At 36.1% G+C, this 144,179-nt stretch overlaps 2 protein-coding genes across 4 annotated transcripts; both read right to left on the reverse strand.

The window, feature by feature from the left end:
• Positions 1 to 39,341: 39,341 nt before the first annotated feature.
• Ptger3 (prostaglandin E receptor 3) lies at positions 39,342 to 74,286 on the reverse strand. Its single transcript, XM_026409126.2, has 2 exons — positions 73,209 to 74,286; positions 39,342 to 40,110 (listed from the first exon to the last, which is right to left on the reverse strand). Exons 1-2 carry the CDS (start codon positions 74,103 to 74,105, stop codon positions 39,841 to 39,843), a joined length of 1,167 nt encoding a protein of 388 aa, XP_026264911.2. The 5' UTR covers positions 74,106 to 74,286; the 3' UTR covers positions 39,342 to 39,840.
• Positions 74,287 to 81,789: 7,503 nt separating this feature from the next.
• On the reverse strand, positions 81,790 to 98,538 carry Zranb2 (zinc finger RANBP2-type containing 2). Of its 3 annotated transcripts, XM_026409146.2 has the most exons (11): positions 98,190 to 98,537; positions 96,396 to 96,448; positions 96,194 to 96,302; positions 94,958 to 95,040; positions 90,587 to 90,663; positions 89,580 to 89,714; positions 88,359 to 88,528; positions 87,227 to 87,313; positions 85,254 to 85,412; positions 84,142 to 84,216; positions 83,502 to 83,588 (listed from the first exon to the last, which is right to left on the reverse strand). In XM_026409146.2, the coding sequence occupies exons 1-10, from the start codon at positions 98,243 to 98,245 to the stop codon at positions 84,183 to 84,185; spliced, it is 963 nt and encodes a 320-aa protein (XP_026264931.1). In that variant the 5' UTR covers positions 98,246 to 98,537; the 3' UTR covers positions 83,502 to 83,588; positions 84,142 to 84,182. The 3 variants fall into 3 exon arrangements, with proteins under 3 accessions (XP_026264923.1, XP_026264931.1, XP_077647208.1); XM_026409138.2 differs by lacking the exon at positions 84,142 to 84,216 and having other exon boundaries at positions 81,790 to 83,588; positions 98,190 to 98,538; XM_077791082.1 differs by lacking the exon at positions 83,502 to 83,588 and having other exon boundaries at positions 84,142 to 84,212; positions 98,190 to 98,538.
• Between the last annotated feature and the right edge of the window lie 45,641 nt (positions 98,539 to 144,179).

Genomic DNA, 144,179 nt, shown 5'->3' on the forward strand with positions numbered 1-144,179 from the left:
CCACATCTCCACAGAGACCCTCCTGCCCTCAGTAGGCTTGTTTTCTGTCTCATTAAGTTCATGTCCTCTTAATAGAATTCTTGCTCTCCATGCGTTAACTTTTCACTGTCAAAATATACACTGATTTTTCAAATTCATATTGCAAAATCAAAATCATTATAAAATGAACAGCTGTCCACCTTAGTTAAGATTCGGATAAATGTTTCAAGTTGGAGGAAACTCTTGAAATGTGAGTCATTCTTTTGTTTGTCTTTTCCATAAATCGTCCTCAATGGAATCCTACTCAGCTTCTTCAAGCTTGCTCAGAATCTCCCAAGAAATGAATTTAACATTCGGAGGCATGGGTTATAACAATAAAACTACTCTCCGAGTGTATTACTGACAAGAAAAAAAACACTAAAATAGAAAAATGAGACAAAAATAAAGATACAGTCCAAAAAACATAATGTTCTTCTTGGGTGGAAAGAAACGCATAGACTCGGGGAAGCAGGAACTGCGCTGTAAGTCCAGCTCTGTTCTTTCATTATCTGTTAGAATATAGAGAGAAAGATGCAATAAACTCTAATAGGGATAATTTTTTTAAATTTTGTATTGGTATAAGGAGCAATATATGAGTAAGAAATACATATGCTTTATGCAGATAAAACATTTGAAATAATTATGTGCATTTTATAAACAAAAGCAATTATAGGTATATCAAATGACAAATAAACTTGTCATAAAACAAGTCCCAACTATCATCTAAAAAGAAATAAGGAAGAGGGCAAAGTGAAATAGCTATAAAAATACAATGTTTCTCTTATTAATCCCACAAAGTGTGATATTTATTTATTTATTTATTTATTTATTTATTTTACTGGGGATTGAACACAGGGGCGCTCAACTACCGAGCCACATCCCCAGCCCCATTTTGTATTTCATTTAGAGACAGGGTCTCACTGAGTTGCTTAGTGGCTCGCCCTTGTTGAGGCAGGCTTTCAACTCGCCATCCTCCTGTGTCAACTTCCCGAGCCGCTGGGATTACAGGCATGTGCCACTGCACCCGGCTTGATATTTATTTTTTAAGATAATATACAGAACTGGTTAGAGTGAAGCAAAGCAGAAACTCTGATACAGCTTATGAAATTTTAAACCTCTGATAATTCTTTTGGAAAGCAGTCTGATAACATGTATCTGAGTAGTGGAAATAGCACTTAGTAAAGCTTCCTTTCTTTCTAATTACATTTTATTTTTTAAAGTCTTCTTATGGCAAAAACAAAAATCAGAAATACTAACTACACCTCTGCTTTTGACCTCTGCCAATGCAGTATTATTTTGACGCTGCCAAATGTGACCACAGATTATGGTTAAGGAAACTATAGTACACTCTTGATAGACTCAAATAAATATTAAAGTAGCTTTACAAAGAATTCGCAAGTAGTCTAAGAAATGTTTATATTAAATGAAATAAGAACAAGATTCAAAAGTGCATATATAATGTCATAATCATATAGAACAAAATCAAGAAAAGTACAGGGGAAAAAAGAGCACAAAAAATATACTAATATAGATAGATTTTGCTTGAGTAGTGGAAATAGCATTTAGTAAGCATCCTTTCTTTCTAATTATTTTTCATTTTCCAAAGTTTCCATAACAGAACCTGGCTTATTTTTCATAATGCAGGGAAAGTACAATAAGGTTGACTTTGGAAAATTAAAGGCAGCATTAAAGTGAACCTACCAAAAAAAAAAAAAAAAAGAACGAGATGGGAACCAGGCTTCCTTCTTTTCCCTTCACTCCCCACCCACCCCAGGGGAATCTGCATTGATAGCAAAAACAATGCCAGGTACATGTGTTCATATCTCACAGATATTTTTTTTTAAAAAAAGGGGGGTGCAGGATTCTAAAGGTCAGTTGAGTGAAAATTTGTATTGGCCTCGTGATTTTCAACCTGTTTCCCAGAATCAGCCAGCTTATTCTCACCATGTAGGCCTAGCTACCTATCTCCATGGAAAAACACATTCAATTCTTCCCCTGAAAAACAGAAGCGACTATCTGTCTCTTGCTCTGATCATGGGAGGACAAACAGGCAAGGCAATTAAGCTGCTAAAGTGTCCACACTCATAATAACCACTGTATGAGTAAAGGAGTTAGCATACCTGCCAATAACCAAAAAATGAAATAATGTGAGAATATTTTCTTTCCATTAAAACGAAAAGGTCAAATTATTTGATAAGTCAAGTGTGCGGTCTTTGAAAAAAATAATTTAACATTTTCATTTACATTCTTTCTTAAAAAAAAAAATAGATCACATAATGCTGTAATAGCCAAAGGGCTTTTTCAGTTAATCCTATGGCTCCTGTAGTCCCTAACAAAAATATAGAAAAAAAGGTGTTCAAGGGAGAAAATTAATAGTCAAATTTTAATATAGCCAACCATGCATCCCAGTTGGCATTGTGTTCTGCTTTCTGGAGTGTACATCCACTGACACGCACATTTCATACAAAATAAATCTAATCAGAAGGGCGACCGAGAGCGTGCTAGCCATATGGTGAACACGCTGGATTCTGATGTCTAATTAAAACAGTAGCTTAACCTTAAAATACTCCCGGAGAGTGTCCTTATTATGGAAAATTAGTGACATGCAGGCTTTTTCATGACAGAATTGGTTTGTCACAAGACCAGACTGGAGCCCATCACATAAAGGTCTTGGAGGAAATTTAAGTAGAGGTAAAAGCAACAATTGCTCTTCTAAGGAATCTGGTACCCTTTAATCACATGTGTATGCTTTCATTTGCACTTTGATTCTTAGAGATACTCTGCCTTCAAAGCATGAACTCAAAGCAGAGCAGAAAGATGACAGACGGCTACAGTGTAAACCTAGGCAGCTTCTAACTCTCACCTTTCCAAGTGGTCACTCCACATCAAGGTTGAGGAGCACTGGTGGGGTAAGGAGGTGGAGCTGGATGCGTAGTTGTTTGTGTGATACCTGATCTGTGAACAGACAGAAGGTTTCAGGGACAGAATTATTGATCATGACTCCTTTTGTCAGATGATACTTCCTTGAACATTCTAAAGAAAACCAAAACCCACATATCAACTCACATTGGTTATCATCTAGTAAATAAAGATGTCTTCACTGTTATCTCCCCAAGACCATCTCATTCTCAACTCTGTGCTTTGATTGACGCTTTTCATTCCTCCTATGCTATGACATAAACCTCTAAATCTAAACCTCAAGAGCAGCTATCTCAGTGTTCATTAAATGCCGACTAAAAAGTCTTTGACTTGAAATGATTTGATGTAGGCAAATCTAATTCCAGCACTCTCCAGCTTATTATTTTTTATGACTTTCTACTGCTCTTAGGGTAAAGACCAGAACCTTAACTCACACGCCCTGTTTGATCTGGACTCTGGCTGAAACTGTATCCTTGTTTCAAAACTTTTTGCCCTTTTGTTCTTGGGCACTCAAGCCACACTAGCCATCTTTGAACATTATGCACAGGTCTATACTCCTTTGCACTGGCAATTTCTCCTGCCTGGAGTGATCTTCTATTCCTTCATCTTCTGACTGACTCCTACTCATCTCACAGGTCTCAACTTGAAAAATCACCTCCTCGGAGGACATCCTGTTGATTAGGTCTGCCCCCACCCCATGTAACCATCACTATGTTCCTTTTTAGGAACTCTGTGTAGTTTGAAACTAATAGCTATTTTGTGATTGATTGTTTGTCAGTATATCTAGGCTATAAGCTTCATGAAGGCAGGGAGTCTGTCTGATTTTGCACACCATTGTATCTCCAACAGCTACTACTCACCTAGCACATAGGTCAGAGTCAGTAAATATTTGTGGCATGAATGAATAATGCTGCAAAACGGGTCCTGAAGCCCATCCCTCAGTGGCATTCTCCTAGTTATAGTCTAAATTCCTTGAATGTAATGGAAAAATTCTAAGAAAATATTTTGTCATAGTTGAAAACTATTTTTAAACATTTTCTAGTAATACTCTTACAAGAAAAAGCAGAATGAAATGAAATTCTTATAAGAAACTGTTACGAGCAAAACCAGAAAGAAATGAAACCCAATGTTTTCTAGGTCAGTCTCTTTTTTTGCCAGAGGATTTTTTTCTTTCAAACACGTGATAAAGCTCGCCTTTGCATACTTACTCTAGCTGGCATAACATTGCATAAGTTCTCCACTTGGACATGTAGTTTTCCAATTCTTGACTGTGTTCAACAAATGGATGATTTCTACTTTAGGAAGGTCGTGCTTAAAACATCCTGAAATGACATGTCTTTTATGCAGCCCCCCCAAAATTTACATTTTGTCCAATAGAAAAAGTTCAGCAATTTTCACTGAACTATTATGACTCTGGAAGAATAGTCAGACTTGGGGGAAGAAAAATATCAGGTTTTCCTAGTTATTCCGTAAGACCATCAAAGCCCCTTTTGCACTCTGATGGGGAAAAAAAATGCTAAGAAACAACCTGTTAGGACAGGTTCCTGCCTTCAAGGATCACCAGTTTTCTCCAGCTGTCTTGCTCCTGGGTTCTTGTTTAGAGTCCTGTGTTAACTAAGTAAACTCTTGAACTCACATTACTTGTTAGCCAGACTTCAGTACTAGCTACAGCCTTAGGAATTTGGACATCATGGCCTGTCTCGTGTCAAATAGCAGAGAAAGCATAAAGGATGAGGGCTGCCAGGTAATTGGTGAAGTACCTCGGGTTCTGAAGCAGGCATGGTCCCTATTGTGCTGTGGGAGGTGCTCCTCCTGTGGGTTCTCACTTCCCCTCAGGGCTTCTCCGCTATTCACTCAGTCATTCCCAGTAGAGACCTTTGTTTTGCTGTCACCTGTGCCTTCCTCAGCTTTCTCTGCCTCTGCCACCCATGGATCACTCATTTCAGGTTCATTTCTTTCTTATAGAGCTTCTTTATTTCACTCCTCTTTTCTGGTGTTGATGCTGCTCTTTAGATTCTCACCCTCATTCCTGGCTAGACTATCAGTTTGAGCTATATGAAATTATCATTTTTGATAGGTCAAATAACTGCCCCTAAAAGACCTATGCTCTACATGGTGAAACAATTATGTGGAATACTCTAAGGGTGAATATGTGTCATTAGACATTTGTCCAAGCCCATAGCATTACACAGCACCAAAAGTGTACCTAGAGTGAACTAGGAGCTGTGTGTGATGCTGTGTCAATGCAGGTTTATTGATTTTAAAGAATGCACCACTCTGGGGGGTGATGTCCTTAATGGGGGAGGCTATGTGTGTGTGAGGGCAGGGTGTATATGGGAAATGTCTGTACCTTCTGTTCATTCTGCTGTGAACTGCTCTAAAAAATAAAGTCTTCTTTTTAAAAAAATGTTTCAATATTGAGAATTTTATATCTGATTTAACCTAATGATACAACTTCTAGTTGCTCTTTCCAACCCCAGTTTTTCTTCTCTATAACATGTCTTCCTATGTCTCTAAGACAAACATCAGTCAACTTCAAATACTTTTGAAGGTTTCCCATTGCTGCAGGATAAAGTCCTGAATTACGTCAAATCCACCACCTAGTGGCTCCAGCCTCCACCTCCAGATTATCCAGATTGATTTTTTGCCTCTAATTTGCATGCAAACTGAGCTTCAATCCCTAAACCATTGTTCTCTCTTCCAAAAGACCAGCCAGTGTTCTTTCATCCCTAACTGCTATGGAATGTACTATTCCCTCTTTCTAAAATGCTTCTCTCCACCTCTCTCCAGAATTAATTATACTTATCTTATAAGGCACGTCCTTCAATTTTCTTAAAAAGGTACTATTCCTTCTTTCATATTTCACAGCATTTTTGTACATTATTCAAGGTGTACGTATCATATTGTACTTATTAGCCTATACATTTGTTTCTCATACTCTGGTTCATGAAGTCCAGTAAGTATCAAATAAAATTGTAGGCATACAATTGACTGTTCCTCAAGGGCTAACAGCATAAGGTCCAGGACTGACCAAATATTTTAGCACTCATGAGGATCTACTAGGTATAAGCCACTTTGACAGGGGAGATGGCATGTGCTCATAACTTTGTTTTCCTTTACTCTAAAATATGTAGTCACTTATGTCCCACATAATACCTTGAGGACATTTATGGTTATATTTCATCTACCTATGTGTTACTCTTCTTCACTGCACTGAGGAAAACCTAGACAGGGAACATTTCTGAATGAATGAATGAGTCATTAGGAAGGGCCGTTTTGTGTTGAGTGCTCCTAGAAGCAGACCCTGTGTCAGGGACTTCTATGTAAGTTAATTATTAAGGATTTGCCCTCAGGAGAAACCAATAAGGGAGCAAAAAAGTAGGAAGAGGAAGAAAGGAAAAAAGGAAAGAAGAAGCCAAGAAGCTTTGTAATTTCAGGTGAATCTAGTCTCAAATTGATCCTAAGGGGAACTCCAGAGCATGAGAGATACTGCAAAGTTTGTCCCATCTCTTGATTAAGGGGTCAGTGATTTTCTGCTCCCACATCTATCAGTCACTGCTGATTTAGAGGGAGAAATAAAAGCTGCTGTGCCCAGTGGTCAGCCTCTGAAGGTCACTGAGTAAGCAGCTAGCAGTGAAACAAGCAGAGACTAGGTTGGGCATACAGCTGCATATGGAGCCTAAGGGGTACAGGGGGAAATCCAGTTGTGTGGGATGCAGTGTTTGGCAGTTATGCTAAACTGGTACTGGAGGGAGCTGACAATGTGCATAGATTGGGGAACTCTGAAAAATATGTCCTGCTGAAAATAATCTTCTCTCTCACACTAGGGATTGCTGTAAGTTCCTTCACTAGAGACAAAGCTTTTAATCTAGGTGGAGAAGCAATATTTAAAAAGTGTATCTTTGTGTGGAAGGAAGAAAAGTAGAAACATTTATTTGAAAACTTCCATATGTTAGGAGATGCTGAACTCTTTTGCTTTTAATTCCAATTAATGCTCAACTCCATTTAACACACTGACTTTCATCCCCAGCAAAGTATGGGCCTTTTCTGGAAATGTAGACGCATCTACTGATGGGTCTTTCTCAGACACCTTAGCTCTTGTCAACACGAGGATGGGTCCTTATGCTGCTCGAGGTCTTCCTGCCTGAAATAAGTCCTTTTGCTCATGTTTCACGTAAGCTTGTAGTTTTGCTGAATTCTTGCAAATTGCCAAATGTATATGGTATTCAAGTTGCTAGCAAAGCTGGTCCTCTCTCTGGATATTAAAGCCTAAGGATTTCAGTTAAAACAGTGTTATTTTTTAAGGTACATTACAGAACATTTTTAAAGAATTCAGTAGGACACTGAAAGTGTGTGTGTGTGTGTGTGTGTGTGTGTGTGTGTGTATGTGTGTGTAGAAAGTTTCTTAGACCAAATTATTTTACTGTGGCATTTATGGTAAAAGGATTGATGTGAGTGGTTATTCACAGACACCTGAACACAGTCCAGTTTTTGGTCTTCTTCTGTGGATGGATTGTGTACTCTGTGGCCGTTGGTGGTTTGGCTGAGGAGGCCTGGTGCCTGGGTTTACAGAGACGCTGTCTCTGTGTGCTCAGCACTGTGCTAGTCTGTTTGCAAGATTCTTTCCAGAATGATCTATCTGTACCACAGGCTGCAGCTCCTTTACAGCATGTCACTAGAGAGTTCCCTCTGCCCACTCGCTTCAGCTCACTAATTTATTCCTATTCACTGCCTGATTGTAGGCGACTGGGGCTATGGCAGTCTGTGCTGGTGAATTTCCATGCATGACATGTTGTGAAGACGAGCTTGATGTTTTGAAGAACACAGAGAAAACTACTCTAGAATTCCCTCTTATCGCTTCTAATTACCTATGTTCTTATTACAGATCATCTTGCTCCGGTAGCTATCCCCTTCCTCTTCTGACTTCCTGTCCCCTGGCTCCTTTCCATCCACTTTCAAACATGGAAAGGCTTCTCTTATCTTGGGAAATAAAATACACACAGACACCTGTGCTTGACTGCTTGCCTCTCCCCCTTCCTGTCAGTGCATCCCACTTTCTCACTTCCCTTTACCACCAGTTTCTCTAAGCAATGTATCCGATGCTCCTGTTTTCTCCTCTCAACTCCATCCTAAACGATCAACCAGAATTATAAAGTGCTTTCCCTTTGTCAGGAAGCTCTAAACACTTCACCAATATTTGTATTTGACATACAAGGCAACAGAGGCACAAAAAGTCACTTGGTATTTGCCATCATCCCTGGTATTGTACTCAGGCAGGATAGATTTGTACAATAAATTAAGCCCTCTTATTTGCAGACTTGTCCCCCCTTTTTTTAACATTACTATAATGAGACCCCATTAATCTTGAATGAATAAATCATTCTAGTGAGGGATGAACTAATTTTTATATTTGATAAGATAAAAACGAATATTAACTGGTCAGTTCATAAGTAAGACATGTAAAGTAATAGGGACAAAATTCGATCTATTCAAGGAGGAACAATTCTGACAATTGGAGAATGCTGAAATGCAAATCCAGGTTTCTAATAACAAATGAGTTTTCCCAATCTCAGTAACAATATCTATAATGTAATTCAGGATTTGTGCTTTGAAAAATGTCTACTCTAGTAGGGAAACAATTGAAATAATAAGAAATGATAGAAAATGGCATATAATCACACTCTAAAGAACAGTGTGGTGAAGATTGTCTTCATCTAATTTGTTGGAATTTGCAGGGCATATCCTGAGAGCTGCTAAGCCCTTCTTAGGCACTGGGCCAGCTACCACCAAGAGGGTGGGAATCCCTGTGGGAGTAAACAAAACTGCACACTTTAAAGCTAAAAGGAGCCTTGGAGATGATGCCATCCAGCTTTCTCATTTACAGATGAGGCTATAAGGCCAAGTCTGTTTTATAGTTACAGAGCTAGTTTGCAGCAAAGTTGTGTCTGATAGCAAGTCTCCTCATTTCTGTTCCAATAAAATGTTTGCAGATTTGATCCATTTGAAAACACCCTAGAGTTTAAGTTTTCATCAAATGCTTTTTGGTAGGGGGCCGGGGCAGGGGGAGAAATGGAGAGAGAGAGAAAGGGATAATTCCTCAGAGTGAAACTGTAATGTGTGACTTGGTCACTAATGCTCATCACTAAGCCCTACAATGGCAGAGATTTTCATCTGCTTTGTCTATTGATGCCCTGAGGGACTACAAGAGGGCTGTCACAGGGCAACGTAATTACTATGGGGTGTTTGAGTGAACAATATTTAAATGTTTTTACATAACTGACCTACAAGCGGGTAGACATTATTTCCATTTCATCAATGAAAAAATTAAAACTCAATGCAGTTTAGCAACTTGCTCAAATCTAGATCTAGGTTTGAGTAAAAATATTGCTTTCTTTACAAAATATGAGTTAACTAATTATCCAGTAGAGGGTACAAAGAGAGATGTGTAACCACATCAACATTCTAAGGAAATGGGTACAGCTGTTATGTTATCTACTGCCAGTATTGACTTCTGGTCTCTCTGGAGTGAGGTTTCATTTCTACTCGGGGTCCTACTATATCACACTAACAAGAAGAAACGGTTTCCCCTCGTTATTCTCCAAAGTTTCCTTCCTTTCTTATCACTCTTCTCAGAATTCACACCGCCTAGGGAGACAGAGTGGAGGCCAGAGCCTCTCCTTCTCATGATCCTCCTCATGGCTCTGAGCAGACTCAGAGAAGCTCTAACTACAAAAATTTCTCTCATTTGACAGCCTTCTCCTCAACTGACTCCATTTACTGTGGGGCTCAGAGCTTCACCTCACCTCCAAAAGGACTTTATCGTTAGTAAGCTCTGTGACATCCAGGACTTCTGTTTGAATCTTAATCCCTTAAAGGGGATTCTGTCTCTTTTCCCTTCCGAAACACTAAGATATAATTATTCTAAACAGAATAGACCTTAAGTACAGTTATATTAGTTTCCTCATAATAATACAGATTGAAGATGTTTTAAAAATTCAGAGAAAAGGCAAAGAAATTTAGCAGATTGGAGGTTTCATAAGAGGGTATAGGATATAAAAAATAATAATTGGGAGAAGGGGATGGAAGGCTGAAGAAAGAGAGAGTTTTGAATGAGGAAGAGTCAAGACGAGTGGGCAAACACAGAGGGTAACAACAGACGTTTCACTTTTGGACTAAGATTGGGTAGGGTGGTATAGCAACTGGAGAAACAGAACTACTACCCAAACCAAGACTTTGAGGATGACAATTTTTGAGGATTACAAATGGTGGTTGGTTGTCAAAATCCTAATTCATGGAGAAGTGTCAAAGATTAAACAACCCCCTTGTATGAGTGGCCTCCTGGACTTCCAAAGCTCAAGCCTCAGTATCGTGAGGAACACTGACTACACCTCTCTCTGTGACATTGCCTGGTACATCTGCTCTCATTCTGGGCTCCTCACAAGACTCCAATAAACCTAAATGTCAACACTGAAGATGGATCTCATCCCAGATATAATCTGATTTCATGCTGCAAAAGAAGAGGTATGAAATTTTCCCTTTTAAATTCTGACCCATACTTTGTAAATGAAAGGTAAGAGTTTTTAAATACCCTTATAGTCTAACCAGTCCCTTTTGTGGGAAATTTGGACTGTATGTTGCTTCTCTGTAAAGAAGAATATATCAGTTTCTCCACAGCATCCGACAAAATCTTTAGATACTATACTTCCAGATAGTTCACCATGTTTCTACTGCTAAAAATGTTCTCATTTCTTCTTCAACTAGTTAATCTTCATCAGAAGGGTACACGTAATGTTTCATTTGGATATTAGTTTTAATATCCATTTTCCAATTTATCACCAATTTCCAATTTATCTCCTTTATTTTTTACCTTCTGACTGGACACAACTTCTATTAGAAAGTGACTTTTCACATCTAGCCTCTGGTGTTACCCATCCTTCATAAAATCCTGTGTTTGGCCACATGGTATGGAAAACAATAGACTTTAGAACATACGTCTACATAGAATACTGGCTCCTCTAGTGATTAGCTGTGAGACATTCAGCAAGCTACTTGAATTTGCTGGGCTTTAGTTTCCTCCTCAGTAAAATAGGGATAACGGTAGCAAACTCCCCTTGAGATTGTTGGTAGAATCTAAGAGGGTTAATGTGTGTGAAGTGGTGAGAACAGAATCTGACACCATGTCACAAAGTGAGTGCTCAGAAAGTATTTGCTATAAATACTGTCTTAAGAACTGAACAGAGCTCCTAACATTGCATATTGTAACTGTAAAATGTAACTGCAGCATAAGGAACTTTACTGATATTCTAAACAACAAAGTAGTTATGGTACTTATGACTTAATGTAACCCATTGGTATAAATAAACATGGCCACTTGGACAAAGAAAATAAAATAATGCTCATCACTAAGCCCTACAAAGGCAGAGATTTTCATCTGCTTTGTCTCTTGATGCACTGAGAGACTACACTAGCATGCTAAATATCATATCCACTACATTAGATATGATATTTAGTATGCTAGCCTCCTACAGGTATTGCAAAGGAAAATTCCCCAGTCTGCAACCTTTGCTGAAGGGAGAGTCACAGGTTTCCAGATTTTCTACAAAGATTCTGTATAGCGAATTCTTACCTGACTGAACAAAGTATGGAAACACAAGATAGAGGTTAGCCACTGACTTATGACCTTGCCAGTCAAGGAATAATGAGCTGACCAGGCAGAGATTTCTTCTCTTGAGATCTGAATTTGGAAATGTCAGAAAAATGAGGAAGATAGCATCAGGACCAGAGCCATGATGGAACCAATTATGAAGTTAGGAAATTATATTGACAGTAGAGAGAAAGAATAGGCAATTGGTAATGGAAACACAATTGAACAGGGAGAAAATAAGTATAATAATTGTGGAGGGTGGACATGAAAATCAGTTTATTTCAGTTATTGATTCATGGGTTTCTGTTTGGCCCTCTAACTCCAGCTTATATACCCAAAGCTATAATGTTCCATTACATTAAAATCTTACTTCAGCTAACTTAAGTGCTAGTCTTTTTCTTATATCCCAAAGAAACTGAATAACTAAACAATGCAAGCATCTTAGATAATCCTTACTTCAGTAATCCTGGTGCTCACCAGTCACTCAACCCACCTCCCTGCAATGCACCCACACACTATCCCCACAGTTATCCTCATTCACAACCAGATCCTATCCCTTTTGGCATATGCACAGACTAAATTTTTCTTGCAAGGGTTAATTCAAATCCCACTTTTATCCATGCAAGATAGAGATGGCTCCAAATTTTGTGAGACCTGAAGAATATGCAACTCTCTTTAATAAAATGAATATAAAACTTAGTCCAGGACCTAGAAAAGTTTTGTGCAAGTGAAGGACTTTGAAGCTTGAGCTTCATTAGCTTTCTGTGTACTGCCTGGAACTTTTCTCCCATGAAAATATTCTACCAGGTATATTTATTTACAACAGTGAGTATAATCACACATGCCTGTTGGAAGAATTACCTTAATCTTGCCTCTACCACCTCCCACTTTGGGAGCATTATTTGTAGTTGGACAGTAGTATTCCTTTATCTTGGGGCCTTAGGAAGGAATTTCTGATATTTGACATATCTACTTTTGGTTGGGAAAACATCAGTACATACCACTGTTCCAGCTCATTCAGAACCTAGCATATGCTCCTGGTGTTGTCAACTAAGCCATTCTCAACATAGTTATTTTTAAAGAAGATCTGATTATTACACATGTATATACACAAACATCCCCTCACAAATCTTCCACAAAATGGCTTGTTGTTTTCCTATAATATCCTTCAAACAAAGACCAAAATCCCATGGCACAAAAACCTCCTCTTCACTTCTCCAAGTTAATTTCCCCTCCCTCCCTCTCCATATTAGCAGAGGTAAGATACTTTCCATTTGTGGACATCCATGAAAGGGAAAAGTCAATAAACATGAGGAACAGTTATCTCTGGTTTTAAAGTCCACTCAGTGTTTTATTTTTCCCACTTCCTCCCTCCCCATTCACACTTGCCTGAGTGGAATTTTCAGTAAAGAATCTGACAAGAGGTGGTGGATTTGTTACTCAGCTTGATTTAACCATTCCACCAATTAAGCAAGAACGGAAATATCATGTTGTACCTCATAAATACATGATGTAGACAATTGTTATTTGTCAACTGAAAGTAAAACATTTTTTAAAGTTGACAATAAATAAATAATATATATAAATAAATAAATAGCTGGTGCACTTCAGTGAGTCTCCAGAGACTTGCAGAAAGAAGAGACAGGCAGGCTGGGGGTGACGCCCTGGAGAGAGGACAATACCTGGAAAAATAGACCAGAGAGAGGCCGCAGGACCTGTGACAGTGCAGAGTGGTGGGCCAGAGAGAAACCCACCGAGTGACAGCTGGACATCAAGAACTCCCAGGAATTATGAGGATTCGGCGGGGACTGCATCTCCTGGAGTCAGCCAGAATGTGCTTTGATTTGGTCTTACAGGAATAGAACTTCATATGGCTAGAATTGGGGGATATGTGGATCCAACCAGAGTCCTTACTGAATATCAGTATCACTTAATTGTAGGTTCCTTGGAGGCAGCCTTCATTTCTATCCTGTTTCTGCTCTGTGTCCACACATCACAGTGCCTGGCACAAAGTATGAACTTGGTAAGTATTTGGTGAATAAAAGAATGTCTGATCTTTTCTTCTAGCTCTTCCAAATCAGAATAAACTGAAAAGGAATAAGTCCAAAAGAAATAAATCCATAAATCCAAGAAACCCATCATGATGCCTGATGCAGAGTGGCACGAGTTACTATTTACTGGCTGGATTTAGAAGGTACTTTATAAGCAGAAGGGAAATTTTTTCTTTAAGCTCAGGTGATAACTATGCACACCTGGTGACATTCACATCCTGCCTTATCTTTTATGTGCTCTCCAGCTCTGTAAAGGTGAACCAGGCAAAAGGAAGAAAAATTGTTGATACTAGCAGTACAATACTCTAGAGACCAGCTCCATATTTGCTACTCCTCCATTCATTGAATTTGGTTGATTTGTTTCTCTGTTGGACCTTATGGGGTCCAAACCAGGAAGATGCAACCATAACCCAGGAGGGAAACTGTCACCTGTGGCTGGTTCCTGAAAGATCCTAGATCCCTGGATTTATTATTGTCTTGTGAAAAACTAAGCTGGGCAGAGGCTTATTAGTGCATGTAATCATTGTGTCAAGTACTGGAAATTGTTCTTACTAGACATGCAGTACTGTGTGGCTTAGCTATGATACTTGTCTGCTATGATGTTAATTGATTTAAATTAGAAACTATAACAAAGCTATTGATTTAAATAACAAAATTACTTTAACTGTTCGAAATACTGGACCAATAAAACAATAACCATAGCCTGGGAACTCAACAACATAGTTATCAGCTTAAAGGAAGAAAAAAATTTTTAAAAAATATGGGTTTTTGTTTGTTTGTTTGTCTGTCTGTCTGTCTTGCAAGGCTGGGGATTAAACTCAGGGCCTCATGCATGCTTGGCAAGCACTCCACCACTGAGCTATATCCCAAGTCCTCCATTTTTTTTGTGTGTGTATTTTTTAAAAGATGGCTAAGAAGGAAGTTGTACAGTTCAGAAAAATCATAATGATATTTTGGTGAAACAATAACAATATTCTCCAAATCTCTGAATTCCTCCTAATATCTTTTCTGGTACTGGTAACAATACTGTCTCTCACCTTTCCTCTCCCTCCTAGAAGCCCTCCTATGTTGCAGCACCCAGAAAATGGGAACGTGAACTCCCACTGGTACAGAAAGAGAAGACCATTGCTGGAAAGTGATTTGCAGACAAAAGTCCTTCTAATGCTAGGAGGAGGCCACAATATCAGAAGGGAAGTGGGAGATGATGTCCTTAGTTCTCCACCACAACTGCCTCAGCATCAAATCCCAGGAGTCAGGGGAAGAAGAGGAAGCCCGCTTAGCTCTCAAAAGAAGGAATGGCCATGGGCCACTGAGGACACTGCCTCACCGGGAGCCCTGGTACCCCTGATGGACATCAGTGGGAAGGCCAGTGATGATCCCTGAATCTCCCCCAGTGTCGCTGGACTCTCCCTGGGGCTCAAGGAAGGGACTGGAAAGCCGAACACCAGAGGGACTGCTGCAAAGCTACTGTGGTCAGGGCCAGTGTGCCATCCTGGCAGAGAGAGCAGTGCTTGTGGGAGGAAGAGCCCAGAGTATCTAGAAGGAAGTGGCTGAGCCTGGGCGTCTTCTACAACCAAGAGAAGATAGTGGGACCAAGGCTGTAAGGCAAGGCCGCAGGGCTCAAACCATGTAAGGAAGCATGTAAGGAAGCAGTCCACTGCTTTAACCAGCAGCTGTCAGCAACCAGGCAAGACAAAGCCAACCATGGGAAGCCACAGAGGAGCCAAAGTGTGGAACCCGGACCTACACATGGTCAAGTTGCCTCCCTCCACTGCCATCGTCAGGAGAGTATGAAAGCTTCTCCCTCACACAGATGCATCTTGGTAGGGATTAGAGAGCTGGAGAAACCACCAAGAATAAGGTCACTTACCTCAAAGACTCTGAGTTAACCCAAACTGAAAAAAATCTGAGAACCCACCCTGCTATTCTCCTACCTCCTAGGCCCTGGCAGCTGACAACAAGGATTTATGAAGATGTTTTGTTCTCTATAGAAAAATTTTGAATACATAAAATTGTATTCATTTCCAATTAGTATTTATTGCACTTCTACTACAGCCTGGGTTTTATACTATGCAATTTCACCCTAGCTATTAACAAAAGTATAGACTCTCAGAGCTAAATAGCAGTCAGTGAAGCTAAATATTATAATACATGATCTACTTTTGTAAACCAGTGAATAAAGGCCTTTTCTTGTCCTATTTGATGCATTATAAAGATCATCAGGAAATAAACCAAAATACTGCCCAAGAGAACTAATAAAAAGACCATCCTAGTTCCAAACTGGGGCTATATGTCAAAACACAAATTTAAGTCTGACAAAAGGTAGAAGATATGTTCTGTTATAAAAATTAAAATCGAAGAAGGCCAATCGAAAGTCTCATTGCAATTTTATCCATAGTTTTCAGAGGCAAATCACAAGAAATACAGCTCAGATAAAAAGAGAATAATCAAATGCGCTCTTATAGTATATTACCACATCAATAGTTGAGAAGGATTAAATACGATTAAAAACCATCATCAATATGGTAATTGCACTGAGTAATGGATTCCATGATACATGCATCCTTATTCTCCAGGTCAGAGCTCATTTGATTAATCTCTGTGCATCTGAGTACTCTGGAGAATGTCCTGGTCCCTGAAGCTGCAGGTGTGATCAGTGTCTGTGGCAAAACACTTACTTTGCTAAGAGGTGATTCCCTGTGGTCCCTGCCATGCATAGCAACAACACACAAGCATCCAATAGAATCAAATTAAATCAGAGCCAGTATAACCCTGTCATGAGAATATTAATTGGATACTAGCAAAAGCTACCAAAGTTCTTCCAAATATCAGGCAATTAAATTCAACTTAACTTAGTAGTAGAGGTCAATTCAATTTAGTAGTCATTGATTACTTATCTTTTTTAAAAAAATATATTTTTATAGTTGTAGTTGGACACAATACCTTTATTTTATTTATTTTTATGTGGTGCTGAGGATGGAACCCAGCATCTCACACATGCTAGGCGAGTGCTCTAGCCTAGCACTGAGCCACAACCACAACCCATGATTACTTACTTATCTTTTATGTATAAGACAACGTCCTACTAGGAATTAAACTAGAGACTTTGCTCCTAATGAAGAAAAAGTAGGCCCAAATCTCCATCATATCGAATTAGGTCCCAACTTCCTTAATAAGACTCGTATAGCACAAGAATTAAAATCAAGAATCAATAAATGGGATGGACTCAAACTAAAAAGCTTCTTAGAAAAAGAAACAATCAGTGAGTTGAATAGAGTGCTTACAGAATGGGAGCAAATCTTTACAACAAGCACACCTAATCTCTAGGATATATAAAGCACTTAAAACCTTAACACCAAACAAACAAATAACCCAACCAATAAATGGGCTAAGGAACTGAACAGACACTTCTCAGAAGAAGATATAATCAACAAACATATGAAAAAATGTTCAACATCTCTAGCAATTAGAGAAATTATTACTCTAAGATTTCATCTCACTCCAGTCAGAATGGCAGCTATCAGGAATACAAACAACAATAGAAGTGTTGGTGAGGATGTGGAGAAAAAGGCACACTATACATTGCTGGTGGGACTGCAAATTGATGCAGCCAATATGGAAAGCAATATGGAGATTTCTTGGAAAATTGGGAATGGAACACCATTTGATCCAGATATCCCTCTCCTCACCCTATACCCAAAGAACTTAAAAATAGCACACTACAGGGACACAGGCACATCAATATTTATGGCATCACAATTCACAATAGCTAAACTGTAGAACCAACCTAGATGCCCTTCAATAGATAAATAGATAAAAAAATGTGGCATATATACACAATGGAATATTACTCAGCAATAAAAGAGAATAAAATTATGGCATTTGCAGGTAAATGAATGGAGTTGGAGAATATAATGCTAAGTGAAGTAAGCCAATCCCAAAAAACCAAAGGCCAAGTGTTTTCTTTGATACGAGGATGCTGACTCATAATGGCTATGGGTGGGGGAGCATGGGAGGAATGGAGGAACTTTAGATAGGTCAAAGGGGAGGGAGGAGAAGGGAGGTGGCAAGCGGGTAGGAATGATGGTGTAATGAGTTAGACATCATTACCCTAAGTACATGTATGAAGACACGAATGGTGTGAAAATACTTTGTGTACAATCAGTGACTTGAAAAATTGTACTCTATGTGTGTAATATGAAATGAATTGCATTCTGCCATGATGTATAACAAATTAGAATAAATAAATAACTTTTTTAGAAGACAGCATCCTAGAAATTAAAAAATCTCAATTCAAACCAATAAAAATGTTGTAAACTATATCTGATTACAAAGTACTCACTATATAGTATAAGTTATATGTATTTACTGGTTATGATGAGTCTAAATTCTCAATGCATTCCCATTTCTCTAGTGGCGAGAACATCAAAATAAAAATGACTAAAGTCCCATTAGTTAATGTATGGCCATTTGGAAACTGGATCTTGCCTAAAAGAAGTTAAAAAGCCCGTTGCTTAATTTTAAATACACAACAATACAGCAAACTCTCTAGTATTTAGCGTTTCTTATTCATAATAATGTAATAACTAGGAACCTCAGGCAGTACCTTGATAGGTTCTCTGCCATAAAATAACTCATAAAGAGGAAACACATTTTAAAAAATAATTCACTATATGTACAGTAAGTCAGAAATTAACAGAGCCCTGATTATTAGCTAGGTACCAACTAAAACTGCTTTTCCAAATTTCTCCCAGTTAAATGTGGACATAATGACAAAATTATGGTCACAGTATAAACAGAAGTGATGAGATTTCTGGAGAGTCTTTTTTAAGAGAAGAGGTACACCCTTCTTTTTGTCTTTCTTCCTCCTTCCTTCTGACCAGAGGTCAGACTAATGACTGGACCTCAAGTAGCCATCTTGGACCATGAGACGGTACACTAAGATGAACAACTTGAAGTAACTTTAATCTCTGATAATTAGAAAGTAGTTAGATCAGTCCTGAACTACCTAAATCTAGAATTTATAAAAATAGCAAGGAAATACCCTTCTTTATTCTTTTAGTCATTGTTATTTTGGTTTTCTCTGAAGCTGACTAAAATCTAATATATTGATAAAATCATTTCATTAGCCAAAATACAAGCAGCTGTCAGAAAAAAAGCTTAATGTAATGCAAAGGAAAGTCACATTAATTAAAGGAAACTGGTAGTTTTCATTATATCTAGCCTAAAATTAAGTTAATTACTTAAAATTTTCTGTCCCCAGGTTTAGCAGCTGACATGAAGAGACTAGTTTTATTGGACCCTAACATGTGTCATACCTAGAAGTTCAATGACTTCAAACTGTTTGCATGTTGTTTTTCCAAAATTTGTACAGTATTTTGGCCTTTTCGAAAAGAAGAGCTGGCATAGCTTCCTAACACCAAGCAATACAAATCTGCCCCCCCCCCCGCCCCACATTCTGGGTTCACAGCATAGATGTGGCAGTGGCAAGAGCTCAAAACTGAAATCAGAAAAACTGAACTTGAATCTGAACTCGCTGTAAACCTGGAAATGTGTCCTACCTTTCAACACTTGGTTTCCTTATCTATGACCTTGGGTAAAGATAACATCAGCCCCATTTCCTGAAGGAAACTGGGATTATCAAACAAAATAAATGTATGCAAAAGTGTTATCATTGCTATTAAAATCATGTTGGTGTTCACTTCACTGGGAAAGGTGCTTTATTTGTATGGGGGTGGTGGTAGTATAACTACCTTTTTTTAAAAAATTACTCTTTTGCCCCTCTGCATTAACTTCTCAATTTTATGATTTTTATAGAATAATTTTGTTTTTATAACGTGTGAGTTTTGGGGAGCTACCTATATACAAGTGTTTTGGTTAAAAGAATATTACTGAGAATAGGTATTTGTGTAACTTACAGCTGCTTATTTGGACAGATGCTGAAAACAAAAATAAATATATTTGCTCGTGAAAGAAGACTGTTCAGTTAGAATATGTCATTTACTGATTGAAATCTAAATGCTATGTGCAACAAATTGATTTTAACCCAGAATCCAGCATCCAGACACTTCACATAGAAGCATTGATTTTCATAGTATCAAGTAATTATCAATAGTCATAAAAATGATTCAGGACCCACAAGCTTTTGAAGTCCATTCTGAATTATCAAAGAAATATTACCTAATGCAACCAAAATATTTAATTGTTTTGTGCCACGCCACAGTCAGACTTAAAACAGGGAAGCACTGGATTATCTCTGAAGTGTTCACCGGGAGCAGAAAGAAAATGTTCCAGTTCCAGACAGCAAAGGTAAGATTGAATTGTTACTCAAAAGAAAGCAGGTTGTTTGGATTTCCTTGTTGAGAGAGCTGCCTTCTAAATTCTCGTTCAACTGGCACTGCCATTTGATTAATAATGAACGTGCTCTGACCCTAAATTCTACTCAGGTCCTCTTTCTGTCCTTCCTCCCTCCTCCCAACACATACCATTAGAAGTCCCCCTCTCCAGTATGACTTGGAAAAATGAGTCATTCTACAAGGACCTGAATTCACTGCAATTCCCGAATGCATGGAGCTTCACTACTTCTTTCAACGCTAGAATTCTACAAAATCAATTGTTCAGACACACCAGCTGGTAAGAATCCCACAGCTTGTCCTCCTCCCTGCCAGGCACTCAGGTGGAAAGAGCCCAGTGCTAGTAGGAAAACAGGCAGCTCCTGAGTGAGCAAGGAAACGTGTCTTATCATCTCATTTCATTTCCTTTAGGACTCACACAAGCAAGGAAAGAATAATTTAAAGGCTCATCGTATGGTATGCTAAGACCCTCTCACACAGCAGCATGACTACATCACCTGGGACGCATCTGATGAATGACCATCAACGCTGGCTTCATTACTATAGAAAAAAACATGTTTGAAACTCGCAGTGGAAGTGACTATGACACGAACCTGGCCAGAACTCTTTGAATTTAATTCCATCAGATACTTGAAAGTAAAGTCCATTAACCTTATTTTTCCTCTTACCTTTAAAAAAGTACACCTTAGATCACTCAATGTTAAATTTCTCCCTCCTCTAATCCAGAACACGGATATTAGATCTTGAAGATACTTTTCTCCAAGATAAATACTCCCTTAAGAATCTGTCCTGTGTAGTGAGACATTCTCATCTTTAATTCATTTGTTCTTTAACATCATTGTTCCACCTTTGTTATTCACCAGCCCCCTCCAAAAGAAAATATCAAAATGCATCACAGATGATATCCCTGGTAAAGGGAAAGCCCCCAGAGAGAATAAGAAAGACTCCCGGGCCTCCTGTTAGGATATAAAATGTGTCTGTGCGCACAGGGCTCTGAATATGTCTTTGCAATGGAGACAGAGGATATTAAAGAGCTAGGAGACTTCCATACTATACTCCTTTTCTGAGAAATCCATGAAGTATTTGAAAGTGAACTGGCCTTGGGCAGAAGTCCACATTTTGGTCAGTTAGGTTAAAACATCTGGCCATGCTAGACTCCTTTTGCCGTAGCCCATTCATAAACTTGAGGAGTAGCTAAGGAGCAATAGTAGAAGAAAGCTCAGTAGCTTTTGAAGGGCTCCAGGAGAGGCTTTTATGCTGCTTAGGTGTGTTTTGGGGATTTCCAGTCTTTGAATGTGGTACTTGCATGCTTTGTACCTCGAGGGCAATGTGTAACTGTGCTGAGGCCCAGCATAGTAATAGGCAGGTGGTAGAAGCTGAGTACAAACTGGCTGGGTGAATGAATGAAAGACTGAGAGAATGGTAGCTGGAGTTGTTGGGGAAACTGCAGTCTAGTGATACTGCTCAAGACAAGAAGCAGAGTTGTTTTCAAGTAGTAAATGATGAAAACTTTGGAGCCATACTGCTGTTTTCAGCCTTTCATGTCAAAAGGAGGTGGTCAGAGTTAGTTTCTATTAAAAGGGCTCTGGGTTCTTGGAAGGGAAGTGGGTTTCATCCTTGTCAGCGTCTGTCTTCACTGCTCTGTTTCTGAGTGGTCAGGGTGCATGGATGTGGGATCAGGCTTAGTGAATTCAGATTGTGCAGCCAAAGGCCACTCTGCCCCTATTGCTCTGCTTCTGCTAACCACTGTTGCGAGCCGTCCATGGGCTGTGTGTATGAGCTCTGCGCATTTGAGCATATGGGGGACTGGTCTGGCATTGAGCGCTGATTGGGCTGTGCAATGCAAATGTGCCTTTCCTCTTGCTCTGCCTATGATCTCACACAGCACCTGAGATGCATGTGACTTGTCAAGATGTCAATCAATCTGCTGACCACAAGACATCATAAAACAAGAGTCCACCTTCAAAACCCTATCCCCTGCCTTATTTGGTGAAGAACATTCCATTAAACCTCCCTTGTGTGTGTCCCCCCTATAAAATAAAAATAATCCAGGTGCATGCTCTCTTTCCAGTGCTGCCCAGCATGGAGCTGACCCTTGGGAGTCACTGAGCAGTCTCACCCTTGATCTTAGAAACTCATGTTCGTGTACTGAGTGGGTTCTTTCCAATTTCCTTAGTTATTGATACAACCAGCTCCTTTGAACCCAGCTCATCTCGCCAGCCTGGCAAGATGGTGACAAACCACTGTCCTCTATTCTAAACCAGACAATCACCTCCCAGCCTGGCATTCCCCAGCTAAGGCCCTGCATGGACACATGCATTAAAGCAAACTCTCTTTCCCTTCCTCTTACCTCAAAAACTTAACGTAAGAAATGAAGAGTGGTTGCACCCATGAGACTAATAAGTCTTTTCAATTTAATATTCTATCAATGATGGCACCAAGAAAACTTCACTGGGAAGGGAAAGGAGGCATCCTAAGTGATATGTGTGCCAAAAGTTTGTCACCTTTCTAGAATCAATTCCTAATGATCATTAACAGCTACTTGTGGAAACACCAACTGTTTCTCTCTAGCACTGTAAAAAGTTATGTAAACCTCAATTGTTTCCACTAACATCTCTCTTGGACATCCTTGAACTTTTTATTATATATATTATTTTGTGTGTTCATTAAATTCAATTCGATAAATATTTCTACATCTACTTTGAAACCTTCACTGACTTTGAAGCTGGAGGTCTGGGGAGAAGAGGAAATGGGAGAAGCCAGAACAATAAGATTAGAAAGGTGTGGTTTCTCACTCAAGAAGCTAATGGTCCTGTGGAGGAGTCTAAAAGCATGTGCACGGGACTACAGAACGTGTTGAGCAGTACCAAGTGGTCACAGAAGCAGAGAGGAGGCACTACGGATGTACTAGCCAGGGAGTCATTAATTCTGAATCAGGCATAAGGAAAAAAATCTTGAAGTGTCAATATTAAATTGACCTGGGCCTTGATGAATGAGTAGAATGTTCTCAATTAAGAACAAACATTTAAGCAAAGAAAACAGTAGGGGCAGAATTGTGACTGTGCATAATGTGCTTTAGGAAAAGACCCACAACAAGCTGGGCTCAATGTCACTGAACACGCCTGGAATGGTATGTGTACACCAGTCTCCTAAGGGTTTTGAGTAAGTTAAAGCATTCCAGTTTTGTATAGAGGGCACTGGGAAATAGCAATGATTTTTAAGGATACTGCTACTATTCCCACTCTCCAAATTAAAAAAAAAATCAAAACTCAGGAGGGATAAGAAACTTACTCTATAGCATGTGTGGATGTAGTGTTGAACTGAAGTCTTTAACTACAGCACCCAAACACACCTAATCTTAGTTGTTTTTTTTTAATTGATTTATTTTTATGGACAAGTAATGATTTTATATAATTATACTGTATAACATAATCTTTTGATGTAATTGTCTTGATTTAAATTTATTCATCTATAAAATCAAAATAATAATAATACTCTCCATCCACCCAAAAGTTTTGATCAAATAAAATTATAGTTATAGATGTTAAAATGCCTTAAAAAGTACAAAAGACTGCTATGAGTGTCCATTATTAGAATAGCATGATTTTTATTAATATCACAATTACAACTGATATTACTCCTGAAGTTACATAAATGTATTTCTGCAAAGACGATTAGTGTTACTTAGTGTTACCTCAGGCTTTGAATGTCTAACTACTCTGCTTTGCCTATATTTTGTCCCATTTCCTTTCACCAACTTGTGAAGTATTGTTTGCAACTCATAGAAAAGTAAACACAGGCTGAAACAGTTTAAAATCTGTCCAGCCACGTAGCCTGTAAATTAAGAACCAGGCTTCAAATTTGTCTTTAAATCCAAACCCTCCCCATGTGGCTCCCCATTGCCTTGTTACGGATGATGTTCTGAGCTCTTAGGCTGCAGTGACACTTTAAGATGATGTGTTCAGGGAGCAATAGCGATGCCAGAAACCTCAACAAGGATGTCAGCACCTGGCTTTGTGCAAGAACACAACTGTTTCTGAGCCTGCTGAGGGTTGTGTTGAAAAGACAAGTGGTATATTTCCTTGAGGTTTGACTTAGCCTGACCCATTTTCTCCCATCCTCTGGGATGGAATGGTTTTACAAATCACACGAATATTGATTTTTTGAAAAAGTCCAAAATCCCTCTATGTATATGTAAAAGTATTGATTCCTTGTGGTTATTTCAAACTTTAAAGCTTCCCTGAAGATCTACTGAATCATTTGTTTCTATATTTGGAAGTTTATTTCTTTTTTCTCTTATTTATGAAACTTAAAAGAAAAAAAAACACTAAATAGACTTGGTAGTATTGTACAAAAATTTAGTGAATGGTAATGACATGGGCTTATTATTTTAAAATGTGTGTTTTACATTGTTTTTTTTTTTAAATAAAAAAAAAACAGATCAGAGTAGATAATAAGCTGAGTTTAGCCAAATTCATTCTTGGCAACCTTTCACATTCAGTGAAGATGATCAAATCATCCAGTTGTAACAAATATTAGTGATTGTTAGGTGTTCTGATTAACTACTGGAAAATTATTGTTATGAATGTTTTTCTAAATAATGTCTTTGTTGTTTTTATGAGTAAAGTTTTCAAACAAATTTCAAGCCAGTAAGATAAACATGGAAACATTAGAAGACTAGCTTTGAGGCTATCCCCATCCAGAATTCATTTACATCACGTACAACATAATAAAAAGAGGTTTGAAGCACGGCACTAAGATCAACAGCTAAATTCTAACAAAATATTTTTCTCTGACACCACTTCAGACTTTGTGACCATATAATGACAAGTTTGATGCATGGAACTATAGAATTCCCAAGTTGGAAAAAACCTTAAAGTAGCTATGTATTCCCACTTTCTACTGTAAACTCTGTAGCAGTTTCCCAGCAGTTGCCTGAACATGACAGGAAACCCATTATTCCCTAAGACAGCTCCTTCCATCTTGGGCCACATTGCTTCAGCTCTTCTTAAAATAAAGTCAAACTCTTTCTCTCTGTAACTTCTTCCCATAAGTTTTACTCTAGCCTTCAGGAAAATAGAATAAGTCCCTATTCTATGTGACTCTCCTTCAAACATGTTAAAGAATTCACCAAGCTTTTAGGTGTAGTAAGGTTTGAGAAGAAACTTGCAGAGACAAATATTTGAAAGGATATTAATCAAATCAATAACAATGGCTAACTTTGAGTTATGTCATACAGGGAAGTTTTCTCTGGTCTTTTTGCTTTTTTCCATTTTTTGACTTTTACACACAAATAAGTATTTTAACTACAATGAAGAGACAATGTAAACCCATTCATTTTGTGAAAAACATTTAAATCATACAAGTCTTTAATGAAAACTGAGATTTTACTTTGAAGAATCAGAGAATCTGAAATCTGAAATCTGTAAATGATAAACCTTGGTCTTCCTAGAATCTATACCCACATGTTAGGGGCTCATAAATTCAAAAATTCTCTACTATTCTGTTTACTAATGAATTCACAGCTAGGAATAAATAAGTGACTTTATGTACCCTGAAATAAATTATTGTTCTGCCTGGATCTTGGTAATTCTATGACATTTTGAACATGAAATGATGATGATGACCATCATGATCTTGATGGCTAAGTACTGCATGAAGAACCTGGCATGTATATCAAATGGTTTATATAAATTAACTATTCAAATGTTTACAGTAACCTAATCAACTAGAAATTATTGATCCAATAGTCTTTTACAGATTAGGAACTTGAATTAAGGCTGTAGACATGTTGTACTAGTTTATATTTGATAAAGAACACATAGGTCAATTTGACCAGTTCATATTTGTTTCTTTGCAGAAGAGAACTATCATCCTGAGATTCACCTCTTTCTCCATGATTTTTTTTTTTTTTTGGTCTAAGTTTTACTGAAGGAAATTCTTACAGGGATTTTTCAAATACCCTTTGTGCTACTGGAAACATTTCCTTATCTCACAAAGTGTTTCTTTCAGCTATTTCAGTGATGTGACCAAAAGACCTGACAAGAACAACTTTAGAGGAGGAAAAGTTTATTCAGGGTTCTCAGATTCAAAGGTATCAGTCCACAGACAGCCAACTCTGTTGCTCTGGGCCCAAGGTGAGGCAGAACATCATGGTTCTACCTCAGGGAAGGGAATGGAGGAGAAAAGAGGCTGAAGAGATGGCACTAAGAAGCAAAGAGACAGCTCCACTTACCAGAAACAAAATATTAATCCCAAAGACATGCCTTCAGTCACTTAACTCTTCCAGCCACACCCTATCTGGTTACAGTTACTACTCAATCCATTCAGTGGATTAAGGCACTGATTAAGTTAGGCTCTCATAACCCAATCATTTCACCTCTAAATAATCTTGCATTTCTCACATATGAGCTTTTGGGAGATACCTCATATCTATACCATAACAAAAAGGTTAAAAAACTTCAATAAATTTATTTATGTTGATATTTCCTATTATTTCTTTTGCTTTCTATGAATTGATCTATATCCTTATCTTCTTATCCTAAGTCTTGAGAAGGTTGAATAAAATTTGTAAGCTTATGCATATATTCAACCTTAGTTGGAAACTGAGCCAACTTAAGAATGCTGAGCTTGAAATCAATATTAATAATTTGTGGTAACATAATAATTACCATTTATTGAATGTTTAATATGTGCCAGGCACTGGGTAAGTATTTGCATGCATTATTTCATCTAATGCTTACAATAAATGTGTTCTTTGGTGAAATAATTATCATCTTCATTTGTAGCTAAACAAATCAAAGTTTGGAAAAGATTAAGTTAACTTGATTGAGGTCAGCTGATTAATAAATTAACTAGGATGTACCACCAAAATTAGTCTGATTTTAGTTTCCATACTCTCAAACACAATACCATATGTTTAGGCCTCCCAAAATAACACTGAGGAATGGGCAAGGGTTTCAGGATGTCTTTTTCTACATTACCAATATGGTTTATGGATTCTTTGAGTAATTACTATTGCTTTTATAGCTACTAATTACCACTGCTAAAGCAACAACAATGTCCCCTCCATATTTATTATACCCACAACTCTTCTGAAAGATTTACATATATTACATTATTTAAACCTCAGAGATACCCTGTAAGGTAAATGCAAAATATACAATCCTTTATATAAAGACACAAAAAATCTTAATGAATTTCAGTAGTTTAAAGTTCTACAACTATTAACCCAAAGTCCCAGATATGACTCCATAACACATAACTCTCATACCCCTAAGGTAATCTGACCATGAGACTTCTCATCCAAAACCAAATTCTACTAATCTCATTGGCATTCTCTTTGACTCTTACGACTCTACAAGAACATTCCTCCCCTGCTTCCAAATGGCTGTGTTTGGCAAATGAGAATAATTCCTAAGATTGAGTGGACCACTCTTCATTCAGTGAAATGGACAGTATTTCCCATTAAAAAACCTCAAGCAATGTAATCATAGATTGTTATTTTAATTTTTTTTTCCTGAACCCCTTGTCATATTAAAACCTGCTCTTATAAAATGGTATTCAAAAATTACTGTTATTTTTAAAAAATATGTTATTATTAATTACGAACCATTATGAAAAAATTTCCAGGCTCCACATTTAATGCAAATTATATGGAAGTTGGCAGCCAGAAGGGAATATCACTCAATTATTTGCCCTAAGCAATGGCTCATTTAATGTATTTTAATTAATTCTTGGCTAATAAAAACTTTTAAAATAAAGATTTGTAGGTAATTGGTTGAATCCATTCTGAATAAATGTCAACTGAGTCCTGAGCTGTCTGAGACTGTTGAATATTTATATTAAAATTGTCAAAAGGTACTGTTCAAAAGAAAAACAAAACAAAGATAAACGCCCATATGCACTGATTTTTCAAGTGAACAAAGCTTGCATGGGTTGCCCTTGGAATTCATTTAGCAATGACAATAGAATTTGAGTTTTAAAGATCTAAAGATTGCATTGCTTTGAGCAAAATGTTCTACACTGTTCTAATCAGTCTGACTGGTGGAAATCAGAGAGCAGTCCATTGAAGAGAAAAAACACTAAATGCATCAAATCTATTTTACCTGTTAGCAATAAGAGAAGGAAGACTCAAAAACAAGGGGCAGGAGTCCTTTCTCAATGACAAAATATGCTCCACTCTGAAATTGCATTTTGCAGGAAGAAGCTAGAGCAAATTTCAAAATTAAGCCAAGGGAGACCATAAACAAGATGATTCTGCTGCTGACAAAGGGCCTGCTGTCCTTTCTTCTGTCCTAAGTTTTACAAATTCTCCTCAGAGTCCCTCTGTCATTAGAAAGCAGAAGTAAAACCTTCTGCTTTTCAGCCTCTCAGCAAGCCTGCTCCCAAGTTGCCTTCAGGAGAGGCAAGGTGAACAAAAAAATTAAAACAAACGAACAAACAAAAAAGGGCTGGAAGAGATGCCATCTTTAATAAACTAAATCATAATAAGCTCTTAGCTTCCACAAAACCCGCAGGCCAGGCAGGAAGTAGAAATGCAGCTTCTCTGTTCAGACATCTGCTGCCAGGAAGCCATTATTTATTTGCCCCATTGCAAAAGTGGTCCTGTATCTAACACGGAAGGGTCTGAATGTTTGCAGGAGTGCACATGTGCCCAGATTGAGCATATGGACATTCAAATTTTTGCTGAGAATCTTGTTTGCTGAATCTAATCAGTACTGCTGGAAAAGCTGACTCTTCATGACTGCCCAAGGCATCAATAATAGAGTGAATGACTTTTGAAACTGACCAGATAGCAATAATGGAGTGAAAGCCTTTCCTTTAGTGGGTTTTAGAGTAGCTGTCAGAGATAAACTTGAAGCTTTAAAAAAATAATCACAGAATAATTATTTGCTCAGTGATTACATGCTGATATTTAACTGAAAATAAGGCATGAGCCCCCGCTTCACTTCTCACTAACTCTGTGGACTTGGTGAGGAATCAGTCTGTTCACCTGGAAAGTACTAATGACAGGATCTACCTTGTGGCATTGGCATGAGAATTTGGTAGCATACATGAATAAAGATGCCCCATAAAATGATGTCTAACACTGTTTTTAAAACTGGTCTTATTACTGTTCATGCTTGCTTGAAATCATTCTCCTTCCATTCCCAAAGTTTGGCTCCTTACATATTCCTAATAAGAAGCCCATTTTCAAAACAAATGTTGCCAAAATGAGTGAATAATTTACCAAATATAAAGAGATGGAATCTAGGCAACAGGGTAACCAACTAAAGAGAGGTAAAAGAATGAAGAAAAATTGTATTCTTAATGTAAGGAGAAGATGGACACAGAGCTAAACCTAGCAAAACAGAAAATCAACATATGAAGACTAAATTTGATGAAGCAAGAAATCATAATGCAAGTATCGAGATAGGGTAACCTATGCTAGAAGAAAGATTAAAAAAAACAACAACTGAATATAGGGTCTCTGGAGGTCAGAGTGGTGGGATAGGGGTTAGGGTTAGAATGGGACTGTAGGTTTCATAAGTCTTTTAGCACAATTTATTTTTCTAAAGAGTTGGACATATTTTTACTAACAAATTATTCAAGAAAAGAACTTATTTTAGAAAAAAATACACAGTTGAAGTGTAATAAGTATCACACACACACACACACACACACACACACACACACACACACATGCATATGCACACATACACACAAACATTACTAAGCCCAAATGTACAAAAATCTCCCTGACCTAGCTCCTGCAACAATAGTTCCTGAGCTGTAAATAAATAAATAGGACTCCTTGTCTACTGAAAGCACAGGATTAGGTAGTTTCCATTTGGAGTAGAGGGAAAGGTGGGAGAAAAGATTAACAAATGCTAGGCTCAGGGGAATCTTAGAATCATTGAGAAAGAGCCCACTCACATGAGGGAGGGAGGGTGGGAAAATAAAAATTCTTTTTGGTGAAAAAAATAAACAGACACTTTTCATGAGTATCGTTCTCTTTGTTTCTATGAGAGGATGAGCTTTGTTTCCAGAGGCCAGACACTACCAGAGAGAAGGGAGGATCACCATACCTAGATACATCAGTCCTTTATTCTACAGATGAGGCTGAAGCTAAGCATCTTTCCTAGATTGACACGTGTGGTTTGGGACCAGAATCAATCTTCTGATATAACTTGGGCATTCTGGCAAGTGTGCAATTGCCCAATTTGAAACAGGGAAGGTTGTACTAGACCTGTTTGAGATAAGAACAGTCACAATTAACTTCCCTCCACTAGTGAAATGAGGATAATAAAATAATATCAAGCACTCATATAGCACTTTCAATAGTGTCTTTATGATCTCATTTAATCCTAATAATTCTTGTGCTGATGAGAAAATTCCAGTTTGAAGAAGCTTACTGAATTGTCAAGGGAAAATAAACTGTGAGTAAAAAATCAGAGTTGTACCTAGGCACTTTGTTCAGTGGGGAAGCTTTTGTTTTTAATTATGACACAAAAATAGCATTTTTGTGAAATGACTTTATATGAAAAATACTTTGAGTACACAGTTTTTTTAGTAGTGATAAAATAAGTAAATCATTTTAGCTTTGAATTATTAATTTTCTGAATGGATTGTAACAGGTATATTCAAAATGTCCATGGTCTGAGAAAATTTAGGATAATAAGGGTTGTTCATATTTAATTAGATCTGTACAACATTTAAGGCTCTGGTTTCTCTTGGCATATATATATCAAGATTATTTCTCCAAATATTTTTAAGTAAAAGTTAATTTTACTTAATTTGCTTAGTAAAGATGCTTAGTAAAGATGTTAAAGCAAAAAAAATTAAATGAACAAGGATTACTGAAAACAGGACAACCAAGAGCCATTACTTTTCTCTAATAATGGCCTTTCATGGATCTTCTAAGAAAACTCTAAACCACTGACCCATAAAAATCAATTTGCTATGTTATGCAGATACTTCCACAGCTGACCAGTTCACGGACACACATCCAGAATGCAAGATATTTTGGTATTAGAGAGCTCTTTCTAATTGACAAATACTTTGATGCTCTAAAATCTCATTTCCAATCTTCCTCAATAAAGCAATAGAAATACAAAGATAAATGCCATTAATTGCTCCATACTTTTCCCTCCAGAGATGTACAAACTGTAAACAACAGTTCAGTATTCTACTAATAGCTTTAAGGATTTCCTTAAAGCATTATTAATTTTACATTTGTAAGAAGATCTAGTGAGTGCATGCCTTGCATTTTTACACAAATGTTCAGTCAATAAGGTAATTCTTGCTGTTTTCATTCTAAATAGCAAAGCACAGTTTGAATGTATAAATAAATAAGTCTACATAAAGACCATATAAAAATGAAGTTATATTCTAACCAAATAGCTTGTTTGTGTATAGATTGTATTTTTTGGTGGGGGGGTGATATTTTACTTGAATTTTGAAAAATGACATTTTAAATCATTCCTGCTGAACCAGCATGAGAAAATACTAAAACAACCTCATTGCTGAAGGCAAATGTCATTGGATTATTTGTAATTTATTTTTTAAAAAATTGTTCTTTCACTTTTTAACTTATTTTATGATGAGAGTCACATATTTCTCCTCTTTTGAATTGGATTTTGTTGTTTCTTATCCTCATATGATAATTTAAAAAATAATTGCAGTGTCTAATAATAACTCTATCCCAATTATACTGTTTTACATTATGGTTGTATAGTGAGATATCAGGGAATTTGGGTATTCACAGGGAACTAATTATATTGGTTTGAGTTATAGTTTTAGGTTTTCTAAACAAACCTGGAAACTCACTTGGGTCCTTAAATTATAAAGTCTCTGTCACAGCAAGATTTCTTAATATGTGTCCATAAATTCCTAAGAGGTCTATTAACAGACTTTGGGGGAGGGAGTTGCATGACTTCTGACATTTTACAGAATCATCTGTGCTTTTGATGGGGAGGGGAGTCAGATCTTTCCTCTGGGTCTTAGAGGGGCCTCTGATCCCCAAGTGATAAGGAAACCATGAGCTATAGCACACTTGAGTACTTTCTAATTAAATTTAACTTTAAAAGGCCTCAGCAGGCTATGATTTCAGAATGATTTTTTTCCAATGTCCTTTTCAAAGTCAGATTCAAATGATCTTGTATATCATATTCAGTCTTCTTTTAAAAATTACATCAGTGTATTAACACAGATTCTTCACAGTCTTTGTCAGCCTCAAAAAATTATAGTTAATTAATGAGTTATCTTATTCTAATTTAATTATTTTTGGTCAGATTTGGTAAGCAAGTCCATCTTCCCATTTTATATAAATAAGAGGTTTAAGTAGTGTCAGTTATAGAGATCATGACTTGAACTCTGTTATCAAAATGCATGCTAATAACGCTATATCTGAGGAATCGCAGACGAAGGCAAGAGAGGCCCAACCTTACCAAGAGACATTTGCCCAATATTTCACAACCCTTTTATAGAAATCATCTTTCAGAGGAAGTGAGGCTTCTACAGCTCTGTCACACAGACAGATGTGCAGAGCCCATTCTCTCCTACGAAGCCACCTGTTTGGAAATGTGTCCTGAGTCACAGAGAATTATAACAAGAGTGTTTGAAAGTTCCGGGAGAAAAGGACTGCCTTCAGATATCCCTCTGAGAGATGTATAACCCTAGGGCCTCTTATCGAAAACAGAAAAGGGATTGGAGGCATCAATAGAAAGATGATACTTTCTGAGAAATTGTACCTCCTCATCTGTGAATGGGTTTATGTGATTATGGAAGCTGATCAGGGCCTGTGGTGATCCAGGCATTGTTGTAGTGGTCGCACCACATTTTTGTGCAGTCAGACATAAATGGGTATTCTAAAGCGTCTCCTCCAGGAAGTACAACACCGCCTGTCAGGACCAAGGCCTTGTCCTGCAACTAGAACATAGTGTCACTTTAGTGGCCATGGCCGTTGCCAAGGCAGAGGTTCTATCTGGGGGTCTCATGCCTCCTATGGCAACTTTGGCAATGTCTGGGGCTATTTTTAATGGAACAACGAGGGACACATTACTAGAACCTAGAGGGTAGAGACCAGGACTGTCATTAAACAACCTAGGATGTGTAGGATCTACCCACATTCTCCAATGGCACTAGAAATCAGTCCACTTGAAGCCTGTGTCAATTGTAAAGCTTTGAACAGAGTAAAGTGAAAATATCCTGAAAAGTTCTTTTCTCCCGGGTTAACAGCTTCTTCTTTCTCTGAAACGTCAATTACATGTCATCTTCTCCAGGAGACTCTTTCTCATTTCAGCATCATATCCCCCAGGGGCTCTCATGGTGCCATATGCTTATCTCCTATTCCCCAAGTAGATTATAAAGGTGTTGAAAGTTGGGGGTTTTCATTAATCCTTCTGTCTTAGCACCTTCCAGAACCTGACACAGAATTATAAGTCCACAACAGCATATGTTGAAGGGAAGAACAAGCCTGGGAAATGGCTTGGATTCTCTGTATCCAACATCCAGACAGGATTTACTCAAGACTATAATCAAAGCCCAAGGACATCAAGGATCTTTGACCCCATGTCCTTTGAGGACATGAAAGTGGGGAAAGTCTCACCCCGTGGCAGTGTTGGCAGTCTATCACAGAAGCGCACATTTCTGGGCAGCCATACCAACAGCAGCTGTAATGATTTCTACCTGAAATGCTATACGATGAAGATGGTAGAGATCCAGTTCCAGGTCTTAGAAGCCTCCTGAGAGAGGAATGAGGGACCAACATTCCCAGATGACTTTTCTTAATGGGAAGGACAGCAAGCTCAATGTGCTGCTTTTTTTTTTTTTTTTTTTTTTTTGAGAGAGAGAGAGAGAGAGAGAGAGAGAATTTCTTAATATTTTTTAGTTCTCGGCGGACACAACATCTTTGTTGGTATGTGGTGTTGAGGATGGAACCCAGGCCGCAGGCATGCCAGGGGAGAGCGCTACCGCTTGAGCCACATCCCCAGCCAATGTGCTGCTTTTAATGAACTTGACTGTGCAGTCTACATTCAACAGAGATTTTTTTGAAGGAAGAGTGGCCTGAATAACATGCGGAGCCTGGTAACAGGACAGCCCAGCACTCCTCTCTACAAGGACTCAGCTCTCACCAGTACCTAGGTATTGTCGGTTGAAGGATCTGATTATGAATAGGCACAATTCTTATCTTGGCTGCCTGTAGACTACATCAGAATCCAGAAGAAAGAGGAAAAACTAAGTTCAGAATAATTTGTAATGTGCTTTTGTGTCAAAGACAATAATCTTGGAATTATAACCTGAAGAAGTATCATGTTGAAAATGGGAAAAGAATCTCTCTCTGATTCTAAAAAAATTAAGGATACTTTTTTTCTGTGCATGATTATGGAAAATAAAACAAAATGATCTAATTGTGCCATACCGCATTGGGCTGCTGCATTATATTGTGTTTTTATTTGACAAAGCATGCCAAACAGGATTTTTGACAAAATACTTAATACAATTGTAAGTTAAATATTCCTGACATGGGTTGGCATCAGGAAAAAAAGACAGGGACATTTTAGAACATTCAACTTTATTTTCCATTGACAAACACAACATAAATAACATACATTTATTAAATACACAGACTATCTATGACTTAAATGCCATAAAATTCTAATGTACTTTTCATAGTCTCTTTTATTCTTCATCTACACAATATTAAAGATCAGCCATTAAAACACACTGGAATATATTTTTAAATGCACTGAAGATAACTGCACAAAGTCTTTACATAGAGGTGACAAAAAATTTTAACAGGCTGAAAGTGAACAGGTTTTCTCCCTTATCCTTAAGTTCTCTATCCCATCTCCTATGCCTACCTATATATGTGTCCGTCCAAAAGTAGAATATTGAAGAGTATCAGAAAGTTATATGCATTTTTCTTTGTTTACTAATACAGCTTTGTTTTCTCCAGAAACTAAAAATTAAATAAGGAAACTATTTCCAAATTACTATTAATGGATGATTGGCTAGACTTCAGCTGGGTACCTGATTTATACTAATTGATACTAATTAATTAGTATTAGTTATACTGTTTGATACTAATATCAAATAACTAATACTGATTTATACTAATATCAAAATATTCCAATTCTAGAGATGGTGACAACAAAATTTAGAGTTGCACATTTGAAAATAACTTTATATAGGAGGTCAGCTCCAAAGTGCCCTCAAAAAAAGGGAAAGAATAATTTGTTCCTGGTCATCTTTCTTCTCTTCCTCTCTTTGTTCCCATAATAAAGTTTCCCCATCACATCAGACTCAGATCTTTTCACATTCTAGGGCACTGGCATATTAGAAATGTGAAGCCACTCTCCCTCCTCTGAATACAATCCTGGCTTCTCTCCAGTTGTAAATCTATCTGTTACTTTCTCTCTACAAGAAAATAGGTAGACAGGTTAGAGGATAGAGGAGTAGGGAGAAACAGACCAGCTCCTAAAGAAGAAATATGTAATCCAATAGGTATTTGGATTGCTTATTATGTGAAACTCACTGATGCAAAGCTTCTGGAAATAATTTTCATCCCCAATAAAAGAACTGTGTGACTTATAAATGAATATGTTGCATATCTGATGGAATTGTATTCCTAGAGGCTCATAAGTGACTCTGCTTGTGTTATCATAATGTCATGGTGTGTAATGGACTCTTCATCATAGGAATTATAAGACAGAATACATCAAATAAAATATTTCCCTAATTCTCTGATTCATGTTTCATCTGTAGTCTCCATCTGTTAGTTTCCTTGTAATGTTAAACTGATCTCAACTACTTAACAAATGTGTTATATGAATATAGACTGACTTAACTTTCATAAATCACTCTTCCATGTCTACCACAATCATGAAACATCACAGACATATTTTACCTCTTCTCAGCATATTATTGCAAGAAGAGAAAACAGTCGTATGGACTTGGCCACAACTGCAAGATTTTGTATATTTATTTACATCTCAATTTTGATAGATTTTGAAACATATAAAAGCACAAAACAAGCAATAAATAAGAATCTGTGAAAACATAGGTCATGGCCTATGGCATAAAGTTTTTATTTAATTAAAACAGAATTTTTGAAGTTATTCTAATTAAGCTTTTAATGTCTTTGTATTAATAAATCGTCTGCAGTCTCATTATGTCACTCATCTCAGCATCTTGTGTATTTCAAGAAGCTTTTGGGACTGACTTGTGAAAATAAGTAGGTAACATACAAGCCAAAAGTTTCAAAGAACAAATTTTTTTTCTGTCTCTAATTTGATCTTAATCCAAAAGAAGTATAAAATGATTGTCACATGCTGAAGATCAAAAGTGGATCACTAATTTGGAGTTAAGCACCAACAAAATGTATGAAAAACATTAAATAAATAAAAGACCTAATCTACTTGAAATTCTAATATTCGAATAGCGACAATAAGTGACCACATTCTCAGAATACTGCCTGTCATACTTTTTGTTTGCCCATTATTCAATGTCAGCATGGCCAGAGGATCTTTCATAGTTAACTTACATGAGGTTGTACAATTCGTTTCTGTCAAGTAATCTTTTATAGAAAAAAAAAAGATGCATTAAGGAGACAATATATGTGTACCATTTATTTCAGTGTAGTTTAAATCCAGTCTGACTAAACACTTGCATTTACTTAGAATATCTTGGTATACAGCATTAGGTAAATTCGGTATATATTGAAATAAAATACATTTTGTTTCTTCAACTGAACACTATTTTTAAGACTTTTGCCTTTGGTTTTTTTGTTTAAAAATTAACTGTTCTTATTCGAAAACATGCCTTCATTCTTTTCTACGACAGAGCACAGTGTATCTATTTACTATTTGAAAAATCATACACACTGTGGACATTGCATATATTTTTACATTCCATTCACTTGCTTCCTTCCTTTTGGTTTTCTGTGTCTCCAATTGTTTTTTAATCAACACTTTTAAGTTTAGGAATTGTCATAATTTATGCATTTTTTTTCCTGTTCAGATATTTTAGCAGATTGGGTACCCCCACCCCCCAAAAACCCAAAAGACCCTTGCCACAATTAAGCTTTTCCTCCTGTCAGATCAGCAGGATGTCTGTAGAGGTTACTGTGGTCGTGGTCGGTAGTTTCCTCTTTCTTGTAAATGCCAGGTTTACACACAAAAGGTGTGACAGAGTTAGTCTGCAAGCTTGTCCTACAAAAAGATATTATCTCTGTTTTCTTGGTAAAATCTTGTGAAACCTGTGCCCCCTCCCACCATGGGTATAAAGTTCAAAGAAATTTTCTGAAATCTTTGTTCAAAGGAAAAATTCTAGAGCCACAAATCTGAATCCTGCAGTCAAGAAACCTGCTTCCTAAAAATTCTTCAGGTGTCCAGCCTCTTCTGTCCTACTTCAATATATGCACAGATAAACAAAGTATCTGAGAATAAACTTAAAGGCTAATCAACTTGCGCTTAGAAACAGATATGACTCTCTGCAGTAACCATAGATGTCCACTTTCTAACGACCCTAGAACCTTTGTACAACATTCTGAAATCTAATCTCAATTATCCTCAAAGACTGAAATCATTTGGGATTCTTATTTCTGTTTAGGTTTCCCTGGACTAACAAATGGCTGTCTACATAACAAAAGTCACATGCTATTCATACAATTTATTCCTTTTCAAGCTTGTTTATAAATGGCCATTTATCCATTTCCACCATGTATTTCCTGGGCAGACATTTATTTAGTGTTGAAAATAAGTTTCAGGCTCTTTTTTCTTTCTGTGTTTTATGGTTTAATGAAAAATGATATTTTTTGACAGTAATCTCCATTATCATTTGGAAATATGACTCCTAAATTATTAATACAAATAAAGCACTTTGTTGTAAAACAACAGGGTACTACACTTTGGAAGATAAATTTGTATCCCTGTAATTAAATTAGCAGGAATCTTCCAATTTATCAGCTTTCTGGACTGCAATGGTATGAAATATGTCAACATTATGGCATGTGCCTCACCAAGGAGCATGCAGCTTGGGGAGACTTTCATTCATTCACTGAACAAGCATTTATTTGACAATTTTGATTTTCCAGATGCTATAATCAAAACAGGCTCATGCCACTCAAATCCACTATCTGATTATCACTGAGGGTCAGAGGACCACCCACCAGGAAAAGTTTTTTTTATTGTACAGTCCATTAAGTTCCTTGGATTTTTTTTCCCACCAGAGAAAAAAGTAGATAGTTTTGTCCTATACCCTGTGTAGTAACCTATGGGATAATGTAATTCTGTGATATATAGAAATTTTTATAATGGGGTATAGAATAGGTTTTCCCCATCTTTTTTAAGAAAATCTAGATTACTGAAACCATCCTGAATTATGTGAGTACTTTCAGCAGATTTTTGTCTTTTGACTCAATTTGACATGGTGACTTAAAGTGATTGTTCCTCATTGACCCAAGCTGGTGTATATACATACCTAAATCAAATAGATATATCATACATGTTAAAATTAATTATTTCCCAAATGCCTACTAAACACAAAGAAAAATGCTATTTCTATAAGAAGTATAAATAAATCTCAAACATTGAAGAACTAGAAAGCAATGAACTATAAATTAAAATCTTCACAAGAAAATGTTAATGAGTTTATAAAATGAAAATATCAAAGAATGTGAAAAGTATCTTGTGAAGTCTTAAATTACAGGATTGTTGCTATCGGGGAAATTTTTTTTTAAAGTGCAATTCCCCAAACTTAATGTAGTGATTTATTTATGCCACAAAGATGTTAATCCTAGCTTTCATAGTTTGTATGTGAGAGGACTGTAGAAAAAAGTAACAAATATTAATGCATATTTAAATAGAACTACTTTGAAGACAGGGGACAGAGAGTTAGTTGTGAGAGGTCAATATCAATTTTCTCATTTAAATGAGCCAAACTACGGAAAGTCTTTATTGAGCTTTCTAAATATTGGCTTGTTTTATAATCCAACTTGGTATTTAAAGATCCAAAAGACTTGAGAATTCTTCTGGTGGAAAAGTCAAGGGAAATGTACTAATATGTAGTGTTCAAATCAGTCCTTAAATAGCATTTTGAAAAATCACTTCACTGACTTTCCTAGATCACTTTCATGAATCATCTCCAGAGTTGTAGTAATGTAAAATATTTTCAAAAGAAAGAACATTTAGCAATTCGGGGTAGCTGCAAACTCTACGATACTTGAAATAAGAAGGTTTGGCTCTTATTCAGATAAGAAGTAAAACTATATATCAACCTACCAACACTTAAACTTTGTAAGGTTAGGACCTAATTTAATATATTGAACAATATTTAAATAACATCAATATTAATGAATATTAGATACATCATACATTTTTTTCAACTTAATTAAACTTTTTAACATAAGCAGGAAAAAGTGACAGAGGAAAAGTGACAGAGACAATGAAAGAGAACACAGAAGACCAAATGTACTTGAAAAAAGAACAAGCTGCTACCCCTTGTTTTCAGTGATATATGGGTTTCTGTCCTCCATGTGCTCAGTATACTGGGATATTAACCATTCTTAGCCCCTCCAATAGACCAAGATCATTTATAATAAGTGTTTTCATCACATAAATAATCACATATTCAGCTACAAATGGCAGAAATCCAAAAAACACACTAGACTGTTATTAATATATTTTCCTTTGTTTATGCTTCAGTGCTTTTGGCACATAGGATTTATCTATGCTTCTCAGACCATTTAGCTTTATATAAAAATTCCACTTCAATGCATAAACAGTGGCATGCCAGAGATGCCTAATTCACAAAGTTTAGGGCTATTTCTTGTCAAAAGCTGTGAACATGCAAGTTGGTTAAGTGTTCTCTTTCATGCTCCTGTCTGTATTATTTCATTAGATAATGAGATGGGCTGCCCTTTCTGTCCATCACTAGAGCAGCTGGAGACAGCATTTGCTACCTGGCAAAACTTTCGAAGAAGGATCTTTCTTAGCAGCAGATAAACCCAGGGATCCAAGATCTGGTTCAGTGAAGCCAGGCGAACAGCTATTAAGAAGAAGTTGCATTCTTTCTGCTTTTCTGTCTGCGTTTTGCAGTGCTCAACAGATGTCTCACTGAAGATCATATTCAACATCGTTATCTAAGAAAAAAGGACAGATAATTGTTCCAAAGATTAGTAAGATCATATCCATCTCCTCTACACAGTACGCAGCACATATTGGGCTTTCTATTTTTTCTAGGCACATAATATTTATTATCTGTTCCTTTACAGAAAAAGCTTATGAAACTCTACAGGAAACAATACCCAACATTTCACAACTAGAACACCTAGAAATCTCTCTTACTTATTTACATATCTAGAACAATTTTCCTGACAATAAATTTCTTTATTTTTTTTTTTTTTGGCTTGAGACATTCAGTTTTCGGCTTGTTGTTATTTGAAGTAAAACAATACATATTAAGCAAAATAAATGTGGATTAAAATATTTAAGTGCTAGAAATGAGTAAGAGATAATTTTGAGATAGAAAATTGTACAAAATCTTAGTTGGTTCATCCCTAGCACTGCCAAAAAACTACAACAACAACAACAACAAAATCATTCAAAATACTTTCTTGGTATGAAAATTAGCCCTAAGATGTTTGCTTTTACAAGTTGATGCCACTAGATAAGCAGTAAAACAATGTGGGATTCTTCTGCCCTTGAAACATCTGCATAACAATGAAATTATCTTCAGAGACAAGACTTTCCTAACAGACCAAGATATTTAGCATCTCTGATGCTTAAAAGTGGCTGGATATCACCCTCCAGGTCATCTTGATTTGGGATTGGGATGAGAGGGAGGCTTGTAAACTTTAACCTAACTATTAATCAGGTTTTCTTATGTAAACTACTAATACTCTCTCCAAGTTTGCACCTCCCTTGTAACTCAAAGTGCTATTGTTTTCACATATTGGGTTTTCAATAAGTTGGTTGGTAAATAGAAATGATTAAATCAGGGAACATTTCCAATCTCAGGACACAGCCCTGAGTTATATAAGAGGCTCCCAAGGATTTTCCCACATTTTTGGATATTTGACACAATGCAGCTTTTTAAAATGGAGAATACATTTTAATATCTTTAGATATGTTCTTATGCTCGGTCCTTAGAATTAAGAAGCTTGGAAATAACACACCTTGGAATTAATCAAATTCATCTGTCTTGCTGCAGGAAATACCTACTGGTTGTTTTTTTTTGTTTTTTGTTTTTTGGCTGACACCCAAATGGGAGCCAACACTCCAATAATAATCAAAATGCATTTTAACTTAAATGTCAGTAGTTTTAACTAAAAACAAATCACTGACAAAAAGCAGAAGAAAAGGGAAATTAATAACCATGTTATAAATATTATTACGTTAACATTTTCTGCATCTAATTTGCCAGGGACCATGTCAAATTCTTCATATATTAGCTGGGCATGGTGGCACACGTCTATAATCCCAGTGGCTTGGGAGGCTGAGACAGGAGAATCACAAGTTCAAAGCCAGCCTCAGCAATTGCAAGGCACTAAGCAACTCAGTGAGACCCTGTCTTTAAATAAAATACAAGAAATAGGGCTGGGGATGTGGTTCAGTTGTTGAGTACCCCTGAGTTCAATCCCCAGTTCCAAAAAAAGAAAAATTCTTCATATGCATTTAATTAATACTATAAGATAGGTGCTATTCCTACTTTCTTCTTATAGTTGCAGAAGCCAAGATTCAATGATGTGAAAGGCTGAGCCAAATTCAAAAATAAGTTCACTAGTACACATGACATGTGGTGTTTTATAATTTTGTTTTTGGTCTCTCTCCACATACTAGACTAAACTCACGGCAGGGATTTAGGACTAGTTTTTCCCCCACTAGTATATTCCTAGTGCCTAGACCAATATTCAGTGCACAGTAGGTGCTCAATAAATATCTGTGAATTAATAAATATTTATACTTGAAGGAATATATTATGTGACACATGTACGAATATAACATTACATGACAAATTTATTTATTTAAATATAAATTATATTTATAATAATACTTATGAATGAATATTTGTGATTTTCACAAGAGAAAAAAATGTATATAAGATGTTCAAACTCATTAATCATCAGAAAAACGCAAATTATGACAAAATGAGTCATTCTATACCCACTCTATTGACCTCAATGAAGAAAGGCTACCATATCAAATGTTAGTGAGGGTGTAGAGCAAGGAGCACCCTGACACACTAATAGTAGGCACGTAAACTGGAGCAGCCACTTGGAAAACAAGCTGGAGTCCTGTCAGCAATGCCACTCCTCCGCCTCTACTGTCCCACCTCTCTGCTCCAGAAGTTGCGTATAGGACTGTTCCTAACAGAGCTGCTCATGATAGTCACAGGGCAGGCACAATCCCAACATGCATCCATGTTCACAAGCATGGTAAGGAGCTGCCTTTTTAATAACTATTTCCTAAATTTACCTTTCTTCACCTACTCAGCTACGGAGCACTTACGGTATGGCTAGAGCACAGTGAGAACGTGGAACTAGTAACATTGATGATTTGGTAAATGATACAACTTTGCACATATTATGTTAAATAAAATTGCCGCAGTCTGGCTGGGCACAAATAACCGGGAGGTCACAAGCCACTTGTACATTCAAGCAGGAACAAACTCTATTCCCCAACCCAGGCGCACTCCATAGGAACTCCACGGGAACTCAATGGGGACTCCATGGAAACTCCTCAAGAACTCAAAAGTAGCGGGCAAGAGGCAGCAGGAGCCGCCCCTTCTGGCAAAATGCCAGGCACCATTTTGACCTGGCCGTGGCTCTCAATATAAAATATATATTATTGAAATTAGTGTAACTTGTTTACTTTTTTTAATGTCTCTGTTGCAAGCTTAAAATTAAATACATGGCTTGCATTTGTAGTACCTTCGTAGGAGACCCAATCTCTCTCCTACGGCTCACACTTCTGTAGTTGTTCTGCCCACATATCCCAAATGGATTCCAGCATTCCTGAGCATTAAAATACCCCCAACCATACACTCCCAACAATGGCACTTAATTCTTCCATCCCAGGCTCCACACTTTAGAATCATCATTGAATTTTTCTTTTGTCTCATCTTCTGCGATGCCTTTTGTGACATTCTTATCTTATTAGGACCCCTCCTCTCATTTGAATTAAAGCAGTGACAGACACCTAGGTGGTGCATGTGATGGAATGAGTGCTTGTTCCACCAGAATCCACATGTTGGAGTCTGATCCCCAGTGTGATGGTGTTAGCAGGTGGGGCTGTGAGGAGGTAACCAGGTTCAGATGAGGTCTTGAAGGTGGAGCCCCCATGATGGGATCAGGGTCCTTAGAAGAAGATGGAGAGAGATCAGAGCACACTCCCTCTGCCATGTGAGGACAGCCAGAAGATAGCTCTCTGCAAGCCATAAAAAGGGCTGAAATCAAATCAACCAGCCCCTGATGCTGAACTTTCCAGACTCAGTACTAGGAGGAATAAGTGTTGTTTAAGCCATCCAGTCTATGGTGTTCTTTTATAGCAGTCTAAGCAGAAAAGAGAGTGCATATAGATATCAACCCATCAGATTCAGCTTCTTAACCCTAGCTCTGACCAAATCTTCTCCAACTATAAAAATGTCAATATCCTCCCAATGTCCACAAAACAGAAATTTAACTCTGGTATTTAAAGATGTTTAAGTTACTAATTCAACCTATCTTTTCAGATAGCCAGATTACCACAATACCTGACAAAATTATCGTTCTAAAAACAAGAGGGGAACCAGTGGGCAACCATATATTTTGACACTGTGATTTCTCTTATGGGAGTTTTTCCAAGCAAAAATTATTTACACGATTAAAAAAATGTTCAGGTTTGGGTTGTGGCTCAGTGGTTGAGTGCTTGCCTAGCATGCATGAGGCACTGGGTTTGATGCTCAGCACCACATAAATGTAAAATGAAGATATTCTGTCCACCTAAAACTTAAGAATAAATATAAAAAATAAAAAATAAATGTTTAAAGAAGCATTGTCTATATTTGTAAGAAACTGTAAACACATGTATCTCTAACATAAATGTAAAGCTTAATAAAGGACAACTGATTCATGTAAGAGTTTATATAAGAATTTAGGTGAAAGAATAGTTTATACCATAGTATGATGTATGAAAATTTTTATTGTTATTACAATTATATTGTGTAAAATAGATTTTGGAAAGGAATGGAATTATTGAAGAATAATTTATTATTAAACAAATGTCAGTAGGTTAACTTAAAATTTCATGTACATGAAAACATTACATGTGATCTAAGGAAATCTTTTCCTTAAGGAAGGTGAATAATTATTCCTTCTGTTAATTAATATTCACTACTGTATATCATATTTACTTAAATCTATTTCCATTAATATCTTCTGATGTTGACTGAGTACTACTACTTACTGTAGTTGGAAAAGCAAGCAAAGTAATGTACCTTTTCCTCCAGAGATATTCATTTTTCAGTTTCTGGAACCTAGAATATAGTACTGCACGTGGTAGAAAAGACTCTGCAGGTATGAAGAAGGATTAGACCATGAGATGGGACATTATCCTGGTTTTCTGGGTCGGTCCCATGTAATCACATGGGTTGTTAAAATGGGAGAATATTTGCTAGCTGTGATCAGAAGGAGATATGACCACAGAATAGTTAGAGGGATGCAATGCTGCTAGCTTTGAAGATGAAGATGGGGAGCCGGGAGTGAAGGTGTGCAAGTGAACTCCTCTAGAAACTGGAAAAAGCAAGGAAAGTGTTCCGTTAAAGCCTCTGGAATGTAATGCAGCCATGTGAGCCCAACACCATGCCAGACTTCTGACCTATAGAACTATAAGAGAAATTACTGGGGATTCTAAGCTACCAAAACAGTAACAATTTTAACAGTAGCAGTAGAAAACTGATACACCCATGTGCTGAGCTCCAATAAATATCAAGGGGGAATGAGAGGGAATAATCTTGCAAATGATTTGTTCTCTCTCCCAAATAAAACATCCTAGCAAGTCTGTTTACATTCTTCATTTTCTTAGGAAACTTTATTTAAAAATATATAAAAAAAATTAAAAGCAAATTTCTCATCCAAAACCCATCTTCATTATCTTAATTTCTCAATTTGCAAGATGCAAAAATCAATGCTTCTTATTCCAGTGTCATTTAGTGAGATTTCACTGTATTTAACTAAAAAGTAGAAAGTTACTATTTTTCAACTCAGTTGTCTTTATTGCAAAAAGCATTTATTCATTAATCTTTTTTTCTTTGTTTCATAACAATTTCAAAAGTTTTGCCTAGCTTTTGCCTTACTTCATCCAATAGTCAAATATATTTGACCACTTACCATCTTCCAGGAAGCATTCTAGGCCTCATCTAAAATTATATAAAAACTCACTTAAATTGTATTTTTAAATTTTTCTTCTATGAAATAAAGTATTAAATTTCTTTAACATTTTATGATCAGGAAAAAAAATTCACAAAATTACTTATTACAATGTGATTTCAGTCATCTTACACAGCCCTTCTTTAGTATTTTAAAATTAATTTTTTTATGAGCCTAATAATTTAAAATTATTTTTCGAAGGCTAACACAGGTTTCATATGCCTTACATTGTTTAGTACACTGTAATTTCCTGTAATTTATTATCGAAAATGCAATGATTATGAAATTAGGATACCAAGTTCTGTAAGCAAGAGCTGGCACATGAGTAGAGACACTCTAGCTTTTCCCAGAAATCATGAGACGTGCAATACGAAGATAATTGGAACTAGAAGCAGTGAGCCATGATACGGCCATTTCCAAATGGCAGCAGAGATGAAACAAGGGCTCCAAATTCTCATCTAATTTTGAACATAAATGCAAATTGTCATCTATCTGCTGACCTCCCTATACTTAGTGAGATAAACAGTGCTTACCATGTCTGTGTTATATGTGTTTGCAAATATTTTTTAGACTGTTCAGACTTTGAGAGAAAACCTTTGATATGAATATGTAGATTTCTGGTGGAATTAATACTTCTTATTAATGCAATTATCCTTCCACAGGGAGAAGATACAAAGAAAAAACTAAATATCAACCATCTCATCTCAGAGGCTCCTTCAGAACAGCCTCATCTAACAAGCGATCCCTTGGAGGAGCAGTGAGACCAGTCCTGTCTGAACAGAGGTGCGGATATTCTGCCAACATCCTCTCCAGTCTCCACGGGACTTCCCAAGTTCTCTAGCCTCTCCCCTTCCTGTTCTCAGTTGGAATGAGAGCTCTTTATATACTGGAGGTATCCAGAAACACAATTCTATCAGTGAGCTCCCAATTTTCCACCCCTACCTACTGTCAAGTGCAATAATGTTGCTCCATCCTAAAGGAAAAAAAAAAAGTGAGTTAGTTGTCCCTTCCCAGGACAAAATTCTCTTAAATGTGTGAAGCAATTAACTGGGGAGAGTTTTGTTTTTTTTTTTTTTAATTTTCCACATTTGGATTTTATTTGATTTGATTGAAGTGGGATTTATAATGACACATTTAAAAATCTTTGGTACTTCAGTAGAGCCTTGGGTTGTGGGCCATGCATTGTTAGTGAAGATGATAAATGAGTAAATCCATAACAACTAATTTGTGGGGGAGGAAATGAAATTGGTTACCTTCCCTCAGGCTCTATTATGGGATGTTTACACATTTCCAGTTTATTCCTCACGTAAGTCTTTAAGAGAAATTTCCTAACAGCCCATTTTTTATCTATGATGTTTTGTTTTCCATAATTCTCTGTTGTTAGGCCTTCAGAGAATAACCTGCTCTACTGGAAATTCCTCCCTATCGTTTGATAAATGTGTTGCATTATAATACACAGAAACCAGTCTGGGCCACTTAATTGCATCATTTGAAGGATTTTCCTGGGAAGAAACTTCACCATGGATTAATAAGCCATTGCAGTCTTTCCAGTTGCAACCCTGTTTCTCCAGTTGTCCTCTCTGCCTTCCAGACTCTGTCCTCTCAGAAGCTTTCCTTGCCTTATCTAATCTGAGCACTTTGCAAACAGACAACTCATAAACATTTTAAAAACTACTAGTGTTGTGTCATTTCATCTTTACTATATATAATTTTCTAAAGGTTTTTAAGACAACAATGGATTAGAAATCAGAACAGCTGAATTCTATTGCTGGCTCTGCCACCATTTATGACTTCAGGAAAGTCATTTACTCTCCAGGCTTATTAAATTCACTAGTGGGGGCAGACTGGATGGCCTCTGCATGGACTCATATGGTTAATTTTTTTTTTTCTGATGAATTCTGAAGCAAGGCTTGAGAATAAGTAAGAATTTAATTTGTAAAAAAATAAAGAAACAAAAGAAAACAGGTGTCCCTTTTTATGAAAGATAAAATTCCTCTTCAGGAAAACTCCAAATGTGACTTTTGGTTAGGAATAAATAGAGGATAGAGGAAAATTAGAAAGTTAGAAAGTCGATCATGTATGAGAACAAGGGATCAAATTCATGAAGCTTTGGGGGGAGATTCCTTAGAAGAGGGAGACTTAGGAGAACACACTAAGCAAGAGTCAAAGGTCTTTCATAAATCTGACTCTGTTCTGCTTCTGGTTCAGAGGCCATTTGCCTCACTTTTGATCTTAATTTTTTCCCTCCTCTCCAGCATGATTAATGCCTGCTTACTGCATATCTTCTCCATCTGGTAGTGCAGTTGCAAAAATTAAAGTAAGATAAGAATAATGAGCACCTTCAATGAACATAGCATACCTCTTCCCACCCCCCGGGCACTATTGCACTATTGCACTATTGCATATGCTTCTACAAGAAAGTGCTTTGACAAAGAAGAACACTGGATGCTCAGGGGAGTATAGAAAAAAATGGATGTGTTATTTGTATGTATGCTCTCCTAACATTTCAACCTGATATGAAGTTTTGCCAAAAAAAAAAAAAGAGAAGAAGAAAGGAAAGAAAACACATCTTAAATTCACACTTTAAAAATGTTTGTAATGCAGAATATTTATTCCATCAACACACAGAGGAGCTCAAAATTGTAAAGAACCCAGCAGCTGGATGCAGCATTATTTGTAACATAATATGCCTCTCCATTAGTATGAACCATAAATTCTGGGTGATTTGGCTCAGTATAGCTTACATATATGTTATATCCAGATAAATGTTTATCTTCTTATTAGAACAATCAAAAAATGTCAGTAAACAAATATTAAAATTCTTGTCAAAAAGGGGAAGGCAAAATCTACACCATAAAAATATTCATTCTTTGGAGTATAGATGATAGATTAGCTTTGTGATGCATGAGTAGGAAAATCTATCTCTATTATGTTTCTAATCCTTATACGGTAGGTGTCAAAAGAAAGTCTAGTATTTTATATATATTTTACTATCAAGGTTTAACAATAATTAATCTTTAAAAATGTTAATATTGAAGATAAAATTTTTTCTCCCCCAAAACAGTTTCATTTAAACCCAAAATATTCAATCCTGTTATCCTCCCAGAGAACTACAGTATTAGTGACAATAAAAGCAGTTGAATGCTTAAAGGAAGAATCAGAGATGTTAATTAGTTTTGTATTGAGGGATATTCACCTCAGCATAAAAATAAAATGAGAAAAAAAAGCCTAAATGATAAATAATGGGACATATTAGAATTGTAGAAATCCACTGTATACATTTTGTATACGCATTCAATGCTGCCACGTAAAAATCGTATTTTGAAGACTAGTAGCCAGGATATATCCTGTTCAGGATTGAAAAGGAGAAACAAGGGTCTGAGTGGTGGCTCAGTGGTAGAGCACTTGCCTAGCATGTGTGAGGCATTGGGTTCAATTCTCAGCACCGCATATAAATAAATAAAATAAAGGTCCATTGACAACTAAAAAAAATAAAAATAAATAAATAAAAAATAAAAGGAGAAACAAATGTTTCACACCTTTTTTGTCCATTCACATTTCTACACACTATCCCTACTCCACCAGACCTAAACATAAAAACAGATGATTCACCCCAGGTCTTTGGGTCTTCAATTTGAAGGCTCTGATCTTAGGTAAAACGATGATCAAACATATTTTTCTCTGGTTAAAATGTCTTTTAGTATAGGGGTGTCAGTCATGGCCCTCTAGCATGGGACATGGATCACCCCTTTTTGGTCCTCCAGTATAATACTAGCCCAAACCCTTAACGCCAAGGCTCCTGTCCTAATTCTCACCATCCCTCACCTGCACATCCAGACTTCATTCAGTTCTTCAAAAGTGCCAGTTCTTTCTTGAAACTTTAGAACTATTGATCCTGGGATCTTAAAACTCTCATTCCCCCTTCTTCTCTTGACTAATTCTGACTTATGTTTTGTGTGAACTTGAATAAGCAGGTGTGTAGTAGGTTCCTTACCAAAAGCAAATCTTAATTCTTTAATTATTCCTTTGAAGGTTTTTTTTTTAAATATTGTTTGCTTTAATTGTCACTCTCATTGTATGAAGATTTCTATCATAGTAGGGACCCATTTATTTCATTTTGGTATATCATGGCAAGGACCTAACCTAGAACATAATACATTGTAGACTAATCAATATTTTTTCATGAGCAAATGAATGGATGATAGTAAGGGTACAGTATATCCTACATATTTGGGAACAACAGATTCCAGAATTTCACAGAACAAATCCCCCAACATTCATCCCTAATCAAGACTCCAGGCCTGCCTGCCTGCCTATTTGCCTTCCTTCCTTCCTTCTTCCCTCCCTCCCTTCATCCCTGCTTCCTTTCTCCCCTCTTTCCCTTCAGGATGACAACTTCGATCTAGGTACTGATGGACTCAGGCACATCTTCTTGTCAATCATAATTTTAAGTGAAATGTTCGGGTGTTCAGATAATAGCTATAGTAGTAACCCTGAAGCTGATAAATTGTGCTAAAGAATCCAAAGGAGAAGCTTGTTGGGAGTCTACCGGGCTCCAGAGACTAACTTCCCCATCCCCCAAGAAGAGCTGTCCAATGGTGAGCCCTGCTGGCTCACCTGATCCTACCCACCAATCAGACTAGCCCTGCTGGCTCACCTGATCCTACCCACCAATCAGACTAGCCCTGCTGGCTCACCTGATCCTACCCACCAATCAGACTAGCCCTGCTGGCTCACCTGATCCTTACCCTCCAATCAAAAAGCACCCCATGCCAACTGTCAAACCACCCCTGGCTCTATAAATATGCAGAGCTGTTCCTCAATAAACGGCATTTGCTCTGATGACGAGCCTTGTTCGTTCTTTCAAAGCTGCTGTTTAAAATAAAACATATTGAATCTATAAGAAAGGAAGAGGGGCTGGGGTTGTAGCTCATCGGCAGAGCACTCACCTAGCACGTGTGAGGCGCTGGGTTTGATCTTCAGCACCACATAAGAATGAAATAAAGATAATGTGTCCAACTACAACTAAGAAATAATAAATATTAAAAAAATTTTTAAAAAAGAAAGGAAGATTCCTATTGCCTATTTATAATAACTTTTTTTAAAAAAATATAGCCCAAGAAGGAAAACATATGATGTGTATCAGCATAGTCTTTAATAAGGATACTTAGTCTCAAATTTTGAATACATAGTGACAAAGTCCTTTTATTGCTGTAACAGTGTCACACATGATTTTAGTACCCCTTGCTTACAGAATTCTTGTCCATAAATGAGTTCATATCTTATAATAAATATTTAAAGTACTCATCAGAGTCTAAGGGATAACATATTGTTTGAGTCTCTTTTCTGCAGCTATAACAAAATACCACAGACTGGGTAATCTATAAACAATAGAAGTTTATTGGCTCTTGGTTTTAGAGGCTGGCAAGTTCAAGAACCTTGTACTAGCATTTCTGGGAGCCTTCACGCTGTGTCAAAACATGGCAGAAAGGCAAGTGAGCACATGTAGACAGAGAGGAAACTGGGCCAAACTCACCTATTTTATCAGGAATCTCCCCATAATAACTAATGCCAACTTAACAGCACTACTCGTTCATGAGGGAAGAGCCCTCATGACCTAATCACCTTTTAAAGTTCTTTCCTCTTAATACTGCTTCAAAGGCAAACTAGATTTCAATATGTCTTTTGGAGGGGTCATTCAAACCACAGTACACATCAATCACAGTTCAATTTACTTTCAAAATTTCTGCCATTGTTAGGCTTCTAAGTATTACTGGCATCTGGAACTCCTAAACATTGTATTAATTTATTCTCTTGTTTTCAATGCAATATCTTCATGAAATTCCCCAGCTTTCTTTATAGTCAACTCTCTCTGTTGATTGTAAATAGGGGCTGAGTAATCATGCAATGCCAGATCCACAACTAACTAGAGCAGAAAAAAAGTATAAAAGTGTCACAAAATATAACAGCACTTTTTCTTTTTCTTTCTTTCCTTTTTCTGTGTGTGTGTGTGTCGGGGGGGGGGTACCTGGGATTGAACTCAGGGGTGCTGTACACTGAGCTACATCCCCAGCTTTTCTTACTTATAAATTTTGAGGCTGGCCTTAAATTCGTCATCCTTTGGCCTCCCAAGTATTTGAGATAACAGGCATGCACCACTGCAACTTTTTCTTTGATGTTAGAAATATTCTGTGATTTCTCTCTCCTTTTGAGGACACAAGGTAGCAGTGCTAAAGACATTGATTCTGCAGCCCCCTCACTTCACAGGTCCAAGCCATAATGAAAACTGTCAAATAACAATCCCTGTCTTGTAGCAAGAACTATGCAAGTTATCACCTAATGTTTTATTTAGTGTTTTTGGTTGTTGTTTGGTTTTTGGTGCCAGGGGTGCTTAAGCACTGAGCCAGATCCTTAGCCCCCACTTTTTAATTGTGTTCAGGCAGGGTCTTGCTGAGTTGCTTAAAGCCCCGTTAAGTTGCTGAGGCTGGCTTTGAACTCACAATTCTCCTGCTTCACCCTCCCAAACTATAGGGATTACAGGTATATGCCACAGTGCCAAGCTATTTCACTTATTCAGATATTGAGTATAATGAAAGTCATGCCATTATCATAGGGAAAATGCTTTGGGTGAATACATTTTAATACACATATTCCATGTACAAATTTCCAAGAATGTATTTCTGCAGAATCTCTTCACTGTCACCTCCTAGGTCTTTGAATTCAAATTAGGAAGAGGGTAGCTATGACGTAACAGTATGATAACTTGCTATGTCCACTACAGTGTCTCCTTTTCACCCTGTCACCCAGAAAGGTGTATATAGCAGCACTGTAATACATCTTCAAAATCCTTTTATTGACCTCAGAGTTGGTAGGTGACAACCATCCAGCGTTACGTGATTATTACATTCATTTTTCAAACTACTTTTGTGGAAATATCCTACTTTTTCAGGAAGTCAGATTTTAAACTATCACTTAAATTATGGTCAGCACTTCAATTTTATATCAGGTTTGAGGAGAGTTTGAAGAAGATTAAATTCTCATTATAGTTAATGCAGGAAAATGAAAATTTTTAAACTGTTCATCTTCTGTGTTTACCCCCTTAGGCTGCTTTTGTTTCATCCATTGATTTGTTTGGATTGATACCATTTGGTCCAGCAACAAAGTAAATAATATCAAGAAGAAGGAACAAACATGAGGAATAAAGTTATTTTTCCTGTGATACAAAGTCCTAATTCCTCTGAGAATCAGAGCTTCTGTATAAGCTAAGAAAATCATGTCACCTGATTCCATTAGTTCTCTTCCTCTTTAAAGTATGAGCTCCATGAAAGCAATTTTTACTGCACCATTTAGCTTTCTAGGGAAGGTTTTTTTGGTGGGAGAGGGAGTCCTGGGAATTCAACCCACTGGGAATTTACCACTGAGCTATATCCCTATCCCTTTTTATTTTGAGATAGGGTCTCACTAAGTTGCTTAAGGCCCTGCTAAGTTGCTGAGGCTGGCCACATTTGTGATTCCCCTTGTCTGTCTCCCAAGCCATTGGGATCACCGCACCCCACCTAGGGAAGATCTTAAACAGGTAATCATAAAATTATTCATGCCATTATCATAGGGAAAATGCTTTGGGTGAATTCATTTTAATACACAATTCCATGTAGAAATTTCCAAGAATGGTTTTGAGGGATTGGTGGATGGATGGGACCAGGAAATATCTAGCACCTCACCCCATTTGACCAGAATAGCTCTGTATTAATCTGTTTTTCTTAAGCTATTTATTAAAATCAATCACTCATCTAAGAACAAAAGTGGAAAATCAGTGGTTTAATGTAGTGATAATAGAAATATATTTGAGAAATATATTTGAGACACAAGTATGAGCCACATGTATTCTAGTGGCAACATTTTTCAAAAGGTAAAAAGAAACATGTATAATTGACCTTAATAATGTACTTTAATTTATCTAGTATTTCTGAAATATTAATTGCAACATGTAATCAATATAAAAAGTACCAGTCAGATTTTCCATTCCACATATTCGTATTTTGTCTTCAAATTCTGGTGTGTATTTTACACTGACTGCAGATCTCATTTTGGAACAATCCCTCTTCAGTTGTCTATCACCCACATATGGCTACTATAACAGACAGTGCACGTTTAATGCTTTTTATTTGGGGGGACTTCCCACATATATTATCTTAATTAAACAACATAGATATCATCACTGTGGTATCCTGTGGTCTCCCTATTGGTTGCCTACCCAACATCCCATTCCCTTATCTCCTCTTCTCATCAGCACATCTATTTTCATCAGAGCCTGTGTGTTTCTGTAATGGGCCTGGGTCAGGGATAATAATGTGTTCCCATATTAAACAATGAGATCCAAAGGGGACATCTGGGGAAAAGTTTCCTCTTTTTATGGAAGACAGGCATAGAAAACCACAGCTTTTCTCTCCTGCTAGAGGTTAAGTAGGAAGCCTGTACTAGCAACTCTCCAGCCACCTTAGGGAACAGCCACAGGATGGAGGCCAGCACCTAACTGCTAAAGAGAGATGGAGCCAACCTTGCTCCTTCATGTCAATGCTCAAGTTTTGAACTAACTGTGAAGACTGGCTGTGGATGTTATGCTTTTATTCTCAAACTACTGTATTATACCATCTCTAACTCTGGGACAACATGAGTGTCTTTTAAACTCTCCAGCATCTTTTGAAGCATTGTTTTCCCCTTTGTTATTTTTTACCCTGTTTCCCTATTGTTGCTAAAATCCCTCCTTGTTTAATTGTTCCATTCCTGGGGCGACTCTCCAAACCTCCTTTTCATTTTTGTTTTCTTTGGACACCAGGCCTCAAAACAGCTGTTTTCTATTGCTCCCATTCATTGCTTCTAATGAACGTTACTCTTCTATTACAAAAACAATGTTGTTTCTCCCATCTTTGTCCGTCCTAAAAGTATTTTTGATCTTCCTAAGATTTTTATCACTAATAACAAAGTGGGAATAATAAAGTTGATGAATAAAGAAAAAAGTAAAACAGTCTTTAAAATGTTCACAAATTTTGCTGTATTCATAGGATCCATTATTTACTCCATCTATACAACTTGGATTAGGGGTTTGAGGGTGAAAAAAAGTTGAGGCTTGGTTTGTAATACCATCTATTAGCTGTGGGTCTTAAAATATGTAGTTTACTCACCAAATATAAAAATAAAATAAAATAAAAAAGGACTAATACCGCCTGTGTTGCCAAGACTGATGTGAAGGTTAATAACATAATGAATATAAAATGTTGAAGTTAGGATTTATACAATTTCTGGTTCCAAATCTGGTCTCCTCTTTACTATATTCCAACTTCTTTTCTTTCTTCATCCTACAATCATTTATCGACTGGCTGCTCTGGGCCACACAGATTTGCTGACAAACAGGGAAAGATTTCTGTCTTAAGCATTTTATAATTTACAATGAATAGAATAAATAGAAGGATATAAATAAGAGGTAGGCTATAGCAGAGCAGTTAACTGCTCAGGCAATTGGATCAAATGAATCTGGATTTGAAGGCTGACTGCTTTGTGTTGGTGTTGTTGACCCTGGGAAAGTTACTTAACATGACAAAACCAATGATATCATAGTGTCTCCTCAAGTCTCATTGACAAAACAAGTGGGATTGTGTCTGTGAACTGCATCTGCCTGTGCCTTATAAAGTAAGCTTTTGCTAACCATGGGCAATCATCAAGGTCATGAATGTAAACATAACTGTGTACATCTAAGTGAAAAAGGTATGTGCAGGTACTGTAGAGTAAAGAAGAGGGCCATTGAAATCAGTCTCCAAAGCCAGGCATACATGGGCATATCTGCAATCCCAGAGACTCAGGAAGCTGAGTCAGGAGGATCACAAGTGTGAGGCCAACCTCAACAATCACAAGATCCTGTCTCAAAATAAAAATTAAAAGAAAAAAAAAAGGTTAGAATTGTGCTCAGTGGCATAGCACCCCTAGGTTCCATCCCCAGTACTCCACGCCCCCCTCAAAAAAACAAACAAACAAACAAAAAAAAACCGTAAGGCACTACCTCACTGTCTCCTCCCATAACAGTGGACACTTTGGAGAACTTGAAAGGTAATGAGTTTATACTTCAAAGTGTGAAATTGTGTGAACCATTCTAGGAACTGAAAATTGAGTTTTATGACTGAAGGCAAGAGTACTAGGAGAGGAAAGGGAAATGAAGCTAGACTGGTGGAGTATAGCCAAATCCAAAATTTTGAGGATTAAACTAGGGAATCCAAAGCATTTTAATGTGGGGGAAGCATGCGCTAGATGATAACATGCCTAGAGTGCATGTTAGAGACACTGGTCACACTGAGGTCCTCTCAGGCTCTGTCTTTTCCATAACTATAAGAAAAAGATAAAAGCAGGTCTGCAAGAACCCCAATTGCACCGTATCATGCTGGAAGTTTAAGGGCTGTCAAAACAAATTTTCTAATTTTGACTGTAGTCAAACACTTTCCCACTAAGCAAAGAGAACTCAATAAACAGTTTTGTTTTATAAATAGTTTAGTGAAAAGAATAATATTTGCGACTTTTACCAGCTAAAAAATGTTTGCCTGCTAAAACTTCAACGCCATGTGAGTGTTTCAAGCCTGAAAGACGCACAGAATTGGATGAAATCGATGTTATTCCCTTACAAAAAGCAACCTCGACACTGCAGGTCTCATGATACAATTGGATCCTTTAACAGATTACTATTGGACAAGTGAATTTCTTGTAGCTTTCTGTAGGGATTTTCAGAACATGTTCATTAGCAACTCAGGCTCCCCAAACCAATTGACGAATCAATGGATATTCTATAGGAAATCTTTAATCACTGTGATTAGCTGTCTTGTACATTTTTTTTTGTTGTTTGAATTCTCTCTTACAATTCTCAATCACCCTGTTCTTCCCTGTAAAATATTCACAATGAAGTAATTTAAAAAATGCTTCAGGAAGTTAGTAAAGAAGAAGGAAGCAATGGAAATGGAGCACTAAAGTGTACAGAAGCCTAGGGTCTACCAATTACCAGGAGTCTGATCAAGAAAAGTTGAATGATCTAAATCTTTATGTGCACAGCTGGAAAAAAATTGGGAATGAAAAATACCAATCTTATAAATTTTTGTAGATTAGATAATATATTAAAAGACGATTCTTAAGTACCTGCACATAGTAGGCACTCAGTAAATAAAATATTTTTATTCGATGTGACTCTGTTCCGTTTCCTCTCTAACAGTCTCACTGTCATTCTATCACTCCATCTCCGCAATAGATATGTAGCAGGAAGTTGTGCAAGGGTGCGCATGCACACACACACACACACACACACACACACACACAGTTACAAAACCACATTACCATTATAATGCTTTTGAGAATGAATTAGAAGGTAAAAATAAACCCCTGCCTTCTATTATTGGTATTTCAATTGAGAAGAGTCCTTTTTCTCTGTATTCTGGGTGGGAGAGAAATAACATCTCCTACTTCCCGCTATTACCTTCCTTTTCTAAACCCAGAAGCTGGAGGTGCCTGGTCCTTCTGCTGATATAGCTAGGGGGCAAAGAGACCTGTCTAGAGAGCCAGCTTTGCACCAAGGTTTTAATCTTAAGAGACTAACACAAAGAAAAAAGGAGCTTTCAGACACTGGACCCATCACAGCAGCATGCAGCAAGCCTTCTGAAGCAAGACCTCAGCTGTGTGACCTGAAGCTCAGCATCCAGATCATCCAGGCTTTGCCTGTCTTCCAAATCCTGCTACCAACTTTCTGTTGATTCTGTGAGTCCCTAATATCCTCCCAGCACATGCCCTTTGCTTGTGCTTGGAGTCAGTATTTTAATCAGCTCTTTTGCTGCTGTGACTGACAGACTGACCGGAACAACTGTAGAGGAGAAGAGATTCATTTGAGGGCTCCCGGTTTCAGAGGTCTTAGTCCATAGTAGGAAGTCTCCATTCCTGAGGGCTTGAGGTGAGGCAGGGCATCAAGGCGGGAGAGTGTGGCAGAGGAAAGCAGCTCATGTGATCATCAGAAAGCAGAGAGAGAGGTCTCCAATTGCCAGATAAAAATATATACCCCAAAGCCACACCCCCAATGCCCACCTCCTCCAACCACACCCCAACTGCCTCCAGTTGCTCTTCAATTAATCCTATCAGGGATCAATTCACTGATTAGTTTAAGGCTCTCACAACCTAATCACTCCCCCTGTGAACCCTCTGGCATTCTCACACATGAGCTTTTGGGGGACACCACGTTTAAACCATAACAGATTCTGCTGTTTACTACCCAGAACCAGTCTATGGAGGAGACTAGAGCTCTGCAGTAGGAAGATATTCCCAAATTTCCTGATGCTGATGTATAACTTAAAAATGTATGCTAGAGGAAAGAATTTCAAATTGTTTCCTAATGTCTTTTAGAGAATAAAAGCTAATATTAATCTTCTTTGGGACCCAGGTAGATCCTTATTCTATTCTTGGAAGAAATTACTACCATTAAATAAATTTAAAAATCTACCACCCAGCACGTTGGCTGTTAGCACAGCCACTAATTTATAAAGAGAAAGTCAGTTGCCAGATTAACATCAAACCCAGACTACAACTCACCCTTTATGGAAAAATCCAGAAAGAACTTGCTTTTTCTTCTCTAGTCACCTCACTTGGGTGCTCATGGAGTATTTGTGAGCCTTTACAGCCTTTTACAGTCACCTCTGATCCACTGCAAACCTCTCATTGCACTCTCATTTCTGGAAAATTCTCTGAGCCTGAATCTCTAATTGTAGCTTAGCAAAACTCATTCGAGTACTTTTTGAAGATGAAGCAGGGTACTGAAACTTTTTGTCATCTATACTTGTTTCTTATGTTAACAAAACAAGAATAGAAAAGAAAGAAATATCTCTAGTGTTTAAACAGTAATTCAATTTGATGTATACACTGAAATATTATATTTCTATAAAGAAAAATTAAAATCCCACATGCAAATTGTAAATATAAACCTGTCAATTTAAAGTTTTGGAAAAAGAACACAGGACTTAGCCAAGAAGATGAAAAATTTTCTTAAACTGGTTCTCTAGAAGCCACGGCCTGGATTGGGGATTCTGACACATGGCAAGGAGCCAAGCTTAGAGGCCAAGGAACTCCTGGCTTCAGCCTTCCATAAGCCACTCCCCCTCGTGTAATTTACATGAATCAAGCAACTGCTCCTCTCTCATTTTTTTTTCTTTTTTGCTTTCAGCTAGTTTGCATTAGGTTTCTGTGTTTACAGTCAAATAATATTAATTTTAAATGTAGGGAATATTAATTTGGGAATTGCTACCAGTTCAGAAGAAAAGGTCAACCACAATAAGAGCTGGTTTAATAACAACCAGGATAAACAGTTTCTTCTGAGACTGGGACTGTAAGTCAGTGAAGTCTGCCTCTTTTTCAGAGGATCATGCTTCTTATGACATTTCATTACTTTATAAGCAAAACTGGCTAACTTTTGTGTCTCAGCGTGACTGTCCTGATCCATGTCTCAGAGAGAAACAGCAGCTATGTGATGAAACTTACATCCTGACTCTGCTATGAATTGTCACTTCCTTCCTGGGAGCCAAGTGTAGAGCCTTTTGTGGACTGCTGGTCATCCACCACCAGAGCTCTGCTCAGGGAGGAAGAGGGGTCTTTTCCTATTTCAGAGTCATGGGATGTGGATTAGAGAAACTACAGAATGTCTGGTAAACTCTATCTGCAAAATTGTGAAGAAGTCCACTCCTCCATGCCAATCCCAGCTGCCATGGTCTCTCACCTTCAACAGCCTTCTAACTGGTCTCCCTGTGCCCACACATCTGACTTCCTGTAGTTCAGTATCTACACAGCTACCAGAAGGGTCTTTTAAAAATATAAATCTAATAATGTCATTCCATTGGTTTGAACCCACCAGTGGTTCTCACTAAATAATACCAGAACTCCTCAGGATGGCCTTACACCACTGGGTCCCAACATTGTCTCTGACATTAACGTACAGCAGCACCCGCCACACACACTTTCATCACACTGACCTTCTCTTTATCTCTTGAACACACCTAGAGGTAATGTGTTCCCTCTGCTTTGTTCCCTTCTAGATGCTTCCAAATGGATCATACCTATGTCTTTCATTCAATTCTCAGCTGAAATGTGACCTCTCAAAGTTCTCCTGACAACTCAATCTACAAAGTTCCCCAGCCTTCATCTATCATATCAGGTTGCTCTGTTTTCTTAACAGCATTTACCAAAATCTGACTTCATGTTTATTTATTTGTTTATTGTACTAGAATGCAAATTTCCCAAGAACATGGAAATAGTCCAATTCACTACTGTATTTCTGGTGCCTAGAAATGTTCCTGGCACATACGATCTTTTCAATAAACAATCTTTGAATGCCTGAACAGACAAATGAACTCCAAATGGTTCTCAGCTTTGTTCCTTTATTGAAAAGTGACCATGGAAAATACCATTGCTCTTTAGAGTCACAACCTCATGTTTCTCCAGGGAGTCACCATATAGAAAACACTTTCCTTGAGGATAAGGGATACACAATTGCTCTGTGTCGATAAATGTGTGGTCAATGAACCATCAGAACATGCTTTCTGCCTCAAGGAAATTTCAAGTTATTTTCTGGCTCATAAACTTTGCAGAATTCCTCAACAGTAAATACAAAACAACAGTATCATACAATTCGAAGAGTAAAAAGATGTCTCCAATTAAACTTAGTTCTGATGGACCCACTGATGCTGAGGCTGAACTTCATCTCAGCACTAGAGCATGGGGGCAGTAAAGATGTTGGCTCTATTAGTCTGGGCTGTGAGAAAGAGGAAGCCACAGTCCATCTGGAATGCCTTCACCCTGCCACCTTCAGCATTTAACAGGATAAAACAACTTCCTAAAGATAAGCGCAAGCATAAGGTAAGAAAGTTGCTGTCTCCACCAGGACACAGGGTGGTGATGGCCTTTCTCATACTCTAGAATATGCAAAGACAAAAGGAGATTCCAATGAAGTTTTTCCAAGATGGAAACAGGGTGTTCATCAGAAAGAAATCATAACTAACAATTTTAGATACAGAAATGTTGAAGGTCAAAACCAAACATCAAAGGAACTTGTGTCTGTAGAGAAAGGTACATTGCTGAGACTCCAGAACTCTTCTGGATACAAGCTCCAGAAAAGTGGTGGGGCCAGAGGGTTTAATGAAGAAATCTCATGCTTGTCATGTGCTTAAGGTATAAGCCTTGGTAGGAAAAGAAAGTGATGCATTTTGAAAAAAGCCAGTATGTTGGATCATAGAAGAATAAATTTTAATATTCTTTGTAGAGGACAGAACACAAGAAGCCTTCACTTTCTTTGAATCACTTTTCTATTTTGGAAAGGGGGTATCCTTATTAACTCTCTTGCATTCTTTCTCTTAGAACTAGTACCATTAAAGTCACCTTTAGAAAACAGATGAACAGGTATGCCCTCATGAGAAATCAATTGAAGGCCTCACGTGTGGATCCCCATCACATTTTTTTACAACTAGATTCATAGTTCTTGAAATTCAGAGGCACAGATTCCTGACTTCTGGGAATAACATGCGAGTGCATTGCTTTTATGCAGAAAATTGTCGTGGTCTTTTTACATTTTTATCCAAAAGTTCACTGTTGAATGCCTCATTTGCTTACCCTTTTACAGTGCCAGCAATAAGCTGAAAGACCCAAGCAAAGATTTCCTTGAACTGCAGTGCAAAATAATTCTCAGGATGTTATCTAAAAGAGAGAAATTCTTCACCCACCTTTTTTTTTTTTTAAACCCATTTGTCTCACCACCCTAAAAGTCTTCTCAAAACCAGGCTCTCAAGCTGATGTGAATTCTTTTAGTTGAAAGTGTCTTTTTTTTCTTTCTTTTTTAAATTCTTAGTTATAATGACAGTAGAATGTATTTTGGCAGAATATACATACATAAAGTATAATTTATTCTATTAGGTTCCCGCTCTTATTGTCCTACAAGATGTGGAGCTCCCTGGTTGTGTATACAAATATAAGGCTAGGAAAGTTATGACCAATTAATTCTACTGTCTAGTCCAGTCTATTTCTATGATTCCCCTCCTCAAACTCCCTTGTTTTGGGTTGGCATGCAGAAATCAGAGAAAACATTTGGCCTTTGGTTTGGGGAGATGGGCTTATTTCACTTAGCATGATAGTCTCCAGTTCCATTCATTTACCAGCAAATACCGTAATTACACTCTTCTTTATGGTTGGTAGTATTCCATTGTGTATATATACCACATTTTCTTTATCCATTCATCCATCGAAGGATACCATAGTTGTTTTCATATCTTAGCTATTGTGAGTTGAGTTGCTGTAAACATGGATATGGCTGTGTCACTATAGTATACTATTTTTAAGTTCTTTGGTAGTAGACCAAGGAGTGGGATAACTGGAGGTAAGTGAAAGGAGGATAAAAAAACACTTCACTGATACTCAATATCAGAAAGAAAGTTTCTTAAAAGCCAGCTAACTCACCCCCTCAATTCTACACTTGAAGCAAAACTCTGAGGAGGCCTGCAGGCTTTTGGCATCTCCTGCAAACTCCGGGCAGAGCCTGGCTCCACTCTCACCTCCCTTCCTTCAGGATGACAGGCATGCTTGGCACTCCCAGGCAGTCAGCAAAGGTATACGGTGGCCTGGCTTCTTGATATGGTCAACATTTTGAAAGATATTACTTCATAATTCAATGTGGATCACATTAGTTTTATCTTATTTTGAGTGGGAAAGATTCTGATCTTAAAGCCTACTTATGTGAATTGCCATCTTGTTGTTTTAGAACTATGAAATGATTCTTACTAGCATGGAAGGCATTTTTACAAACCAAAATCTTTTTTGGAATGTGGTAGTAATAATGAAGCAGAATATAGGCATCTTTTCTTAAGATTCCTAATATGTATATACTTCCAGATCCTGAAGTCCAGTTGTTAACATTTTTAAACCTAATATCTAACATTTTTATCACCAAATTTTCTTTTGAAATGTTTCTTTTGTCATTCAGTTATTTTCTTGGGCTTGACATATTAATAATTTTATGAGATGATATATAGGCTTTCTTCTGAAAGCTGGTTCTCATGAATGACAGTATCTGAGCTCCCTGGTATTTGCTGTATTTATTAAGCGCCTGGCTCAAAATGCATTAAAACCCAGAGCAGTAGTTTTATGTAAATACCCACAAATTTGCATTGTTAATATAATTGCTAATCCATTGGTGATGTGTATAATGCTGGATGCACACAGATGTTGAATTGTGGATTTAAAAATGTGGCCTCTTTGTAATAAAAAACAATAAAATAAATAAAAATCCATTAGTATTGTTCTATAAAGCCAAGGAACAGTGTTAGCACTGAAGGGTGATAACAAAAGGGAAGACAGATTCTGGCTCGATCCAAAAGGGAGATGATTTTTTTTCTAGTGCAAAGAACAAATCAAGATGGATTGGGCTATCCTGAGGAAAGAGCCAGCCTCTATATCCCAGCTTGATCACTAACTAGCTTTATTACCTTGAACCAACCACTCAGCCTCTTTCAGCTTTGATTTTTTTTTATTGTATATCAATTGGAGATAATAATGCCTCCTAAGTAGGATTGCTGTAGGAAATTAGGAAGATCGCATCTGAGGAAATAATCTGGCACAATACTTGACTTTAGCAAGTTTCATAAGGCCCCATGAAAAGCAACAAATTTCCTGTAAGTAAAGGTGTTCAAACCAAGTTTGACTTTTACTAAGAACACTCTAGAAAGAGATTTAAAAAAAAATGGATTACTAAGTGACTTTATGAATTCAGAAACTTTATAATGTGAACTCTCTTATTTAACAAATATGTAACTTAAGTACAGAAAAGCAATACAACTGGCTCAAGATGAAAGATAAATTCTTCTTCCTAATCTTCAAGGCAATCTACCAATGGGCTCCTCCCTCCTTCACCCTTCCATCCCCATTGGAGTCATGGTATTTCTCGACATTCCCAAAAGCACTTCAACCACAACAGACTGGCTTACCATTCCCATAACCACTTGGGCCGATTTTTCTCTGTGCTCCACATAGACCCACTGCTACCCTCCCCCACCAGTTCTATGCCAAGCTACTTTTCCCTCCTCTCTTTTAAAGCAACACTTTTAGGAAAAAGTTTTTCCTCTGATTGACATTTCTTTACCTCTGTCTTCAGACTCAAGGGCTCTGAATGTCCTACTCTTCTAACTCATAAAGCAAACTGAGGCTCTTTTTAACATTTAAAGCGGGTGGAATCACTACCTTACTCAAGACTTTTGGTTGCTTTCAATGGCACTTGACATAAAAATCCAGACTTCCCAACTCAAATGAAAAGGTTCTGCATTATCCAGCCCTGCCTATCTCCCCAGCCTTACATTGGAGGTATTCTTCCTTGATTTACTCAAATCCATCCATCTGGCTTTCTTTCAGTTCCTCCAAAGCCTCCCTCCAGTTCTTTCCTACATTGAGGGTTTCACATACTGCTTCCTTCCTTGAAATTTCACCTTTTAAGATTCATCAGTACATGACATTTTCTCAGGATGCCTTCTAAGCCCCCACACCTAAAATGCACTTTCTTCTTGCCTTTTTAACATGCTCCTTGGATATACATATGCAAGACAGAAGCTATGTACACTTTTCTGTTTAAGTGAGCAAAGCAAATCACATGGGAGCAGATGTTACAGAAGGAAGAACCACTTACTTTGGTAAATGAAGAGTGATTAGATTTAAATAGTGGAAATCTACATGGTGTAACAAAAGGAAAACCCACCCAACACACCTGGGCAGAACCTGCGGTCACTTGGGAAGCGGGATTGGTGTTTAGGGGGGGCCCAGCGTCTTCTGCAAAAGAAAATAACAAGGAACTTAACCTGTTCTCCCAAGGTGTGAAGGCAAGAAAGTTGGAGCAGGGTGACTCTGTCCACATTCACTAGAAGAAAAACACATGGACAACCTTTAAAAAAAAATTCATCAAATGGGAAAGGCAAACTTGTCAAGGTTCCATGTGAATCCAACCAAGAGTCTCAGGGACCAAGATGGAGGGCTGGGTGTGAACTAGCATGTGGCCTGAGCCCTGTAGCCTTCTGGGTTCTCCAGCACAAGGTCTGTGCTCTAGAATTATAGCTGAGCATTATGGCTGGCATTGTGGGTGAGAACTAGTGAGCTCTCTAATGATGATGTTCAAGCACACACTGGCTTCAGCTTGGACAGACTCATGTTTTACCAGGTCATTGAGGCAGATGAAGACCAACACAGTCCTTTAGCCCATAATAGATTCATTAGCAGCAGTGACACCAGTTAGCAGTAAGAGCAACCAAATTAAGACCCATGAGATTGGTTATATTTGCTTATTAAGTGAATATATCTATCTACCTTAGTAGATTAAAAGCTTAATGAAGGAAGATATCATGAATGGTTTACTATCAAGGGGACATAGATAGCTGCATAGACACATACTGCTCAACTCCAAGGAGTGTCATTCACATAGAATAAACTATAAATAGCATTCCTATAGCTATGCAACTGCTTAACCCTTATAACCACAAGAAGTCCTGAGATCCTGGTCACTACTGTATCATCAGGGTGATCAGAGTGATAGGAACATAACAAATACTCAATAAATATTTATAGAATAACTGTATAAAAGAGAGGTGTTTTCTCCCATGCACCTAATTCATTATCTATAATAGGGGGGCATTTTATCTATTTAGAGCCATAGGAAGTCAGAACTGAAGGGAAGGTTAGAGTCAGTAATCGTTTCATCTTACTGATGAGAAAAAGGAACACCAGCAAGATAAAGTGGCTTCCACATGTGATGTAGGCAAGGCCAGACACAGTCCCTTGCCATCTAGTGTCTTATTCTCTCTAAGAGAATGTGGTCCTCACTTGACTCTTCAATAACCTCTCAGGAAACAGAAGAGGGTCAAAAGTCAGGGCCACTGACCTGTGCTCTGGCTTGGGAGCTGGCCGTGGAAGCATCTTCTGCTTGGGAAGTGGGATATGTGTCATCTGCAAGAAGCTCTGAACCAGATAAGGAGTCTGGCAGCAGGAAGTTATTAGGGAAATTTCATATATCAAGATATAAACTCTACTGTCTTGCGAATTTACCAAAATGCAGCTTATCTTTCACAATCCCTCTTTCATTATTTTCAACATTAACAGCATAACTTCTTCCAAATTTCCATGAGTCACACCAACAGAAGCATATTCTCAACCATAGAAAATGACATTTATTAATTATTCAGAAAGAGGGACAAAAAGATAAGCAAATCAAATCTTTCTAGAGTTCTCAAAGATTTGGTGAAAGGTATATCTGAATAATTACACTTTATTTATTTATCAATTATTGCTTAAAATAAAGGCTTCCAGCTCCAACATAACCTTTTATTTTGTAATTACCAAGACTCAAAACAATCATAATACTATCTGGCATAAGATTTATCTTGTATTTTTATTACATGACTTTTACCTAAACTGGTGGCTAATTTTCTTTTTTTCAAACAGAATTCAGTTGTGAACCACTGAAACATCCTCCATGTGAATATCTGGGCTGGTGGCTGAATGGGAAAATAGCCTTTGTGTATTTGTAGGCTGCAAATAATATTAATGTGTTGTTAGGATTTAGTCAACCTGTGTGAGGCTCTTTGATTCAGAAAGAATTCATACTTTGGTCTGATTTAAGGCTCATGGAAATTCCATTCTGGGCTGTGAGTAGTTGGCAGAGGTTCCCCTCAGCCCAACATTTCTGATTACTTGTGAAGAGATAAAGATAACTGAGGCCCAGCCTCCACCCTTAAGTCTGCTGAATGACTCCACCTACAACAGCAGCTAGTGCACAATAAGTTCAACTTACACAGTTAATTGAGGACAGGTCTGTGCTCCAAAAGAGCCACAGGAAGAGAACATGACTAGAAAAAGCTCCTGCAACTGGACTTGGGAGCAGGTGAAGCCAAGTTCTTCCCAACACAGGGGAATGATTGTTCAGGGGAAGGGGACAACTTGCTGCAGAAGACAGAGTCTCCCCCTCTGACAGCACGGAGCAGGAGAGAATTCCACACCTGATGGAAGTCCTCAGAGCACAAGACAGTGGCTGTTCTGCAGGTTTCATGGTAAGGGAGATGGGATCCAGCCTGTTTTAGATTTAGGAAGTTAACTGGCAGCTGAAAAGAGGAGCGGCTTCCAGGACTGGGAGAATGCACATGAGACACAAGGGCAGGGAGTGGGGAGAAGGAGTTATACCTTATAAAGTTTATGTACATGTGATTTATCATTTCTTACTTTTTCTTTTTGAAAAATTACATTCTCCACCACATTTTCTTTGTCTCTGAAATATAACTACTTGTCTCTTTTCTATGGTGTTTTTGAGGAAAGATAATCTGAGCACTAAATGTCAATGCAGTTGTCATAGTGGTATTCCTAATATGGAAGAATATTCCCAGCTTGCTAAAAGGTCTTAGCAATTAGACATCTTCATAACATGTGACATCTCCCAATTATTTTCACATATATTTATGTTGTTTTTCATTACAGTCCTGTGAAATGGGATGACAGGTGTTTTTATTCTTATTTTACAGGAAAAAGAAAATAGTTCACAGAAGATTGTGTAAGATCACATACCTAATTGTTGTTTTAATTGGGACTATAATCTATCTTCTGATTTCAGTGCTCAGGTATTCAGTCAATAAGCACGAATCTGGCATACCTTACATGGCAGGCAATTATGACAGTTCCTAGGAAAGGAGCAATATGCAAGACAGACACTGTACCTACCCTCAAGATATCTAAGAGAACACAAGTCAGTTGACCAACATGTCCAACGAAGTGTGACTCAGACTGTGTCAGCAAAAAGCAAGATACTATGGGACCAGAGGCTAGGACATGCAACCAAGCTTAAAGAGGTCAAGAAAGATAGATTTCTTTTAAAAAGTGTCTTCTAACTGGAGATGTGGGCCAATCCAAGAGGGGTGGTTGCATGGCAGCTATTGTTGCACAGTTGAGAGGTAAAGTGACTAGTGGAAAAATAGAGAAAATTATTCTAAGTAAAATAGGGGCCTGATAGGGGTCTACATGAAGCCACAGAGAATTTCCACTCTGCAGTGTTACTTCTGTGTGTGTGTCCCTGTCATTGACAATGTCACACATTGTCCATCTGTCCATCTGTCATGTCTTTATACAAATGAATTACTATGTTTAATATAATATATCCTCACATACTTAGGGGACAAGGAAAACCCCCAAGAAAGATTTATTTGGTCACCACCCTTAATGTACAAAAGTAGAAATTTTATGGAGAAAAGGGGGACTCAGGAGACATCTAATAATCCTCAAGAAGAATAGCTGGTGGGAATCAAAGTACAAACCTACTACTTATCTCCATGATGAGGCATTGCAGAAAATAGGGGAGGCAGAAGTTGGTGTTACATCTCTGCAGATCTCAGAATAGGGAGATAATGTGGAATAGGGGTGGATTATAAAAGTGCTACACAAATGTAAAGCCTTTGGGGAGGACTTCCCCATACTGCTTCCCAACAACACAGAACCAAAACCAAAAACTGAAGTACTGCACTTGGCCTTCTTCACCTATTACCCCTTGGTGCCCCAGAATGATCATAGTCTGTTACAAATGCTTGTAGTGTATTCCTGGGTGTTATTCCCAGAAAACTGAACCTACAGAAACTTATAATTGAGTTATTGACCTTTACGGTTTTTTTTCAAAAGAAAGGCCAATGAGTCATGATTATGCTACAATTCAAGAGCATCTGAATTTCTTCAAAGATGAAAGCTTAAGATGAAAGTTTAATTCTTGGCTCTCTTTGATAAACCCAAAATTAAAAATTTGCATTTTCTAGCCCTGATTTATCTCACTAATCTTCAAGTCATATTGGATTGATTCTGGATATATCATTTAGACAATCCACCATCATCCTATGTGTCCAAAAGCTGCTGTTGTTTAGGGGCCCCCTTTCTTACTCAATAACAACAAAACAGTCTCCCTTCTGAATTGCCCATTTTGGTTCACTGAACCATAATTCTCCAAAATAAAAGAACTTCAGAATATCTTACATAGAAAAAGACCTCAAACCTCTAATAGCACTACCTCTGTGCTTTCCAGATAAAAAGATACATAAGTTGCTCTGTGCTGTGTTTAAGACTTGAATCCATGGCCTTTAAGTTAAACAAACAACAACAAAACCTGAGACTCAGAGTCAGATGACTCGAATTATAAATCTTTTTCTAATATCCTATGCTTAAGCTCTTCATCTGAATGATGTACATGATAGTGACAATCTTACAGGATTTAATTAAATGAGGTAACGTATGTGAGGACTTTTAGCACAGCTCAGAGGATTTAGTAGATGTCTCAGCAGATGTCTACTGAATAAATTCACTCCTAAAATCAATTGACCTTTTCTAGTATTTCTTTTCTTTAATAAGATCCAGTTCTTTATTTTTTTTTAATAATTATTTATTTTCATATGGTGCTAAGGATCGATCCCAGTGCCTCACACATGCTATGGAAGCGCTCTGCCATTGATCTACAGTCCCAGCCCCTTTTCTAATATTTCTAATAGCATCTAATAGCATTTTCAGTGTGAACACTCTGTTCTCATTGGCTGGGTACCTGAGCACCCTTGGGTCAGCCATGAAGTCGTGTTATACCATTCACTTCTTCCAGAATGCCTACTCTGGCTAATTTAGATAGACTTTTTTCTTAAAGTGAAAGGCATGAATCATACCCTATCTTGCAATATTGTTCTTAATTGTTTCATTCATAAATATGGAAATTCTACTCCTCTGAACAAATTATAACTCTTTGAGCAGTTTTTAGGAAGTCTACTCAGGGCCAGAGGTGCAGTTCAGTGATAGAGTGCTTGTTATCATGCATGGTATCCTATCATTGCTGGTTCAATCCCCAGCAATCCTCTCAAAAAAGTAAGGAAAAAAAAAAGCATATTCAGTAGCCCCTCCACAGTATATTGTTGTGAACTCAAAAATGTAAATAATAATGAAAAATCTTAACTTTCATAAAAACAAACTATAGAGAACTCTTCCTATAGAGCAGATTCATATGCATAATCATTTTTTCCTGAAGCAACATCCTAACTATGGTAGAAATTTTTAGGCAAAGATGATTAGAAATTGAGAAATATTTTATATGCCATAAAATGCATTCATTTTGTAAAATAATCTAGCATATCTATCTACCATATACGGCAGATTAAAGGAAAATGTCACTTAAAATATATCAGTCATTCCTTAATTTAAAAAAAAAATCACAACCACATTGTAATATATCTTCTCCAACTGAAGTATCCTGATCGTATTTGTGGATAGTGAGCGGGGAATTTGCTGGTTCAAGATTAAAGGAAAGGGCTGGGGATGTGGCTCAAGCGGTAGCGCGCTCACCTGGCATGCATGCAGCCCAAGTTCGATCCTCAGCACCATATACAAACAAAGATGTTGTGTCTGCCAAAAACTAAAAAATAAGTATTAAAAAAATTCTCTCTCAAAAAAACAAACAAACAAAAACAAAGGTGAAGATGAGGAATTGTTTTTTCTTCCCATCTTCCTGTTTACAGTTGATAGTTAGTTTTATATTTTCTATTACCTTTTTTTCTTGGATTGGCTAATAGCTAGCTTCATATTTATAAGACAGGTACAGTATTAGCCACATTCTACCTGTTTGGAGGTGCCAGGATATAAAAGATAAAATGTACTCATGGCTTCCTTTGAACAACATTCTGTTTCCTGCTCTTGGAATCTTAGTTATTATGTCAAATAACTGGACAATTTGGTGGGCATGGCTCATGAAAAATAAAACAATAAGTCAAATAGATCACATTTCTGAGTCCGTGGGCTGATTTCAACAGAATTGCAACTTGACATGTTATATTAAGAGTGACTAAGAGCTATACATCATCTATCACAGTGAAGTACCCTTTCCCATTGAATTGCACATCCCATATTCATAGTTTGCATCTTGTACCTCATTGTTCCTGACTTGATTGCACATCTCATATTGCATTTTGCAAAGTTTCTAGGAAAAAGAATAACTATTAATGTAGTAGGTGCTTGTAGCAGTTGGACATTTTCTTACTATGGCATCTCTGCTCTACTAAGTTTCGCAGCAGTGATAGTTGAGTATTATTACAGACGTGGTAGTCTTCTAATGTAAGATATATTCAAGGTCTTAACAAGTAAGAAGTCTGGATAACTAGATTATATGTCCTATGGCCAATCCAATAAAAGCTACTTAGAAATTTATATTTTACCCATAGTTGGAAAAAATATATAAATGATTTCTCACTTTAACACTAACATACTGAAAATTCTATTCACTGGGTTCTAGTATTTTCACTCTTGTAATTCCCAAACCTATTAAGAAAGCAGTTATGCCAGTTTCTTTCTTTGAAACAATTCCAACTTTGTATTGTAGATCTTTCTGCAGATATGTAGAGATTTATTTTCAGTGGTACACAAAACAGAAGATGGAACCATTTGTTTTAGAAAGAACCTATTTTGAAACTGAATTTCTCTTCTTTGGTATGATCATATTAAGTTCAAGTTTAATTTTTTATGAAAAATAAAGTGTTTGATAAAATGCCACAACTCAATAAATATTAGCTGAATGGAGATATTAATTGAAGTTAAATAAAACTAGTTTTAAATATAGTCTTTCTCCAGAGAGTGAGTTTGATTATGCTGTTACAGTTTTCAAAATTGTTTTATTCTTCCTGAGGCTACCATATTCATTCTGTTCAAACCAAAGTCTCCAAATAAAAAACACTAGTTTTTCTTCCTCTTAAAAATAAACAAGGGCTGGGGATGTGGCTCAAGCGGTAGTGCGCTTGCCTGGCATGCACAGGGCACTGGGTTCGATCTTCAGCACCACATAAAAATAAAATAAAGATGTTTTGTCCACCGAAAACTAAAAAATAAATATTACAAAATTCTCTCTCTTTAAAAAAATTACAAATTTGATTAACTGCTCGGCATACATTTTATTTATGTGATTTAACTGCATTTTTTCTAGGTTATAAACTGTGCAATACAGGAAACTCATAGACTAGAACTCAAATGAGAGCTGTGAAAAATTCAGACATTCTGTTTGCCTTGACAGTTATCTTATAGTCAGTAAAGTTTTTTTGTTCTTTTTTTTTTTTTTTTTGGTATAACTCTTTTTCCCTCTTGTTTGGTCACCTACATACTCCATTCCTCAACCATAGAAGCAAATAATGTCTAAAATTGGCGCTGGTTTTGATAAGTCAGGGTGATGACATCAGCCCAGTTCTAGCTGCTGGAATGCAGAAGTGTACCATAGAGTGACTCGTGGGAAGTTAAATCCCAACATAACTCTTCTTGTCATTATGTCACTCTTTGAAGCCAAGGCTTGTGTTCAAATGTCCCACACCAGTTACACACAGGAATTCTCCAATGTCTGCTTTGTCAATGTGGGAGAGAGTAGAAGGAAGAACTGCTTTTCTATTTTAAAAGACAAGAAGTTTAAAATTATATATGATGTACAACATCAATGTCTTTAATATTATCCAACTCTACACTTAAAAACAGTTAGAATAGTAAATTTTACATTATGCATTAAAATACCATTTTACCATAGTTAAAAAAACACTATGAGATAGATCTGAAATCCACATCCATATGCCTTAGAGGTTTTTCTAAGTCGTATATAAATTTACAGGTCCATTATATAATCAGTTATAACTCTGTGATCATACTCAGATTGCTCTTTCTTCAACATCTGCTTGAATCCTAAGCATCAATTCTTCAGCCATTAGTAAACAGCACTCACTCGGTTGAAGTTTTAGCTAAATGTGTTGCAGAATTTTTTTTTTTTTTTAAGCCTCAACAACACGGTGTAAGAGTGGGAGGCAGGGAGCATGGAGAAGCATTGCTTGCTCCTAAGTAGTTGGAAGATTTGCTGATGTGAGGAGCTGGGGAGTGGAGAAAACTTCATCTCCTATTCCCAGGATTCCTCCTGTCCCAGCCCTGAGTGCTTGTTAGAAGAACTAGCAAACGCTAGCCAGGGGGAGTTATTGGGCTGCTGGGTCCCAAGAATGACTGGCTCAAGCTCTTCCTAGAGGGCAAATTGCTGCATCAAGATGCGTCCCTTAGGGGCTGGCATATCATGTGTGAGGCACTGGGTTTGACTCTCAGCACCACATATAAAGAAATGAAATAAAGGTCCACCAACAACTAAAAAAAAATCTTTTTTAAAGAGAGGTCAGGGATTAAAAAAAAAAAAAAAAAAAAAAAAAAAAAAAAGATGTATCCTTTACTCTCCTGCCTCCAGTCAGAATCAATCTAAAAGTAAAGTCAGCATAGGCTGTGCAGCGAGGGTGTGCAGCAGCTCAGAAGCTGCAAGAGGGCGGTGCCTGTCTGGGGTGGCAAGTAGGGTACTTTTGCAGGCTGAAAATCACCATAAGTACAAGAGATATTAGAAATAGAAAGCACACAATATCAGGCTACGGTTTTCATCACCATTGTCCTAATGCACAAACTTCTACTTGTGTACATGCACTGAAATGATACCTGAGTATCCACTACACTCTCCGGATTAGAACGTAAGAACTGATCTGCCACTGTGCCTAACCAGTGCCTAAGGAGATGCCTGGCGCTAGGAAGGCGCTCAACAAGTGAGAAGCTCAACTGTGAAGTAGAAACCGGGATAGCTCGGGAGAAGAGGCATTCTCAATGCTCTGGGGTTACAAACACAACCCACAGGTGCTGTCACTTTTCGAAGTCTCCATTTCCAGCCCGACCTGACGGTCCCACACCCTGGAACTACCTACCAAAAGCGGCGACCAGCAGACTGACAGCACGCACATGATCCCCATAAGTTGGATGGCCGTCTCAGTTGTGATCCGGCCCCACTGGGCACTGGACTGCGATGCCGCGGCTTTGGCCCGGCAGCGGGACACCAGGGCCTTAATGGTGGCCAGGTTACAGGCGAAGGTGACCGCCAGAGCTAAGAGTCCCAGGAAGGCGAACGTGGAGGCGAAGAAAACGTTGCCCCAGTTGTTCGAAGAGTTAGTCCCGTTGCCCCCTCGCCCGGTGCTGATGAAACACCACGTCCCGGGCCACTGGACAGTGTACTGGCCTACACCCAACACAGGCAACAGGGCAAAGGCCAGCACTGACAACCACACACAGAACAGCACCGCACGGGTAGCGCGCGTCTTCATGTGGCTCGCATACCAGTGTGGCGCCCGAATGGCCAGTGCCCGCTCGACGGCCATGGCGCTGGCAATGAAGAGCGAGGAGAGCCCAAAAACAGTCATAGTCAGACCGAAGAAGGTACACAGCCGCCCCGACGGGTCGTGCTGCTCCCAACGCTGCTTGGAGAGGTACACGACAATGACCACCGGGCTGGTTAGCAGCTGCCCGACCAGGTCGGTGAGCGCTAGCCAGCCGATGCACAACAGGAAGGATTTCTTGCGTTTGCTCTCCCGGCGCCGGTAGCTGCGAGACACAAGCAGCATGGCTAGCGCGTTGCCCACGAAGCCGGTAATCAGCATGGTAATTGGGAAGGCCACGGACACTGATCCGCAGTCCTCGCTGGACCCTGGGGGCCGGGTGAGGTTGCCCCGCGCCTCCGCGGAGCGCTCTTGCGCCCACATGCCGGGGTAGGAATTGTTGAGGCGGGTGCAGAAGGGGGCGCCCCCGCCGTCGCCCCGGGGTTCCTTCATGTTGGCTTTGAGGTGAGGAGTGGATGGCGCCCGGAAAGCAGCAGAGAGAGCTGGCAGAGGAGTCTCGGGCAGTGACCAAGGCCAGTGGAGACCCAGAGGGGGACTGGACTGCCCTCCATGGTGCGGGGCGCAGCTTCCGCCCCGCTCCGCTACTCCCGCCGCTGCAGTAGCGCCGCCGGATCTTTCAGGCTAGGAAAGCGCGTAGTATGCTCGGGAAAGCCTCAGGCTCCCAGGCGAGGCCGGGTGCCCAGCCCCTCTATTAAGTCCGAGGGGGTGGGGCGCCATGGGTGTGGGCTGAAACAAGGTGGGAGGAGGGCGGAGAGGCAACTGAGCGCTTCTCTCTGCAATCGGCTGGCTTTTCTGGCCCGCAGCGCTGGGAAAACTTCCAGGCTGACATCTCTCCAGACCTCCCTGCTCCTGGCAGGACCACTTGCCGTTTTGCCGGCCACAGCGCCTCCTCCAGTTCTCCCGCAGGGGAGTGTCTGGGGGTGGAGAGCTGTTTAAATGTCTCACTGGGCTTCTCAGGAGAGCCGCTGAAAACCGACCTGAGCACCTGTCGTCCTTCTCTAGGCACAAACGCTCAACCTGGGACCTTCTCCCGAAGCACTTTTGTAAACCCTCCAAGTGTAAATCACTTATCCTTAAGCAATCTACACAACCACAGTCCTTCATATAGCTTTGCTTGGACAATGTTTTCTTACTCGGGAGCCTAGAATGGTCATGAAAAGGCCATGCTGTCCTGCTCCTGGGGCGCCACTTAAACTGCAAAGTTAATACAATATCTGGAGAGTCAAGGGTCTAGACACCGGGAAACAATCAATCAATCAATCCCATTTAAAGACGAAGAAATCTCAACTACTATTCTGTCCCTTCTCCCCCTCCCCTAAAAGGAAGTCAGCTAAGGCAAAAGTTGCTAGAAGCAAATGATGGCCACTTACATATCTGAAAGAGTGAAATCAACTGCCGCCAGCTGGAGGAAGCAGGAGGTGGGCAAGGAAGCAGCATTTCCTTACAAAGCGTTCAACAATCCTTCTCCATCCCATTGCTATTTCTCTAATAGCACTAGAAACTGCATTTAGCTGATAAATGCCTTAATCCACATAGAAACTTTTCCTGTGAAAATAGGATAATTGCCTATAACATTTTCGTAGGCCAGTATTAATTTTTTTTCACAACGTTTCAAAACCACTTTTATCTTAGATCTTCCAAAACACTATTGCTACTATTATTACTCTTCTTTTTAGGTGAGGTAACTGAAGCTCCATGAAGTTATTAAAAGGATGTGCCCAAAATTACTCAGCTATTTCCGGTCCATTCTCCTGAGAGCAGTGTCTTTACTGATACCATAACTGCTCTCAGCAGATGAAAATTAATGGAAACCAGTTTTTCACAAATCTCTGGAGGTGTGGCTTCTCCACCTCTTCACATTGTGAAGAAAATGAAGATTTTTTTTAAAAAAATTTACAAATTTCAGTTTTCCTCATACTTAAAAAATAATACTTAAATCATATTCAGAGTGAATCAAATTTTTTTCAGAACCCAGTCAATTTCAAAGCGAGGTCAAACTTTTTGGCCCTAGTTTAGGTGATGTTCTGTTGGGTGCAAGTGGGTACAGAGTTGAAAATATGTCTTTCTTTCTGATGTTTTGATTCTGTAAGTGCTTGGAAAAAAATCATTATAGTGTTGTATAATGTTTAAGGAAAAAAAAAAGCCAGAATGTAATTTAAAGTACATTTGATCTACCTGCATTAATCACAATACTAATTTTGTTTTTCTATCATCTTTTAAAAGTTCCTACTTTGGGCTGGGGATGTGGCTCAAGCGGTAGCGCGCTCGCCTGGCATGCGTGTGGCGCGGTTTGATCCTCAGCACCACATACAAAGATGTTGTGTCCCCGATGACTAAAAAATAAATATTAAAATTCTTTCTCTCTCTCTAAAAAATAAAAAAGTTTCTGCACTTTTAATAAAATGTCATGCTTACAATGAAAACTATTAGGAAGGAACAGTAATTTTTCAGCAATAAAATTCTAGTGTAATGTTATAATTAAGAAATATTATTAATTACATAGCAAAGAAAGTAAGCCTAATGTCATTACATTGTTACTTTTAAATTTATGAATAATTATTTTAAATGATTTTCTTCTATTACACTGTATGCAGTAATAAGTTGGACTTAAGAATGACAAACATCAGGTGATATATTAACAAATATTAAAATTAGCCTTTTTAGTCACTTCTACACCAATACATTAAATGTGTTGTTTCATTTTGTGTAATACCTCTTTAATTCACCATTTTGTTTCATCACAGTCTGTTATTTGATTTGCTGCTATTCACCCTGTAAACTAGTGACTTTGAGGAGTCATACAAAGGAAACTGTAGTTGAATTCTTGTTGGCACTTTTAGCTCAAGTTATTACAGAAATAATTTGCAGGCCTTGGTCTGTAACAACATCACCCCCTAGTGATCTAAAAGTTAATAACAAGCAGTATGCTATCTTGACAATTTCTGGTTAACTACTGCAAGCTTTCTTAGGAAACCTGATTTCTTTCCTAGATATTTATTACGTAACTGTAGTTGCTTTGTTTTCCATTAAGATTACAAATTTGCACCTTTGATAAATCAATAAACTTGTGGAGGATTAAATAAAGACCACGTATTCAAATGTTTTTAAAAGTTTTAAAGCAAAACTCACATTTAAAATTCTGCCCTAGAAATATTTTAATAAATTGTACCCCTGTATCTTATAGTTTTTATATGTATTTATATCAATATTTAGTGATGTTCACTTCCGCTGAACTTCAAGAAATCCTAAATAGGGATACAAATATAAAATAATGGGACTGGGGGTGTAGCTTAGTGGTAGTGCTTGCTTAGCATACGTATATCCTGTTTTGATCTCCAATACCCAAACAAACCCCACAAGATTAATAATTAGTTCCACGTAATCAGGTCCTTCATCACTTCATTATGATGGGAAGTACTTGAAATTGTTTCCACAAAGTCAACTGTTTATATTTTTCTCATTCTAGGAACACTCATTGAGCAACTAGTCTGTCAGACCTAGTCTGTTATTAGGGATACAAGAAATCACATAAAAAAAAGTCTCTACATCAATAGTTTAGTGTGAATCTCTTCATTTCTACACAAAGAACACTGGTATCAGTCTTGTTTTCTCAGAATTATCTGCCACGGAGGCAAGATCTTATATGAATCTCTACACATGAAACAATTATGTACGGTTTTCATGACTGAGTTTAATTTATCTCAGAAATGCAAAGTAGATCTTTCAATCATCAACCAACACAATTACCACCTCAACAAAATAAAGGTGATATGCTGAAGTCTTTGCTAAATCAAACAGCTGCTTGCACTTAAGAATCCTGTACTACAATTGCCTTATTTACATGTCCAATAATTTCTTACTGGAAACTGAGCACCATAGTTACATTGCAGTGTGATGCTACATTCCATTTTTCTGAGGATTACTGCTCTACTTGACAGTTTGTCTGGATTCACATTGCCAATACTTTGCAGCTAACTACTGGTATCTCTGTTGTTTTCCATGACTGCTTTTAGCCTGGTTCCATGGATGGATATTCCCTATTCCTCGAATGACTCATTAGTCGGTGATGAGCACCATCCTGTGGTTTTCTTGATTCTAGGGATCCTCTTTTCAGATTCATCCGCTGGATTAGTGTTATATCTTACATTCTAAGCTTTAAAACTTTCTGCTTTTCAAGCTCAAGGCACTCACAGTGGAGAACGTACTTCTTAGGAAAAATTCTATTGTGCGTGCAAACTCAGTCTTTAAAGGCAAAACTAGAATTACATACTTTCACAGGTATGTAGTCTTCCTTTGGCTTTATGGGTCTCCTTCATAGTTTTAACTGCTAGACACGGTTCTGGGCAGTTCTACCTTATTTCTTTGGAGGTTCTCAATGCCAGGATCTTATATTTGCAGTGGCTTTTCATCTCTGGCCCCCTTTGCCAGGAGGCTCTGATCTTTTTCCAAAATTAGGGCAGCACCCTGTTAAAAACCTCTGTTCAGATGCAGGGCTTTGAGATTAATTCCCTTTGGGGCTGAGGTTGTGGCTCAGCTGTAGAGCTCTTGCCTAGCACGTACAAGGCCCTAGGTTTGATCCTCAGCACCACATAAAATTGGATAAATTAAAATAAAGGTATTGTGTCCATCCACAACTAAAAATCCCCTTTGAATCCTTTTCAGTTGTTTACTAGAATTTTTAAAAAACAAAAACCTATACAGTTTAACTGCAAGGCAATGTGATACAGGAATAGACATTGCCAGGGTTTCAATGAGCTTCAAAAGTCTCGTGTTTAAATATAATGGCTAATATGCAAGGTATGATGATGTATGTAACCCTAGTTACTCAGAAAAACTGAGGCAGAAGGATTAAAGATTTGAGAAAAAAAAAAAAAAGCTGGGGATTGTAGCCCAATGATAGTGAACATGGGTTAAATCACAGGCCAGAAAGAGATAATATAATGGCTAATGTGATGGCATATATGAGTGTTGAAGCCATGAGGGGCTTTCTCTCCAAGAGGAATTAGTTCCCCTTATTTGCTGCCTGCCCACCCCCCCCCTTTTTAAATAGCCTTTCCGCCTTCCATTATGTGAAGATGCAAGTAAGGCCTTCTACTAAGCATCAGATGCTGGGACCTAGATCTTGGACTTATTTTTTTTTTAATTTTTAATATTTATTTTTTAGTTCTCGGCGGACACAACATCTTTGTTGGTATGTGGTGCTGAGGACCGAACCCGGGTCACACACATGCCAGGTGAGTGCGCTACCGCTTGAGCCACATCCCCAGCCCCGGACTTACTCTTTATATATTACCCAGCCTAAGTTATTGTTGCAGCTGCAAAAAATGGACTAAACCAAACAGATCAGGGAATGTCTTAAATAATAAAAGTATTTTATATATACTCATAATGTAGATGATATATGTATACATATATCATTTAAATTCAATTGATTTTTTGTGAAAGGCATTATAAAAATGTCTTGAAACATAAATGAACATAAACCTTACTATACACTAAATGGATCACAGATATTATGCATGCATCCCTGATGTAGGCTAGTGAAAAGGGCCTTCACTTTAGCAGCAGTCTTTTGAAAAGCTCTCACAATCCTAGTCTAATCACAAAAATGACAAACTCTGAGGAGTCACTCTATAGGATACACAAGACCAAGGTCTTTACGAAAAAAAGAATGAGAAACTTGTGAGGTCAGAATAAAAGACACTGCATCCAAATTCAGTGTGGTACTCTTAAATGGGTCATGAAATTTAAAAAATAATGAAATTCAAATAAAATCAACAGTTATTAATGTGCAAATACTGGTTTTTTAGCTTTACAAATATACTATGTAATATATTAACAAAAAAACTGGATGAGGGTATAGGGGAACTCAATTTTTGCAACTTTTTAGTTAACCTAAAATCATAAAAAACACCTTTTGACGTATAATATTCATACAACATGCAAAAATGTTATCTGTACAAGCTTAGTGACATTTTTACATAGGTACATACAATTGTAGCCACATTTGATAAATACAGTTCTACCAACTAAAATAATTGTTCTACCCAGTGTATAAACATCACTGACCCAACTATTACAATAGCCATGTCTGTTCTTGAACTTCATGCAAATGTAATAGCAATGTGTGACCCCAGTATGACCCATTTTCAGGATGCTGTGTACCTGAAAACAAGTATTAAGAGTTCTACATAAATGAACCAGGTCAAGTTGACTGCTAGTTTTCTATAAGCATATTTTGAACTTACATTTAATTATGACAGGCACACAAATCTGATAATTGTGGGCTTTTTACATTTGCTTCACATATTTTGAAATAAATGCACAAATTACTTTCTTGGTCAAGTAAGTATCACCATGTAGAAAAAAATCCTTTTCTTTGCTCTCAAATCTACTTTCCTGAAATCCCTTAGTTCTGCATATTTTCCTTTTTTCAGAGTGATATCCACCTTTAGTTGTGGTGTTTCATCAATTACCTTTGACATAATCATTGATAGTTTGGGTTTAAACCCACCCTATTTGTTTTTGTTCTATTTTCTTTTATTACTATTCAAATGACCCATCCTTTATAGCCCTTTCAACTTTACCATCTACTTTCATGATGTATAACACTCTAATGTACAACCACATTCAAATACTGCACTTCCATTTCTTGCCTCTTGAACTATGTACTGTTGTGTATTTTCCCTTGTACATATAACTTCAATAAAATATAAACAATTTCCTCTTAAAGATAATTATGTAATAGATAAACCCAGTTAGCACTCTCTATGCTTTGTGTGGACAGTTTTCCATCTATTGTTAACAAACATCCTTTCTCTCATTGGCTTGTAAATTCTAGATTCTTAAACAGCTGGTTTGGATTTCATCTTTATTATCTAAATACATTTTGACCAGAGAATAAGCCAATTTTTCAGTACAAGATGTACTGTCTTTGGGCTTGCACTGCTTCACATTTCTTACCATTATCGTCTTTTCTCTTTCAGCAATTATGATCTGGAACTGAATCTTCATGTTTCCTATGGTTGGAGCTCTTACCAGTTTCTTGCATTTGAGGTAGTTTCCCCTGATGTTACTTAAGAATTAAGACTTAAAAATACAGATACCTGTGAAACCTCTTTGGGACTCTCCCTATAAACATGAGTGTCCTGAAGCCTCCTGTGTCCTCTCTGAGTATATTAATATAAAGGGGTAACTGCACAACGTAAGATGGAAACTTAAACTAGTGTTGTTCAGGTATCATTGTTAATCACAGTACGTTGGCCAATATACTAAAAAAATACTGGTGTGCTTCAGTTGAAAAGATAAATCTTGGATTGAAGTGAAAGTCTTCTATTTCCATTTTTTTTCCACACCTTCTAATTCACCTCTTTTTTTTATTCTAGAAATAAAAATTTAGTTGATTTAACTCAACTTCCCTAACTGTAGGCTTTCAAATGACATCCCCAAGCACTTCTTTAGTTGAAACCCACAAACTATTTCCATTCATTAAAAACAAAACGTCCTCATGATCATTTTTTTGACCCATGGAGACTGAAGTTATTTCTATTAAAACAAAACAAAACAAAACAAAACAAAAACAGCACTTAAGTTGGGGGGGGGGATTCCCTACATTCTTACCATCATCTTCAGTACTGGCTATGAATGCCATAGCAAGAAGATAATAAACATTAATTTATCTTTGTGCCTACAGATAGTCTTGTATATTTAGAGCTTATTTGAATGTGGATACTTTCAGATAAATCACCATTCAATACTGTTTAGATGAAAGAATCCCCAAAAGAAATTTAAAACCCAGCATCTAAAAATAAACAGCTGTTGAATGCTGTAAAGTGATAGTTTTAAAAGTAATTCAGGAAGCACACTATTAACATTTTGTTTTACCATAGGTAATAAAGATGTGTAATGTTCTGGCAGGAAGTATTCAACTAATTTGAGAGCTCTCTGAAAGTCACAAGTACATAAAGCTGTAACAATCTCTTTTAAACCAAGCACTCACATAAAAACATGAAAGTAAAGAGTTTAAAAACTGAAAAATTAAAAGAAATTTTTTCCTAAAAACAAACATTAGATCATAGTGTAAAAATCTGTAATTTCTAACAAACACCACACTTGATGCTTGACTCACAGACTTTATTTACATTTGTCTACAGCATCATTTCCTTATGAAATGAACTAGTACAGCTCAGTTAAACCAAGAAATCATAATCATCTGAATTGTCTGTAAACTCCTATTAGCTAAATTTATAACCTTGCATTTGCTTAGTACAGCCAAAGTTTTAAATACAAGAGAGCACAAGAATAAACCAATGTAACATGTAGAATCTAGATCATCATCTGGGCAATTTAGAAGGTGGACTTTCAAAAAGTCTGAGGCACAATTACAAGAGAGTAAAATTCTTGTGCAACCTACAGTAAACGTAGCAAGGAAAATTAAGACATAAAAAAACATGGGAAAGCTTGTAGTAAAAATATTATGAAAATATTTCTACATAAGGTATTTTGTTTTTAGATTGGTTGAAGAGAAAAACATTCACATTAAAATAAAAACAAATGTAATTTTGTCTGGTCTGTCTACTAAATACCTTAAAATGTTTAAAATTTTATTTAAATTGCAGCAGACAATGTTAAGAAAAAAGAAAAAACAAAAACAGAAACAAAAACAAAAGCAGTATCCCATAACAAAAAGCCCCCAAGCACAATTTTTGATTTCCTCTAATACTTACCTTGCATTGTCACTGAAGACACTGTTAAGAGAAACCTTTTTATTTTTAAACCAGAAAACCAAATAGAGCTCAAGTGACCAGATTTTAATTCTGAGAAACAAAACGCTAAGAGCATTTTAAGCCATAAGTTATTTCAAGTGAATAGGAAAAAAAATAAAATTTTGCTTATATCATGCAGAAATAAGCATTCACTTGTTATCCAGAAGAAAATTTTATGTAATGTGCTTAAACATCAAGGCAAATATTTGAATTCACAATTGTCTCTGTTGGTCTTTCATCGAAAGGGATATACAGTTCAAAAGCTTTCTTCAATTTGCTCATTAACTATGATTTAGCCTTTTCTACCCTATCATGTTTGATACTAGATCTTTAAAGGATATCACACAAAGCCTCTTAAACTTTTGAGACAAACATCTTGAGATAAAAAAAAAAAATAAAAAAAAAAAAAAAATCAGGCAACCATATCAGTAGAGAACAGATGAACTGGACTTTCTTGCCCCAAATTATGGTTCAGAAAGGAAATGAACACCACCTTTCTCCTTCTTCAAATCACAAGATTCTTTTGCATAAAAATGGTGCAAAACTGGTGTGAAGCTGCATAAAAGAGAGACAATGATTCTAAGGCACCCTCAGCATAGCGAATTTCAAATAAAGAAGTTTCCAGTAGGCTGCTTTACAACTTAAACTTGTCCTGGTAAGAATTACTCTGATATAGGTTAATAACATTAAAAAGGTTGTTTCCAATGAGTTTACCACTCTTGCCTCTATGCCCGAAGTACAGGCAAGCCTACTTAATCCTGTCTTAGCCAACAGACAGAATATATTTAGAAATAAGTATTTAAATTAGGAAACAAAGGTACTTTGTTATGCTGAGATGGTTTTAAATGAAGCAAATGGTTGTAAATAATGAATAATAGACCATCTATTTTGGGACATTATGGCTTAAAATGCAATTTACTTTTAATTTCACAAATAAACACAGTTGTATTATTCTGAAAAGCAATAAAGGCATGCACCTCTACTAGCAGATTTAGCACTTCTGACCAAGTAAGACATCAACTTCTTAAAAAATATGCTTCATGCACTGTACTGGATTTTTTTGTTTAAGATGTAATTTTTAATACATTATTTCTTTTTTGAACTTGAACGGGAACCAGAATGGGACGATCCAGAAGATGACCTGTGGCGCCTGTAAGACATAATGGACAAAGCAGGTAATCTAGTAAACTAGATCTGTATTTCAGCATTCATTAAGATTGTAAAAACAACAACAATAAAAAATTTAAACACCTTGATACTAGAAAAAGGAATAATTAAAAACTAATATGTAAACTTACATACATAAGATAATCTGGTGTTTACAGACTTGGATGTGAGCCTAGAAATGGTATACCATAATTTAAAACTCTATAATTGAGAAATATCTTCTTATTCCAAAATATAGCCACCTCTCAATTATTTAAGGTGATGAAGAGAAGCCTTGCAAAAATGCATATATAAACAGATATTGTACAACAGACTTATAAACTTGCTAATGAAGTGTGACTACACCAATCTCTGTGATACACTATAGAAAGTGTAATAAGTCTATATGTAAAACCAATACAGCAAGGCTTCCAAATGTGTAGGAATAAATATATTCATAAATAATTAAATTTTGGAAATTGAGGTCACACAAGATGATTGTACAATTAGTTATAGTGTTATATTCATGCAGCTAATATGAATAAGTCAATATCAACCTGGGTAAAGTAGTGGTGTTCCGTAGGGGTTGGCCCTGGGCTCAGGGTTGTTTAGTGTTTTCACCAATCACCTGGCTTATGGAATAGAGAACATGTTCATTAAGTTTAGATGACAACAAACTAGGGGGATTATATGTGGCTAAGATAAAATTTGCAGAAGTGGTAAGAAAGCAACAGAAGGAATTTCACTCAAGTACAGAGTAATTTTCTTACAAAGAAACAAATGCACAGAACTAAGACTAATTGTGTGTAATCTAGTATCTAAACTTTAAAATGTGAAGAAGCAAAACTAAGCATTCTGTACAAGTAGGAATGTATCTAGGAATGAGATAATCCTACTATCGAACCCAAATATAATCAGATTTTACATAATCCTTATTTTCACATGCTAAGAGGATATGGAAAATTAGCAAAGAATACAAATGAAGTCATTAAATGATTATATAATTAGACACTAAGAACCAAGTGAGCAAATGAAACTGAGTAATTTAGCCTGTTGCAGAAAAGGCTGACAGATAATTGCACTCTCCAAATTTTAAAAATATCAAAAAGACAAGTAACCCAGTAAAGGTCCTTCTAAAAAAGTATGGCTTTGGACAGCAAGATGAAAAATTTATTAGCTATAAGGAACAACTTCCTTATAGATGAAGGGCATGAAACAATTTGCTACTGTAATGCATTTATACATATTTAAAGACAGATTCCTAATGATCTGAAAGTTAATTTTATTAGATGTCCTAGAATTCCTATCAGTTCTAAAATTTAATTTAAAATATCATAAATTACAAAAAATCAACCCATAAATTACTTCAACATACAACTCTGAACTGCAATCTTTAAAAAAAAACAAATATAACCGAGAGTTGGCTATAATATTATACAAGGAAATAAAAATTTAAACAAAATGATCTAAGAATAGTTTGATCTATATTCTAAACAACTTGATCAAAGTATAAGACTAAACAAAGTAATTTTTTTTTAAATTTAAAGACGGAAAGTATAATTTAAAGGTGGAACAAAGGAGACGGGAATCTAACCCCTGACTAGGAAGTCTAGCTTATCTATTAAATATACTTAAGAACACCCATTCTTATTTCTACAGAAACCCAAACCTTTCAGGTGACCGTGATCTTGTTCGTCTTTTTTTTCGATCACCAGGTGAAGAAGATCTAGAACGACTTCTCTTTCTGTTCCTCTCAGGAGAAGATGATGAACTTGAATAAGATCTTTTTCGTGGGGAAGAAGAGCCCCTGTGGGACCTGGAGCTGGATCTTCATTGGTTGAGAAACAAATCAAACATTTCATTAAAAGAAGAAATGAAGAAGATTGTTCAGTTTCCAAAAATAAACAGGATTTATAACAACTACGAAAATTTTATATGAAAGAATACTTACTGCTTACTCAACAGAAGACTTCTGGATGAATATGAAAATACTCTATTTAAATATTAAGTTATTTTAATTTCATCTCTCTTTAAAAGCCCACATACTCATTATTTGTAATTAAAACCAGCATTATAGTATTAATAAAGAATTTAACTTTTTTCTACATAAGATTTTTAATTTAAAGCATATAAATAGTAAATTTAGCAGATTAACTGCAACTGTGTGACATGTTTAGAAATTATACTCTTCCATGTGGGGAGAGAGTATGTATGCTAAGTACAAATTCCCAAGGAAAACAAACAAAACAATTCTTTATGGAATTAAGCAACTCATAAGTTAAGCTGCTATATGAGAAATATGGTACAGAAACAAGAACAAACAGTAATTGTAGTAAACTGCTAAAAATCCAAATAAAAATGAGTAACTTTAAAACTTGATTTACATTTATTATATTTATGAAAGTACCACTATTCATGAAATATGAAGTGTTGACATTCACATGTTTCAGGCAGAAGTAAATGTACAATATTTAAGTGCAAAACTTTTTTCTTCATTTACATAGTTTGAAGGAATTTAGCTCAAACTTCCCAAAAAATTCACCTTTGGGCTTAAAATAAAACCAGAAAGCCCAAAAGGAGAATTCTTTGGAAAGTTATGAGCAAAGAATAATGTTTAAAAAGAATATAAAGGCTGTTCTATAAATCTTATAGTGTTTCCCAAAGGGAATATCAAAGTTTACAGATATTCATTTAAGTTCTAAAATAAAGGACTAGAATACTAATACATAATAAGAAAATGCATTTACTTTTTTTTTTTGGGGGGGGGGTGCTCAATACAAGTGTGCATATTATTCTTTTCTCTTTAAAGATTAACTTCATTTGAACTACAAGATCCGACTCAAACTAACAGCAATTAATTATGTTTACCAAAATAGCCATTATTAAACTTCAGTGGGATTTTAGCAGTTTTCTTATTTACCTTAAATGCCTTTAGTAAAAACAAAGGGAGGGTATTTTATCCAGTACAGAAAAACCTTTCAAGAGAGCTCCTACAGACTGCTCTCTCTACAGGTTTGACCAAATGCAACTTGAAAGTTCACAGCAATGCTTACTTCATCCTACCTAAACTAACTAATCATACTACCTGAGTTAGTTTTAAGACAGGTGTCTGTTCTAACAATACTGTTTATAATACTATTTAAAATTAGAAATTAAAAAAACGTACACAGTACTCTGTAGAAACTTTATCTGACAAATGGCAAAGCTTTTTCTATAAACATTTGCCTTGCAAAACAAATCTTGTTTTGAGACAAGATTATTTTTCTTCCTTTTAATAACAAACTTTTCTTTTGCATATTAATTTTATTTGAACACTACTGCAAAGGAAATCAAATACTAGTAGTGGTGTGATGATAAGATTTGACTTCATCTTCCTACTTTATTAAATCTTAGGACAAAAATAACAAACTCTGCAATAATGGGAAACAGCCACCTTAATTCAATCATGGGAATGTCTTGGCACACGGCTGGCAATGGAAACATTTCATGGTAAGAAAATTAAGCCAAGGCAAGTGCATTAGTTTTCTAATGCTAAAATAAAATTAACAAGTAGAAGCAAAATAAGAGAGAAAAGCAGCAACACCTTCTGCAGCCTTTAAATATTTTTCTCTCTGTTGTACAGAGAGATGCTACCTCATTCACCTTGATTTCGACCCACGAGATCTCGAACGTTCTCTGGAACTGGAACGAGATCTTGACTGCGAACTGGAAGAACTTCTTGAACGGGACCTGGAACAACATGGAAGCATTTTTTTTTCCCCCAGGACCACTTAATTGATCTCTGTGATATGAACACTGAAAGAAAGACATACATTAGAGTTCATTTTCATATAAAACATAAATATATAAAATTAAGATTTCCAAAATTTTTGGTTTTAATAAAAAAATATTACTTAAAAAATTAACTATCACTTTTCAAACCTGATAAAATTGCACTAAAACCACTAGGTTGTAAACACAGAGCACCACCATAGTACTAGAAAAACGACAAATACTTTTATGCTCACAAATAATTTATTAGAAGCCACCCAGGACTAATATATCCAGGAAAATAGAATGTTACAATATATATTTAATTTCAAGAATGTTCCTACCACTATTTAAAATTCCTTGTCCACAGTATTACTTAACTGTGAATAATTTTTTTAAGAGAATGCTGTTTATTTAAGGCACTTCTATTTTTCAGCCAAAGTTTTATTTTTATTGCCAACTATAATTACAGAATATGCATTTTACACTACCAAACAAAAGAATATTTAAGTACAACACCAACTGAATCCTCTATTCCTGGACAACCAAGTGATAAACAGTAAGTCACTGAACTAATATGGCAGATCTTGTTCTTTATGCAGAATACTGATATCAAAAGATTATCAAAAATTGTGTAACTATGATTTCAATGCTCAGAAAACTCTCTATACTAACCTTTAATATCCTGAAATAATAACCCTTCACTGAACCTAAACATTTCTAAATGTAAGCTATTTAGATATTTAAATATCACTGTATGTCATAATTTAGTTGAATTTTTAAGTTTATTTTAAAAAGTCAGAATGCTAAAACATTAAAGGTTTCATATTAAAGATTTCGTATTTCTTAAAACAGTAGACAGTATGCATCTACATGGCATCAGGGTAAAAAGTGTTTTAAAAGGTGACTTGAAAGATCTTTTAAATAAAAAGCTTATTTAATTAAAAAGAAATTGAAATTTATAAATAAAGAAGTTAGATACTGACATTTTGACTGGTGTTACCCTTGACCTGTACCCGTTTACCTGGACCTAGACCTTGAACTTGAGGGGGAGGATGAGCGTGATGAAGATCGTGAATGTGAAGATCGAGACTTTGAGCGACTTCGTCTATTAGATTTCTTTTTATTACTATCTTCTTCTTCACTGGCATCAAGATTATATTTTGAGAGATCAGCATCATCTTCATCCTCATCCTAACAAAAATTCATTTATATTTAGACATTTAGATATTAATGCTACCTACTAGGGAAAATGAATAGGATCACATCCTGGATATCTGCATATGAATATAAGCACTTGAATCTCAAAGTAAATTCATTCTCAAATTCTGAAATATACCTATTCTATTTCTCATTCAGCTAATCAGATAGATAGGCTAGATAGGTGTAAACCTGGAAGTTATACTCTTTTCCTCTTTTTCTATCACAATATATTACCATGTTAGTTATGAAGAACATTCAATTCTACTTCATAAACAAAAGTCCCAGAGTCTAGTACCCTTAGTCTTTAGGTTAGAACTTGAATCCTTTTTTCTCTAGTATATCACAGTAACTCTCAGCTAGTCTAATTCTTGAAGTCCATTGTGGTACTCCAATTTCTCAATATATTAACACTTCTCATCCTGAAGAACAGGTCAGATAAACACAACTCATTTGTTTCTGGAACACTTGCATTCTAGGACCTTTCATGATCAGCCTTCAAAGTACCCCGAATCTGGACCAAACAGCCAAACTAAAACTTACCATCTGGCCCCACAGAATATCAGGTGTTGTCCTCATCATTCTCTCTTCTATTCTAAGAACAGTGGTCTACATATGAATTTTTAATGTCTGGTTTGTTTTCTACTCAACAGAAACTATCCGCTGTTCTGTCTGAATCTGCTCTCATCCCACCTCTTTTTACTGGCTCCCTCATATCATTTAAGTCTCAGCTCAAATTTTACCTTCTCATAAATCACCCCTGAAACCAAAGTAGTCTTCTTAATGTGATCGTATCATGTGTCTTCATAGCTTTATTAGTATCTTGGTCATTTACATCTGCTCTTCTCTAGAATTTAATAAGAGAAGGGTGGTTCTTTCTTGGTCACTATTTTATCTTAAAAAACAAAAACTGTGTGGCAGAGTAGAAACTAAAACCTTTATGAGACTATATCTTTGTCAAGGCTCCAAGATTGTCAAAATGCATTCATGTTTATGTAATAGTTCAAATAAGACAAATGGAAAATAGGGCATGGAAATTATTTACCTCATCTAATTTATATTTAGAAAGATCTTCATCCTCATCCTCTTCTTCTCCCTCTGATTCTTTATCTTCAACTTCCTTTAATATAGAGGCAGGACCAACTGCCTTTCCTCTGTATTTTTTCTTTTTACGTCCAAACTAGAGAAAAACAGTTTCAAAATATTTCAGTGCACTGAAAGTGCATTAATATTTTTTAAAAAATTATCTTTATATATATAATATATATCTTATAATTTCTTTATTTTTATATTAAATTTTTATATACGACAGAATGAGTTACAATTCACATTACACATATAGAACACAACTTTTCATACCTCTGGATGTATACAAAGTATATATTCACTCCAATTCATGTACTTTGGATAATGATACCCATCACATTCCACCATCACCATAAGCCCTGCCCCCCTCCCATCCCTCCCACCCCTCTGTCCTATCTAGAGTTTGTCTATTCCTCCCATGCTTCCCCTTCCAACCCCATTACCAATCAGCATCCTTCTATCAGAAAATATTTGGCATTTGTTTTTTTGGGGGATTGGCAAAAAAATCCATTTACCTGCAAATGCCATGATTTTATTCTCTTTTATTGCTGAATAATGTTCCATTGTGTATATATGCCACTTTTTTTTTCTTTTTTTTTACTCTATTCATCTACTGAAGGACATCTAGGTTGGTTCCAGTTTAGCTATTGTGAACTGTGCTGCTATAAACATTGGCTGTGTCCCTGTAGTATGCTGTTTTTAAGTCCTTTGGGTATAGACCAAGGAGAGGGATAGCTGGGTCAAATGGTGGTTACAATCCCAGTTCCAAGGAATCACCATACTGCTTTTCATATTGGCTGCACCAATTTGCAGTCCCACCAGCCATGTGTGAGTACGCCTTTTCCCCCACATCCTCGCCAACACATAAATTGCTGGAAAAGACTCAACTTGTATTTAAAAACATTCTCCTGAAGATAACATATTTTCCTAATTTGTATTTAAACTACACAACCATGTCCAGCTTACTTCATCATATTCTCCATCAGATTCTTCTCTTTCTATATATTCAACATTTTCTCTTTCATTAAAACCACCACCGTATCCTAAAAAAGAGAGCACATAAACTGTTGACAATTCAAGTAACAAAAACATACCCATATCACTTCCAAACAGGAAAAAGAAACTCCAATCAATGGCAGTTGCCTATCCATATAAATTATTAGTCTTTTAAAAGCAAGTTAAGAATAACCACAAAGAACAGTCTCAAAGTTAGATATAACTCAATTTAAAGTCAAACTGCTATATTTCTGTTTCAATAAGAATCAAAGATTTAATATCACTGTCTACCAGTTCCACAAAGCTTAAATTTTGATACTGCTGAGCTAAAATGTAGTGATCCACTAACTAGAGCTTGGAAAATTCCTAATTTATACAGGCAAATACAATGAAATGATAAAGGTCACCCTATGGCTTTGGTTTAATTTTTGTCTACATAATTATTTTTAGTTCACAATTAAAAGTTATTCAGGTTTCTGAAATAACTAGTAAAGCTTCAAATTAAAACTATTCTATTATAAAGTAGTTAAGATTAGCAAACCCCTATTTTGATATTCAACTAATGCTTATAACTTGGCACATTTTGACATAAGCTTAAAACAAACTGGAATAAGAAATGAGCTACTTTTAGAAAAAGTGAGATAAGAAATTTTGAATAAGTCTTCCCTCATGACAAAGAGGTAATGAAGAATAACACAATCTAACTTCAGAACAATACCATTACACAAGGCCAATGATTCTCAGATTTACGAACTTCATGAGCCCACAAAGATGACTTTAAATTTATTAGTTGTGGCCATTAAAAAAAAAAAAAGACTTCTGAAAGAAAATCACATCAATACAGCGTCTCTTTTCTTCATTATACTTTGTATCAATAAAAAGTTAGGAAAGATGAAACTCTTCTTAAAAACCACATGATTTTGATAGGCAAAAATTTATAGAAGAAAAATAGAGCAATAGAACAAGTTTGATATTACAATATAGTTGTCATCAGCGCAAATAAGTCCTTGTTCAACTGGACAGGATAATTCATATATGGAAGCATGTAAAAATATTAAAAACAATCCTATTTAAAACCAAGGAGTTAGGCTTTTAGTGGAGTTCTCTGTTCACCTTTAATATTATAAAAGTGAAAAGAAATATGGCAAATATGTAGAAAGCTGAAGATTAAATTACAGTAAGATTAATTTAACTCACGTAGGTAATTTTGTTTTACAATGAATATGACAAAAATACCATGCTATCTTCTCATTCTCTCATACAAGTCTCAGAAAAAGAAACTAGTCTGTTGACAACATAGATAAGATATATTGTTTGAATTGTATGAAACATCTGATTCATGAACTCTTTCCCTGCACAAGGGAAACATAGTAGCTCCATATCATAAAAACACTTGGGCATGTCATTTTTACCAAGTAATAGATAGGTTGGAAAAATGTCATGTCATTTATGCCCAGTAAGTAATAGGTGAGCTGGAAAAATGGTGTCATACTTTCTTTCATTTTGTTGATTTAGTACTCTACAGGTAATATATTCAAAAACTCTTGCTTCTTCTTCTTCTTCTTTTTTCTGTGCTGCTAGGGATTGAACCCAGGGCCTTATATATGGCAAGGGAAGCACTCTACCAACTGAGCTTCTGGTTCTTGACGCTTTCCCAGTGCAATTCTCTCCCCACAAATCAGTAACAACACTGAAATTAGGTGACCCTTTCAGTCCCTTATTTAAATATCCTTTAGATACTTCCTATTAAGAATGAAATATAAACTCTTTATTATGACTTACATGGTCTTGCTGATTTCTAAAATGTTTCCTGAAGCTAACAAGGAGCTAATCCAATATGCTCAATTCACTCAAGCTCACAAAACCTATTCTTATTTGAGTAAATTCTCCTCACATCCTTATTTGAATAACTCATTTTTACTTCTTAAACACAACTTTCAAGAGGACTTTTAATCTTTGGCACAAATGTCTATTTTGCTCAACAGGTGATCACAGTACACTGCACAGTGGTTTATGAATATTTTTTCAATGAACAAAGATAAATACTGTTATCTAAAAACTTTTAGTTTCTTTAGAAGGCTTTAAAATACAATGGTAGCCATTTTTTTTCATTTCTTTATAAGATTTTATAATATCAGAGCTTAGATAAAATAAGTAATCACAAATGAAAGCTTAAGCTGGGCATCATGATGCACTCCTGTAATCCCAGGAGGCTGAAGCAGGAGGACTGTAAGCAACCAAGATCCTACGCACCTCAGTGAGTCCCTGTTTCTAAACAACATACAAAATAGGCCTGGGGATGTAGCTAGGTGGTCAAGTGCCCCCGAGTACAATACTCTGTACAAAAAAATACAATACCCTGTACAAGTCTTAGAGAAAAAAGGATGAATATAACATATACTTCAAAAAGATTATTCTAACAATTTTTTGTGATTCTATTCTCTATTCTCAGTTAATTTAGCACCTGAGAAGTTAAAAAAATTAACAATTGTAAAGAATATACATTCCAGTGTATTAACATTATTTTAATAGTTATCCTTAATAGTTCAATTTAAAAAAAAAGTGGACAAAAATCCACATAATGGTAAATTCTAAAACAAGAGATTAATTACTGTATAATAATATGATGGAATTATGCTTAAGACAGTAACTTTCAGAGGTAGTGTATCATCTTTTTGCTTAATTCACATCCTGTTCCAATGCTCTCTTGGAACTCGGATAGTTTCATTTCAAATAAGCTAAGAGGAATTGAAAAGCAAGAAAATGAGCTATTTTGCATATTCAACTGTTGCTAGCAAAAATAAGAGAAATGGAAATGGTTTAAGATATCAGAATGATGAAAAAGCTGAGAAAGGAAGGAAAATAAGAAGGTATAAAACACAAACTACAGATTTTTGCTACAATAAAATTTGAAAGAAGTCATGATGTAGATAGATCAAAATGACTAAGTAGAAAAAAATTTTGAGACTAAATTTTAAAAATGGTCATTTCAGTTCAGGAAAAAACAAAAGAGCTCTGGTACAAACTGGGCAAAAGGGGAATTTATAGAGACTACTAGGTGGCTATTTTTCCATGACAAGACAGAATGGTATTTCTGCTAACAGTAGTAATATAAAATGATTTTTTTTTTTTAAAAGATAGAAGGGTGAGATGAAGGAGCTATCTAGGGTAAAGAGAACATTTAGGTTTCTGGCTTATGTAACAATTATGGTGGGTGGAACAAATCATGAGAAAGAAACCACTGGAAGAGGACCAGGTCCTCTTCACATTCAGTTAGGATATCATAAACCTAATATCTGTATGGCAATGCTGTATGAGCAGCTGAATACATTGGTCAAAGAAGTTTGAGTTGGAGACATAAATTTGGGTACCATGGTGTGCCAATTGTTACTTAAAACTTGGGAATGTGAAGAAAAATTACCGAAAACAGAAAAGGCCTAAAGAGTGGACCTTTAAGAATCCCAACATGCAGTGGAAAGGCAGAAGACAGAAGAACCAGAGATGCTAAGGAGAAAAACTAACTTTGATAGGCAAGAGAAGGAAAAAAAAGGGAAAGTCTTATGAGTTTAATCTACTTAATCATCACAAAATTGAGACTATGAAGGTGGTCCAAAATTAGAAAAACAGGCAAGTAGTTTATTAACTCAAAAATCTGAGAGATTATATGTAGAAACTCTTGACTATGTGATATATAAATAGTTGAGTGATAAAATCAGAAGTATACAGACAATGTGTTTGGGGGAGTTGCTAATAATGGGAAAACTAAATTGTGTGATAAAGTTTTAACTATGACACTGCAACAGAGATAATGGTAAATTTATTATGTTAGCCAAGGACTACCAAACACCATCCAAACAACCTGTGGTCTTTTGAGACCCACCTATGAAGAATTATGAGCATTTTGACAGTTCTACACTATGGAAAGTGTATTCTTAGTCAAGTTCAAGAATTATTACCTACTTTCATAGGAAAACCTCCTTTTTGGATGTACTACAAAATTACATGAATAGGAGACAATACTGTTATAATTACCAATTTACAAACATCTGAATCAGTGAGGGAAAATGTAGAAAAACATTTCTAAAAGTATACTAATGACCCTTCTTGTTGGGATAGGACTCCCTACCACTATTATTTTTTAATAAACTGTGAAATTATGAAACAAAAAAATTTTCTGTAAGGGAAAACAAAAAATCCCAGTTTAAAAAAAAAACAAAACACTAGGGCAAAAGACACAGAACCCTCAATTATTACTGTAATCTTTCAAAAAGGTGATATAATGGTCAATTCAACTTTTAGCTTCTTTAAAAATAATTTTGTTACAGCATAGTTGTATCTTACCCGTTCTTTCTTCTAATTTAGCATACTTCGGAGTATTACACATGTTACACTCTGATCTTCTGGCCCAATTTACATTACTGCAACTACAGAAATAAAAAAAATTTAAATCAGAAGGTCATGCTACAAGGTTAGAAAAATTTTAGCATTCTACAATGTTAAAAGAAAAACTCAGATGAAATCACTAGCATAAAGCAATGTTTACTAAAAATGTAAATAAAAATCTACATAGCATGAAGAAAAACTAGTTGAGAAATGACAAAGTGTTAACGTCAGAGAATCTGCAGCCCTGGGCTAGGTGCTATCAATTTGAATTAAAGGCTCCACTAATTTTTTAGTCTGTGAATTCATCTTAAAGATGATTAGGGGCGTACTCTTGGATGTTAATTTGTTGATATTCCCCTCCCACCTCTACTAATCTGTTTAAACACTGAACTCCATAACCTACCAAATCCAGTAACTTAATCTGCTGTAGGAAAATTTCTTAATACAAATTTAAATTTTACAGGATCAGAAATTTATGTGAGCCAGGCATGGTGGCATATGCCTATAATCCTAGCAGCTTGGAGGCTGAGGCAGCAGAATTGTAAGTTCAAAGTCAACCTCAGCAACTTAGGAAGATACTAAGCAACGCACTGAGATCCTGTCTCAAAATTTTTTTAAAAAAGCGGGGACTGGGGATATGGCTCAGTGGTTAAGTGCCCCTGAGTTCATTCCTGGTACCAAAAAAGATATTTCCCCGAGAACCTTTACTGATTCACTCTTCTTCCATATACCTAGGATTTATCTGCACAGCAAAAAAGATGGAAGCCAGGAAAATCAATACAGAATTAAATTTAAACTAACAATAGAATCCTTCCTAATTAAAAACAATTTTTGATGGAAGACAACTTCTGATTCTAAAATTACTTTGTTAAATAGTCAAAATGAATTTTGTGATGCATTTCCCATTAATGACAGAAAACTAAAACATTTTGAATTTTTTCTCAATAACAAACATTTATTTACTGGTATATATAATCCATTATAGTAATAACTATTTTTAAATATTACATTTAAAAAATGCAAAAAAATTTAAAAATTTCTATTATACAAGATGAAATGATTAACAGCCAAAAGACCTCCAATTTAAAAGGATACACTGACTTGTTAATGTGATTAATAAGTTTGTAATATTAACAAGGGAGTGACTGGATGCATTAATGGCAGGAAGAGTGAACCATAATTTGAAACACATACGTTTTACACTGCCAGTCATTAGCACTAAATAGGCCTCGGCTCTTTTCTGCAAGTGTCTTTCCTATTTCAGTACCCCCAGCCTTCATCATTTTTGCTTCAGTTGTTTTCTCTGAAAATAGAAAAATAATGCAATATTAATCTGGGGAAGATACAGAAACGATCTGTACATACAATGTTAATAGAATCTTCTTTAAATACTTACCCCGACCACATCGATTACAGCTGGTTCTTCTAGCAAAGTTTACATTTCCACATCTGAAAATAAAAAGCATTTACAGAAATCACGTAAGTCATGTGAATGTTTAAGGTGTCCTCATCACATTATCCAGAAGTTGTGGATTTCAGAACTCGAATCTGTCATGTCAATAACATTAATTATAATAAAATCACAATTTAGCTGTAGAAAAAGTGACTTGGGAGTCACAAAAACAGGATAACAAAACCCAGTTATGTGACCTTGGTTAAATCACTTAGGATCTCTGCCCTGGCATTTTTGTATTAGCATACACCCTTACAATGAAACCCCACTGCAAAGCTTAAGTGAGATTTTTATCCTGCTTCAGTAATTACTGAGAAGACATCAGGGAGATTTAAACAAAAACACCCAAGTACAATCTTAGTACAGGAAACAATAAGATATTTACAACGTTGCAAAAAGTTTTACAAGAAATACAAAATCCAATTGGGGGGAAAAAAACGATAAGGGAGGGGTGTTTTTAAACACTGTAAAAGTTTCCTGTATTAATACATACTGTAGAATAGTCTCTTTTTATAAATATATTTTAATGCACAGAAGTATGCATTTCACTCTTAAAAGTCCTTCCTCAAATATCTGAGGGTGTTGTCATTTCACAGGTGATCAAAATTTGTTATTCTATGTGTTTTGAAGGTTTTCTACAGTGTCTTACCACACATAACAACTCCATTCCCAACATAACTTTTCTGTTCTACTTGATATCAGAGTTAGACTTCAGTCTCTTCAGATCTTAACACTGAACCAGTATTAATGGCTGCCAATTAAGGAGTATATGCTGCATTTCATTTTCTACATACACTACCAAGTTATTCCATCTATTCACTACAAGGAAGCAATTCTATTCCAGTTTTTTGGATGGACTAAAACGAAACTAGAATTAAACACTGGTTTGTCCAACAGATTTTGCTCTTCACTACCATGAACTATCCAGGGCTAATTTAGTAGCTGGAAGAAATTCAAGATTTTTATTTAAACATGAAATGTGCATTAAATATTTTTGAAGTCTCCAAGTAGACACATCTATTTATGTGCCTACAATAAGATCCGCCTAAAAACAATTCAATAGATCACATTGGGTTTAGCAACAATGTCAAAAAGCAGAGTCACTAAAACACGTGGTCAGGCGTCTTTCAGGGCTGATGCAGGCAAAAATACAGGCCTTTCGACTCGAAAACGACAAAAAACTGGATTCTTGCACAAAATTAAAGATCACTTAAGAGAAAAGATGATAATTTCCCAAACCAAAGAAATCGAGTCGAGAAAACGGTATAAATAAAGGCAAATGTACGATTAAAAATACAGAAAACAAGAAGAAAACGACGAGAGCAAGAAAGCGACGTTTTCGGCAAACAAGAATAAAGTTCTGCACGAAAAAGTCACGTGGGGGAGATCCAACACCGAGCTGGCCACCACCGGGGAAATTTCCTTATCTCTGAAACCTGGCCTGGGAGGGGGTGGGGTACAGAGACGAAAGGGTAAGTGATCTCGCAATGCACAAGGGACCACCTTGGAAAGATAATGCCGAAGAAACGCTGGTGACAAACCCAAAACAAAAGGTCCCAGAAAGACATTCCTCAGAAAGGGACTGGGAGCTTCCTTTCCGCCTGGGAGCCGGCGGTTCGCCGCCTTAACCCGGCTTAAGGAGCGGGAGGAACTCGTAGAACAGCAATTGCTGAATCGACCTGAAAAAATTGTTCACTGATAAGTACGGCCCCAATTCGGATCCCTTCATGAACTCACTTTTTGTCGGGGCAAATCCAGTCCCCGTCACTGACTCGGAAATTCTTGGTCGACATCTTGGACGCCACCACCACAGCCACCCGCAGCTACGTCTTCACAGGAGGAAGCGGGCCAGGGACTTTCGGCATCTCGGGGCTGTCTCCACGGAGCCTGACTCCGGCCCCTCCACTGCGTTAGGATTTGATGATTAGGGTACTCAGCCAAGATTGAGTTTGAACGATATTATACAGATCAAAATGCCTGTGCAATTGTTTCCTGGCTGAAAAGTTAAAACGCAAAGAGCTTTTCTAGAGCTAAATTTACAGGCACCGTTGGGACAGCCCAGGCAGGAGGCCTTCGTGGCACTAGAAGCTTCGGAGAGCCCCCTACAGGCGGGAGGACCCAGAAGAAAGGAACTTCCGCCTAGGTGGGCGGAGCTATGGGAAGCTGAGACGGAAGTGATTGTGAGCGGTACAGGGGCGTGGAAACGCACATTACCTAGTCTTTGTTTTGGCGTGATGTGAAATGGGTTGTTAAAGTTTCTGGAGTTTATTTTAACGAAGGACAGAACCTGGTTTTTTCCTTATGCATGTGGGATTTCATTTAGAAGCCTACTTTTTGGTCACCTAAGTAGGTTTAGCATAAGCAGTATACACAAGGGAATCAACCAGTAATTTTTGAACTAGGATATTGCCAGATGTTTTTAAATTTACCAGCATCTTTTCTGGTTCCATCGCATTCTCTTTCCAGATAGAACGATATCTTGTATTTTAAGTTTACTCTCTCGCTTTTAAAAAATGAATTATATATATATATATGTATACATTTAATTTGATAGTGAGCTATATAATGATTGTTTATTGTTATGTAATTTTATTACATTCAACATTATGTTTATAAATTCATCCTATCTATTCACATAGATAGTTGCTTGTAGTATATAGTTGTGTAGTTCCTTTATTTCACTTTTGTATTATTGCAATATTACTTTTGGTGACAGCTTATGCCTTTTTCCAGGTTCTGTCATTGCAAACACTGGTATGAGCATTCTTAGGCATGGATTCTAGAACTTAAATACAAGAAGGTTTCTAGAATATGGCACTTATCTAGAAGAGAAATTATTAACTAGTTTTTAGCTTTAGTATTTGCTTTAACATCTTTGGTAATTATAACATCTTGGTTGTTTTAGAGTTGTCAGCTGTTATCCCATAAGAGTTGATCACATTTTCCCAATCTTTTTACTTTGGCTTATAGTGGGTTTTATCCTGAACATTTTGAATATTATATTACATAGTCTTTGGATCCTGTTTAAAGTTTTGGAGAATGCTAATGATTTTTTTTTTGTATTTTGTTTTAGTAGCCAATTCAGTATGGTTCAGATCACAAATTCAATCTCACCCTCTGTGAGTACTGATTTCATGTCATTTGCCTTCTCAAGGGCTTTACTATGCTGCTTTGAGCCTATCCTACACATACTATTCTCAGGGATTCTTTTGGTACTTTGACAATAGTTTAAATTACAGTTCTGTTCAAAGATCTTTTGCTATGATATTTTGGTCTGTCTTGCACATGCTCAGTTCAGGTGTGAACGAAGGACTGAACTTTGCATGGGTTCATACATAGAATTAGGGAACCCCGTTCTTTGGCTCTTTCATTGCTCTTATACTCTTGTCTTAAGGACCTCTTTTCTTAGTCTTCTTGTTAGAAATATGAAGTTTCTCTTGGAATTTTAGCTTCTATCATTATTGTACTTGTCAGACTCTAACCTGGGATAAAATGATGAGAGAAAATAAAGAAAACTATAGGATTTCCTCCACACCTTTCGGACCACATAGACCTCTTTTCCTAATTCATTAGTCTGAATATGCCTATCCAAGCCTATGCTCTCATCCTTGGGTTAATGCCCAAATTGCTGGGTGGGGTTAGGGGGAGAGAAAAAATAAGCTCTCAAAAGTTGTTTTCACCCATTCATCTGGGCAGAAAAGTGGGGATTTTGTCAGTTATTGCTGCCTTTGTTGCAACTACAGATTCACCGAGTACTAGACCTCAGATCAAAGAAAACAGGAAAACAAAGCAGAAAAAAAAATCATCTTCCTAAGCTTTGCTTTTCTATCTCAATTTGCCACTTTCATTTTACTCCTCAAAATCCTCAGTAATTTTGTGTTTTTCCTTTCCTTTCCTTTCCTTTTCCTTTCCTTTTCCTTGTCCTTTCCTTGTCCTTTCCTTGTCCTTTCCTTGTCCTTTCCTTGTCCTTTCCTTGTCCTTTCCTTGTCCTTTCCTTGTCCTTTCCTTGTCCTTTCCTTGTCCTTTCCTTGTCCTTTCCTTGTCCTTTCCTTGTCCTTTCCTTGTCCTTTCCTTGTCCTTTCCTTGTCCTTTCCTTGTCCTTTCCTTGTCCTTTCCTTTTCCTTTCCTTTCCTTTTCCTTTCCTTTTCCTTTCCTTTTCCTTTCCTTTTCCTTTTCCTTTTCCTTTTCCTTTTCCTTTCCCTTTCCTTTCCCTTTCCTTTCCCTTTCCCTTTCCCTTTCCCTTTCCCTTTCCCTTTTCCTTTCCTTCCCTTCCCTTCCCTTCCCTTCCCTTCCCTTCCCTTCCCTTCCCTTCCCTTCCCTTCCCTTCCCTTCCCTTTCCTTTCCTTCCTGTTTGACTTTGTGTGTTTTCTCCTAAGTTTTTCATTGTAGCAGTGGAAAAGATAGGCTATAGTGAGTTTGCTGCATGTTGCTTGGCACAGCAGTATAAGTTAAAACCATAATATGTTGCCACTAGGCATTCATCACAATGAATAAAATGAAAAAATCTTAACAAAAGTGTTGGAGAACCTGTAGAGCAATTGGAATACTTCACTAATGATGGAAGTGTCAGTCTCCCACTTACAAGGTTCTGGCATAGAATTTTTGGTTTTATGATGGTTTGGAAGTGATAGTATTTAATAGAAACCACACTTCTTTGAATTTTGTTCTTTTTCCTAGTCTAGTGATATTTACATATATACTCATGATTCTGAGTAGTAGAAGGGAGCCTAGCCAAGCCCATCATGGCATCACAAGGGAGAATAACTGGTGTTCTACAGTATGCCATATTGCTAAGCTATGTAGTTCAGTAAGTTGGGTGGTGGTATGGTTTGGATATGGAGTGTCCCCCAAAAGCTCATGTGTAAGACAATGTAAGAATTTTTAGAGGTGAAATGATTAGAATGTTAGGTTTAACTTAATTAGTGGGTTATCCCACTGCTATGGATTAGCTGGGTGGTAACTGTAGGCAGGTAGGGTGTGGCTGGAGGCAGTAGATCACTGAGGGTATGCTTTTGGGATTTATATTTTATTGCTGGTGAGCAGAGCTCTCCAGGCTTTCTGGTTACTATATCATGAACTTCTTTCATCGGCCATGCCCTTCTACACTGATGTTCTGCCTCACTTAAGACCCATAGTAATGGCATCTGCCATCTGTGGACTGAGACCTCTGAAACAAGAAGCCAAAAATAAACCTTTTCTCCCTTAAGTTGCTCTTATTAGGTCTTTTGGTCATAGCCATGCAAATCTGATTAAAACAGGTTCATTAAGTGCATTTTTGACTTATGGTATTTTCAATTTAATGATGTGTTTATACTACAAAATTTTCAACTTATGTTGATTACATGCTTCATCATAAGTTTAGCATTTGTACTTTGGAAAATGTTTGTCTAGATCTATTAAGTCTGAACAAATGCATAGACTATGACCCTGAAATTCAATTCTAAATGTATTATCTAAGAAATGCACATATATTCATTGAAGATATGTATAATAATGTTCATAGCTGCATTATTTGTTATACTTCCAGCTGGAAGCTTTCCAACTGCTTATCAAATTGCAACCACATTGGACAGCATGAGTGTAATTCACCAATACATTATTAAATTGAAAACGTCTGACACAAAATGGCACATTGTATACAATTTCACTTGTGTGATGTTTAAAAGCAACAGAATTATTCTGCAAAGGTAATTACCCTTAGGAATGTAGAGTAACTGGGAAGGTGGTAAGAGGAATAATACAGATGCTAGAGCTAGTAAACAATATGCAGTTTACTGCATCAAAAGTTAACTATTTAGTAAAACTTTTGGGAGGAGAGTCATTTGTCAACAGAAAAAAAACTGTACAATAAGTCAATGATAACATGAACAAAATATAAGAAAATATATATGGAATGATCAGAATAAGTTGTTTGGGTTCAAGAACTACAACTGATTTTAAAATATTCTTATAGTACAGAAGAAATCTATTTCAACTATTCTAACTTGAAAGAAGAATCCCTGAAGACTACCCATTCTGTAATTACATGTTTGCCAAACAATCTTCTGACTGATAATTTATCTTCTCTCCTGAGTGTTCTTAACTTGCCATGGTGAAATACCCAGAGCAAATTATCCATACAAGTTTTTCTTCTAAATAAGTTCTCTTTATAGATTGATAAGTTTGCATTCTGACGTACATATCACTTTCTTATGGGTCCTCTTAACATGTTGATTCTCAAGAGGTTAATTAGCTCTTATGGAAATGGTAAAGTTAAATTTCTGAACTTAACATAGCCAAGAAACTGGCTCTGAATATTTTATTAGGGTTCTTTCTGCTTGCAAGTAACAAAAATAAAAATAACAAACCTGAAAAATGTGTGTGGTGGGGGCAAGAAGTATAAAACATAAGGTGTTTGATGGAATGCCAGGGCAGGAGTACAATGCAGATTCAGAAAGAAGATAAAAGAAGCCATCCTTCCACACAGTAGCACGCTTTCTTAGTCTCTTTTTGGACATGCTCTATGTACACATCATTTTCTTTTGTCAGAACAGCTTTCCTTACTCCTTAGTTTGCATGACAGAAATAATACCCTTCTGAGACCTAAGCAAGTGGTGCTCTTACCTGGCCCTAACCCTAGCCATGCTTTGGAGAATTTTCCTCTTAGTGTTTTAAGCTTGTCCGGACCCCAAACCTAGTCTTGTGGGGCCCTGGACAAAGGGAGCTCTGAAATAGTCTATTGCCAAACTGCCAGATCAGCAGAACCTTCTGGTGGACATCTTATGCCTAAAGAGGACCTCACTGGCCTCATTTTCTGTTTCTTCATAGTCCTCAGCATGTTGCTCTCTTACTGAGTGTGGGGTTCCATCAGGTGCCCCAGAAGCTCTGGAACTGGCATCTGGACTCTTCCTGGTTGTTGCAACAGAAAGCCAATGTGCCCTTTCAGTGGATATCTTTTCTTGATTATATTCAATATGGCCACATTCTGCTTCTGTCTTCAGTTGGCCTTAAGCTGTGTACAGTAAGAGATAGACATTGCTTGCCCAAATGAAACCTTTCTTGATCTTCTCAAATCCCACTGCTGGTAACCAACAGTGGAAGACAGGACTCCAGTCAACATTAAAAGGTTCATATCATAGGGATGCTGTGATTAAGGCCTAGAAGGTTCAAGAGAAGACACGGTTGGGATGTTGGTTTTTATTTTTTTATTTTTTTAATGCCATTAAGTTTATGAATTAATAGAATTTCAAAAGATGACACTGGGCAAATAGCTGTTTATAATTACTTGTGTCTTTTTTTTGTGTGTGTGTGGCCATTATCTACAAAACATACTAACAACATTTGAAGGTCATTAGAAACTAGTTTTCATATGCATAATAGATGTTACAATGATATAAGTAATGATATAATTTGAGTTAAACAAATGGCATTAGGGAACTGCAGAGACAAAAAGATCTAAACTGTTTCAATTTTTAAAAGGATACAGAAAGCTATGACATTGTATCTAGTGTATTGCTACTTTTTCCTTGCAGTGGGAGATATAAAATCACCTAGGAATGACGTCTTTGAAAATAAAGAATTCAAAGAGATAGTTCCTCTGGAAACTTTAAATGTTTTTCATATGCACAGATTATACCATAAATAGCTACATTAGTACCTTTTCCTACCCTTAGTCTTATTAATAAATCACTATACTTTACATGGGCCCACAATTTTTATAATTATTTTTATTATCAAAGTGTTGCTATAGATAGTTCTTCTTTGCCAGATCCTTTTTTCAAATATTCCTCCAGGAGTTTGAATACCATAGGAAAAGCCCTGGATAATTGATATTCTTGCTTAAGTTTCCAAGTTTCTCTTTTCTGTTGAAGAGATTCCCAATGGTTGTTGATTTCTCAAGGAACTGAGAAATCCTTTCTTAAATGAGGTGTCCACCTTTTTTCTTTGACTTTATTTTAAGAACAACATACTCCTTTATTAGCATGCTTGTAATGTGTGAATATTAATAGACATTCAAGTCTCACACACCCCAAATATACATCTTTGAGCAAATTTTGTCACATGGATTTATTCCTACAATTTAAAATAAATGTGCTGAAAGAAATGACAAATCATTAAAGAGTGTTTATTTAGTGCATTTTATTATTAACATTCTTGGAAATTCAGTGTATAAAAATATGAATACACACACTTTACAACTCTCCTTCAACTTAAATGTTCTTTTGTTTTGTAGAAATCATTGATAGGAAATTTTTGCCAGCTGGTACTTCGGAGTCCTTTATAAATTAATTATAGTATTTGCTAGCCATGTGGGAGTAAAGCAGTCTAATTAGGTCAAGGAGGCTGGCTCTGCTGGAAACTGAAAGGCAAGCATGTATAAGGTATCAGTTGCAAAGCTACTGCCATGCTTTTTTGAATTAATATGTGTTCTTAATTTGAACACATATTTAAAAAAATAAAAATAAACTGATACAAAGTTTATATGAAAATGTATGGGAAAACCAAATCATAACTGAGATAAAAACTTATCAAAGTTTGCCATCCATATATGGCAAAATAAAACAGCTGATACAGGACTTCACAAGTGTTCCATGCTACAGGAGGAATGAGATGGTTCATGCTAACAGCATTTTCATTCATAAATTCACTCATTTAACATGTATAGGGCTAGAAATTTCAGCTGAAGAGAGAATGGTAAACTCTTTAAGGAGTGTACAGAATTTTGGTAAATATGGATAGGTAAACAGAAAACAATGTTGAAAATGTGGCATAGGCATGCTCAGAGAGTAGTATGGGTGCTCCAGGAGGACAACTGCCTCAAAGAATGTTGGGAAAGGAAAATGCATTTTTGAGTTGTTTTGTCACAAGTAACAAACCAAATCTGGTTAAATTTTATCCTTAAAAGTTTGGAACATTAGTGTTGAGAACAAGTCATCTTACATATGAAATTTAAGGCAGTATTCCTTCTCAGGATCCAACCTGGAGGCAGCATCCAAAAGTGAGAGCTTCCTTAAATATCTCACCCTAGTCCCTATCCTATAATTCCTGTAGTCTTACTCTTCAAAAATTGCTTTTTTCCCCAATGAAAAAATAGTTGAGAAAACTGTTCACACAGATGAGGGAACTAAAAAGTTTTAACATTTACATTCTTATAAAGGGATTGTAAATTCAGCAGAAATCAAGTCTTAACATCATGGATTAAAAATTCAAATGTTTATAGGGGCCAGACAGTAACATAAATGAGTGGTGCAGGCCTGGGTTAGACAGTAGGGAACAAGGAAGATTGCAATGAGCTAAATACAAAGACATTCAAATTCAACCTAAAAATAAATTATGTTTAGGTGAAAGAAAAAGTGCTTGATGGATTTTGAGGTCAGTAGGACAGTTGTTTGTATTCACTTCCCGTCAAAGAAATTCAGTTACTATGTTGGAATTTCAGATTTCTGCAGACAAATAGATTTGAGGACATGAGACTAGGATGAAAAACACCTACTTCCGATATTCTTTCTCTTTGTAAGGGTTCCTTGTGCGGCCTTGTTAATATTTGCTTGGGCTTGCTTTCCCACAAGCTCCAAGATTTGTCTTGCTTTTTTCCAATCTTTGCTACCATTATTGGTTCTTTTGCTATAATCTAGGTACCATGGAACACAGCTGGAGAGTTTTCCTCAGATATAATTTGGAGAGAAATTAGTAACAGAAAAACTATAGCTTAATTAGAACTCTTCAATTTTCCTATTTGGACAGGAGTCACAGTTTATACCTACCCGGTCAATGTGCTTTCTCCCTGGTCAATGTGCTTTCTCTTTCATAAGTGCTTCTGGGGAGCCTCCAGCCATGGTTTCTCTTTAACACTAACACAGTTTGGGGTTCTTCTTCTGAGCTCTCCAATCACAATGTCCAGCCTCTTGATTAGAGAAGTAGAGAAACTAGTCTGTGGACAATTTATTTACTTTTCTAGAGCGACATCTTTAGGGAAAAGAAAAGAAAACAGGTACTTGGTCTAATATCCTTGTCATGTGGTCATACAGGTAAATAAAATAATGATTTTTAGATACAAGCAGGTAACTTTTCTTCAGAAAGCCTTTAGCAGGATCTCCCTGGGTAAATATTACTTCCAGTAAAACAAACCAACAAAAACAAAACAAAAAACACCTGGAAGCTATCGATTTATGGGTAATAGTTTTTCTGGAGAATGTAATACAGTGTTATGTAATTTTATACTTCTTTGAGATATAAAATGTATATATTTCATAAATCACAGATTCTCCCTCTGTGATAACAATCTGTGAGACCTCTACAGAAATCTCATCTATTTTCCTGGGTCAGTGGATAGAAAGGAACTGGCAAGTCACACAGAATGTCCCAGACCTTTTCCCGCTGTCTCTTTATTGTCTGTATTCTAGAAATGATTAGTAGTGCTTGATGCTATCTTTGTTTTGTTGTTGTTTTGTTTTGTTTTTCTAGGTCTAGTTTGGCAAACCAATACTGCCTGTTATCCTACTTGGTCATGGTGATTGGTCAAAGGCTATCAGAAAATATAATCAGAATGATGAATTCCCTATAATTTATTCAGGGAACAATGAGAGAAAAAAGTTCTCTCTTCATTGGAGTTACTAAGCTAGTGTATATGAATGTTAGACCCACTTTATAGAGGGAGCTTCCCAAACAAAGGAGGCAAAAACAATAATTGTGAGGGGATAGATGGAGATAATTTAAAAGAGAAGTAATGGGTAGGGAGAAAGTGAACTTTTTATTTATTCATTTTTTAATGTATTATTTTTTTGAGAGAGTGAGCTTTGAATGTAACAGCTGAATCTGGAATTTAACCCTATTTAAAATGTATCTATCCCTTGGACTTTCTAATCACATGAGCCAAGTCAGCACATTATCTTTTTGCTTAAGTTAGATTGCACTAGATTTCTGTCACTTGCAACCAAGAATTCTGATTATTATTATAGCTGGAATTTTAATGGGTCCCAGTGGGTGGGCTGGGAACTCAGGAATAGGAAAATCCACTAGAAAGGAGGAATTCTCAGAGCTTCAATATTTTGAGATACAAGGAATATACATGTTATAAAGTTTTTTTGAAACAAGGAATATATGCATCATAAAACCATTTTGAACTTTTAACTCTAGTTCACACATAAACATTGGAATTCTAAATAAGTTTTGCAATTATTACAGCCATATTTTAGGCATCTCATTCTATGTATTTATGAAGGAATATTCTGCCTTCTTATTCTTTTTGCTAGCTTTACCCTGTATGTGACCTCTTTTGGGGGTATGTGACCAGGTGATGTATAGTGTTTTGTAAATTAGTCTTTGACTTAGGCAGCAAAACTCTACTTTAGCAATTATCCCTTTATATTTTAATTACCTATTTATATATATTCAGTTCCTCACAGATATGCAATGAATCTTATTTCCATAACTACAGCACCTGGAATATAGTTAGTGCTTAATGTTTGTAGAACAAATAAAATAATTTTGTTTTTACTATCTCTGAAAATGCACAAACCTGACTAATATGAAATTATACAGACTTGACTCCCTCCCATTCTCTACAAAATGTGGATAGTTATTTCAGTTGGTATGCAACAAAAGGTTTGATTGTGATGAATGCTATTATAGTTAAGGCATGCTTCAAATGTTTGCTGCAATAAACAAGGAATGACTGCTTTAAATTGTTCCACAGTTTAGAGTAGTGGTTAAAATCATGGGCCTTTGGAATTAGAATTGATGCTCTGCTTCCTGCTAGCCTTACAACCTTTATCCAGGAGCTACCTCTATCTAAGTTTCCTCACCTGTGTCATAGGAATTATAATATATCATATTGTTGTCAGTATTAAGTATGTACAATATGTACAACTTTTTTAAACATACTTTTAAGTTGTTGATAGACCTATATTTTATTTATTTATATGTGGTGCTGAGAATCCAACTCAGTGCCTCACACATGCCAGGGAAGTGCGCTACCGCTGAGCCACAGCCCTAGCCCGGATATATTTACAACTTTGGCATGAAGAGTATATAGCACATAGTAAGTGCTATTTAAGAGTTTACAGCTATAATAATTATTCCCTAAAATTCACTTTCATCAAAGTAAAATGGGAGCATTAAATATTTTGTGAAGTTTAAATGATAAAATGCATGTAAAATGCCTGAGAGTATATACACAATTACCAGTTTTAAAAAAAATGAAACAATAATGCAACACATTTGACACTAAAATATACACACCCATGCACATTGGTAAACAGTATAATGTTGAGGTTAACAAGTACAGGTGTCAGAACCAGTTTTTCTGAGTTCAAATCCAGGCCATACTGCATATTATTTGTGTGATCTTGGGCAAGTTATTTAACTTCTCAGAATCACCTCTAATAAAATGAGGATAATGATAGTATCTACTCCCTAATGTAGTTCTGAAGATTAATTGCAGCAATCCCTCTAAAGTAATAAAGACAATGGAAGGAAAAGAGTAAGCAGTCAATAAATGTTAGCTCATAATATTGCTCTGAGCCTCAATCACATTTAGTAGTGAAAATGAGAATAATGATATCTACCTATTCAGGCTGTAATGGAGATAAAATGTGATGGTGCCCGTGAAAATGTCTAGTAAATAGTAGGTGTTTGATAATGGCCAGTTTTCTTTCCCATCTTTATGATTGAAGAGTCAACTCTGAATTTTAGAGTGCATTCAGGTTATTAGTATAAGTATCAGCTGGATTTCTATGTGTGATTTTAAGAAAAGATAAGGTAGAATTTGATCAGTGACACATATTAAGCATTGTTTATTGAATAAATGTCATTCAGTTGGCTTATTAGATATTATTTTCTTCCAAAAGCAGATGGTGCCATAAATATCTAATTTTTGTTAATTTTTTTTTTATTTCAGTCACAGATAAATGACGAGTTACTCTTTTCAGAGAAAGATGGAAAAGTAGGCTGGTATTCCAAGTTTCTTGTAGCAAACATTGCTGAACAATCTGCTAGAAACTGAGGAGGATGTTATTAATCAAAAGGTGCACAAGGAGGTAAAGAACTTCATTATGCTGTTTTGCTTCCACGACTTGCACCTGGAGCTTTTTAATGAACATGCCCTTTGGAGACAGGTGGCACTCTGCAAAGTGTAATCCTCTCTAAACCTCCTCTTGTCTCAAACTGACATGTCTTCATGGCACTGTGAATAATCAATCTAAATCTTAAATGATGTGAAAGGCTTTAGTAAGTCTATAATTAGTTGAAACAATTTTTTCCTGATCTGTAGGAGCACACATTGCTAGAACAAGGGAAAGAAATAATGTCAAAAAACAGCTGGAAAAAATTATGGATTCATTGAAAAAGGGAAGACTTTAAAAGATGGTAATGTATACTGGGTGAATAAATCCAGTAGATGGCAGTTTAGTAACATACAATATCGTCTTCTCATGTGGCAATTCATGTTTAGTAGTCATTTTTTATTGGAAATATAAGAAAATTAATATCATAAGTGTTATATATTTTGGGGGTGTTTTTTTTTTGGTGGAAAAGTTAATATCTACCACTCCTGTGTGTGATCTCTGCTAGCTTAGAGAATCAAATTGTTATAAACTTAGCAAATAAAAGACTTTCAAAGGAACATTGAAATATTTTTTTTTTTACCAAATTTGATTTTCACCCAATTTACATTTAAGTACATAGCAATATTTTTTGGTATTTGAAGAGATGATGAACTTGAGAATGTTTCTTAATATCACAATCAATAATGGACTTTCCTGAAAAATTGAGTGTAATTTTAGTACTTCATGCATATTTTCTTTAACTGTTTGTAAAGGCATTTAACAGACTAAGAGAGGCATGGAAAGGGAGTAGAGACACAGGATATCAGAATGAAAAGGTAACATTTTCAAGAAATTTTAAATGTTAAAAAAAAAAGCCAAGAAGCCAACCTTCCCAGAGATATAAGCTCAAAGAAATTTGCCAAAAAGTCCAGGCATTAGGAAAATACTGATTCCAGTACAGAAAGCTGACAGCTCTTCCTAAGATGGAATCAGACCATTACACATGCTGTATTTGATTAATTGAGCATACATTATATCCTTCAGCAAGAAATCTTCTGCATGGTACCCTATTTTCTTGGGCACCAGGGCCTGACAGATTTCTTATACAAGTAAGCAGTTGAAAGTGATACAATTTTGATGTGAAATGTGCTTATACTTTGAAAGCCATTAAACAAAGCTTGTTTGCTTATAATTTTCTAATAAAATAAAGGGCCTTCTGTGGAAGGCAGTTTTAAAAACACTTCATAACATTTTAAGTGTGTGGGTCTTGCAATGTGTGTTCCAATTTTCTAGCGACAGACACAGAGTAATAAGATTTCCCTAACAGATGCTTAGTGCTGGGTACTCACATGTCACTCAAACTGACAAGGTTTTAGAACCAAACACTTTCTTCACCATGTTATCATTTTTGAAGGATCAGCTATTGCATATAATTCAAATTTGTTTATTTGAAAAGCATAAAATTTACACAGTACAATTTATTAAGATTAATATGATAGAATACATTGGAAATATCTCCTAACAACCCACTAGATCCTATTCTACAAGTTTAAGACTGTCCTAGACAGGATTCTATCTAGTCTGATATGTGCCTGGAGAAATACTATAGTCCAGTTTTCAAAAAGATCATAGCACTCTTGAGTTTGAAAAGATATTTAGAGATAATTTTTTTGATGGATAATGCCTACTTTTAGGGTTTTTCTTTTTGTACATACCCAAATTGGATTTAATTTACTACTACTATTTAACGATAGCAGGCACATTCAAGATAGTTTCTTCATTCATTTTCTCAACAGGCATTTGTGAAGCAACTCACAGGTACTGGTATGTTCCAGAAACTATGTTAGAGACTGTTAATGCACAATAAATATTTCACTATTCCTGCCTCCGAGGAATAGCTCAAAATCTTGCTGGGAAGATACAGAAGTAAATTAATAACTGTAGTGTGATAAAGGCTGTGACAGGTTTGTATACAGTCCTGTGGGAAAACATGAGGGAACAATTTATGTCACTTGGGGGTTCTGTGATTACAACAAAGAGAAAATCACATTTTAGCTGGGCCTTGGAGTTTGAGCAGGAATTCTCAGAGGAGAAGTGAAAACTGAGGATATAGGAAATATACAGGAAAGCAAAAGAGTATGTTCAGAGAATAACCGTGAAAAAATATTAGAGTCGTAGGCAGTTATGTAGCATGGTAACTAGAAAGGTAATTCAAGTCAAGGCTGCAAGTATCAGATGCTAAAAGGTTTGTCATGACTTGTATGAATAGGACAGTACTGATAAACTTTGGAAGTGGATAAAATGGTGTATAGTCTGATCAATATTTTAAAATTTTGTCTCTGGCAATGGTGTGAAAGATTGTATTTAATCAGCTTTTTCGCTGCTATGACCAAAAGACCTGACAAGAACAATTAAAGGAACAAAAATTTAATTTGGGGCTCATGGTTTCACAGGTCTCAGTCCATAGATGGTTGACTCCATTCCTCGGGGCTTGAGGTGAGGCAGAACATGACAACAGAAGAGTGTAGTAGAGGAAAGTAGCTTAGGACATTTCACCAAGAAACATAGAGGGACAGAGAGAGAACTCTGCTCAACAACAGTTGAGTTAAAAATGGGAAATATATCATTTATCTGTTACAACACAGCTAAGCCCCAAAATGTAGTGGCTTAAAATAGAAATGATTTATTATTTCTCACAATTCTATGGGTTGGCTGGGTTCAACCTTTAACTAGTGGTTACGAAGGGCAGGAAGGGTCTCACATGTCAGGGGTATAGGTGCTGTGTATAAACTCCTTTCTATGACCTTGCTCTTTCTGGGCTGTATCGTACTCCAGGCAGGAGAGCCTATGCTTTTTTGAAGAATGGCAGCTGAATTAGACTGGAATCAGAACAGAATCAGTTCTATAGCATTCTGTTGGTTTGGCTGGAATCATGAGTTTTGGGTGGGAATAGTGGCATGCTGCATAAGATGGGAAGAACTGTTAGCAGCCTTATTTATTTATTTATTTTGCAGACAAACATGGGAGTCTTTAATAGAGAAGAGATCCTTGAAATAATTTTTTTAAAAAAATTTTTATTAGTTCTTTTTGTTATACATAATATTAAGATTCATTTTGAGGGCTGGGGAAGTGGCTCAAGCCGTAGCTCTATTGCCTGGCATGCACGGGGCACTGGGTTTGATCCTCAGCACCACATAAAAATAAAATAAAGATGTTATGTCCATCGAAAACTAAAAAATAAATATTAAAACATTCTCTTTCTCTCTTTTAAAAAAAAGGTTCATTTTGACATAATTATAAAAGCATGGAATATAATTTGCTCAAATTCAGTTCACAGTACTTCCCCTTTCCCTTCCCCCAACCACTGTTTTCTTCCCTATACTCTACTATTATTTTCCTTCCCTGTACTCTTCCTGTTATTTACTTACAGCTTTTTAAAAAAATTAATACCTTGTGGTTATTTATGAAAGGTGAGATTCACTATGGTATATTCATATATGTACATAGGAAAGTTAGGTCAGATTTGTTGAAATGAATCTTGAAGGCAGAGAAGTCATTAGGTGAATGAAGATTTAGAAGAAGGAAAGTATCAGGAAAGCAGGAAGCAGTGTAGTCAGTCCATATGGAATGCCTGGGGGCCTTTTGGGGAAGGAATGAACAATGAGCTTGAGAGGCAGGATATTAGAAAATCTTTTATAAGTCTTCAGTGAAACTTTATCTTCCAGGCTGCAGAATGCCTTCAGAGAGATTTTATGCAGAGAAATAACTGCTCCTTACTCTCACTAATTCTTCTTGTACATTGTTAGCTTTACATGTTCCTTTTTGAGTATGTGTGAGTGTGTGTGTGTGTGTGTGTGTGTGTGTTTGTGTACGTACACGTGTGCATGTGTGTATATGATACTGGGGATTGAACTCAGTATACTTGTGCATTTTTAGCAAGTGCTTTACCACTGAGTCACTTCAACAACCCCTAACTTCATATATTCTTTTTTTATATATATCTGGAAAAATTTTATTTTTTATTTTTTTATTGGTTGTTCAAAACATTACAAAGCTCTTGACATATCATATTTCATACATTTGATTCAAGTGGGTTATGAACTCCCATTTTTACCCCGTATACAGATTGCAGAATCACATTGATTACACATCCACGTTTTTACATATTGCCATACTAGTGACTGTTGTATTCTGCTATCTTTCCTATCCTCTACTATCCCCCCTCCCCTCCCTTCCCATCTTAAGACTCCTTTGGTTTCATTTCCATGTTCAACCCAGTGACAATCCATAGTCATTCAGTTGAATCTCTCTTTCTGGTCCCCTTCATTCCCAACACCCTCATGATCTTCTTCCCAGTCCATTATCCCTGTTTTCAATTCTAGAATTTCTTAATTTGTTCTGATATTGGAACTAAGCACTGAATGATACTGGAGCAAGTCACAGAACTATGTTGATTGACTGTTTATGTAATTATGATTTTCAAACTCTGTTGGACTCTCAATATTCTCTAGCAAATATTTTCAGATCCTTGAACATTCCTTTTGATGATGATAGTATGTGGACATAGATATTAAGTATATAGTCACTTTTTAAACTTTTAATTAAATGTTGCACTCCTTACCTTAGCAGATTACTTTGCCTCCTTTGCAGAGGCATTAGTTGTTACAGCCGTGAAAGACGTCCCTATACAATCTCTCCTTGAAGTTCATTTATCATTTCTCAATCTGTATTTATCCTAGAAATAATTTCTTTAGGCTTTCTTCTATCAAAATCAATATTCTTTCATTGTATCCCCTGCCTGCTCTTCCTTATTTCATAATTACTCCTTAGCAGCTTGCAACTTAACTTAAAGTCTTGATTGCATACCAAGCAGTTTCTGACATCTAATATACGTGCAACAAATATGTATTAAGGAACAATTTCTAATTGTCCATATTGTGATACTTAAAAAGCTCTCATCTTAGTTATGGTGGGGGTGGTGGTGACAGGTTCCATTTCAAGGAACTTGTTTTTAGATCAGTGGTAACTTACTAAAATACTTTTATATAATGACTAAAAATGGACACAATGGCTGAGATTATATACTCCATAGATTTCTTCCAAAATAAGTCTAATTCCATTTACATTTTGGTTTATTGGAACCTGTGCTGTACCAGATGGTAAATAAGTTGAATATTAAGATTTCTTCTCTCTCCATATGTGTGCGTGTGTGTGTTTGTGTATGCGCATGCGTGGCACATACATGTATGCTATGAAAATTTTATCACTTTGCAAAAATTATTATTATTTTCATATCCTGATTTAATGTGGTGCCCACTAACCCATAATAATCAGAGTTTTAGAGCAACAAAACCTTCTCATGTGCTGGACTGATTTTCAAAGCAGAAGCCATGGTTTCCTGGCATATAGAAGGTAATCAATAAACTTTTATGGAATGAATGAATGAATGAATGCTTCTCATTGAACGCTCCTTATTGATTACAAAGGGAAAAAATTAAATGAATGTAGAATGTATTTCTGATATTTTAAATCAAATATGCCATCCATTGTTAGAGCTTAGGACATTCTAACATTCTATTATGTTATTGTTATTGAAAGGAAAAAAGGTACTCTACAAATCAGTACAGCAATTCACAGACCTTGTTTTCTCTGGTAAATTTCATCTGTGAGTGTTGTTTTAGATGCAGTATTTCCATAGAAACACACAAACTCATAAGAAGTTTGAACTTAAACTACAGCTATAAAACTAGGTGCTTATTGGCCTTCAATTTATCTAACTTTTATCTTACAGGCTGTGAGCTCATTTAATAGCATCAAGTAAAGAAAGCTGGAATAGAATCCCCTCTGCTGCATACCTCTGGGACCTTCCTGTATAATGTTGACATTCAGTCTCAGCCAACCTGACAATAAAATGAAGCATTTATCCAACACAAGCAGGCAGAGGAGGAGATATGGCATCTTTTCACTCTGCCTCCCACTCTCAGAGCCAGTCCAATGCTTCCTTTGGGTAGAACACACGCACACACAAAGCACTTCATCAACAATTTTTCACGTTTTCTGTTAAATTGGGTTTACTCTTCTTACGTGAATTTCCCCCTAGATACTTTTTCCAAATAGCATAGAAAGTATTTGAGGTGAACCTAAACTTTTTAATAATAAACTCTGTGGTTATAAAACCCTAGGAAGACGAGACTACTGAGGCATTTAGGAGAAATTGTTTAAAGTTAAAAAAAAATGACATAATAGTCTAAATCTTAAAATCAAACTTTTCAAAGAGTATTATTCAATTAGGAACTTTTATACATGTTTTGGGAGTTCACTCAATAAAGCAATTATTTTACCATCAAGAGTAGAAGGGAAATCACTGGAGTAGAGGAAGGAGATTTAAGGGGAGGGAGGAGGGACAGGAAAAGGGAGGAATAGGGGAATGAATATGACCAAACTATCTGATGTACATATATGAATATACCACTCTGAATTTCACCTTTATGTATATTTATTCTTTTTTTGTGTGGTGGTGGGGATTGAACCCAGGGCCTTGTGTATACAAGGCTTTATGTATATTTATAATTCACTAATTAAAAAACTATAAATAAGTAGACAAAAGATCAGCAGATAAGAGGTGATCACGAAACAGGGAGAGGGAAGTGAGGAGGAAAAGGGGAAGTATTGGGGAGTGAATGGAGAAAATTATATTCCATGCTTTTATAATATTTATGTACAACTAAAACAAACTAATAAAAGAAGAGAACCAAGTAAAGATTTTGTTTTCTTAATTTTACTCCCTGGAAGTTCTATTTTAAAAAATAGAGACAGACAGAGACAGACGGGGACAGACAGACACACACACACAAACACACAAACACAGCAACTATCTTTGGCCTTGAATATCTCACTTTATTTTAAATAAAGAACATATGACTATTATGGTTGTTTACTTAGAATTCTTTATTTTTGACTGAAAATCAATGTGCCAATTTTCCCTAAAACATGTATTTCATCATATTTTATCAACACTTCAAGGTACCTAAAAATTACAATATGTACTATTTTAACACCCTCGTTTTCTTGAGTGCTCTTATTAAAATAATAATGTCATTGACAGGCTATATATCATAGACAATAAGTAGGATTTTAACAAATGAAGCTAGGACAGAAAGATTTTGATAGAAAATGTTGGCACATGGGTTGCAGTTGTGGCTCAGTGGTAGAGCATTTGCCTAGTATGTGTGAGGTACTGATTCCGATCCTCAGCACCACATAAAAACAAAAGATAAAGCTATTGGGTCTATCTACAAATAAAAAAAATTTAAGAAAATAAAATGGTGGCATAAAGGCATCAAAAAAGCTTGCAATTCTTAGTGACAACTCTGCTTAGCTACTGATGGTAAGAGGACTAGGCCCTGCAGTCTTTCAGTGGTAACATTTTGAACAGCCAGACAAAGATGTCTAAAGGAAAATGATAATTTATTGGCTTTTGTGACTGATACTCAAAGCTTACGTGCCCATTATCAATTTATTGCCCCTTTTCTTCAAGTTCACACCAGTAACAGACAATTCCTTTTAGTGCTTCTCCTTTAAAGTGAGACTTATGTTAAGCATTCTCAGTAGAGGGCGCTAGAGGTTCACTGCAGGACAAAGGGCTCTGATGGGTTTGACTGCTGTTCCAAGGGCCTGCAGTGTGGGTGTAAGGACATCTGGTGGAGCTCTGCCTCAGCCTCACAGCAAAGGTCTGGAAATAACCTTCCTGCTGTGCTTTTGATGTGGAAAGTGGCACTCTGAAAGCTTCCTATTTGCATCAGTACCCATTCCCCTTTTTGAGTCTCTTTTAAATCTATCTAGACTCTAGAAGCTTCCATCCAAGCTAGCTCCATTGCCTCTGTGTGTCCTGCATGTTTTGGCCTGTGACCCTCAAGTTTTCCACCCCCATTGCTGATCACCCAGTTCTCACTTGTACTCTACAGAGTTGCTTTTTGTTTGCCCAACAACTGCACAGCAGTTTTAGCAAGGGCTGAAGTATACTTTCTTCAAGAAGATCAGACTGCATTCCTAGGGAGGGGCCACATTCCAAATATGTTCTTTAGGTATTTTCCTTCAGCTTCAGGATGCTATATATAATTTTCTTATATCTTATACATAATCTCTTATAATAGCTTAAGATAATTCCTTATATTAAAATTTTCCTATGTATTTTTGTGGATTCCAATTCCTGGTTAGATCTAGAATGATAATAATACTGTCTCAGGATCCAAAATAAGCTACCAGGAGTAGGGTCTTGGTGTGCTTTGTGCTTTCTTTGGATCCTCTCTGTCTTAGCCAGGCTCCCTTTTGGTGGCTTCTTATGTTGTATTTTTATATCATCGAATCTGTTTGAAGGGTCAAAATGTTTTCACAGAAGCCCCACACATCTGTAGTTGAGCTTGTGTTCCATGTGTGTCCCTGATACTATGACTATCTGCTAAGACTCTCAGCATCTCACATACTGTGTACCTGAACTTAGTTACTTCCACATTCTAGGGTCTGTTACTTATAACGTTTTTCTTCTGGTATCAATTTTTTATATCAGTTATGAATTTTACTGCTGCAAGTGATATAAATTCACCTTAAACTGGCTTAAATCAAAATAGGGAATTTACTGGCTCATGTAACTGAAAAATCCAGAGGTGAGCCTGGCTTCGTGTGCAGTTTGAATCAGAGCTCAAATGATATCCAGAGCCTTGTTTGGGTTGCTTCTATTCCCAGCTGACTTCTGTTAGGAGCATAATGGACAGGACAGATCTATTCATCACATTTTTATATACCAAATCCAGCTGGAGAGTCAAAGTTTCTCTTTCCTAAGAGCATACATCTCAACAGATTGTTGTGGTGCTTCGGTTAGGTTGTATTTGTAAATATTACTTGAATAGTGCATAAGTGCCCAGTAACTGCCCAATGTGTGTTACCTATTCTTACCATAATCCCACTAATTTTGTGCAACTTGCACATTTCTTTACCAAGCATTGTGATCAGGTGAATAGTATATCCATATCATTTTAAAGTCATCCTTTCAACCCCTAGGTGTTGTGATAGTTAATTTTATGCATTAACTTGACTGGGCCATTGGGTGTCTGAATATTTGGCCACACCTTAATCTTGGTGTGTCTGTTTGGGTGTTTCTAGATGAAATTAATATTCGAATTGGTAGAATGAACACAGAAGATTGTCCTTCTTAATGTGAGTACCCCTAATCCACAATCAGTTGAAGGTCTCAATAGACTAAATAAACAAATAGGACTCTTATGATAGTAAGAGGGAACTCTTTCAACCTATTGCTTCACTTGGAACATCAGTCTTTATTGATTTTGGATGATAATTGAAGCTTCAGTTCTTCTTGAGGTATGATTCCTGGTTCTTGGGCCTTTGGACTCTGACTGGATCTCCTGCATTTCAACTTGCTGACTACAGAACTTGGAACTTCTCAGCCTCTATAATTGTGTGAGCCAATTCTTCATAATGAATCTCTTTATATATGCACATATATACATATGTATCACATCCTATATTTTTTTCTGGACAATTCTGACAAATATAGCAACAAATAGATGTCACTACTGACCTCTGAAAATGAAGGGGAGAAAGGGAGATGGGATGGAGGTTGAAATGGAGAAAGACGTGAGGAAAGGTGAAGAAGAAAAAATTTCTCATTTCAAAATTTTGTCTTGGGCAGGTAGTGTATCTACCAATTCATCTGTCAACTGGGGGCTCAGAAGATAAAACACATTATATAACTTTACTCATCTACTAGTTTTTTGGTCAGAACCAAGAAGACAATGGAGAATTTATCTGTATGCTCAGACTGGGATAAAATTTAATTCAAGGGTCCCCTTGGAAATGCATAATGATTATTGATATGTTATAAGACAGTGACTCACTGGCTTATTTATGTCTTAATTTATTCCCCAGCTCATTTAATTCTTGATGTAGCACCATATGCTGCCAGTATGCAAATAATGCAAGGAAATTCAAAATATATAAGAAGTTAGTTCCTGGATCTCCATTGACTTATACAGCTGTTAGAAAATAAAACAAATATCTGTAATATAGTAAAATCAAGTGGATAAGAAAGGTTCAAGTTGTCATTGCAAGACAGAGGATGGAGACCATCTGCTACAATTAGAGAAGGTTTCATGACAGAGTACACTATATTTGAGCTATGAAAAATGGATAAATTTTGGTATGAACAAATGTAGGAGATTTCTCATGAAGAACAACACGAATAACAGATCAGGTTTAAAAAGTTTAAAGGGTTGAGCTGAGGGTTAGAAGGTAGTAGGTATAACCTGGATTGGGATATGAATAGACCAACATAGTTAGGATGCAATACTTAGGAAGACAGCTTGTGAGAGAAGTTGGAGAATGGGTAAAGAAATGATTGTGGTGAGCCTTGAGGGCCAAATTAAGAACTTCAGTTTTTTTTAAAAGACCATACAGACAAGTACATAAAACAGAAGTGTATAACTCAATGTATTATTCTAAAGTTAACACACTCATGAATTAAAAAACATGAGTTAACTTAAAGTTAACACACTCATAAAACCACTGCCCTGATCTCAAAGTAGAACATTTCTAACATGTCAGAATACTTACTTGTGCCTCTCTCAAACTCTAAACTTTTCTTTCACTCTGGAGAAAATTACACTTCTTTTAACACCATAGATTTGTACTGACTCTTTTGGAATTCTCTATATTTTCATTAGATGATACATATTATTTTGTGTCTAATTCTTTTACTTAACATCGTTGATGAGATTTATTCATGTGGTTGAATGTATCTGGAGTTCACTTTTTTGTTGTTTTATGATATTATGATACATGAGTATACCACAATCTATCCAAGATATTTTGGGTTTTTATTTTTTTGGTGTGTGTGATTTGGGGGTTTTAGGACATGCACATGTTCATCTTAGGTAGATACTTTAAACACCATTCCAAAATTATCTTATCCATATACTTGCACCAGCAGTTTGTGAGAGTGTTGTTACTCCAAAACCTCTCTAGCACTTAGTACTTACAGGCTTTAATATTAGAAAGTTTGGACTTAATTTTGTATGCAGCTATTAAAGTGTGAATTGGAAAATGTTATGAACATGGGAGGTGTTGCATGAATTAAAATGGGAGAAAGATTTGGGGAGGTTGGTCTACTGGGATGTACTTGTAATTATTATATAAAAATAACCTGTAAACAAACTAGAGTATTAACAGAAGAACTACAAAGAATAGGGTAAGATATTATTCTCTTAGTGTATGCCCACAAATAGTAAAATCTGGCAATTAATAAGTTGTGGGGATAAATGTAAGGGCAATAAAAGATGCTTGAACTTAAGTAACCATCAAGAGTAGTAAAGTCTTCACTAACTTAAAAAGGCTTGGAAGGAAATCCAGGGAAATATTTTTCATACAAAATTATATCATTTACCTAATTAAACCTATTTTACCAGCACCTTAGTTCAAATTGGTAGCAGTCTTTTTTTTTCCAGCTGTCATTTTTTTTTATCATTGCTATGGATGATCATTCTTGAAAGAAGTTAAATATGTCAGGGAAGAAAGAACCAGGACTATGGTGGGTAGTTAAATTTCCTCCCTCTCAGTGAACTCGGCACCAGAGAAAGCAGCAGAAGCTTTTCTATTATTCAAACCTGACAATTTTGGTGTAAGGAGTGATAGTAGCTAGGAGAATGACAGGCCTGGGACTTCTGGGGAACCCGAGTCCACACAGCTTTTAAAGTGCTTCTATTCTGTGTGCTCACCTCTATCACTACTTCTTTCCTTATCTCTAGACAATTTTTTCCCTGAACAATGACATAAGCAATCGCTTTTTTCATTTTTGCAGTAAGTGCTTTGATATTTAATCATTCACAGAGATATGGAAAACATGTAGATGCTCAATGACCAGTGATCCTTTACCTTCAAACTTCACCTTCACCTGTATTAGTGTTAAATACAGGGAAATTGTAACCCTGACTGATTAATTTTTGAGACAGCTTGCTTGGGTAACAACCCAGGCACTGCTGGGCATGTCTGTGTGTGAGTTGCTATGGCTCTCATAGGCTTTATATGTATTTCAATGCAATCTTTTTCATAGAGCCTATCTTTTGATATCTTTGGCAATATTTTATCTATCGTTGAATCCAGAAGCATATGACTATTCATTAAACTGGTTTATATTGCTTCTTCTAATGGGATGGGTTTGACAAATGTTTCTTCTTAAATTTGTACTTTGTAGGATTATTAGTATGCCTTCATAGCTCATAGTGTGGCATAACAAAAAACAGAATTAATAGTATCTTTTATTTCAAGGCCACTTTAAAATTTACAAAGCATTTTTACATCTATTATTGCCCATTACTCTTCCACCATCTCATGAGTGAGGTATTATTGCTTTCATTTTACAGATCAAGAAATGTAGGCTCAAGGACATGCATAGTGTCACAGCTGCTGATTTGTGGGAGATCAAATCAGATTTTCTAATGCTAGACTCAATGCCATTTGGCAGTGTCTCTGCCCTGATTACCTTTTGTATCTGGCTGTAGATTTTCTTATTATCCCTCAACTGTTAATCAGAAACTATATTCTTGCCAGGTGAGGATTATCAGTATATTGAATGCATAGCATTCGACAATGGCAATTCTCAAAATTAGCAGGTTAATTTATTACTTGGAACAAGCCAATTTTCAGGAGTTAATCTTATGGCATAAGATTTATCTTTTTATCTTTTTTTATTTGCTTTAATAACATCTGAAGTAATATCTATATCATCCCCTGTGCAAAGAAGGTTCAGGTAAATATCCAGTGAACTTCTATTACAGGACTATTTTATATTTGACTTTGTTATGACACTGATAAAAGCTTCAACTATCTGATTATGTTGTCAAAAAGTTTGGTTTCATCAGAGTCTAAAAATTTAGTCAATGCATGTATAATACTTTTCTTGAGAGAAATAAAATCATTTTCATGAATTTGTTCCATACATCACAAGTGGGTATGAATTTTTGAAGGGGTTGGTTGTTAGTAAATATTTTAAGAACAATAATGAAAACAAATGAGAAAAAAGTTAACTCTTGCATACAATTAACATTAAATATCACTCAGTACATAGATGAAAGACTAAAATTCAAGTCGGATCAAGTATAATGTTTGTTGATTTATTGGCAGCATGCACCTCACTCATCCATAGATGCCTACTAACTAAGATCAATGTGATGTTTAACAGGACTCTCTCTTGGTGTTCTTTTAGGCTCTTTTGGTGAAAAGATATTTTTAGCCACTGCTATGACATTCAGAGAACTGTGACAGGTAATGAGGTATTCTTCACAGAGCAGTGTACCATATCCATTCTATCATTGAAAGAATAATGACATGAGTCAGAAAAGCTGAACACATATACATTTAAGTTCATGAAAAATGATGTGGCTATGCAGTTATTTAATTATTTGAATGTTTTGTTCATGTTTACTTCCTGGCTATATAGTGAGCATCTCCATATTCAACAATGTCACAGATTTATGAACATAATTAAATTTCCCTGCTTCAATGGTGGTTGGAGAATTATCCAGCTCACATGAACCAAGTTGGAGAAAGGGGATTATTGATTAGGCTCCAGGATGATTAAGAGTAGGCAAATCTTACTCAAAATTATGGAGATTCTGGGAGCCAAAGGGATTGGCAACCATGAACTTCAAATCTGTCAGAGGAAAGACAAGACACTATATTTCCAAATTTAATTTGGCAAAATTAATTTTAGCAAAAACAAAAAACAAAACAATGGGATACTAAAAGAGCAAAAGCCGTTTGGGAGTGAACAGCTGGTTACTTGACAGTTTCCTCCTTTGACACTGCTGGGGGATATGATGATGGAGGTTTTCCTTTATGGAACAGTGGGTGCATGATGGTTGGAAAGACTCAGGTCTACTGAAAGGGCTGAAGGATGGTCAGATGATTATTGATTGCTCTTCCTTACAATAGACATTACTTAGTATACTGTCTTTTGACACAATTTGAAATGTATAACAGCAAAAAAGTTACAAATATAGTCAACTATTTAGTTTTTCTAAAGGATTGTACACATTAACCAATTTTTAAAAACTGAATGGGGTAATTTTGGAGTTCATTTAGTAATACAGAGTCACAGTCTCTCAAAATGGGAGAAAAATCTCAAGGTCATGCATTTGCTCTTGGTGCAGAAATCCTTTCTGTGGTGTTCAGATGGAGTGAATCTAGTGAGCGGTTCTCTGTTGACAGGATACATGCTGCTTTAGGAGGCACTCATTTCCACTGTGCCTAGCCCTATATTTGTAATTTTAATTTTTGGCTTCCAGAAAACATTCCTGATTTGTAGGAGCATTTTGATTATGTTTTTGGAAAAACATCTTCTGGATCAGAAGCAGATTATTGTGACTACTAGTCATGTCCCGGCCTCACTCTAAACAGGAGGTGCTGATATGACCCAATGTAGACCTGTAGTTACTCTGTCCCTCAAATTTAAATTTGAACACAGTAACAAATAGCATTGTTCTGTTTTTAGCAGTGGTGCCCTCACCAAATTAGTTTTTTCCCTGAGAGTGCCTCAGATGCTCTGGATGAATTTGCCCTGGTTCTTCTTGTTTTCACAGCTGATTCTTCAGCTTCTTGTCAATTTTCTGTGTATTAATCAACTGGGAGCCTGTTAAAAGTGAAGGTTTTCCAACCTTGCCATTCTCAAGTATGTAATTTAGTAATATGTGGTAGATGTTCAGGAAGCTAAATTTATAACACTTTCCAGGTTACACTGATACAGTCAGACTATGGGCTGACTTTTGGGAACTACTGTTCAGATGGTATTCCCCAATATAAACTTGCACATTAATGGAAAATTTCTGAAAGTGGAAAGGCTTACTTCTGACTCACTAAAGAAATGAATTCCATTTTTTTCATTTGTTTAGTAAACAGATATTGAATATCTATACTATGTCAGACACCATAATAAGCACTGAGATAAATAATAGGATTAAGATTATTTGAGGCGGGGTGTATCAGCTTGCTATTGGGGGGCACTGAAACATTGAAGAGAGCAAGGAGCACATACTAGATTTCTAGGTCTTATATTCAGGTTTTATATTAAATCTAACCAATAATCTTTAATGGAAATAAATACACATTTTTTCTATTGTTCTCTATGTCCCATGCTTTTAAAAAAATGTAACAATCTAGAGATTTCTAATTATAGTCATGTTACTTCCTGTATGTTAAAAAAAATCTACATAAAGCCATAAATCTCAACTCTAATAAATCTTAGGCAATACAATAAAATCAACCATACCCTTTTTCTTCCACGCTTAAAGAAATAAGTTTTTACTTTTTAATTGTGCTACTTGATAGGCTCAGTTACACACATACAACAAAGAGAACTGTATAGTTGATCTGAATATGAAAATATTTCGAAACTTCCTTTAGCTAACAAGAAAAATAAGTTTTAAGTAAAATACTGTTGAATTAGGTTGAGATTTCATGTTTGTTGGAGAATCAATGTTCATAAGTAAATTTTGAAAACTTTATCCCTTATCAAATATTTTTAAATTGACCTCTAAAATTCCTCACTGTAAGTTAAGTCATTGTAAAACATATGGTTCACAGGGCATTGTAAATTTAACATAAAAATTAGTCACTATTTTGAAAGTAACCATTTTCTTACTGGAGATTAAATACTTAGACAAATTCATCTGTAACAGATAGTATTCAGCATTTTTTTCTCCTTGAATGCCTATTTCTCTACTACTTCTGTGATAGAATTGTATCCTATCTTAATATATCCTTCCTGTTTGAAAAGCTTTTCATGATCACCCTTTTCCTACTATAAAAATTATGTATACATATTGAAAGTTAGTGTTAAAATTCTTTAAATTTTTTTTTAAGAGAGAGTGAGAGAGGAGAGAGAGAGAGAGAGAGAGAGAGAGAGAGAGAGAGAGAGAGAGAGAGAATTTTTAATATTTATTTTTTAGTTCTCGGCCGACACAACATCTTTGTTGGTATGTGGTGCTGAGGATCGAACCCGGGCCGCACGCATGCCAGGCGAGCGCGCTACCGCTGAGCCACATCTCCAGCCCTCTTTAAATGTTTTTTATATTTATTTTTTAGTTTTAGGTGGACACAATATCTTTATTTCATTTTATGTGGTGTTGAGAATCGAACCCAGTACCTCACACATACTAGGTGAGCGTGCTACCACTTGAACCACATCCCCAGCCCTAGTGTTAGAATTTCTTCTCAATTAAATTTTCATTGTACTTATTAATACACAATTAGTCTTAACTACATAAATAATTTTACACTTAGATAAACAAAATTTATTTAAAATATGTCCATTGTTCTGATGATTGGGCTATTTCTTAATTTAATAAGTATATATCTCTGTGGAATGCGTATTACTTATTGCTAGAATGAGATAAAGCACAGCATTAAATTATTCTATTTTTGTTTTGTGGATGTAAGATCTGAGAAAATGTATTCCTATAAATAAGTAGATAGAGATGGAGTTTTGTCTTAGCAATGTCACTCAAATATTTGAACTCCTTCCAAGTTATATGCCAAATATCACATAGTTATCCATCATCAAAAATTATTTTTTATGATCTACCAGCTGTCATCTCAATTAAGTCTTTTTTCAATTTTATTAAAGGCAAAGAATTGAAACTAATTCCAGATTTAATTATTCACTTATTAAAGTCACTTATTTTCTCCGTGCTGACTCCAATATTTTGAATTGTCCTATTGTTTGCAACTCTGGAGATTTTTACACTTAAGGTCAATGTACCATTGGAGGAAGGTATAATGGATGACAGTGTGACAAAGACAAAAGCAACCAGCATAAATATTCTCTGGCTAACAAATATTTGGGAAAAGTACATTTTAAGTTTAGGTTCTAGAAATTAGGTGTTTTTTTTTTTTTTTTTTTAAATTATCCATGCCTTCATGTGTATGCCAGGTTGAAATCTGCTGATCTGGGCACATGTCCTTTTGAAGATAGTTAATGGTTATTCAATATTATGCAAATATAGATTTTTCTATATTGGTACAAAAAGACCTATGGCAGATTATATATTACAAAAGAACTGTAAGATCTCCTGTCCCACATGCTCTTCCTACAGTGTGACTTTACAATCCCTGCTATTGAGATTTATAAAAATATTTTCCCTCTTTTAGATTTTTGTGGGGACCTGCCACTATGGAGAAGTGATGCTATATGACCTATGAGGCTAGGTCATAAAAAGGTGATAATGCTCCTCTGGGTCCCTTGTAATGCTCACTATTAGAATTCAATTGCTATGCTGTGGGGAAGACAGAGTGCAACGAAAAGCTGTGACTAGGTATTCTGATTGACAACCTTATTCAAGGGATCACACAACTGCCCACTTCAATTGCTAGTCATGCATGTAAGGAAGCCTTTGTGATTACCCTAGCTTTAGCCACCACAATCCTCTGACAGTATGAGGGATTCTGAGCAAGAACCCCAGAACTAAGAGAGATGATAACAAAGTGGTTGCCATTGTTTTAAGACACTATAATTTTAGGATCATTCATTATACAGTAATAATAAAAGCAGGACCTAACAGGAATAATTTAGTAACCAAAAACACTTCGATGCCCACCCAATTAAAAAATTTAAAAGTTTTAACTGATTTTGGTTAAAATTTATCTTAGTATATTGTGAAAATGGTGAAGTACATTAGTGGTGCATAAAGACTACAGGGCATATTTTAAACAGTTAATGTTTAATTTCATTAAAGAAAATATAAAAATATAGTTTGGGACTGGGATTGTGGCTCAGTGGTAGAGCACTCACCTAGCACGTGTGAGGCCCTGGGTTCAATCTTGAGCACCACATAAAAATAAAATAAAGATATTGTGTCCAACTACAAGTAAAAAAATAAATATTTTTTAAAAATTAAAAAAATAGCTTGATTTCTATAAGTTCCAATTTATTACTGATTAATGTCCTGCTTGTATATGAAATTATCCAAACTCCTTATCTTTTACTTTATTTACCTTTTAAACCTGTAATGTTCATTCTCAAAGTAATACTTGTGTTTAATTTTAAAAGCCAAATAGTCCTCCAACAGTAAGTAAATAAATAAATAGAGCAAACCCCTGTTCTCTTCTCATTCTCTGCAACATTTTCTTTAAATCCCTTTAGCTTCTTTGTTGCTAGTTTTGTGGGCCTTTAAAAGATTTTAGACTTTATCTGTTATCTTGTTTCTAAAGAAGTTTATAATTATCTGTTTTACACTACCTTCTTCCACCAGTTTCAATGCATACACATGTTTCCTCCTCCTGTTCTCCCCCTACCTAGTTCTAGCATGCTCCCCTGATATATTAGTATTTGCAATTTATGTTGTGCTTAATAACAGTTAAAGCAGTTTTTATTATGACATTTGGTGTTTTATCTAAATCCCTGTGACTCTCAATTTCAAACTTTCTTGTAGTCTGTTTTCAGAAAAGCTAATGAAGATATAATTCCTCCCCATATCCCCCTTTTCTCCTGCTTTCCTTCACTTTCTATTTTCTTTCCTTTCTTTTTCTCTCTCTCTTTTTGTATCTATCATTTCTGGAGCATGCTGCCCCACCGTGAAAACTGGGTTCCTTGCTCTCTAGGACAAGTATGCTAGCTGACATTCTAAATCGCCATCCTGGGGAATTTTCTCCCTCCTGCCCGGTCCATCTGAAATTCCTTTTTCCTTGAATTTTATGTCTTCCTCTTGACCTATTTCTTTGTTTTGATAGAACACATCTTCTAACATTTTCTTACAAAGGTTGCATACAAGATAAATTTTGGGAGATTTTATATACTGAAAATGTTTTTATTCCACTTTTAAAAGTGTATCTGAGAATAGATTAGAAATAATTTTCTCTTAGAATTTAGAAAGCACTACTTTAATTTTTTTGTTGATTTGGTGTTGCAACTGTGAAGTCTGACGTTATTCCGATATCTGACTTTTTGCATATGGCTGGCTTTACATCTCCAGAATATTTTTTAATCTTTTATTTTTTACCCTTAATGGTTTGAAATGGGTTTGATCATAAACTTTGATATAGATCTTCTCATTCACTATGTTAGACTCCAGTTGCAAATTTTAAATATGAAAAATTATCTTCTCTATTTCTGGAAACATTTGAATTTTGTTGTTAAGTTCCTCCATTAGCTCCTTCCTTCCTCCTTCCTTCCTTCCTTCCTTTCTCCCTCCCTCCCTCCCTTCCTCCTTCCTTCCTTCTGCTCAACTTCCTAACTTCCTTCCTTCTCTCTCTCTCTCTCTCTCTCTCCTGGAAACCTCTAGTTGGATGTAGAACCTAACTAATAACTACTGCTGGGCATGGAAGCCCATACCTATAATCTCAGCTGCTCTGGAAGCCAAGGCAGGAGGATTGCAAGTTTATGGCCAGCTTGGACAACTTAGCAAGACTCTATCTCAAAATAAAAAATTTAAAAAGGACTGAAAATACTTTATTATACAGAGTTACGAAAAATGGTGTTGTGAATGGATAATTATGATTGTAATGCATTCCACTATTTTCATGTATGTAAGAAATAAAACAAATTTAAAAAAAAGGACTGAGTTCAGTGGTATAGCACCTTTCGTGCATGAGAGGCCTTGGGTTTAATCCCTGGTATTGCAAGAAAATTAACAATTAACCAATTTATAAAATCCCTTTGCTACTATTTTCTATGATTTTTCTTTTATATCTACAGAAAACAAACTCAGCATTATTGCCAATCTCTCTACTGAATTCCTGCAATCATATTTCTGATTTTTCATATATCTTCTGTGTAAGTTTTTTTTAACTTTCTTTTTCAAAGCATCCTGATCTTATGTTATAGATAAAATATTTTCTCTTATTTTCCTGTGGATATTTATACTATATTTAAGAATTTTGTTTCTAAATTGCCTTGTTTTCTTCGATTTTTTTCCTTTCTTGTTCTTTTATATTAGTTTATGATTTCAAAGTAAGATACTTCTTTCCAATATCTTGTCATCCTTGGCCATTTGTATTGAGGTAGACAAGTTTGAACTAGAAGTTCTGAGTGAACTGGCGGAGCTTGTAGATCTATGGATGTAGCTATAATCCACTTATTTTGTGGCTCCAAAATATTGGGTCTATAGATCTTTTCTCTTAGGCTAATATTCTGTATTAGAGAATTTTCCAAACTTATTGGAGGGCAAAATTTTGCTGACACCTTTCTAGGCAAGGAAAGTTAGTTGGATAGTGGAATGGGGGATGTCAGTATTCAGTATAAAAACTTCATTTTATTGCCATATACAGAACATATTCTGAAGTCAATTATGCCATTATTCTTGAGTCCAGAGATGTTGGTCCATCTTTTTCAATAATGAAATTATAATGTGGGATAAGACAGTAGCATGATCCAAGGTCTAGGTTGGAAGTATGAGGGGGGAATCTTTCAGTCTGTCTTTCCATTTCAGCCATACTCTATTCCATGTTCTTGCCATCAGTGCTATCTTGTTATACATATTCCCAGGCCTTTTAAATTTGTTCCTGAAATGTTAACTTCCGCTTTCTGCGTTCTACTAATCAGTTTCTACTTTTTCATATCCTTTCCAAATTACAAAATTGTGTTGATATCCCTTGCCTACTATCCCTATTGTCTCATTCCTTTTTCCATTTTCTTTTCTCTTTTGTGTTCTAGGATCTTTACCCCTTTATTTTTATTTTCATGCTATTTCAAAATTGAATGTACATGTTTAATCCACCATATTTTACCTGCATTCTATTAACTTCAATATTCACTTCAAATATTTCTTTTTTTAAAGAGAGAGAGAGTGAGAGAGAGAGAGAGAGAGAGAGAGAATTTTTTTAATATTTATTTTTTAGTTTTCGGCAGACACAACATCTTTATTTGTATGTGGTGCTGAGAATTGAACCCAGCACCGCGCACATGCCAGGTGAGTGCGCTGCTGCTTGAGCCATATCCCCAGCCCAAGATTACTTAATTCTGCTTCTGTACGTTATTTTTAAATCATAAAATTTTGCAACATTCAGCAAGTATGTATATACCTATATGAAAAAATAATTTAACATATATATCTTGATGCTTCTCTCAATTTATTAGTCTTCAGAAAGATAAAGAAAGTATATTAACAGGTGTTCATTCATAAATTAGGAAAAAGATTTTTAAATTGTATATGGCATCACAGTTTATGTTTATGACACCCGAAGTCAGAGGAGGGGAAGGTCAGGTTACCCCTACTTACGATCTGGTAAGAGGAATAATAGATGGAGTGCAATTATCCAGAGATAAGGAATGCTATACTGATAAGCAGTTGTGGTTTGACTGCTTTTTCTATTGCAACTGTTACCCCCACTTTGCAGGCAGCTAGTAGCCTAAACCCCAGGCTGCAGAAACCCACAAGTCTGTAATCTCTTGCTATCTGGGATGCAGTTTCTGCTGCCAAGGCCAGTGGAGCATCATGACTGCCATTGCTGCAGAATCACACTGCCTGGGAAGAACCCCACAGCCTGTGCTTGTCTTGTCCCTTTCACTGACGCTTCTGTGCTCCACCAGAAGCAGAAAAAAACACACAAAGATACCTTACTCCCATTTGCCTTCTAATCCCTCAACAGCGCCTCCTATTGGCAGAACCTCATTGAAAAACCGCTGACAAGTCTTTAAGGTGTAGTTTGCAGGCTTCTAGCCATCTTGTGATGCAAAGGAGATTCCAGAAGGCTGGGAATGTTGTTGTGAGCCAAATGACAAATAGCCAACACAGAGATTCTAAAGGGAAAGCCAGTAACTGACTTGTGAATATTATCATTTTTCTGTGAAGGCATATCTATCTGGCATATCCTCTGAGTGTGATACACATTTCTAAATATATTATACATACATAGTTTTAACAGAGAGACTTTGAGAATAAAATCCAAATTGCTTGTGGCAAAGAGGTTTGATAATTTTCCAACTCTGAAGAAAACTTTGATGATTATGATATTTCATTGATTATTTTGACATTTGCAGAGTTTATATATTGCTGTTTTTGTTGACATTTACAGAACTGTGAGTGAGTATATAAATTTAATAATTGTTAAGTGAGACTTTCCTATTGTTCCAGATTTTCAGGTAACCCCAAAAACTGAACGAAAGAGGAGCTAGAGTGCTTATGTTCTGTTCTGATTACTGTGAAGACAGCTAAAATTAGGTTCAGAAACAAACCCCCATGGCCTGTCAAGATCAGAGTAGGATATATATCCTTCTTCTTACTTTTCCTCCCCTGATCCTGAACATTTGTGGATACATACACGAAAGACTGGACCATTTTTTTTCCTTCGTTAACTTGTTGCTTATTAAAGCAAATATGGTCTTTCAGATGAATCTGGTATTTTTGTTACTTAAAATGAAAATGAAGAAAATCCTGCTTGAATGGCCACTATGTGATCATAGGAAAAAAAAAAAAATCCAACAACAACTATCTGTCTCTTAGGTATCTGGGTTGCTCCTGTCAGAAAAATTAGAAGTTCAATTCTGGTCTTTAACAAGTTGCTCATGTTTGAAAAAGCAAAGGGAGCACACATTTATGATAATACATAACATTTCTATTTACTTATTTTTATGCCTTCTGAGCAGGGTTATTCAAAATAAAGTATTGGGAGCTGTTAAGAATTGATGTCAATGTCATACTTGTGTGGAGATTGTCCAGAGGACTCAGAAGTACCCAAACCTTGCCCTGCCTTGGCTATCCTTCCCTCAGAAATTCCCAAAGCATATGTGCAGGGTAGACTGACCAACAGAGGGCAGTGACATTGTACTTAATGTCTACTGGAGTATCATTGCCAAACTCCGAGTAGAACAAAAGGGAACTACCCAGGACTCCAGAGTGCTCCCTGAACTATATGTGCTGAATTGGTTTTAATGGCCTGGAAACAAAGGAGGCCAAAAGGCTTGTTCTGACAATTTCTACTCCAATATCTGATCCACATTTGGATCTAAGTATTCCCTTGTGGTGAAATTGTACTCAGCAGTGCCAAAGTGTGAGAAATAAGGTCAGCTGTAGATGGAGAGTCTATTCAGCTGACTTGTGGAAGACAGAGGCCAGAGTTATTCAGCCTTTTTCTTTCTTATTACAGTTAAGATATAAGGGGAAGAGGTCACAAAAGTGTGTGGCCTTTACTTCTTTGAACACTCCACTGTGATCCAATACAGAAACCAGAGCCTAACTATCCAGATCAGCAATGGAATGAAGTAGGCTTTGGGTGGACAACACAGCTGACTGAAACCTGCAACTCATCTGAGAAACCAAAAAGAGCTGTTGTTCTGGGAGTGGTCACTATGGATAGTTTATAAGTCAGAGGTTTCATGAGTGTAGATTTTAGTTAAGAAAAAATCCGTTGTTATTCCTACTATGTAGGAAATTTACTGATAGCCCCAAAATTGCTTTATCTTCTCATCTGCTCAGACCCTTGTTTTTTTCTATCTCAATTAATTTTGTACTTTCCAGATTTTATAGTGTCTTTTCATGTTTGGTCCTCTGTCCTCAACTGTGCTCCTATGGGGCAGGGACCTTGCGTTTACCTCTTTGTATTTCCAGAATCCAGCATAGTCATTCAGTGCATTTTGATGATGATGAAGTTGCCTCAAGTATGGAGGATACTATTTAGGCTTATTAGGACTTTAGGAATACACTTAAAAAAAATGAAAACTCTCTTTAAATCTATAGTTTGAAAAGATTTCTAAATATTTTTCTCTCTTAAAAATGGATCCAGTATTTTTAATATAGCTTAGTGGGTTAATTTTTTTTTCCTTTTCACTTGTCCTTTTGGAAAAATATGCATGTGAAGATATATTTGGAAGAAGATATATGAGAAGAATTGCAGAGTCAGAAGTAATCTCATAAAATGCTTTTTTTGTTGTTGTTTTTTTCAGCTAAAGTGGTATTCAAAGAAAGGGAGAAAAGTTCTTGCTTGGAGTGTCAACCCAGGTAGTTGAAACAGGAAAATAGGAACAATTCCAGGATAGCTTGACTTGTTTACAATATTGATTAGGCCACTCTTCAACACTGTTTTGCAGAACAAAATGACACTCATAGCAGGAAAATATTAATGGCAAAAAATAATGGAAAGTGATTATATTTTCTTGTCAATGTGCTAAATTATGTATATCAGCTCATATTATCCACTCAACTGCACTTTAAAGAACATGACATTATTATCTGCAATTTATAAGCTAGAAAACTGAGGCTCAGAGGATTAGAGCAATTTGCCTAAATAGCCCCACCAGTCATGGAATCACCATGATGTAAACACACTTGCATTTGACTTTTTAGTCTGGCTCATGACCTTGATGATCACACTCCACTGCTTCCTGAAGCAAGAAATTTCCTTGGAAACAAAAACTGAGGGTGAAGAGGAGATGGTCTTCTTTTCAGACTACTTTTGGAAAGTTAATTAAACCATAGAAATTTGAGCTTTATATTCTATGAAAGGGGCTACCAGATTATTTGAGGGTTTGCTTGGAGCTTTGGATGGACACCTTGAGTTAGAAGTAACTCAGAGACACTTTTGGTTGAACTTTGAGATATTTTGCTTACTGTTCTTCATGATGAGTCATTCTCTGCTGAAGAGAATGATTTACTTATATAAAGGAATGACCTGTGATTGACTTATTGTTGGAAACAAAAAAAGTTATAATAAATAAACCAAGACAGGTTATTTTGAAGGGGGTGAAAACCTGGGATCAGGTGCAGTATTAACTTTTTTATACATGCATATGATTTCATTTACCTTGTCTAGTGCATCAGAATTTCTTTCTTTTCTTTTTCTATTTTTATTTTTATTTTTTTGCAGAGGGGGATAATGAATGGAGTCATTTTAACTGAGTGCTAATGTGGTGAGTGCCAGGTGAGAAATCCAATTGAAATGCTGTCACAAGATTCTTTTGTTTTACTGACAAGAGGTGTCATGTTTTCTTGATTCCCCATATATGGAGTGTGAACTGATAAATAGTTTGGAGATGAAATTGTCAGTCACCATTATCACACTCAAGCAATTATCTTTTCTGGTGGCTTGCAATGCCAGCCATGAAATCCAGGTTCTGAGGCGTGGAAGCAAAGAAAATGGAAAAACAATATGGATGTGATCAGAAATTGAAACACTACTTAGGTTAGAAAAGTAAGATTCCAAATGGCTCAAAAATAGCCGGAAAAATTCACTGCTATTTCCAAGAATGAAAGAGGAAATGAAGCCAGGAGTAGGAAGCAGTGTGGGGGTGGATCTCCCTTGAAGCTAATAAAACTTAAACTTCAGGATCCCTTATATGATGTACATCATTATAAGGGTTTGAAACAGACTCTAGAAATATGTTCACATGGCCACATATTTTGTAAAATTTGGGCTAGATTATGAACTGTAATAAGTCACTGATTTTTTTTTCCACTTTGACTTCTTTTTCATTATATCTCTCCTCCATTTGGTCATTTCGTAGTAATTCCACACGTTTTTGGAGGTGTATTTAAGGAATTTAAGTGGAGAATATAATGTATTTTGTTTCAGTGTTGTGCAATATATTTACATATTTCATACCATCAGTTCTCATATAGTTATCACTTACTCATTGCTGCACACTAATAGGTATACTCCTATGGTAAACTCCTATGGTCTATTTTGCCAGTGTGATTAATGTTGTGATTTACTGGTATGTAGCCAAAGTTGTATTAATATGGGATATGAATATGTTTTAAGGTGCCTAGCATTTCAAGTATGTATATAGTGGCACAAAAACAAGGTTTGAAATGTATAAAGCTAGAAACTGGTCTGGAGAATTTTTTTCTAATAACCAGATGTGTGAAATTGAAATCCAATGATTTGTTTCCTATCAATGTTCTCTTGTGGCAGGAATATACTTAATACATACAATGCAGTACGAAAGTTTATCATTTTTTTTTCTTTTTAGCTGTGGAAATTGTGTGAAAAGTAATTTGTCAAAGAATATGTGACACTGAAGTGACTACAAACCATCTTGCTAACAACTTGAGGTTGACAACATCACAGAAGTAACAAAGCTTTGGAGGTGGATAGCTGAGACCTGTTAAAAGTATATGGAAATTTTTCTTTACTTAGACTTGTGATTGGCCATCAATGGAGTTACATAAGATGGCAAATGGGAGTTTCCAGTGCTCTTCCCTTGAAGAAACATCAATTTGAACAACCACCACATAAATACTTTTACAAACAAACAAAAAGGTAAGATACAATAGAATACGGATAGAGTTCAGAATAAAAAAAGACACATTGAAAAGGGTAGTAAAGGCAGTTTCACATTGCCCCCAAGTTACCCCTTCCCAAACCTGTAGTTAAGTGCAGAGAGATACCCTCTCTATGGGGGAAGAAGTATGTATCCAACTTCTTTGCTGACTCTAGCACCAAAACTAGCCCAGTTCCAAGATGGCCCCCACATCCCCAAGCTGTAGATTAGTCCATGTAGACATAGACTTCAGGCCCACCACACAATCAACATGATCCCTACAGCCATAGTAATTCAATTTTACCTGTGTGCACTTGGTCTTTAGGCTCACTTCAAAGGCCTGTCAACCCTTATAGACCCAGGCTCTAGATGATCCTTAATGCCAGGACAGCCCCTCTTACTTCAGGTCAGCATTATCCTGATACTCAAGTCAAGAGTATCAGGATACAAGAGAGAAAACTTACAGGTCAATACCCTGAAGAACATAGTGCAAAAATTGTCAGCAAAGTACTTGCAAACTGAATTCAAAAGTTCTAAATGATCATACACCACAAATAAGTGGGATTTATCCCTGCAATGCAAGGATGCTCCAACATATACAAGTCAATAAATGTGACAAACTGCATTAACAGAATTTCTGATAAAAACCATATGTTCATCTCTTTAAGTACAATTTTGACAAAATTTAACATCCTTTGATGACATAAATTTTCAATAAACTAATTATAGAAGGGCTATATGTTCCCCCAGTGGAAACCCAAAATAATAGATAATATTGAGCCCTATAAATATTATATTTTTCCCTATAAATGCACATGTATAATAAACTTTAATTTATGAGTTAGGTATAGTATTCTTACTATATTAACAACAATAACTAGAAGTAAAATAGAACAATTATAACAATATACTATAATAAAATTTATGTGAATATAGTCTCTCTTTCTTAAAATATCTTGCTATTACTATATTAACGCATTTTACCTTAAAAGAAACACTTTATAGTTTATTTGACAAATTCAAATTGCCCACATTGCTACACAGGCAATTTGAAGCCACTATAAAGTAAATAAGGTTACTTAAACATGAGTACTGCAGTAGTATGACAATCGGTCTGATACCTAAGATTAGAACTAAGTGAGTAATGGGTAGGTGTTGTATATTGTATGGATATGCTGGACAAAGTGATGATGCCCATTCCAGGTGGGACAGAGTGGGATGATATGAGATTTTAACATACTATTTGGAACCTTGTTTATTTTGGGAGTTTTCCATTTAATATTTTTGGATCATGGTTGATCTTGGATAACAAACTATGGAAGCAAACCTGTGAGTAAAGGAGGACTACTGTCTATGAAAACATTACATTGTATACCTTAAATATATGCAATTTTTATTTGTCAATTTTACCTCAGTTAAGTCATCAGATGAAAGAATTTTTCAGAACTCCTTTAGGAAAAATATGCAGCATTATTTTACAAATACTGATCATACCTATAGTGGATGAATATGAAAAAACTTTAGAAAGTTGTTTACTGTTACAAGACAAAACTTCCCAATACTGATTGGCTTAAAACAAAAATCATTGTTCTATGATTGTGTTATGATTTAGATGTGGTATCCCCCAAAAGCTCATGTGTGAGACAATGCAAGAAGATTTAGAGGAAAATGACCAGGTCATAATTTGAACCTAATCAGTGAATTAATCCTTGAAGGATTAACTGAGTAGTAACTGGAGGAAGGTGGAGTGTGGCTAGAGGAAATGGTTCATTGGGAGCATGGCTATGGGGTATGTATTTTGTATCTAAAGAGTGGAGTCTCTCTCTGCTCCCTAGTCATCAAGTGAGCCACTTCCCTTTGCCACACACTTGTGCCATGATGTTCAGCTTCACCTTGAGCCCAGAGGAGTGGAGTCTTCTGTCTATGGATTGAGACCTCTGAAACTGGGAGCCCCTAAATAAACCTTTCCTCCTCTACAGTTGTGCTGGTTGGGTCTTTAAGCCGTAACAGCAAAAAAGCTGATTCAACAGGTTGATACTTTGGCCTGCCTCTTTTATAGGGGGCTCATCTTATACAGTATTTGTCAAACTTGCATATTAATTCTGGGGTCTCTGAAGGGGTGGCTAATGTTTTTTTCCTATTCCCCACATTACCTTGCATCTCTCAAGAAGCAACACGAGTTTGTCTATATTCACAGAGAGTGTAGGCAGCGTCTCTTGAAGCCTAGGCTCAAAATTTACAGTGTCACAATCTAGGAAGGACCTTATGTATGTTCACTATTGGTGAAAAAAATTTACAAGGCCAACCCAGATTTAAGGAATGGGAAATAGACATCATTTCCTGGTGAGAGTTGCTGCAAAGAATTTATGGTCACTTTTTGCATTCTACCTCATAGGATTTTCCAATTTCACAAAAACATAACCATTTATATAACAATACTAAAGGGTGACTCTCAAGGGAATCACTTCATTATCAATAATAAAAACAATTAGGTCAACTGTGCTGGAGGCAAGAGTGAGTTGCCATTTTATTCTTTACATAAAATGATATTGGAAGGTTCTTATCACATGAAGAGGCATCAAAAAATATGGAACCAAAATATGTAGGAAAAACAATTCTTACATGGTGGGTATGCAGAAAAAGACCAACAAAATGTGTCTTTGAGATCTAGTTGAATATACATTGGTTTATATAACCAAAATGTCAGCATCATGCTTCATAGCTCCTAAGGCTGGGGTTTGGGTAAGTTTTTTTTATTTGTTGTTTTTAGATACAAATGACAGTAGGTTGTGATTTGACATATTATACATACATGGAGTGCAACCCATTACAATTTGGATCCCATTCTTATGGTTGAACATGTTGTGGAGTTATACTGGTCATGTATTCATATATGAGCATAGGGAAGTTATGTCCGATTCATTCAACTGTCTTTCCTATTCCCATCTCCCCTCCCTTTCCTTCATTTGCCTTTGTCTAATTCAATGAACTTCTTTACTTCCCTTCCATACCTTCCCTTGTTATGAGTTAGGATCCACATATCAGAACATTCAACCTTTCTTTTTTTGGGGACTGGCTTATTTCACTAGGCATGATATTTTCCAGTTTCATTCATTTATCAGCAAATGCCATAATTTATTCCTCTTTATGGCTGAGTAATATTCTATTGTGTATATATACTGCATTTTCTTCATCCATTCATCTGTTGATGGGAACCTAGGTTGCTTCCATAACTTGGCTATTGTGCATTGAACTGCTATAAACATTGATGTGGCTGCATCACTGTAATATGCTGATTTAAGTCCTTTAGATATAAGCTGAGGAGTGGTATAACTGGGTCAAACAGTAGTTCCAGTCCAAGTTTTCTAAGGAATCTCCATACTGTTGTACATGAAAAGACAGGCTACAGAATGGGAGGAAAATTTTACCACCTGCACCTTAGAGCATTACTCTCCAAGATACATAAATTTAACACCAAAACCAAAACCAAAACCAAAACAAATAACCAAATCAATAAATGGGCAAAGGAACTGAATAGACACTTCATAGAAGAAATAAAAACGGTCAAAACAATAGCAATTAGAGAAATGCAAATTAAAACTACACTGATATTCCATCTCACTCCAGTCAGAATGGCAGTTATAAAGAATACAAGTAACAATAAATGTTGACAAGGATGTGGGGAAAAATATTTACTCATACATTGCTGTGGGACTGCCAATTGGTACAACCATTCTGGGTAAGTTATCACTACTTAACTCTGGTGATATTTGGGGAAAGCTATTATCTCTTCTGTGAAAAGAAGCCTATTTTTTGTTGATATATTATATTAAACAGCATATTAAAGTATTTTGTACTCTGCTGACATATAATGGGAAGATAGGACTATTATTTTTATTAAATATCTCTACTATTGTTCTAGTTTCTGCTCTAGGAACTGGGGTTACAGTAGTGAATAAGATAAAATTCATAAAATTGCTAACACCAAGAAGGTTGCAGTCTAGAAAGGAGCTGTTATCTGATGAGAAAGTAATACACTACTAAGGAGTTTAAGCTCCAGTGAGGAACTTACATTCTTCGTCTTAACAAATTGTTGTTAGCACAAAGACATGAATAAAATGATAATGAAAAAATTTGATTTAATAGTTTATGGCGATTTTGTTCATTTCCTACTAAAAAGTGTGCCTTAACTGATCTAAAAAAGTTCAAAAAGAAGAGATGCTGGAAGATCACATATGATGAACTTGCCCAAAATGTAAATGGAACCTAAATTATTTAGGACTACTCTAATCTATTTAGCTAGGAAAATTGGATCTCTCTCTGTCACATTTAAAAGAAAGATCTTTATCGAAGGCAAGCTGTTCCCTTGTTTCTCTAGTATCCTGAAGAATTAAAAGAAAGTCTAATTTAGGAAAGCTTTTCTATCTTAAAAAAAAAAAAACCTCAAACTCTCAATATGTTGCAAAAGAAGCTTTAAAAATGCATTCCCTATGTTCAACAAAATTATATTGAAAATATCCAATATTGAGTTTTATGTATTTTCTTTTATTGTCTACTCATTCTGTAGAAATAAATTACAATATACATTAAACCTATTGATTTATTTTTCTCCTTTATATGAATAAATTATCCCTGAGCAGTTCCAGGCTGGGAGGAAACCCTCAAATTTTTATTGAAGTTATGATTTTGAGGGAGAGCTTGTTTTAAATCATGTCTAACTTTAAACCTTGGCAATCAAGTGTATGCTTGTGATTAAATATGATATTTCCAAAAACATGAGGAATAATAGTAAAACAGATCAGCTTCTAATTTTCAATTTTAATTTAACTGTAAAACCTACTAATGTTATAAAGTTATAAAATTATTTTTTCTTTGGGTTTTGCAGCATGAATTTAAAAGAATGAAGGGCATAGTTACCTTGTTTACATACGTTTGGGAGGACATGGAGATACTCACTGATATGGATTATTAAAGAATAACACAATTAGAAAAATCAATTTTCAAAAGGCTTTCCCATTTAAAACGAGCTAGGTGTTTTGTTTGTTTCACAATTCAAGTATTTGTATGCCAGAATTACATTTGTATTTCCATCTTAATATTATCTTTCCATCTGAAATATTTATTAATATTTTAGCTGTAATTTTCCAAATTTCTGTATTATTTTTCCTACCTTTTTCTTTTCATTAATGGAGAGATAGAAAGAAATGAAGAATTTTCTTCTCTTTATGTTATTTGGATTATTAGAGTTGATGTCTTCTGTTTTGGTCTTCATTTTGAAGGAGGGTTTGAATAAAGATAAGCATAACTAGCTTTAATTCCAAGCCTAATTTTAAGACAGTAACTTTTTCTATACATTTTTTTTCTTTTCCTTTTCATCTTAAACCAAATATCTGTTTAGTTATATATCGTGAGAAAAGTTGTAAAACCTTCCTTATCTTTATAGTATTCTTCCCCAATTTAAACCATTTCAACAATGCTTGTGGTTTAAATCCCTGCATTTGAGTTATCCCATTAGACTGATCAGTTTTGTCTTTTCACTCTTAGTCAAATCAACTCTTTTTTATGTAACGTGTTTCTTCTGTAAGGGTGATATTTCAGAAAAAATATAGACTATAAAAGGAAAAAATTACAAAGTTTTATCAAAATGAAAAACTTTGCTCATTGAAGACATCATTGAGAAGATGAAAGGATAAGTCACATATATTTGACAAGGCTTCTTTCAATTCAATAAGAAAATAACCCATTATAGAAAGGGACAAAATATTTGTTTAGATACTTCACATAAAAGGGATATAAATTGAATCACTAGTCATAAAAAGATAATGCAAATTAAAATCATGATGAGTTATTATTATTATTATTATTATAATTATTATTATTATTATTTGCCAGTGACTGAACCTAGGGATGCTGAATCACTGAGCTACATTCCTAGCCCTTTTTAAATTTTTAAATTTTGAGGCAGAGTCTTGCTAATTTGTTTAGATCCTTACTAAGTTGCTGAGGCTGGCTTTGAACTTGTGATCCTCCTGCCTCAGCCTCCCGAGCCACTGTGATTACCCATGGGCAACACTGTACCCAGCATAATGAGATGTTATTATATAAAATGAAAATAATCAATAAAATCAAGTGTTGATAAGGAGATGGAGCAACTGGAATTTTCATATATTGCTGGTAGAAATACAAAATGATATAGTCACTTTGAAAAACAGTTTGACAAGTTATTATCTAATGAAATATAGAGGCTGGGGTTGTGACTCAGCAGTAGTGCAGTTGCCTAACACTTGTGAGGCACTGAATTTGATCCTAAGCACCATATATAAATAAATAAAATAAAAGGTATTGTGTCCACCTATAATTTAAAAAATAATTAAAGTATGAAATGTATAATTACCATAAAACTGAGAAATTCTACCCCTGGTTTTCTGCCCAAGAGGAAAAGAAATGCATTAAAATACCAACTTTATTCAAAATGTTGAAAAAAGAAAAAAAGAAACAATCAAAATTCCCATTAAATACTAAAAAAAGATAAATTACATTAAGTCCATGCAATGGAATTCCACCCAGGTATAGAGAAAAAATAAAGTAATGAGACATAACAACATAGATACATCTTAAAAACATCATGGTAGGAACAAGAAACCTGGTGCGGATATCTTTATATTTTTCAATTTCATTTATATAACAATTTAGAAAAGGAAAAACTATAGCCTCAGAATTCTATTAGAGATGAGACCTAGGTGGGAAAGGGAAATGACTGCAAAAAGGCATTAGGGAAATTTTGGGGAGATGGAAATGTTCCTTATCTTGAATAAGGTCACAATTACACAGCTTATATATTTGCTCAAATTCATTGAATTGTATTTTTACAATGTGTTGTTTTTTTGCTATGTTATGTTTCAATAAAGTTTTTTTTAAAAAAATAGGACTATTAATATAGCAGAAATAAATGAGAAAACATAGGAAAATATAATGAATGAAATAATAAAAATTGATTTCATCATGTAATCATGAATATTTATTAAATGTATAATTGAATAATAGAATACTACAGAAAGTGCAAAATCAAAGTTGTGCAATTCAATGAGTTTTCACACACCCATATAACTATAACCTAGATTATGAAACAGAACATTGCTAGTACCCCCAGAAACATATCTCATATCTTCTTCTAACAGTAACCCATATAATTCTTAATACCAGCCCTTACTATTGTTTTATGAAATTTTTGTATTTATAATGAAAATTACATGTATTATTTATTTGATGTATGGTTTCTTTTTAAAATTATCATTTCTAATGCATATTATTGGTGCAAATTAATAAGTTTCCCTGTGACATTTTCATAACACATGTATTGTTCTTTTATCGTGTCCATTTCTCTTCCACCTTCTCTTCACTTGTTCACTTCCCCATAACCTCCAGTCCCCTTGCCATTCTGAAATAGTACCTTTTCTATTTGCTCTTTTGTCTCTCTCTTTCTCTAAGTTTCCATATATGACAGAAAAATGGAATACTTGTATTTCTGTGCTGGCTTATTTTGCTCAACATGATGTCCTATAGTTTCATTTATTTTCTTGCAAATGACACAATCAAATTCTTCCTTATGGCTCAATAATATTCCATTGTTGTATATATGCCATCTTTTCTTTATTCATTCACCTGTGGATGGGTACCTAGACTGATTTCATATTTTGGATCTTATAAATATTGCCATAATAAACATGGGAATGCATGTATCTCTTTTGTATGCTGACTTTATTTCCTTTGGATATATACCCAGGGGTAGTATATATGGATCACATGATAACCCTATTTTACTGTTTTCCGTTGTGGCTATAATAATTGACATTTCCACCAACACCATAAAAGGGTTCCATTTCCTCCACATTCTCACTTGCATTTGTTATTTATTTATTTTTTTGATAATACTCATTCTAACTAGAGTGTCATGGAATCTCAGTGTAGTTTCAATTTGCATTCCCTGATAGCTAAAGATATTGAGTAATTTTAATATATGACCACTTATAATTTTAAAAATTGACTGTTCAGATAACTGGCCCATTTATTAATTGGATTATTTGTTCTTTTGTTGTTAAGATTTTTGAGTTTTTAAATATATTTTTTATATTAATCTGTCATATAAATAGCAGGCAAAATCTTCTCCCATTCTGTACATTTCACCTCACTTTGTTGCTGATTTCCTTTGCTGTGCAGAAGCTTTTTAATTTGATGTAATGCCATTTCCCCATTCTTGCTTTTATTTTCTGAGCTATTGTTTTGAAATTGTACAGAAATTGTTTCCTGTACAAATATCTTGAAATGTTTTTCCCATGTTTTCTTCTGGTAATTTCAAACTTTCAGGTCTTAAATTAAGGTCTTTAATGTATTTGGAATTGATTATGTAGAGTGAGAGATAGGAGTCTAGTTTCAGTCTTCTCTATGAAT

This window comes from Urocitellus parryii, chromosome 11 (genome assembly GCF_045843805.1).
Source record: "Urocitellus parryii isolate mUroPar1 chromosome 11, mUroPar1.hap1, whole genome shotgun sequence".
Classification (NCBI taxonomy): domain Eukaryota; kingdom Metazoa; phylum Chordata; class Mammalia; order Rodentia; family Sciuridae; genus Urocitellus; species Urocitellus parryii.

Excerpts from the sequence above, each read along its gene's own strand:
- Ptger3 (XM_026409126.2), bottom strand. The coding sequence starts at position 74,105 with ATGAAGGAACCCCGGGGCGACGGCGGGGGCGCCCCCTTCTGCACCCGC. Across the intron at positions 40,111-73,208 it reads TCTGCTGGTCGCCGCTTTTG|ATAACGATGTTGAATATGAT; the intron begins GTAGGTAGTTCC and ends CTTTTTTCTTAG.
- Zranb2 (XM_026409138.2), bottom strand. The coding sequence starts at position 98,245 with ATGTCGACCAAGAATTTCCGAGTCAGTGACGGGGACTGGATTTGCCCC. Across the intron at positions 96,449-98,189 it reads TGGATTTGCCCCGACAAAAA|ATGTGGAAATGTAAACTTTG; the intron begins GTGAGTTCATGA and ends TTTTATTTTCAG. Across the intron at positions 85,413-87,226 it reads TCTCGTGGGTCGAAATCAAG|ATCCAGCTCCAGGTCCCACA; the intron begins GTGAATGAGGTA and ends CAACCAATGAAG.